The 144,179-nt window shown below is 40.6% G+C and overlaps 5 protein-coding genes and 1 long non-coding RNA gene across 13 annotated transcripts in view; 4 read left to right on the forward strand and 2 right to left on the reverse strand.

Annotated features, from left to right (window-relative positions):
- Positions 1-1,510: 1,510 nt before the first annotated feature.
- Positions 1,511-47,037, reverse strand: GPAM (glycerol-3-phosphate acyltransferase, mitochondrial). 3 transcript variants are annotated; one of them, XM_062607855.1, is made up of 21 exons: positions 46,918-47,037; positions 32,072-32,201; positions 29,977-30,099; positions 27,052-27,125; positions 24,018-24,131; positions 22,625-22,774; positions 21,437-21,533; positions 20,340-20,476; positions 18,868-18,967; positions 17,949-18,161; positions 17,434-17,547; positions 15,339-15,424; positions 14,549-14,664; positions 13,736-13,806; positions 12,386-12,650; positions 11,819-11,961; positions 10,142-10,219; positions 7,905-8,045; positions 6,982-7,171; positions 6,817-6,875; positions 1,511-4,853 (listed from the first exon to the last, which is right to left on the reverse strand). In XM_062607855.1, exons 2-21 carry the CDS (start codon positions 32,171-32,173, stop codon positions 4,737-4,739), a joined length of 2,490 nt encoding a protein of 829 aa, XP_062463839.1. In that variant the 5' UTR covers positions 32,174-32,201; positions 46,918-47,037; the 3' UTR covers positions 1,511-4,736. The 3 variants fall into 3 exon arrangements, with proteins under 3 accessions (XP_062463839.1, XP_062463838.1, XP_062463837.1); XM_062607854.1 differs by lacking the exon at positions 46,918-47,037 and adding an exon at positions 34,128-34,265; XM_062607853.1 differs by lacking the exon at positions 46,918-47,037 and having other exon boundaries at positions 7,905-8,042.
- An 11,589-nt stretch (positions 47,038-58,626) lies between these two features.
- TECTB (tectorin beta) lies at positions 58,627-79,327 on the forward strand. 2 transcript variants are annotated; one of them, XM_062607856.1, is made up of 11 exons: positions 58,627-58,871; positions 69,871-69,959; positions 71,751-71,941; positions 72,348-72,490; positions 72,574-72,646; positions 75,126-75,229; positions 75,309-75,392; positions 75,554-75,716; positions 77,628-77,697; positions 78,610-78,642; positions 79,117-79,327. In XM_062607856.1, exons 2-11 carry the CDS (start codon positions 69,884-69,886, stop codon positions 79,167-79,169), a joined length of 990 nt encoding a protein of 329 aa, XP_062463840.1. In that variant the 5' UTR covers positions 58,627-58,871; positions 69,871-69,883; the 3' UTR covers positions 79,170-79,327. The 2 variants fall into 2 exon arrangements, with proteins under 2 accessions (XP_062463840.1, XP_062463841.1); XM_062607857.1 differs by lacking the exon at positions 58,627-58,871 and adding an exon at positions 68,775-68,987.
- A 25,322-nt stretch (positions 79,328-104,649) lies between these two features.
- ACSL5 (acyl-CoA synthetase long chain family member 5) lies at positions 104,650-125,879 on the forward strand. 2 transcript variants are annotated; one of them, XM_062607858.1, is made up of 21 exons: positions 104,650-104,737; positions 113,863-114,048; positions 114,594-114,702; positions 115,373-115,437; positions 115,516-115,617; positions 115,944-116,043; positions 117,240-117,418; positions 118,125-118,157; positions 118,395-118,446; positions 119,008-119,081; positions 119,527-119,604; positions 119,798-119,932; positions 120,407-120,541; positions 120,618-120,713; positions 121,056-121,128; positions 122,057-122,145; positions 122,227-122,343; positions 122,777-122,920; positions 123,897-123,998; positions 124,379-124,450; positions 124,905-125,879. In XM_062607858.1, the coding sequence occupies exons 2-21, from the start codon at positions 113,893-113,895 to the stop codon at positions 125,043-125,045; spliced, it is 2,052 nt and encodes a 683-aa protein (XP_062463842.1). In that variant the 5' UTR covers positions 104,650-104,737; positions 113,863-113,892; the 3' UTR covers positions 125,046-125,879. The 2 variants fall into 2 exon arrangements, with proteins under 2 accessions (XP_062463842.1, XP_062463843.1); XM_062607859.1 differs by lacking the exon at positions 104,650-104,737 and adding an exon at positions 107,911-108,013.
- A 4,192-nt stretch (positions 125,880-130,071) lies between these two features.
- On the reverse strand, positions 130,072-141,517 carry ZDHHC6 (zinc finger DHHC-type palmitoyltransferase 6). Its single transcript, XM_062607897.1, has 10 exons — positions 140,963-141,517; positions 138,893-138,984; positions 136,717-136,876; positions 135,607-135,768; positions 134,963-135,016; positions 133,315-133,482; positions 132,954-132,995; positions 132,417-132,562; positions 132,285-132,328; positions 130,072-130,650 (listed from the first exon to the last, which is right to left on the reverse strand). Exons 1-10 carry the CDS (start codon positions 141,293-141,295, stop codon positions 130,547-130,549), a joined length of 1,305 nt encoding a protein of 434 aa, XP_062463881.1. The 5' UTR covers positions 141,296-141,517; the 3' UTR covers positions 130,072-130,546.
- A 234-nt stretch (positions 141,518-141,751) lies between these two features.
- VTI1A (vesicle transport through interaction with t-SNAREs 1A) overlaps positions 141,752-144,179 on the forward strand; it is a 274,468-nt gene continuing 272,040 nt past the window's right edge. For all 4 annotated transcript variants that reach the window (XM_062607900.1, XM_062607898.1, XM_062607901.1 and 1 more), the window contains exon 1: positions 141,752-141,982. In XM_062607900.1, the coding sequence (XP_062463884.1) occupies positions 141,889-141,982 (94 nt within the window). In that variant the 5' untranslated portion in view covers positions 141,752-141,888. The remainder of the gene's footprint in view (positions 141,983-144,179) is intronic.
- LOC134158188 (uncharacterized) overlaps positions 142,120-144,179 on the forward strand; it is a 3,458-nt gene continuing 1,398 nt past the window's right edge. Inside the window, exon 1 of the long non-coding RNA XR_009962636.1 lies at positions 142,120-143,137. This is a non-coding gene — a long non-coding RNA (uncharacterized LOC134158188). The remainder of the gene's footprint in view (positions 143,138-144,179) is intronic.

Here is a 144,179-nt window from a genome sequence, read left to right on the forward strand (position 1 = left end):
ATGCTTCAGCCTCCTCACTTGCCAGAGACTGTCTAAAACATCTGAGACCAAGAGATTGCAAATACTATCAGTTTAAGAACCAAGTGTTACTATGCTATAAAACACCCTTTTAATGCAGATTACTCATAGCAATTATGCCATGCATCCTTTACTGAAATTTTGCACTGCATAACTACATACACGTGTATTTGTATAACTAATAGCTATACAATAATTAAACAGCTTTTGTTTCTGTAACTGTCAATGTTTTATGACAGATGAAATCTAGAAGTTTCTTTGGGATTTATGGTCTCCCAGGTCTGAACTCCAGTATAACACAGAGCAATGAACACTTCCTTCATGTTTCTTCCCCAAAGCCAGGAAGTTTCTTATACTAGTGACAGAATCAACTATGATACTTGGACAATTACATTAACAGGTGCACCAACTTAGAGAAGAATTAATAAGGATGATACATCTCACCCAGCAAATGCAAAGTGCAATGAACATCTATAAGAGACTAAAAAGAACATGTTTTCAAGCAGCAGTTCAGATCGATGTGGAACTTACCTTGAAAATACAGGGCTGCTGAAAACTTGGTGTACCATAAGTGAGAACAAAGCAGAGAGCTCAAATCAAGTGACCGCTCTAAACAAGCCTGACAAGCTTTTATTACAAGATAACTGAATTAAGCAAAAACTGGGATAAGTGCTTTATCCGACATTTGGGATTTGAAAAGGCTGAGAAACAGGAAGACATTTCCAGAAAGAATAACATGTAAGGTCATCACCAATAAGAATTGGGTTTTATTCAAGCTATTGACAATAATTGAATTTCAGCTTCCTGCCTCAGCCTAGAGTTGTCAATTAATCGAGCCTTGCTTGCATGTGAACATTGCTAGAGGCCTCTTAAAGAATCAGTTGATTACAACATCTTGGGTTTTTTTTTTCCTGAAGAGTGAAATAGCATCCCTCCTTCTCACTTTAAGTAATGATCATCTATGCAGGTTTTATCATATTAAAGCCCCACTCCAATTGATTCACATTTGCCAGATGCTGTCAGAATTGCTGACAGGTGCTTATTGCCCTCCAGGTCAGCTTGTAATCGCCATGAGAAGGGACAGTCTGTAGCATCAGAGTCATCCCAGACTCCTGAATCACACCCCCCATAAGGTGAGAGGAAGTTTTAAAGAGGAAGGCACATACAAGAGCCTTGCAGGGATGGGGAAATAGAGAAGCAAAATGACACCACTGCTTCACAACAAAACAGTGACCAGGGAGTCAGGATGTCACCTCAATCTGCTCGTCAAATGGTTCTGCTCCAGTACATACACTGCTAGAGACATGTTTACAGTGAAAGCTTTTAATTGTTTAATTTCAGAAATGACCTGGAATGGGCCAAAGTTACTGAATGAATTATCTTAGCAGGTTATTTAAAAAACAACCCCCCCAAAAAACCCCCAAACCAACCACACACACAGAAACAAAAACCAAAACCAACCCCCAAAAACACTAGAAAAACTTGTTAAATGTCATATTAGCAAACAGTTTAATGTATTAAAATGACTCCAGTACACCTCTGTGCTTCTACAACAGACACGGCATTACACATAACAGGCAAAACATGGTAACGTTCTCAAGGAAGCAGTATCAGGCTCATTACCACAGAAACACAAGAGCAACAGTATCTTACATCACCTCCCAGCCCAACTTTCTTCTGCCTGGTGGTTCTGATATTTCTCTGTGGAGCAAGCAGTCAGCTGAATGCAAGCGTGTGGATATGCTTCCGAATCAAAGCTAGGTGAATAAAGCCCTATATAGCCCGAAAGAAGGCAGGTATGCCTCCAACGTCAGTGTTAGTAGGAAGTAAATGTATTAACAAGCTTATGATCCCTGGCGGCCTGGGTAGCTGTGGCAGCACGGGAAGGGGAATTCTACATTTTCATCACTCTAAAAATGTGATACCTACAGGATGCACGTGGAAAGATTAAGTTTCTCATATCTTGAAAGATCCTGGCCCCAAAGGACTTGCACACCTGAGTAATATGCTCAAGAATGACAAGACTTGTGTAAGTCTTTGTAGGAAGAGAGTCTTAAAACACATCAGTGGTAATTCAGGGCCAGACCTTTCTTCTTTACTGCTTAACTTCACCTTCACTGAAATTAACTCAACATGGAATTCTATCAACAAAAGAAACATGAGATATTAGTAAGAATCAGAAGACACTGAAGGTGTAAATACAGTGCAAAAGTGTTGGTTTCAGTTTTTAACTGTTACAGCCTGATAATTTTATATTCTGTGCTTTACTTTCAGGGAAAAGCATAGTTCTTGTGTGTCATAATATACACACTTGCATATATACGTGTACATACACGCTGCAGAATGCAAAGGCTACCAGTGGCATATGATTTCTAGTACTGACTTCTCACATGCAGGGTTATTTTCATACAAAACCAAACTAGTTTTAGAGGTGCCCCCTCCCTCTGCATACTCAATGTATGCATTAATGTGTATTCACATGCATTACTGCCCTACCCACTCACTGATTTGTATTAACCGGATTTATTTACTTATTTTTAAATGTAAGCTATCATTTATCTTTAACCCCTAGCCAGAACACTCCGGTGACCACAGCACTCCTGGGTTTTACGGTAACTAATACATCAGTTGGTGGAACATTCTCCATAAAATGACTCAAGTTTTGTTTATTTCATATTGCTTTACTTTTAAAAATCTGTTTGATGTACAATCTTTGCTGTTAGTACACTTGAGATTTACTGAAATGCAGTAAACTATGAAAGCTCATTATTCAGAAGCACCTAGTCTTTTTTTCTTTTGACATTAAACGGAAGCCATCAGCAACAACTGTTGTATGGAGCACTCGTCAGGTTAACATCAGCTAGTATGAGATGAAACTGTTTTCTAAATAGCTAGGAAGACTTCACAAAACAAATTATGTGCGATGTAGTCACTATCCTGCTGAGACAGCAGAAGGATGTAACAAGAAAAGCGACTCTAGGGTCAGTTTCCATCCGTATTGTATGTAGCTTTGGTTCAGAAATTCTTTAAGTGTTGTAGAGCACCTGGTTTAGTGACAGAACACATGCGTCTCACAGTGTTAACAGTAGAATGCTAATAAACTATAAACTGCCCATTTAAAATATTAATAGCATTTAATAAAAAAATTTACAGAAACATTCCTTTTGACATATGTGCAGTAGAAATGCAAGATCCTTGGCCACAAACTCAAATTGTCCGCATCAGTTTTGTGCTGGCATTAACAGTGCAAGTGCTGGGATTCAAGTATGTTTTTCCGTATTTATGTTAAGCAACAGAGACTACGTGATGAAATTTGGGGGATTTTCTGTTCACAAGGCCAGGATGTGAGAATGAAGTGAAACACTGCAGTAATCAAAGTGTTCGATTTCCCCCAAATAGAAGGCAGTCTAGATGAGGAAAACCACATTTCACAAGCAAAACAAACCAGCTTCACATACCATCAAGTTATTGCTTCAGCTAGATCAGCTGTACTAAAATACAGGACTACAGGTTGCAATCTGATCTCCACTCACATGAAGAGAAGACGAAATCTACAGTGCAAGTCCTCCATGTGAAAGGATCAAATCGCAAGACCAGAGTCCTGTTTCAAAGGACAGAATTTATTCATCACAAATTGGTCTACGATTTTACTTGTAAGTCAGTTTGGACTCTGTAGATCAGAGTCAAAAGTACATTGTTTCTGATACTTCTGTATTTCTAGAGGTTACTACTTCATGCCAATTTAGACCTGCTCAACAACAGAATCCGATATGAACACTTGTTTCCAAAGAACTGTGGAAGTTATTGCTGAAATTTCTAGGGCCACAATTATTTCACCAAATCAAGTCTTTACTTCACTTTAAAAAAAAAACAAAACAAATCTGACATCCTATTAATTAAAAACAACACAAAAACAAACTTAATAGCTTTTTTCAATTAAATAATCTAAGATTTTACAAGATATTCACATACAGGCAACTGTCTCCTGACTTTTATCTGGCTGAATGACAGACGCCATAATAAAAACAAGAATGCTGCTCTCACATCCTTCATGGCAGCAGTGATTAGTGCAGTTCACTACTGCTCTAAGAGTGCAAGGTGTGCCTGCTGCCAGTGTTTCTCACAATCATCTGCTACATGATCATTATTCTCAGATGTCTGTAACTGTTATTCTCATTAGAATTTTGGCATTTATGTTAATATTTATGAAAAACTATGGCTTTATCCATGAAATATTTATCCTGCCTAAGCAATTTTTTAACCATTTATTTAAAACAGTAAAACTGAATAGGAATTAATTTGTTTATGCCATAATCTGTGTTGCCACTAAACTCAAGAACTCAGGATTAGCTACAGATCACCAATATGTGCATTTGTGCATCTGTTACAGTCTTTAAAAGTATAGTTAAAACATAACACTGATAAAACTTTATTCTTAATTTTAAGTCTAATTCTAATAATTTATTTTTTGCAACGTGTTTAATTACTTGTATCCAAAGTGTCATGTGAGTATCACTGTAATTACAATCGGATTGGGGACTGTAAGAAACCCATAAATGTATACGTAAGAAGGCACTTGTCTTCCAGTAGTTCAAGTCAGAGAAGGCCTTACCCAGAGAGTGGCACCTCACACTTTGAAGGATTAGCAAATGTCCCCAGGCTTTGACACAGTCTCAAAACCTGTCTTCGTGTCCCTGGACTAAGGTGCTATAGGTGGTCTATAATACCATGAAGCTCATGATGAATTCCAGTAGTTTTTGCCTGTTGCGCTGAGGTAGGAACGTAGTGCTTAGCTCCAAAATGGTGTCTCTTCTTTGTGTTGTCTGACTGAAAACCTAAAGCACAGCATGAATATATGTAAGTATCACAATGTTAAAGGGATCTCCTTTCTTTTGTGATGAGAATTTTATGGTCCTTAATAAATTTGCCCTCATTTACAGGACTCCTTTTTCCCTTTCTTGAAGGCTTACATGGTAATGCTGTTAGATATTCATAAACTCATATAATGGTTTGGGTTGGAAAGGACCTTAAGATCATCCAGTTCCAACCTCTGAGTCATGGGGGGTTATTATATTATTAGAATTCACTAAGTGTTGAAGTACTTCAAGTGGTATGGAAGAATAGAATTTGAGAAAAAGCATGATAAACAGCCAGCTCGTAACAGCAAGGGATAAACAAGCATTTAAAAGGCATCTGAATTCAAAGCGTAAGCACGTTGATAACGAGTTCAGATGCTATGCGGTGAACAGATGCTTAGCAGAAGCTATCTAGTTCCCCTTTTCCAACGGCAGAATGAATTAAAAATGATCGATTTGATGTGTGCTTTACAGCTCTTACAGGAAGATACCTTTACTATAGGCTTTACTATAGTCTAACTATCGTTAGATTACTTACTACATTAGAATTAAAGATGAAGATTTCAAAACGCTTATCTAGCAATACCCTATCTAAATGCTGATGCTTCCAAAATTGAAATGCCAAATTCCATCTGGCATTCAGGAAGCTGTATTATTTAGTTGAAAGAAAACCGCTTCATTTGCAAAGTCATAGAATCATAGAATACTTAGGGCTGCAAAAGACCTTAAGATCATCTAGTTACAACCCCCCTGCAATGGGCAGGGACACCTCACACTAAACCATGTCACTCGAGGCTGTTCAACCTGGCCTTGAACAGCGCCAGGGATGGAGCATTCACAACTTCCTTGGGCAACCCATTCCAGAGCCTCACCACCCTCACATTAAAGAACTTCTTTCTTACATCCAATCTAAACTTCCCCTGTTTAAGTTTGAACCCGTTACCCCTTGTCCTATCACTACAGTCCCTAATGAAGAGTCCCTCCTCAGAATCCTTACAGGCCCCCTTCAGATACTGGAAGGCTGCTATGAGGTCTCCATGCAGCCTTCTCTTCTCCAGGCTGAACAGCCCCAACTTTCTCAGCCTGTCTTCATACAGGAGGTGCTCCAGTCCCCTGATCATCCTCGTGGCCCTTTTCTGGACTTGTTCCAACAGTTCCATGTCCTTTTTATGTTGAGGACACCAGAACTGCACACAGTACTCCAGGTGAGGTCTCAGGAGAGCAGAGTAGAGGGGCAGGATCACCTCCTTCAACCTGCTGGTCACGCTCCTTTTGATGCAGCCCAGGATATGGTTGGCTTTCTGAACTGTGAGCGCACACTGTAGCTGACTCATGTTAAGTTTCTCATTGACCAACACCCCCAAGTCCTTCTCCACAGGGCTGAAGGGGAGTCCAGTTAGGGGATTTAAAATTCAAAATGCTAGTAGTAAAGTGCAAAACTGATCCTTTATTTTAAGGAACACCTGTATCCTCATGGTGGACACTGTGGGTCTACTGGGATGGTTCCCCTGGAGTACTGATCACTGCTAAGTCAAAATTCAGCTAATACTTTTTGTAGGTTTAAGTAGTCGTCCAAAATGAAATGTAGGTGTTAATAAGCACAGAGCATGCTCTCAGCCTTCCAACTTAGTCACTGATGTCCAGAAAGGACATGGAGTAGAGCACAAGAACTTCATTTGCTGTGAATAAAAATATCTAGCTACCCAGCCCTCATCTAGACTGGTTTTCTCAGGGGCAAGAAGTGTCCTGTTTCACAGTATGTGTTCTTCTCCTACAGCCCTAAGCTTTAAGGAAAGCAAAGTGCTCAAAACCCACAATACATGTGCACAGATACATTCACAGGTTTTGAACTGACATTGAACAGGTTCCGTGAATTGTCAAAATCGCTCTCACTATTAAAATGAAACTTAACAGGCTCCAGCTCTGACCACTGAACACTTACCCCGATTTCCTTAAAGACTTTCAATGCGTTTTTCACATGACTGTAGGTAGCACTCTCAGCTGCAAGAAAAACCCAGATGTAAGCAAACTGCAGTTGGATTTGGGCTACCTTGTGACAGGAGGAACAGAATGAATCAAATTCAGTTCCAAAACCAGTTTAACATACCATATACAGCAACATTCTTCTCCGTCCTGCTTATTAAGTGCCTGTGTAACTTTTGAAGGTATTCAGACTCTAAAACAGGACCACTAAAATTGTGCACGAAGATGACAACAGAGCTATATGCCTCCAGTAAAGGTCCCAACAACCTCTGCAGGAAAGTGATGTACTGCTGGTGCTCCTGAGACTGGCTCACCTAAGAAGGGGCAACAAGAGCTTAAGTGACAGAGAGCAGTGGAAACAAGAAATGCCATGCAACACAGTACATGGCACAGCAGTAGCCAAAATGATTCTTAATACAAAAAAGAGGCACAACACAGAATATTAAGAAAGCCCAGCAGAAAACCAGTTTACCATGAGGGACAAAACAGGCACTACATGTCACAGATCAATGCCACTTTTTTTCTCCATCAGGGTATTAATAACTATTTTCCCAAGACAAAATTAAAGACATTGCACTGCTCTGCAGCCAGGATAAAGGTTGCCATACATTCAGAGATGGACATGGATTTCTAAGTGTTAACAAGATATCCTCACAGTGTTTGTGTCAGCCCTGTAAGAAAACTTGTATTATGGCTAACATCAACACGATCAAGCTACGAAGTGAAATTTAGGCTGAAAATAAATACCAGCCAGATGTGCCCCTTTTAGAGTGTATGCAGTCAATAAAGAATAAAACATTCAGGTCCTAAGATACTTAAGCCTTTTTCAGTTTTCATGACAGTAACCATTGTCCTTCCACCTCCTATGAGATTATTCTTTGGATGCTTCCTCATGGGGAGGAGTGAAGGCATTTTACTGACTGTAGTAAAATGCAACAAACACTGTGAGCCAATAATAAAAAATTATCATTACCCCTCCTGAGCTAGTGAAGTAGTTTGCATTTCCCATAACAGGCTTCAATGTTAGTAGCCCTAGGATTACATTACCTTCAGGTAGCAATCTCTCTGCTCTTCTCCAAAATCACTGTCTTCATCTTCCTCATCACTTCTCCAAGATAATGGCTCAGGGAGTTTTTTATTCCATTGGTGTTCTGTAAGACTGGGGCTAACATCCTCCTGATCATCCTGCTTAAATTTGAAAGGCAAAGTGATAAATAAGAACCCAAACCCAGGCAAACAATAGATTTATTTTATCATCTTATACGAATTAGTCCATTTGCTAACCAGAATTTAATGAAAGCAGGTGAGACCCAACTATAGACAGGGTTGAGACAAGCAGAAAGAAATGAGATATTTGGTGAAAAAGGCTGTTTTTCTTCATAGTTTGCCCATCACAGAAAAATGCAAAAGTGTTGCTGAATCTTCCTACCAGAGGCCATATAGTAGCACTTGTCAAAAAAGTGCTTTCAGTTGCATTAGAAAGCGTAAGGGAAGCCTTAGTATCAATCATTCACCATTACTTGTTCTGCTCAAAGTAGTAGAACACAAAGATTTTTTTCAGAGGTCACCAGTACTACATCACTGAAGAAAGACCCCTCACAGTTATTCCATTTAGAAACGTGAATCAGGCAAGACTAAAACCAAATGAATAACAGACACCTCACAGATGTGATTACTGTCATATTAATGTCAATGAAAAAGGCCTCTCAGCTAATAAAGAATAACATCCTTCCAATCTTACCTTTTGAATAAAGCAGAAGTGGTAAAATAAGTTTAGAAAAAGACCAGAAATCAATAGGTGTTAGGAATATTTCTTGGTTTTTGAAGCAGACACCAGAATCACAGGAAAAAGTGCTAAAAAAAATAGCAGGGCTCAGTGAAGCTCAATATAATGGAAATTTATCAATGTGTTAATGTCAGCAGCAAACTGAAATCACTGGAAGGGGCAGAAGCTAGCGACCTTTCTTAGAGAACAGGTTGTAAAACGCCCATAAACATTTCCAGCCTGTCTGAACTCATGAAACAACCACTGCTTATAGTGTTTGCACTGATTATGCAAATTCTTAACATTTTAAAAAGAGTAAGCAGATTCAGAGGTTTTCTAAGTATAAGAAACACATTGATGGAATATATGTCCTTCTTATGTGTTCAAATGTTGCACTGGTGACATGTATCAGACAGCATATACAAATACTTATATACTGCCTGACATCTATCTATATTCCAGTTGTAAAGTACCAGACTTGCAACCAAAACTTACAGAAGAACCCTCAAGACAGGTTTCATGCTTGAGTAGGCAGAGGTGCATATCTACTACAGTCCACACCTATTTTCCTCATCTGGCCCCAGGTATGGAACATACAGGTTTCTTTCTAATCCTCTGATCAGCATTTATTTTTGGATTTATCTCATAACGATTCCAACCTAGTGCCTCACAACATGTCATTAGTTCAGATAAAAAGCAAGCACTAGTAACTCCAGAGGAGAATGTTTAATATCCAATTGTATTAAGTAAATAGTACCACCTATGGTTACATATATTAAAAATGGAAGCATGCATCAAGAGGTGTGCAGTAAGATTAGAGTGAAGCAGTGGCCACTGACAAATATACCAGAAGCATCTCTAGCCTCTGAAACTGGAGAGCTGCAAGAAGAAAGCAGCCAAATGCATGACTTCTTTTCCACACGCTCTTGCTACTGCCTCCTGGGCATCGAGGTTTGTTTACTGTGCACAAAAAAAGCTGGGGAAGCAAAGGTATGGCAAGTCAGCTGCTCCCTCTTCCCCAGGTTTTCTTTACACTGTACACCTATGGCAGATTGTACCATACAGTAACTCCAGTACGCCCCTGAAACTGCAAATTGTGCTAGTAGAAGAGGTGTACACTAACTTTGAGATCAATGCAAAAGAATTGAATAAGGACAAAAAATCTGGACTACTGACTCCTGTAGAGTAGAAAGTAAATGCCCACATAACTATGCTACAGCCTGAAAGGGCTCCAATAATAAAAGAAGTCCCCATTTTACAAGACAGTATAAAACATGTGTCTTCCTTGCTAGGTTTAATGGCACAAAGAAATTAGAGTCATTAATAGCACCTCATGATGACTATACCCAAATGTCTGATGCTTATAGTGTAGGAATGAATAGTATCGGTCCTGAACCCGTTAATACAAGCTTTCAGTAGCAGCATGTATTTAGAACAAGGCTCATAATTAAGAAACAAATTACTATGACTAAAGTCAAGTACATAAAACAAAGCTCATTTAATATCTCTATCACTTTACCTCGGCCACCAGAAGAATGCCGTATTGAATCAGCCTTTCCACGGATTCATGGCAAACTTGATAGATCAACTGGCAAGGCTGCACAACATAAAAGAAATGCACTGAAAAAATCATACCCATTATGACCATTACAGCAAGACCAGCTCCCTGGTCTGTATGAATGTTTTAGATACAGCACTTATTCCTTTCAAACCGGTTATTGAAGATTCACCATAATCCCAATGCACCACTATTATGTTTATCCTGGCAGACATTAAAAAAATTACAGTGAAACAGGATATTTGAATCTTGTCCAATTTTTTCTTAAGAAATGCATTATTATGCTGGTAAAAAAACACATCAAATATTCTCCCATTTTAATCACCTCTAACCAAATTTTAAACAATTCTGGAATAAAATCACTGTAAAACTAAAACCATTGACGCTTACACCAGTGATTTACTTAGAAGAGGAAAAAATTCCCTACGTATTTTGAAACTCTGAATAAAAATAAAATAAAAAAGTAACAAACAAAAAAAAAACAAAACACCCCCCCCAAAACACAATCTCTTTTATGTTGTTCATAATGATGTACAAAATATTTCTAGGTTAAAATTACCATCTCTGAAAGCAGAAGGATAAGATCACTGAAGAGCCCTACCATACAAGCTACATTATTGCAGAGGCAAAAATACTAAATTTGGCTTATGCTTCATTTATAAAGGCAAAAGTCAGAAATACGTGTGCATGTTTAAGCACAAATGCAAGAATCCCCAGAATTCTAAGTAATTCTACACATCAAAAAAAAACACAAAAATCTAGCACTTAATATTGCAAGCCTCCAAAGCATAAGGATACACAGCGTCTGAGAACTGAGATAGAATCAGCTTGCTTCAATGTTTTGTAACAAACAAAAAACCAAAGTCAGGCCATGTTTAAAGTTGCCACTAAGTGCTAGGCGTGGCACACTGTGACTTGCACTCCTATGCAAACTAAGACTATCTTCACAATCTGGAGCCTTAGTTCCCAGCGTTATTTCAATCATCTATGCAAACCCATATAAGCTGGGTACTCTCAGAAACCTGTATTTGTTTAAGTAAAAAAATTTAAACAGTTTAAGCAGAATGCAGATATAGTTGTCAGGGTCTAATGACATAAACAACACAAAACCTGGTAGAAGGCATTAAGAAGCCCAACCTCTAATTGTGGGAAGCTGACAGAGATAGAGTGAGCAGCTTTCCTCTCTCAGGAAAAGCTCAAAGCCAGCACAGCAGAAATGCCACAGGCTCACCCCAGCATCACCCACTTCAGGACTTGCATGAGCAGCAGGCATGCACTCAGTACGTATCCCTGCAACAGGATCAAACGATGTTGTCACACCTTGACAAGGAAACTAGGTAGTGACAGGAGTTTGGCAAGTTAATTCACATGTTATCTCAGGCCAGACATCTTTTGGACGAACTCTCCTGATGAACCACATTCATTCAAATGTCCAGAGATTTCCTTGAAGAAAATGGAACAATGCTATCTTTGTCAAATTACATTCAGCCTTTTGCTACCCATTACCATCAGATTGTCCTTAAAGCAAACATATCAGAACTGTGACACTTAAAAAACCATAAATTCATTTTAAAATAACATCGGCAGTTACAAGCAGAACAAAAATTTAAAACGTGGGCAACTAATGCAATTACTTACCAAAGATACAGTAAATTCATTAGAAAGTAAGTAACACAAGCTCGCAGCTTTTCGGACCAGGTGTTCTTGACTAATCAAACTGGGAGAAGCACCACTGGTACCATTTCTGTACCTCCTGCTCTGAACCGCATGAAGACTGCAGGCTACAGCAGAAACAAACATATGCAAAGTTTATTTTTCCAAAGAGCTTTATAGCAAAGGAAACAAAACTTTTGGTTTGTCTATTTCTGGCCTAAAAGCAGTCAAACATTACACATGCAACTGAAGAATGAAGACAGAAGTCACCACTATTTTGTCTGTGTAAAAGCACAGGTTTTGCTATGTTCACTCAAACTCTGATAGTGCCTTGCCTATGGCTGTGACCAATACACAAATACTTTCAAGGAAGATCAAGGATGATGGTAAAAATGAGTGGAAACATTCCACAAACAAAACACAAGCATTGAAGGGGAGAGGAAAGAAATATATAAAAGTAAATTACATGAAAAACTGATGAGGTTTTTTGTGCAGACACTTTGACTTCATGGGTTACAAGAAAGCCTTTCCTTGGTAAAGCCCAAAACATACCAATAATGGCCTCTTTAATGAATACATGAAGTACTCCATTGCTGTAGAAATTGAGTTCAAAGACAGCAGGTATCGTCGTGCTGGGAGTGATGAAGAACTCATTGTTTCGGCTTGTGTTTGTGATATTTACACAGTTCCCCAGCAAGTGGATGGCATGCATGACAACATCGTCTGAGTTCCCTGAAAATCCCAAGTCAAAGTCACGGGCTAAGACCTCCTCCTTCATAGAGAAGAAATCTTCTACCAACCTGGAAAGATCAGTTCCCTAGGAAGAAAAACAGTCACATGGTTAAACAATATTTCTGCACAGATGTTTATCTGTAAACCACAGAACCACATACATAGCAAACACAGACAATACACTGTCAATAAGCCAAATCACAAGAGTCAAAATCACAACGAGCAAAAATTTGCAAGGAGATTTTGCACATAGCCCACAGGTTTTGAATTACATGCAATTTTATTTTGAAGCCATGCAGCTATTTGGGAATGCAATGGTTTTTTGTTTGCATCTTGGCTTATTTCACAACCTCCAGAGACCAGAGCTGGTCTTCAAGAACTTGTTAGAGATACCTTATTTCCATTACCTACACTAAAAAATTAACAATCAGTTATCTGGAAATGTTGTAAATAAAGGAGTTGTTCAACTGGCTGGGGACACACAGAAAAGCTTTTAGTCAAGCTGGCTTCAGATCACACCATAAAATGCTTCCTTGGTCCCATTATTTCAGGAAATTGGAAAGACTAGACTGACAGGAATGTCGACATCGTCTTCGACAAGCAAAACTACATATCTGAGCAGTATTTCTCAATTCATTCTCAATTTATGTGCAATGAAAGCTTCAGATTAGAAAGAGAAGGAATTTCAGAAAAAAAATGCAAAACACACTTGTAGGAGAAAAAACTATTTTATCCAAGCCCCTTGCACAAGGCTTCAGTTAAACATTAGTATCCTTCTGCCATTGTGATATAATATTCTAGTATTGAAGAACAGCCAAACTAATTTGAAAATTAACAGAAGAGGTTCTAACATATTCAGTGGTGAACGTGTTTGAGATGTAAAATACAATCTTAATATAACGAAACAAACCCATGCTCTCTTCAAAAGAAAAGCAGAACTACATTTCAGACTACAAAATCTTTCCACATGAGCGTTACCACCCCGTCAATAATGGCTTATCTTCAAGCATCCACTAACAACTAAAATATTAGCACTCAGACTACCTGAAATCCACTTTAATTTAAACACATCTTTCTTCTTAATATCATGCAATAGTAAAATACATGCTGGTTTTTTTATTAACAAGGCCAAAGTAATGTCTGGCTATTTAAGCAGCATGAAGGCCTTACCTGCCTGTGTCTGTACAGCAGCAAACAGGCAACAATGTGGGTAGACATCACAGCACAGGACTTGTTAGCAGCTAGAGGCAAACAAGATAAACTTGTTAAGCACCTGTGAAGTTTAGAATATTGTAGCAAGTGAAAGAGCACTCATTTTTAAAAATCAATAAAAATAACAGCAATATTGGCACAGAACTGTACATTCCAAATTAAATACAAGGTGTATTTTGTCTACATGTTAACAGTATTAAACAAATTAATTTGAACTAAGAAGGCTGAGTAAAGCTTAAAAGTTTACTAACTACTGTTTTGTATGCATCTCTTTTACCACAGATCACAGATCTGACTGAAAAACACACCACATACCTATACATAACCTATAAAACTGCATTGGTCCATGCAGCTAGATGAGTTCATGTGAGTATGATCTTAAATAATGGCATTAAGACACTACAATAACTTCTTAGAAGAAGTGATAAGACATCAGTGTATCAATATAACAATGAAGTTATATTGATATATTGATATATAATATTGATAAATAATATTGATAGAGTACAGCAAGTTCAGTATACTAGTCCAAAGAATACAAAAGTTAACAAAACAGAATAAAAAGCTTGTACTTAATCAGAAAGAGATTTAATTAAACTGTGAAGAGGGAGGGAGGCAGACAAAGGATACAGAATTATCAATAGAGCATTTGAAGTCACGAAATGATCAACTGAATGGAGGGAATTGGGAAGTACAACATTACCAAATAGCCAGTTAGTTCATGCAATCAGCAAAACAACAGGTAGCTGATAGTGATACTGTAACACTTACTGAACAAAATATGCTCAGCCAAGTTGGATATTAGTTCTCTTCTGAAGGGTTCACTGGTGATATCCCTGGAGTTGGGCAGTGAGGCCTCTGCACCTTCATCCACAGTATCATTAGGTCTGAATACATAATAAAAATTCACATTATGACATTTAGACAACGGTACATGAAGTAAACCTGCCCAAAAGGCAATTCCCAGCCTAGCCTCCCTGAAAACCAGAAATGGCCTTTTTTATGGACCTACAACTTCGTAAAGACAAATGACTGATTTTATCTCTACCAGGACCACACCAGTTTCTACAAGTCCAGCAAACACCTGAACCAAAATGTTTATCCATGTAACAAATGCAGATCTAGCCCCTGTGCACAGTTTTGCAGTTCTGGAGGTGACAGTCACCTCCCTGAGCAAGGGGTACTCAGGCCCAAGTTCTGTTTGCTTTGAAATTACATCAAAACCCACCTGAAATGTTTTTGAGGTTTCAAACCAAATCCTTAGGTTTTTATGTAGGGTGCCATTTTTCCCTAAGTTATTAAAAAAAAATTTAAAATTAAACCTACAGACCTCACTAAAATTAAAAAAAAAGAAAAAAGCCTCCTTGAGCTTATTTAAACAGAGCTATCCAGCAAGAATGCAACTGCAAATGCAAACTGCAGTTACAATTATCCAAGTCTTCAGTTTTTCTATACACAATGGGGGGAGTTCAAGCATCACTTGGAATGTAATGTAGAAAACTAAAATAACAAGCACAGTCCAACCTGCCTTCTCTCTTCCCAGTCCCCAGAAAATCTGTACCTTGATGGAAGTATAGCTGGTAACAAAGCTTGTTCCAAAGAAAGAGGAGCAGGCACAGGTTTTTGACTTTGGCTGTTTACATATTCCTGTAAAGAGATGACTTGTTTTGTTGGGTTTTTTGGTACTTTTCCCACCCTATTCTTGCATTGAACTGATAATATTATTATATGAAAAAGGCATTTACTAAAAAAAAAAAAAACAAACAAAACAAAACCCCAAAACCAAAAAAAACCCTGCAATTCAAAAGAGCTTACATAAAAAAGCAGTAATTAGGTCATAGAAATAAACAGTTTTCAAGTTTATTCACTTTTGATTTTATTCTATGAAAAGGCAGACTTTCCACAGCAAGAAATCTGTACTTCATCAAAAACACTGCAACAAAAAGAATACGTAAACCCTGTCAGTACCGTGCTGGGAACAACTCCTTTGAGATTAGCTTCTCCATGATTAAATTAATGAGAACTGCCTTCATTAACATGAGAGAGAGCAAAGTAATATCCATTCAGAAGCGACACGGAGACTGTAATTATTGCTTGCTGCTGCCTTCCTCAAATACCAGGGTAGGGAACTTCTCCATAGGTAAACACTAGCATAGATACTGCAGTTGTAAGACCCCTCAACAGTGCCACAAACTAAAGCACCCAGGAAGCAAGGAGGGTACCACATGCTTAGAATTCTTGAATCCCTGATTTGTCAAAAGCCAAACACCTCTCCTTACAGGTTCGCATTGACATTACTCTGTTTTCAGGACACCGTGTTCTTGCAGTTTCTATAAAGACTGGAAAACTAAAGAGCCACTTAACCTGCTGGTCAGGAAAACAGTCCCTTCCCAGGAAAGCCGCTTAAAAGACTTTCACAGGCAGCTCACACTCTCCTGCTTCTAAGCCTGTGCCCGCAGAATTGAAGATGCCCGAAATTAACCCCCAAAGCTCATCTCCTTTACAAAAACCTGCAGTAAGGTAACTTCAATTTAAAAATAGTTACACTTCTGCAAATCTTGGTTAAGGAATACTTTACAAAATGCATGTAATTTATTACCTTTTTGGAGTACAAAAATGAACACAGAGACAAATGAGACCTGAAGTAGGTTGCTAGGAAGGTAAAGAGTGATTAGCATTTCACTAGATTAAGAGGGCAGATAACCTTCTTTTCCTTATACTGATCCTACAACAATTGTTAACTCCCCACCAAGAATAGCCCAAGCCTTCTCCTTTGGAAGTGAACTATGCCAACTCTAATGCAGTGCAGACGGTCACAGTAATTTCATGCTGTGGTAATTGAACCCTCCAAAGCTCTCCAACCTACTGCATTGCTGAGAGAAGTAGGGCAGAAAGAACACCTAATTAATTTGAATAATGTTCTAGTAGGCTGTTGTTACAGTAGCTAATCTTATTAAAGTCACACTAAAAATAAGGTATACTGTAGCCGAACACAAGGTTAGTGAAATGCAGGTAAGTATAGTACTAGCAGATTCTGCAAAGAGATCAGAGAATATTTAAGAAGTGAAGGCAGATACTTCTGCATCACCCCATTCCGTGAGAAACTACGCAACAGTATCTGGTGAGCTAGTGTAGGTGATAGATGTAAACTAATAACAAACTATGACTTGTAAAGAACATGCAGATTTTTATGACATATTATCCATGATACTTTAAGAGCTACTGATTCACTTAGCAATTTTCAAAGTTCAGTGAGGTAAATGCCCTTCCTCAACAATAGTATAAACCAAATAACTGCTTAAACTGGAGAGCAGTATTCAGTCTCCTTCAACTCCAAATGTCCCTATAAAGTAAAGGATTACTACATGATGCAAGGATCATTTTAAAGATTCTCACCTCAGTGAGAATACTTACACTACGTCAAAACTAAACAACACTTTGCATCAGCTCTGACACTATTTCAGCTTAACACAAATGTGTCCAAAGACTCACACAATCAGCAAACCAGGGATACCTTTGTCCCACCAGAACAAACTTCAGCAGATAATGCTTGTGATGACAACCCACAAAGAGAAAATGTAAAGTTAGTGTGCCCCACTACTGAAACACTGAAAATGCCAAGCCTTAGAGAAGGATCTTCAAAATATGAAACTTACTTTTAAGGAAAACGGTTGTGCAAAATCTACTCTGACACACCCATAGTTCTTCCGCAGCATTCTGAAGACTCCTCTAGCAATACTCCAAATACTTTCATTCTTCTTAGGCTTGCCCTGGAAAAACAGAGGTGGTTGTTTTGCTGTTGGCTTTTTTTTCAATTTGCAATTAAAAGGCTATGACTAAAATTAAAATGCATGTGACAGCAGACAAAATAAGGTCGAGCCTTTTGACACACCTTATAACTTCAATTAAATCAAGAGAACTATTCTTTTCCATAGATAACAAGTAACATGTTCAAGTGGATATGTCAAGAATTTGCATTTAGAACTATGTCACATACACCTCAGCACTCGCTGTTAGAGAGGTTTTGTGATTCATGGCTGTACACTCTACAACACTAACACCAAGGACATGAGACAGAGGACTACTAGCACATCATTTATACATGTAACACGTTTTCCTGCACATAAACAGAAAATCCCCTAGGCAAAACAAGTTGTTCAATTGCTCTTACCAGCTGTTCACTGTTATAGTGACCTTCAATTATGCGATCATAAGAGATTCCCACAGGTATAATTAGGACATCAGGAGTAGCATTTGAGAAGAGAGCATCCACCACTACAGATAAAAGACCTGCTCTAGCACCAGATGTCTTTCCACTTCGAGACCGTGTGCCTTCCAAGAATATTTCTAAAAACTGCTGCTGTCTCAGCAATTCTTCTATGTGCTGAATACAAAAAGATTGGAAAAGAAGAAAAAATTACATTGGCAAATTCACATTTTAAATATATTGTCAGCAACCATTTGCTTTTGCAAACACTGGAAGATCATGAGTTGGCATGAATACTTGTGAAAAAACTAAAACTAATGATTAATCCTTGACATAAACCCAGACCAAACTGCAATTGAATTTGCATGAATATACAAGCAGTGTAATGCCATTTGCTCAGGAACAGCATCTCTAGCAACAGCTGATCTAGTCAATTTGCATACATCAATCCTTCTGGTTCCTCAGTATATCCTATTATCTAGGATGCAAATACAGCTGTCATACTGAATGGCACAAAGGATTACAGCAACCCATCATAAACAGAAACTCCCATTAAGTTATAGAATCTGTGCAGATCTGCCCCAGTACAAAAGGAATCAGAGAAAAAAGGCTTAAGTTTAACATTAATTCAGAGGGCATTAATTTCACTTTCTTTAATAAGGATTATGCATGGTGAAAATCTGTTCATCTTTGAAGCTGCTGGGCATTCAATTTTATTCTACACAGCCAAGACTTCATACAAAAATATATCCTTTTTTTTTCAGCATGAAACCTAAGACAAATTCAAAGCAGTAAAAAACATCCCCAGACTGACAGAACTTACTTTCCCACCTGCCACCTGACTGAAACGCTACCTAGAGAAACAAAGACAAGAAATACATACCACATAGAGCAAAGCTCTGTAGAGGAAGTCCTTACGACCATCAGGACTCTGATCTAACTTTCGACGAATGAAAAATCCTCCTAGCTTGCGGATCAATGTGCTATATGATAAAGGAGAATTATACTCTTTGAATCTAGTTTGTAGGAAATTACTACATGTCCAGTACAAAATTCCTAGCACACAACAGGAACTGAAATTACTGAAATTCTCAGAGACTAAAACATATTATATTATTTGCAAATGATGGGACCATACAAATATTACTCTATTTAACTTAAGAAACAGGCTTCTCTATGCTGTCTTGCCTCACTTACCAGATTCCTTGCCCTCTGCATTGACCCTGACTGGGAGATCATTTCACACTGAGATGTTGGTGACTCACATAAGAGTTAAGCTGAGTTGGCCAAGTCTGTGATGTGCTGCACATAAACCATGGCCCTTGTGTTTATGTTGTACTGCATATGGCCCTTGCTGCAGGATCAGCTCAGCCAACTAATTTTATCAGAGGAGCCTGCAGGCAGCATCCAGTTGGCACCAGTAGTTACACCACCCGTGTGTCCTTGCTTTTGTCCAACATTGCAGCAAGTTCTCATGAGAACATCCTTTCCAACTGACAGAAGAAATTATGAATAGTTGTTTTCTTGTAAGAAAATCCTGTACTAACTCAACCAACCAAAATGGGCAACCCCTTCTGCAGACAGGGTCCACACGATGTGCTGAACGTGGATCAGAGGCCCACTGGTTGCTGCACAACTTGGGGTTCCAGTGTCTGAAGGCCTCTTAGATTACCTATGTTAGTCTCTCTTTTTTTATACTGCTAGCCCTAACAGATATAATTTTAATTGATATTTCATAGACTCTGAATGCCTTTCTTACTGGGATCCTCATAGACCAGCACTTATTGGTGCAAAACACCCTCTAAGCCAAGGTACCCCCCTTCTTTCCTCACCATTTACTGCAAAATCCAGTGGCTTTTTCAGAAATTAGTTATCACCAAATTCTGACTCTCTGGCAAATACTACCTAAAAGACTGTATGTTCTTCAGCCACCAGAAATATAATTTAAAGAGAGACCAAACTGGAGTACTCTCCACAAAGTATTGCACATTCAGTACTGTTGTTGCCCATTAGACAGGTCATTGAACTTCATGAAGAGCTGTCCATTCACACCACTTTTTCACATACTCATCTTTCCCAGTCCCTTACCCATTTTGAGACTCCTAGAAGAAAGGAACAGTCTTCCTTATCCTACTTAGGTTATCACAGTTTCTCAGAAGGATTTTGTTATGCTCTCTCTCTAAGCATGTAATAGGAACCAAAGTTCTAAATGATAGCCTAATAATATTCAAATTGTCTTACACTTGGACATAAGATATATGGAGTAACAGGTCTCCTGAAGTTCCCCCACTCAGTCTTTTCATAGAATCCCAGAATCATTAGGGCTGAAAGGAACAAACAAGGAGAGGTTATTACCTGAAGATGGGGATGTTGAGATTGTTCCCTGCAGCAATGTAGGGTGCTTTGATGTTATGGCAGAAAAGAATGAATGTAAGGAGCAGGTAGTCAATGTGGGATTTGTGAACAGGCAAGAAGATAAGAGGCAAATTCATCTATGGTGGGGAGAGAAGGAAAAAAAAGAGAAGACAGTTGGTAACAAATGTAGAATACTACTCCTTTTCTGATCAATCACTGAGATTGCTAGCATCATGTTATCAGAACTGATGGCTTTTTCTGGTTAGCATCAGTTTGTTTCCTTCTGGTTTTCAGTCAGCTGTGACACAAAGACATTTTAGTCAACTGTACTTGCTATTTTCATGGCCTGCAGTTTTTAGTTGTATGCATTACATTTACAATGATTAATATTCCGAGTTTCTTCAGACTCACAGCATTCAGATGACAATCAAACAATTAAACAGATGTGGCTAAATCAGTGTCACCAAAGTACTTCTATTTCTTTCTATTAGATATCAGCAAGGTTTTATGAATAGTGGGGTTCCAAAACACTGTAATCAGAAGATAAGAGAAAATATTAGGAAACCTTTTTTTTTTTTGTTTCATTTATCCAATCCATCTTTCTAAGGAAAACCCTGCAAAAAGAATCAATTAATTTGGGTGTAAAGAAAATAGCAGAATTTAGGAGTCATTTTGATCAATTTAAATAAATATTGAATGACTGGAAACAAATTTTTAGTTTATTTCTTAAAGATTTTTTATTCCAAATTAAGGCAAGAGTGAAAAATCCTAAATAGACTACTAATAATTTATTACTGGCTGCTTCAGCACAAAAACCAAAATATTGCTGGATGAAGGTTATGTGCAATAATCATTCAGCCTGATGGTTCAAATTTGATCCTGAATCAAAGGTAAAACCAGAGTTCACAGTATTTTAGCTTACACAACTCCAAGAGTATTACATTTAATTAAAAACTCTATTTCACACATATGAGACAGTTCTACAAATCCGGTATCATAGACTTAGCAGAACTCTTCTAAAATGAGAAAGTGCTGTAAGCATTATTAAAAACTACATCAGAAATCTATGTTACTAGATTTTTCTCATCCGCCCTTACCTCTGTTGCTGCTTTGACCATTTCTATTTGACCTCTGTGGATCTGAATATTCCAGAAAAAGCTGTTAAACAACTTCAATAACACCCAGCCTGTCAACCTGAAGGAAGAACAAACACAATTCAAAAAGTTCCATTCATAGAATCACAGAATCATAGAATAGTTAGGGTTGGAAAGGACCTTAAGATCATTCAGTTCCAACCCCCCTGCCATGGGCAGGGACACCTCACACTAAACCATCTCACCCAAGGCTTTGTCCAACCTGGCCTTCAACACTGCCAGGGATAGAGCATTCACACCCTCCCTGGGCAACCCATTCCAGTGCCTCACCACCTCTCATTTCTGCCTCCCTCTCATATTGCATCTATATGCCAAAAGGCAAAGACAAAAGATCTCACTACTTTATATTCAAACAAAATTACTACAAAATCCAATTGCTTAACAAGATTTTGCCTATCAGCTAAGCCATGGTTAGTAACCACATTTCAGCCTCCTGCAGTTATGACACAAATCTTGTTAGTGTCAACCTCAGTGAAGGCTGTTCAAAGGACAAAGACCACTTAGCATACAAGGCAAATTAATGGCGGTTGTATAATCAATTATAATAACTAAGCTAGTTATGTTAGGTGACAGTATCTATCTGGTCCTGTGGGAGAACTTAATATAGTTAAAAAAATATAGGATTTGCATCATAAAACTTAGTAAAGGGCTAGGAACATTACAGAGACACATTCATCCCTGGTAGTAATGGGCAGACACTACAGTAGAAGATTTCGTCTAAGGTGCTTTCTGGGTTATCATATTCAGTGGGCTAGTGAAAAAAAGGATCTTTCACAGTTTAAGATGCTGCGGCTATCTGCTTTCACCCATATGAGCCTGAAACAAAGGACACTAATACTGGTCTAAGCATCAGCACCAAATCCAGCTTTCAGAAGAAAAAAAACATGCTTTTATTTAACCTTATCACAAGACTTATCCCTTGAAAAGCCAGATCATTTCTGCTGCATCGGAAAATGATGACTAACTACTGTTTCATTAGTTAACCATTAGAACAGGGATTTTAATAAATAATGTATTATTTTTTAGAACAGTTATTATTTATGAATGTGTTATAAGCTCTGCTGGTATAACACAGAGCAAGCTTGGCCATCTTTCTACCCACTGACAATACTGACGAGCCATTTTTCTTACCTGATTAAAGCAGGAGACACATTTGCTACCATTTCTTGGAGAATTTTCCTGGCTTTTTTCTTCACTTTGTTGATAGCTTTAAGATCTGTTTGAACAAAACTACCTGGAGTACTTGGTTCAGAAGCTTCATCTACAATGGCCTTCTGGACTCTAACATTAAAAAGTAAAACATATGAGACAATCACGCAACAGAAGCGTTCGAGACACACAACAGCTGGGTTGCTATGGGACAGTGATATGTTATGAGCTACATATCACTACAAGAGCACCTTGCAGGCATAGAAGAATCTGCAAACTGAAATATCATGCACTCCAAATGCATCAAATTTAATTCAGTATTTTTCTAAGCTCTGATTAAATAGGTGGACAATTGGTGAATGCACTCAAAGTCGACCATGTATGGTACGTACACTGTTCACAGGTACTGATACTAAATGATCACTAATTTTCAGAAACTGTTAACTAAGTTAAAATGAAGAAAGAATAGCTGAAATATCTGTTAATATCTTTTTTCTGTCACAGCAGTGTCACCTTATTAGACAGATTTATGCAGTTGCTATTTTGCACTGCATAATTCCTTGAATTCTCACTTTTGCAAAGTATAACAGAATTTTATAAGGACTCTTTTCCCCACTTAAAATATATCTAACAGAGATTAAGTGGCTTAACACACCATAACTATAGCACAGTGCAGTCTGCTTTGCTTTACAAAAGCAACACTATGATCTTCAGATGGGACTTGTACATTAAAAATTCAGGAGAGTTAGGAATGTTAATGTAGGCAGTGTGTGCCCTCTGACAAGAGCAGACTCGAGGAGTGGACAGCTGAATTTCTTTGCATCCAAGGAAAACTGATACCTTAATAGCTTATCAGGGGCTCAACATGCCATTTAAAATGCAGTATATGAAACAGAAAACAAGCTCGACAAAGTAGAGGGTGGGTATTTCATTCTACAGCTTTGTTCCAGTTTTGCCTCATGCTCTTGGTGTACACTCAGGGTACTCTAAAATGCTGTTTTCCTATTACTTCTGAAACACTGACAGCTTCTTATGACTGCAGTATGACTTTAGTGGTAATCATTTACATGAATTACATAAACATAAATTACATAAACATTTCAAGAGTTCGCATGTAGCAATGTATTTTTCCATGTACTGTCTGCTGTCCACCCACTGTGCATCATTCATTTGGAGCATTATAGCTCTTAATCTCCACTTTTACTATTCAAATGGAAATTGCAAGCTAGAAACCTGAAAAGCTGTGCTGAAGATACTGTACCCTCTCATATTTTCACAGTCTGATTTTCAAATCTGCCATTTCCAAATTCTTAAATCATATTATGAAGTACCAGTCATTCAAAAAAAGAGAAATGTCTATTTTGCATTATCTTACCTGCTGTTATTTAGCACATTTTCTGTCAGATTCTTGGCAAACATACCCTTATGAACATCCCTTTCTTGCACAAAAAGGACGTAACAAAAGCGTCTCGCAAGCCACCCTCTGTACCTACAAAAATATGAAGGATATTTGAATCTGACCCTCAAACCATTTCACCACAAAAAAAAAAAATAAAATATACAAACACCTAAAACACAATTAAGAAGCAAAAGTAAGTAAAGATTTACGAAGGGCTGCCTAAAAGCTTTTGTATCTTCTGGTAAATAATATGTTAATGTTACGGATAATACAACTGATGCATAGCACAAGATATCTGACACAGCTGGGGTCTGCATTACTTCAGCTGAGGGTGATACTGGCCCTAAAACATCCATAGTATCACAGGAAATTAGCTACAAACCAGCGTATACATTTTGTCTATCCACTGGAACTGACTCCCTAGCGCAGCAAAGACAAAAGAAGAGGTAGCACCGATTCCCCTTTCGGTGACTTTCCTACAGGGAATGAAAATGCCCAGCTAAGAGGTTTGTCAACTTCTTCACAAAATACTGAGTTCTCTTGGGAAAGCTGCTCACGTACGCACAGCGTAAACTCTCACAGACGCTTCTGAAAGTATGTTTGTGTTAGCCACCAACACTAAAACCACTATTTTTGTAACCTTTTCATCTTTTCCAGTGTTGTTAAACTCCCGGTCATATGTGCCTCCTACGTAGTTTCTCCTTGCAAAGTTATAAAAGTAGTAGAACCACTAAATCAATAAATCTCTCTACACATTCAAGTGTTTAACTAAGGCTATTTAGTTTATGCTGCCAGTCTTTCTTTTAACCCTGTTCTCTCCTCTCTGGATCATATCAACAGTAATTACCTGAGAAAATGTTATTTTGAACAGTTTTACTAACATCACAGACAATGCATATGATACAGAAAGGGCTAAAATCCAGTCCCCAGCAGTGAGTATTCATTACTAATTTCTCTCCTTACTACCCTTACTCACCAGGCCATGACCAGACAAGCCCGAACTCATGTTGGTCATTCCCCACACTAAACAGAGCTAGGACCTCCAAACAGCAGAGCTGATGTGGTAGGGAATAACTAACAGTTGGAAGAAGAAATTCAATTCTGGCCATTCCTAAGACCAGAGCATTCTCTATTATGCAAAACCCTGTCCTGACGGCTGCTGTTGCAATGCTGATGCTCCAGCGAGTGCCTCAAACCAAACCATGGATGGCAATGCTCATGCTGGTTTCCATGCTGGAGTGCTGCCAAGATCTCGCTCCTTGTTGTCACCCAAGTTACTGATCTTGGCTGTTAAACCTCCCTAAGACATTTCAGTAAATTTATACATGGGTTAAAACCAGCTAGGAAAGATGAGAAGGAATGTTTACACTGCAAAAGGGCAAACCACCTGAGTGAACAGGCCACTAGCACTATAATTAACATGAGTGCACATACATAGTGCACATACACATCAGCAGTCTCACATGTAACTGTTACACAAATACTCAGACCATCTCAAAGGACAAAGAACTTTGCTATTCATGTTGCCAGGGAAGTAGACTGGTGACTCTGCTTTAATTGCTTTTCCATTTTCCCCTTCTCATCAGAGTTTGAGAGCCTTATTGATTTTTCTAAAAAGCAAAGTTGAGGATGTTTTTTTCTGGTAAGAATTTTGGTAACTACAAACATATCACAATAGCATACAGCTACTGCAGGGATGTGTCAAGGTATAAAGGCTTCTACATTCATTTTACAGCTTAGCAACTGCGTAGTACAATTAGAAAAATCTGTTTTCTAATAATTTAGCAATGATAGAAGACAAAAACCACACAGAATAGACCCAGTCAAGATGTATTATAAAACTGACATATTCACACCTAAGAAGAGGGCTATGTTAATGTCTCAATGCAGATACAGTATGCTAGGAGTTAAGGAGAATCCCTCTTGCTTTCCAAGGACAAGAAACTGTGACTAAGTAACCCCATCAGACCTCAGAACTTCATTAAAACTGCCATTTTTCATACTATAATGACATCCTGAGCTAAAGGCATTTTATTTCAGAGTAATTCATTAACCCATATTTTGTTGCCTTTATAGTCCTAATTTAAATAACTCTTGACCATTCAAAACCATTCAAGCGTTAGACCTTTGAAACTAATTAAAAAAGGTTAATATTACACACTATTTCTCTTAATTTTCTGTATTCTAAACCACAAGGTCCACTCTTAAAAAGACATCATTAATTCAAATTGAAGAAAGAACAGCCTCTAACATTAGCTTCCTCCCTCTCAAGCACAGCACAATGCTGCCTTTCTTCCACTCAGAGACTTTGGCTCATTTCTTTTGAGCTGCTGGCCTCTCTTTGTTTGCTCCGACTCTACAACAAACACTGCAGGATCTGCTTATGCTAATGATTACTGTAAAAACCTTAGCAAGCATTATTAACTTTCCATAGAACAGAATAGATTTTTGTGTACTTTCAGTATCTTCGTCCAAGAACACAAGACATATTTCCAATAGCGCAAAGATACATCATCATTTTTAGGTCATCTACACCATCCTTCAGCAGCTGCACTCTGCCACGGAGGCAGAGGAGAGACAGTCTCGCAAGACATGTTCAGATTTAATTGTCATTAGCAGTAACAGTCAATGCCTAAATTGTGAGCCAGATCTGCTCAGTAAATGAAAATGCACCCTGAAGTAATTTTGAAGCATGGGAATAAAACAGCTTGTCTCAGCATTATGCTATGGATGCTGCGTTTGCACTAAGGAGAAAGGATTTAAACGCGCTCTGGTTTTTGTGAAACAGGTTTGACCCTTACATTCCTTTCCTACAACCCCAAAGGACTTTGCCCAGCTCCCAAATACAGCCAGATTCAACAAGTACATTACTTTCCTAAAGTCAGCACCAATTCCTGCATTTTAGGACAGCAACATACACTCACTGAGTCCATGCTATCCTAGAGATTTCCCTGTCGTAAGATCAGAACACACTGAATTTTGAAAGCAAAAGACAGATTCGCCACATTACCTTGTATGTGTTTCATTGATATATATGACATTACGCAGACCCAAAGAAGGAATACTAGCATTGAAGAAGTTATCCTGTAAAAACAGGGAGAAAAAAAAAGGTTAGTGGACTATTTTATTACATAAGAATAGCTGTGTCTTTATATTCATCATAATATTTCAGATAATACTAAGTTTTTCAACTCTAATATAAACAAAAGCCAAAGCAGAGAAGTGCTGAGCTTGCATATTAAGTACACACAAGCTGTTCTGAAATGAAAATTAAATTCAGAAAGTCACTATTCCCACTCCAATATTTTCAAAGCATTCTCTAGGCTTTACTGAATACAGAAATGGTTGCTTTGATTGCATCCTTCAAGCCAGAATATTTTATCATGTTCTGATGTAATATAAACCAGGACTCGTCATAATACAGAACCCATCTTTGAGACAGAACTTCATTAAGCCACATTCAGCATTAGTATAATCACAACCCTTTTGATGCTATGTCTGTGACATCCAGTTTGACAACAGATCAGGCATCACACAACGGCAACCAAGGGTCAGGATATCCATCCATGGTTAAGTGGCAAATCTCCACGCTCCTGCTCTGCCTGAAGAACAAACTCAACCCAGCCTTCTACACCCCTGGTACAGACACTACACGCCAGGCTATTAACTGTTCTGGGATGAGTTGAGGAGCAGTTCCACTTTGGATAAACAAATATTTCCTGGCTGGAAGACCTAAACTTTAATCTTCCATATTCCAAGTACCTTGACCGAGAGGCTAGCTTCTTTCTGCTCAAATAATATTTAATTATAAAACTGGTACCACGCCAACAGTGAATTACAGCTAAAATCACTCGGACTGTGTATGTCAAGGAAGATGAAAACAGGGCAGTGAAGGACGTAGCCACCAGCTACAGCAGAGCTGCAGAACAGCCTCATGACCAATTCTGCAATGGGAGTCAGGGAAGAGTCTCATTTATTTGGATTTTTTTTTTAGGACACACCATTTGCCACAACTTCAAGGTAATGCTAATTTCCTTGACTATTCAATGGTAATATTTTGTGGATTTTGAAGCTTATGAGATGTCCTGGCAAAAAGAAGTGAAATGACTTTTTCTTGGTCTCACAGAAAGTCAGCAACAAAGTTAATTACCACTCAATGGCCAAGTCCAGACCAGTGCTCTATTAGGCTACAATCCTGCTCTGTGCAAGTCATCCTCTAGCTGTAACGTCACACTTTAGCTTTTCCTTATTTAACTCCTTCCTGACCTGTGTCAAGCAGAGAATGTGGTTCTGGGAGACCAAGTGAGCTGATAAAGCATCTCCATGCTGCTGTGAGGAAGAAGCCCAGCTCCCAACACCACATCCTACCCTTTCCCACTGAACATTTTCCCTCACCTCTTAAATTATACCACCTCTAGCCTTCAACACACCCCTTAACGAGCCAGCTTCATTCAGGCAAGGCAGAAAACTAAGACAGCCAGACTAAATGAATAAATAAAGCAGGCAGTTTTCTGCTTGGATAGTGAACTTGATAGGCCCCCAGGACAGCAGGAAAGAAAACAAGGAGGAGAAGCTAGACTTCCCACTCCCAGCATCAGCAAGCTGTTAGTTTGGCCAACACACTTAGGTAAATTTGTCTCACTCATCCATCCCTTTTCCTTAAGGGAATTAACGAAACAGGCAGCTCAAAAGAAAAAGAAGTGAAATATCTGGAGGCTAATGAAAGGATCTGGTTTGTTACTGTCTGCTGCATTGTGCAATAAAGGGCTTAATCAGGTCATGCCCCTTTCTTAAGTGGGATCTCAGGGTAGTTAATTAGTTTCTTACTAAATGTACAAAATACAGAACAAGATTTTTATTTTTAAAGCACGATTCCCAAATTGAAACAGCCTAATTACTGATAGACTGATTACTAAATGTATAAAGCCTTAAGTTGAGAATTCTTACACATCTTTTTACAAGTCAAAACACTCAAGTGTCTGTTAGAAGTAGTCTCAGTTTATCTAACTGCTTGTCTCGTTGCCTTTATCATACCTAGCCTTCACAGCACATTTGGATTTCCAGCCCACATTTATATCTCATTGCTGCAATCTTCTGTTCTGGCATAGGAATAGAGTGAAGTAACAACTTTTCCTTGATCAATGAAACAAAGAAAATTTTCACTCTATTCCAGCCCAAACAATCATGGAACTCGGCACAGGTACAACTGAGTGCAATTTAAAGCCCAGGGAGTACATGCAAGTCAAGTTACATGATGAACTGATTGCAAACTGCATTATGCCATTTATCAGCATTCTGCATCTTCAGCTTATGGAAAGCTGACCACTGCAGTTCAATAAAGTTCACATTTTAAATCAGGTTGCACAACCTCTCTGGAGCCACCATCTTGACACTGTTCCCAGCAGACAAATATCCTCACTATTGTAACTGGTGCTCCTTGTTTACAGGCTGGGCAGAGAAGCCGGGAATGAGCTAGGTGTAAAAAACCAACCCGTCTTCTCAAGTACAGAATTAATGCCTTCAAATTTGAAGGGAAGCACATTGCTTACTTTCAAAACTATATTTATTCTGATAATAGGGAATTAAGTGTCCTAAAAGTAAGGCTTAATACTTTCATATACACCAAATTTCCATTATTAATCTAGCAGAGCAGATAATTTTTTCCTACACAGTTTCCTAGTGCTGTATCTGGAGAGCTGGAGAGTTAAGTGCAAGGAGTACATCTGCACTAAAAAGTAGGAGACAAAGCATCACAATGGGTCTGCATCACCCATTAATTCTGTGGCAAAGAAATATAACCACAAAGGTGAAAAACTATATTCCTTTATGAAGCAAAAACATTGTGACCTTAATTCTGAAATTAAGAAAACTACAGAAACTTCATCATGCTGCAGTTACACGCTGTCAAACATAATCCATTCCATAATCTTCTTACCCGGCTCTGGGGAGTGCAAACATAGCAACATCGTCCCACAAAAGGCCTTTTTCTGCCCAGTAGAGTCTCTTTCCATTTTAAAGTAGCAGATCGGAAGAGAGTGGGTCTAGAGTTACACTCTCCCTGCAGAACAAAAGAGTGCTGTGTAAATAGCCAGAAATACATGTTTTACTGAGTATGTGAAAACTTGGAGTAAGAAACAAAAAGGTAATTACCCCCAATTACATAAAACTAAGACAAACTCTTCCAAGACTTTTCTAAAACAAATTATACTATCTCCAGATGATGTAATTTTACAAAAGAAAAGCAAAATCAGTATTGTACTTTTGTAACTTAAGCACTGCAGTATTTGCTGACACACAAAAATTTAAAATAAATAACAACCCTAATAAGAAACTGCAAGGAAATTGGCAGCTGAGAAAAGTGGAAGAAGTTAGCAGTACATTACAATTTCAATAATGTAACGCTGCTTATAATACCAGCAATATATGTTAAACTTTACTGGACATCGCCCTGTGGAATTGCAGGAAAGTTGGATGTATGCAAAACATTAACTCCATTGACTCTGCAGGCTATTTTTCAAGCAGTTCCATGCTAAGTGATATGAAAGAGGAACTACTGTGCCTTTTCCAACATTACACTGTCTTTCTAAAGATTACAGAACAAAAAAAAGCAAAGTAACTGCATTCACAGAACACATTCTCTATGAGAGGACATAAAGAAAATACACTTGACTACACTTTTTACAAAGACATCAACTGTTCCCATAGAAGTCTACTGAATTATTGCTTGCCTGAGAACGAGCACTGGATTGCCATTTTCTGAACCATCTACTCTTAAGCTTTTAATAAAAGGAAAATTACAGAAACAAATCAAATCAAAATGTTGTTTAAAACAGCACACTTAAAAGGAAGAAAAGCAGGGTAGAACCAATACCTTAAGCCAGCATAAGGGCTGGAAAGCACAAATACAGATCATCACATACTCAGTTAGAAAGCCAGCCCAGTGAGAAACAACCAAAAAGTCATAAGCAACACTGAAGACGCCTAAAAACCAAAATGTGCATGTATCATATTTGGCCAGTATGAACTGGCCAATATTACAAGCCTAAGTTTTCCATCTGAAATAAAGAAGCATAAAGATGCTAAGCCTGACCCAATTCCTTCTTTATTACCTTCAGTAATGCTAACTCCAAAGTTAATCAACTTTCCAACAATATTGTCTTCCTTCTACTTGCCCCCAAGCCCTGACTGAAACCATCACAAGTGTCTTACAAAACCTCCTTTCTATCTCTTGCGTCTCGCCTGCCTTTATCCCACTCTCTCGTGGATCCCTTGGTTAGCGCAACTTGCTGTCCAATGTAACTTGCATCTTGCTAGACAGAAAACCCAGCTGCCAGGACATCTGTCCTTTCCCTCAACTGACCGTGAGTCCAACTCTTCTGTATCAAGTTCAAACTCCCCCTCTCCAGAACATGTCTAATGCTTCCAGACCTCTGCTTCTAAACCAACCAGGACCAGCACAGTCCCCATGGGCTCTTTCTGCTCCACCCAGCCATCTCTGCTGACCCCTTTGCCTCCTTCAAATCCCAAGACTCATTCCACAGAGGACACAGACTTTTAATTGGCTCCTTATTTATAGCCACCAGATTTTCTTTGCCTCTCGTACTGCACAAAAAGCTCCAGCTACAATGGCTACACAACCACGCATCTTTAGTTTCACACTCCTCTTTGCTTGTGCATTTCAAACTACATGCTTCAGAACAGCAACAAGCTTTCCGTTTGATCTCAGTCTACTCCACAATGGGATTCTGCACATTTACTGCTATATAAAATGATTAGTAATATCACACCATAAGACTGTAAGACTATCAAAAGAGTTTGATGAGGTTTTCCTTTTCTAGCAACATTGTTCTGCAGCACTGCACTCAACTTGGGCTCCTCCTTACATTTCAAGTTAAATTAAAACCAAACTGCCTCATGCATGAGAGAGGTGATGCCTCAACCTCATTCTTCATAACAATAAAAAACTCCATCTCTGACTCTAAGAAAAAATAAGATAAACACTGCCAGTAATATTCATAATTTTCACTTACCCATTCTTCACTGGAATGCTTACATCTACTGATACTGCATTCTGCTGAGGCCGATAAATAGGAAACATCTATTGTTCCAAGGGACAAAGCAGTTTCATCCATGACACAGGAGCTGAACTGAAGATCAGAGCTGCAAAATAATAACATACATACATATGTATACACACACATACACATGTATAATTTCAGTGATGGGTATCTAGCAACAGATTAGCAACCTGAAATTTTTGCACCCTTCAGTAGAAGTTAGGTTTGAATAAGTTTCACTGCAGGCAGAAATCAGCATGATTTTAACATGATAAAAAACCCCCAGCACCTTCAATTTCCATAAACACAGCACACCAAACAACTATTACATGTTCTTCTCTCCCTGCTCTTCTTCCATTCATTACAGCTTAGTGCTGTCCCTTTGCACTTTTCCACTGTTCCTCACTGCCTGTTTTAAACCATTCTACCACAACGACACACATTTCAGCCACTGTCCAAAGTTTACTATTCTCTTGCACCATGACCTCACTCTTTCATCATCTGTTTCTCAAGGACACCCATTATCTACAAAAGAAATTTCATTAAGGCTCTCTCCCAATCCTATCGCACAGTATATTTTATGTGTCTGATCCAGCTGTAGTCAAACCAGTTTGCAAACCGCTGGGAAAATAAGAGTGCTGTGTACAAAAGCACAGCCCGAAATCCAAACATGCTGCTGACACAGGTGTCATGACAGGCTTGTGGGATTAAAAAGCAGTAGCGAAGTCCAAACTTGCACTATTAAAGTGGAAGTTTTATAGTTCACATAATAAGCACAACAAAATAATTCTCCCTTGTACAAAATAAAAAGTAGGCCAAACACACCAAAACAACTTATTGTTGTACGGTTGATCTGCAAAAGCCTGCACATCAAACTGCTTCAAGCAGGAATCCCAGCATTTCCATCTAGAGAAACTATGAAGTGGCAATACAGCCTTCTTCTATCCGCCACCGCAAAGAAACTTAGAGCACGGCCAAGCTATGAGCCACCAGGAGCGAGACTGCTCCCAGCCTGCACAGGAACATTCTCAAGAGCAAGGCCTAAAACTTCAGTGCAAGGCTTTGTCTTTCTCAACATCCTCCCCGAGCAGGCACGAACCCCTCCTGCGAGACACCCCCTCCCCGTTCAGAGCTCCCCATACGGACTGGATCTATCGCATCCACACACAGAGTTATCTTTGCACAGCCCAAGTACGTAAGTCATCTTTTTTTCTTTGCTGGCTCTTAGACTCCATTTGCCCAATACTCAATACTTTATTAGTGCTCGAGCAAATCGATATCTAAACCACCCAATAAATACATAAAAGAAAGCTCACAATGAAAACGAAATGTGTGCTTCTTGTGCTCAAGGTGACCTTGGCTGCACCGGCAATACACAAAAGATGAACTTCAAAACCCACGCCATTAAAAGCCTGTTTGAGCACGAGCAGCCCCGTACCCACCTCAAGCAAAATCCCCCCTCCCAAGCCCCCGCTCACACAGCCGCCGCACCGCGGCACGCCGTCCTGCGGGCCGGCAACCGCGCTCCGCGACCCCGCACGCTCACGAGAACCGATATAAAGCAGACTACGGCGGGGTGCGGAGCTGCCAAAGGACCGGCGCCGTAAGCTCCCCACCGAGGTTCCCCGCACACTCACCAGCCACCCGGCCTCCCCCCTACCTCGGCTCCACTCTCCGCCGGCGGCTGCTGGCCGCGGCCCGCCCCGTCCCGCCCCGCGGCTGACCCTCGCCCCGCCCCGCTGCCGGGGGCGGCACCTCGGCACCCGGTTCCGGCTCCCGCTCTAGCGGCGGCTTCCAGCGGCACCGCGGCCGGTTCCAGCCGGCGTGTCCGCCGAGCCGCGCGGCGGCGCCGGGCCTGACGCGACTTCCTGAGCGCCCATCGCCATCGTGCGGGGCCCGCCGCTGCTCTTCGGCTGCGGCCCCCGCTGCCAGCCGCCGTACCCCTCGTTGACGGGAGTAAGCGGCCGCGGTCCGCATAGGTGCATGGACAGCGTTCGGCCGCCGTCTCGCCGCCAGACCGCCTCCTCACCCGCTCCTCCTGGCGACAGACACTGTTGTGCCCTCAAATCAGAGCTGCCAACGGGGAAAAACGCTGGGAAAAGGATGTAAAATCGTGTTTCTACGGGCTCGTAGCGGCTCTGGGCTGCAACTGCTGTTGAAATGAGAGCAGTTGCAGAAGGTTCGGGACAGGCATCGATCTGCCCACCTGGCCTTGCAGCGGTGCCAGTTTGTCTTTTACTGAGTGCAAGAGTAAATGTTGATTGAGATTGCTGCAGATAAACAAACGTGGGCCGAGAGGGGGTTTTGGCTTTGGCAGACTTGGGCTATTTAAAGATAGCTTTTCTGTGGCTTGACTTACAGACCTATGGAGGGCGAGCACCTACATTTCTTTGAAGTCTGAGTCTTCATGGTTGTTCTAAACAGCGCAACACAGGAATAAAGTGACAAAATGCAAGACATCATTTTATGGTAATGCAAATATTCTAGTCATAAATTTAAGCAACCCAAGGAGGTATTCTCTTAGAGGCTTCACTTCTAGGTGTTATTTTTAATTTATCACAAACAAGAATAGTTCTGTAAGAATTACGAACGCTTTTCACCCAGAAAGTGTGTAAGATGTGATGGACAAACCCCAGACTGTTGCGTGCACGTGTGGGTTGCCCTGTTTCCCACAACGGAGTGCCTCCCAGGGAATATTACACAGATACTAGACCTGATACTTCACAAGCAGCATTCTGCAGTTCATGGGTCTGAAGAGATTTTGAATCTGAATTTTCCTCCTTTAGCAAGACAAGATACTCTGCTGTGTTGCAGGGTGGACTATGGAATATAAGACTTTTGAGATAAAATACAGTAGTGAGATGTACAACTCAAAACATTTGTATTTCTGCGTAATACACAGTACAGCATTTGTGCATAGCAAAGCACCATTTTTTATGGCATCACATTCTGTATAAAGGCCAATCTCTAATTGTATTTCTTACTACAGCACATACTATAGGTTTTCCTCCAGTTTTCATATAATCTGGTCCAAGAATTTCAAATTTGATGAGCAGTTCTGTGTGTCAGTTCCAGGGAAGGAGAGTTGGTTTAAATAGTGCCAAACACCCGCTTTCAAGTTGTGGTCTTGAAAAGCAACATAGCCAGAATCTCTGTCCTCTTCTGAAGTACAGGCCCATAACTGTCTGGCTTTATAAGAAGGCTTTTGACTTTATATCAATTTTTTGTGGAACTGAATTCCTGAAGGTCAGCTGGGAAAGAGGCAGCAGATTCTGCTTTCATCTGGGTCTGCTGCAGCTAAGTGGATTTGTAACTTCTTCACTAACCAGAGCCCAGCCCAGGAGGCCATCCATATGGAAAGAAAATACTGTCAGAGAGGCACAGTGCTACTGTCAGATTTGTGTGATCTAAGTTGTTGCATCCTTATCTCTGCTCCACTAGCATAATGAGCATCTCGTTGGATTGGTGGGGTTGTTGAGGTCAGAGATGTCTGATCTCCAGTCCTGTGGTCCAGCCAGTCAGCAGGGCCACGTCCCACACTCAGGATTACATGGATTTTGTCCTAGGTGCATTGGAAGCATCAGAAGGTGAAACCCTGAGCTCCATTCAGAAAAGTGAACTCCAGTGTTACAGCATGTATTTTCATAAGCCTTTGCATAAAGAGCAGATCACAGTAGTCAAAGTCCCAGTATAATGCTGCAGCCCCCATTCTGGTCATTGCTCTGAACGCCCCATATGAAGGATGTAGACCTGTTAGAGCATGTCCAGAGGAGGGCTACAAAAATGATCAAAGGGCTGGAGCACCTCTCCTGTGGAGACAGGCTGAGAGAGTTGGACTTGTTCAGCCTGGAGAAGGTTCCAGGGAGACCTTGGAGCAGCTTCTAGTGCCTAAAGGGGCCTACAGAAAACCCAAAGACCCAAAGAGGGACTTTTTATAAGGACATACGGGGATAAGTCAAGGGGTAATGGCTTTAAAGCTGAAAGAGGGTGGATTTAAACAAGATACTAGGAATAATTTTTTCCCTGTGAGGGTGCTGAGGCACTGGCACAGGTTGCCCAGAGAAGCTGTGGCTGCCCCATCCCTGGCAGTGCTCAAGGCCAGGCTGGACAGGGCTTGGAGCAACCTGGTCTAGTGGAAGGTGTCCCTGCCCATGGCAGGGGGTAGGAACTAGATGAGCCTTAAGGTCTCTTCCAACCCAAACCATTCTATGATTACTTCCAGGGTGGGTCTGTCTGTGTAAGACTGTGTGCAATAGGGAAGCCAGAGCTGTTGACTAAAGTGGCAGAATTCTCTCAGAAATCACATTGAAGGAGAAGATTCAACAATTGGATTACATGAAAACTGAATATAACAGAGATGGTAATGAGTGGTTACATCTGTTGTCTAAGAAAATGCATGAAACACAAGGCAGTTAAAATCCTTGTTAGTGTTGTCTAATAATTTTATTTGCTCCACTGTATTTATATTGTTAAGTGGGAACTTCTTAGTAGCTACTTTACATTATAAAGGACAATTGATATTGCTTACACGCAACTTTGCCTTCTCTAGGTATGGAATCACTTTTTTCCCTTTCACACATAAAAGTAGGGAACCAAGTAGCAGTGCACTCATTTTCAGAATGCTATAACTCAGAGCAAACTCTCAGCCACCAAGTGTAAAGCAAGCTTGTCTGCTTTGCTTCCCTCTATGAGAGATGAACTGTAGCACATTCAGAATCCAATATGTATCTTTGCGCATGTTTTTTGCCTCACATGCTTTTATACTGTTCTGTTTTTCAGGTTGCAAACCAGTTATTTCTGTGATATAAGTAATACAGAAAACAGAAGAAAAGCCTCAGTGGTTTTATCATAATTTTATACAGTCTCCAGAGTCTGATTTTAGTAGATTTTATGAGAAAACTGCTTAGTCTATTCTCTAGGCTGTTTTGAAAATAATAGTAAATAGATACAGTGTTTTACACATGGTGATTCTGAGTAATAAAAAGTTGTTTCTGGTATGATTGTAGAGCAGGTTTTTCTAACCTTAGGAAATTCTTGGCTTATTGTAAAGTAAATCCACAGATCATTTTGGCACTCACTCGAAAAGGACGCACAGTTACTCCAATGGCAGTTGCAGCTCAAATCTTTTTACAGGACACACTGGTGCAAATCCTCAGGCTTAGGAGTAAAATCTCATTTCAGTACTGAGAGCTTGGTGGTGATGTTGTGTTGCCATGGAATCAAGCAAATGGGAAAAAGTTTGGAATGCCATAGGGGAACAGCCTTTCAGAGCTGCATGTGCTCCAAAAAGTTCTAATACGGCTGGGTCTCGCTTCTAGTAAAGAGAGACTCTGTCCTGCTGCCATTGAAGTGCATGGGAGGCTTGCCACTGACCCCAGTAGGAGTGGGAGCATGCCTGAGTTTTGCAATCCATCTCTTTAAACTTCTTAAACTGAGGTGTTTACCATGCCAATGAGTCCAGGGAGGTAATTTGCATATGATGGCAAATCAGCAGAACCCTGGCTTTGTGTGAATAAGCTGCTGACCACATTGTGTATAGCAGCCTACAGATGAGAAGGAGCTGGCAGGACTCTTCTTTTAAATAATGATTAGTCCTTCCTATGTTTAAATTCCTCATGAAGCTTCCAGCGGAGTTCAACAAAGTACCTGTTTGCTAGACAATGCTGTGGGGAGGAGGAGGGAGAAAGGACCAGGGGGCCTTCTTTTTATATTGCTTCTACCCTGGGTCTGTGCTCCCAGCTCATTCCCAGAGATTCCCATGATGTCACTTTCAGTAACGGAGACATGTTTACAAAGGAGTACACAGCATCCTCTTGAAAAAGAAACTTTCAGCCGTGGGAGTGCTACAAAAGTTAGAAACCGAAAACGGAGTGAGGAGGGAGTAAAGATCCAGACAGAGGTTCTTTGTGTACCATGACCGAACTTGACCTCACATGACTATGAATAATAATGAATATGCAATTTGGCCATTGCAGAACTCGGTGTCAGCAGCATTGCCTTTGGTATACAATATATTAAGAGCATCTCAGAATGGCAAGTGGCCATGAAATGGGCTGATAAGATTGTACATAGAAATGGTTTGGGTATAGTTTATATCTCCTTTCAAGACAAATGATTTCTTCTATTTCATCTGCTTTATCTTGAGAACAAATGCAGAACTCATTAAGAGTGCATTGACTCCCTCCTATGTAATGTAGCACATCGTGTTTCTGTAATTTCTTCTCATTCAAATATCATATTTATTACTGTAACTTTGGAGAGATAAGGGCATTTCAGCCCAAGCTGCTCCTAGCTTTTCTCTTGAACTTGCTCCATTAGTACAAAAAAGGCTTTTTTTCTAACAGAACAAAACTGGGACAAAACAAGTAAAATTAACTTTTACACTTGCACTCTTAGCCCCATTTGTCTATCAAGCAATTACACACACACCTGTATTATATATAAATCATGAAATCTTCACTATCCAAAGGAATTTACCAACATTTTTAATTTAGGGGTAATGAATGGCAGAATTTGGAATAAGATTCTCCCATACTCAGACCTTGAGCAATTATCTGCTGTAACAATGCAAACTTCCCCATGCCTGCTGTGAATAGGGGGTACATTTTGTAAGGGTGGTTATTTCTGTTCTCTCCTTTTGTTTGCTGAGGGTATTTGTGAAGCTGACATTTTAGCTGAGAGTTGATGTTCTCTAAAAAATAGCACAAACGAAACAACTAATTTACTGTATAGAGGCCCTAAATACTCTTGAATACTCCAAAGATATTAGCCACTTGTAAATTGTTAAAAATGAGTATGTGTGTGGGACTCTGGTTATACAAAGGATAAATCTAGGTTTCTGTTTGTGGGTATTTCAAGTTTCACTAATGATTTCATTTTATGTCAAGCCCAATGGACCACTACTTATTGCCAACTTCCCTGCAGAAGACAGATAGAAGTGTTTCTTCTCATCTGGTCCCCTCTCCAAACAAGCAGCCAAGGAATAAAGAACTAAAGGAACAAAGAAACCCAAAAGCTGGGGGCAATATAAAATCATAGAATAGTTAGGGTTGGAAAGGACCTTAAGATCATCTAGTTCCAACCCCCGTGCCATGGGCAGGGACACTTCACACTAGACCATGCAGCCCAAGGCTCTGTCCAGCCTTGCCTTGAGCACTGCCAGGGATGGAGTATTCACAACCTCCCTGGGCAAGCCATTCCAGTGCCTCACCACCCTTACAGTAAAGAATTTCCTCCTTACATCCAATCTAAACTTCCCCTGTTTCAGTTTGAACCCGTTACCCCTTGTCCTGTCACTACAGTCCCTAATGAAGAGTCCCTCCCCAGCATCCCTATAGCCCCCCTTTAGATACTGGAAGGCTGCTATGAGGTTTCCCACGCAGCCTTCTCTTCTCCAGGCTGAACAGCCCCAACTTTCTCAGCCTGTCTTCATACAGGAGGTGCTCCAGTCCCCTGATCATCCTCACGGCCTCCTCTGGACTTGTTCCAACAGTTCCATGTCCTTTTTATGTATAGACCATTTTGAAAAAAATCAGCATCTCATTAAAAAATCTGTGAGTCATCCTTGAGAGACTGCAAATTGTTCTAGAATAACACACCTCTAATTATTATAAGATGCTAGGCAAGTCTTTCATCAGGATCTCAAAAGGAGGTGGTTTTCACTGCTTGGATTTGTTCTATTGTGTAGTTGGCTTTAGAAGGACTTGTCATATCTTATAATTTAAAACACTGTAGATAATAGAAGTTGGGATCACAGGCAGCTCTTTCAACCACCAGTGCACAAGAGTCTTTGCAACAGATTATATAACCCAAGTGTTGGATCAGATGATATCCCACTTCTCTCATTTTCTGGTATTTGGGACCTTAATCAAGGTGCTGCTGTGTGAGCCACAGGAAGAGTCTTAATGCCTCTGACATGGAACACAGAATCAACCAGGTTGGAAAAGACCTTTAAGATCATCCAGTCCAGCCCCTACTCCAGGACTGCCAAGGCCACCACTAACCCATGTCACTGAGGGCCTTGTCTGATGGTGTGTGAACACTTCAGGGATGGTGACTCCAGCACTGCCCTGGGCAGCCTGTTACAGTGCCTGAGCACCCTTTGGTGAAGGAATTGTTCTTCGTCTCCATCTAAACCTCTCCTGGTGCAGTTTGAGGCTGTTTCCTCTTGTCCCATCCCTTGTTCCTTGAGAGCAGAGATCAGCCTCCTCCTGGCTCCATCCTTCTGTCAGGCAACTGTAGGGAGCAATAAGGTCCCCCTTGAGCCTTCTCTTCTCCAGACTAATTTAGGACTTGCTGGTTGGGAAATTTTCTCAGACCTTTGGAGACATATTTGCAAACACCTTGGGTGGGTTAGGAGAGTGTCTTAACTGTTCTGACCTGACACAATGATCCTGATGCAGGCTTCCATATAATGCAATGAAGGCTTTACAACCCCAATATTTTCCAGTCTCCTGTTTGATGCTCTCTTCTGCAGATGAACAGAGGGCCATGTGCAAAGGGCAACACACCCTGCCCCCCAGTTTACCCAAGCAAACAAAATGGATTCACTGAGTTGGGCTTTGCAAAGAGCAAGCAGGAGCTAAAATTTCCTGTAGATGCCTAAATACCTTTTTCTGTTTTGATAAGTCAGTCTCCCCAACACATACAAAATCTCCAGGCTTTAGTTTATCATAGATATATATAATTAAGTAACTGAAATTTTATCTCTGAGCACAGTCAACAGAAAGAAAACTATAAATTTTATTTCAGTACTACCAAATTAACTGAGAACCCTGACAAAAGCAGTTTTTTTGCCTTTGGCCTTCTCTTCGCACTGATCTGGCTACACCAGTTGTTGCATTTCAGTTCTGACATTCAAGTCATGTTGAGTAATTTTCCCACAATGTTTCCCAAACAAAACCTTTTTTTTCCCACTCATGTATCTCCTGGATCTGGAAACTGCAGAAAAATATCTCCTTGTTTAGGATCGAAGACCCAGCCAACTATTGTATTGCAGTGCTAGATTTCACCATCTATCAATGATCATTTGACCAAAATGATACTAATTGACCCGGCAAAAGCATACTTTTTCAGTTACTAAATAACAGATACTCATCTCACAACATGATAAAACCCTCCTTAGGGCTGGGGTTTTTTACTGGTTGAAGCATAACCTAATACTTTCCCAAGCAGCTTATATCTTTGTGAGAGCAGAAATCTTTTTATGTGTATATCCAAAACTATTAAATTGCTTAGTTATTCCAAGATAGTCACCTGGAATGGCAGGGATCTTGAAAAGGATATAATCTGTTGCTAAGAGATGATGTTTTTGCAACCCTGGCCTTTGCCATCTATAAAAGAACAGTGCATATTACTAGCTTGGTATTTCACACATGACAAACCATTGCTTCAGGAAAATGACATGGGTCATAGCATGACAGGCTGGTTTCATAAAGCTGTTTGTGGGTTAGGACTGAACCACTCCACAGTTTTTTCAGATTTAGGATAACACAGGACCATGTATGCCTTGTTTATTCTTGCTGCACTTTCACCTTTCCTTCTCTCTGTAGGAGGGGTAAAGCAGCAGTGGTTTCTGTAGGGTTCTTGTTTGAACTGAAGCAAGAGATTAGACTACACATTCCCATGCAGCAAAACACCCTCGGCTGTAGGACAGAGGTGTTTTGAGCGAGGTCCTTTGGGAGAGAGAAATGATTGATGCCTTTCATTAGGACCTAATCAGCTTAACCTGAGGTATAAGAGAAGCTTCTATCAGCTTTTGCCTCTAAGACACCAGTGTCAGAGAGACACAAAGTTACCAAAAAAGCCTATTTCATCCAGCATAAAAAATTGGGCATATTTGAGCACCTATCAATCAGCGTGATTTACTGAAAGTGCCACAGGAGTTCAGCTAAAATAAAATTCGCACTATGTGTCATAGGATTCAGATTGAAAGGCAAGACGAGGAGCCTCTTGAAACTACAGTGGTTTATTTCTTCTGAGGAACCGGGAAAAAAAAAGCCTGTAAACTGTAGATACCAGTTCTGTATTTTATGATTGACTTTTTAATGTTACGGATTTAGTACACCGGTCTGATTTTATGAAATATAAAATGTACTGATTAGGCCAATGCACTTTGAATGTGCATTCAGAAATCTCCTTTAGTGATCAGAATGTACTGGGCATGCATTTGCCTTGGGGTCTTCCTTGCAAAAGGTTTTCTTCTCGGTTTCCATCTGTGCCACTGCAGTGCCTCCAAGGTCGAACTGAGCTGCACCACTCAAACTAAGAGGTGTTTCCCCACCAGCTTTTTCCATAAAAGAACTTTCTGTGTATTTTCACCTGTGACCTTTCTCAGGTATGTTTTTGTGGATATTCAGTATTTCTTACAGAGCAAGTTTACGATGTGCTAATTAAGTTAATGAATAAAAAGAAAACAGCACTTGAGGAGCACTCGCCAGACTGGAAATCGGAGAAGGCTCCTATGCAGTTAAGATGTAATTTCTGGAACAGCCTTTTAAGAGTATTATGGGGTAAATATCAGCCTGAAATCCAACTACATCACAGGATCATCCTTACTTTTTTCGCCATTCATTATTCAGTTTCAGCATCTCTGATAAACCATTAGTACATATAAGCCAAGAGGTACCATCAGTAATCCTAGTATGATGAAACATGGGGCAAAATTTCAGTTTGTTTACACTAGGAGCACTTGTTGCTAAAAATGTCTTAGTTACTATATTTTAACTAATATTCCAGCACTGGAATAGATATGTTATCTTTTTCTGACCAGCCCTCAAGGTGACAATGAATACATTTTGAAACATAATTTATTTTCATATTAAGTGGTGTTAAGTCTCCTAAAACCTGGGTCAGGCAGATCTGGAGAAAAAGTCGTCTGTATCTCTGTACTTGCAAAACTTGGAAGCAGAGCAGTGCATGATCAAAGAGTCCAAATGCCATTTTGCAGCTTCGTGATCAGTAGCATGATCCACTCTCTCTGCTCCCTGTTCTATCTATTCCCCTGCAAAATCTGTGTACGATGTTTCCTGGCCACAACCACAGATGTGCCATCTCTCATGTTCTTGTAGTCAGGTGATACTCAGAATTGAAAAGGCTCCATATGAAGCAAGGTATGCATTTTCAGAGGACCATACCAGAAAATATATGCTGATGGAGCACTCCAGTAAAGATATGTCTTAAATCTACCTTTTGGGGTTTGTTATGGGAATTGAAATTTATAATTTAGAAAGGTGTTGTATTAATGTTAGAGAAGAAAAAAAGTGTTTTTATAGCTAACAACATTTCAAATTGCAACTCTGTCCACAATCCTTCTGATTTAGATTTAAATTTAGATTTAAATACATTTTTGCTGAACTAAAATTCCTTTCCCCCTGCCCATTCTTTTGAATTTCTTCTATTCCAGCCTCAACTCTGCATTTAGTATACCATCTGAGACAAACTTAGATTCTCTTTCCTCAGTATGCATCTGTACTTAGCCTAACTCAAATTATGTTAAATAGAAGAAAAAAGGCAAAACCAATAGAAGTAGTATAAAATTAAAAAAGAACCTCAAGAAACAACAACAAAACACAACAAAACCAAGCCTAGTGACCTAGTAAATGTTGACTATGTCTTCTTCTGATGCCTCCTCTATCTACATGTTATTGTGTTTTAGCTGATACAGCCTGACATCTTTGGGGTAAAATCATAGCGTGGCAAAAGCCAATGGCAAAACTCCCACTCTGACCATTGCACTGATATGTTCAATGCATATCACAAAACTTATATACTGTATAACAATAGGACAACCACAGCTACCTACTTTCTGAGCCCCATCTACACTTCTGTATTAAGCATTTGACTTATGTAGGAAGGATTTTAATTAATATAAGATTTAACCAATAGTAATCTTTGAAACCATGCTTACATTATCACTTTATCTTGGGTGCAGGATGCCTCATGGGGCTGCAATCCATGTATCCTTACATAGCAGGCATTAAGAAGCAGTTACACAACTTAATGCAAACACCACCAACAGGTGGAAATCCATGGCACAGGCAGGATCTTGAGTAATCATCAAAGCAGTGCCAGAAAGTAAATTCTACCTACAGAAAACATTTGGGTTTTTTTTTCATGTTAAATGCATTTCAGGGGATGCTCTGCTGGTAGCCATAATACAGAGTCTGCTACAAAGCAGCTTTTTGTTGTAAACTGTTTATCCTTCAAAACCTGTTAATACAAACTTTGACCAAGACTGCCACAAACTGTGTGTGCACTTCGACTCATATCTTTACTGACTGCAATAATAAACTTTTGGTCTAAAACAAACAGGTCATTAGCAAACAGATACTTTTGTGCACTGTGGTTACTTGGGCCTCTCTCCTTCTGTGATCCCGTTTTTCACTCACTTTTCACATGCTTAGTGTGTGATGTCTGAGCATAACTGCCAGGGCCTCGCAGCTTTTTCAGATCTATTAGAATTTGAAGAATATGCTCCATTTCTCTGTGCACAAAGTTTATTAGTGTCCCTTACTTGTAACTGTTAATTCAGGCGTTCTCAGGTATTAACTTAGCTCACAGGGTATGTCTAAATTCAAGCAGCCATGCCCATATATTCTAAATTCAAGAAGCGATATCCAATTATCATTGTACTACCTTCAGGATATTTTTTAAAGTTGATGCAATTTCTCAATAAATAAATTCTGTTTTGTGAGAAAGGAACATTCCAAGACCCTTTTTAGATACTTTATAGTGCAGCAGCTGAAGTTCTATACAAAATGTTTTATGTGACAGCTTACGGTCACTTTTACATCAATGGAAAATGGGATGACTACAAATTTCTGCTGGTGTAACAAACTAGACTTTTTTCCTCTGTCGTTATAAAAGACTGACATGCATGGCAAGATAACTGTGTGGTCAGAAATACTTTGTGAAAGATGCATAGTTTATCACAATTTAACTACATTAAATCTTTAGAAACCACTCAGGTATTTTAAACACTATCAGGGCTGGAAGAAGACACAGAGCTTATGTTTCAATATGGGGCATTGCCTGCTTCCTTGACTGAGGCATTCACAATGGTTTAAGAGGTAAAGGGTTTTGAATCAAATACATTCAAACAGTAGTTCTGTATGACTGGGACACACAGAATTGGGCTGTATTCAGGGGAACAGGAATGCTGAAAAAGAAAATTTAGGTTTTTACCTTTTTCACAGCCTGATAAAAATCCACACATCCAACTTTGCTTCTAACCCACCAGTCTAAGGAGGCATTTTATTTCCCCTGTCGAGACTCCTGTTTTTCGGTTTCCAACTCTCCAAACATAATCACCTGGAAATACTTAAATACACACATTCAGTCACTGAAAAGCCTACCCAACAAAGGCCAAGGACCAGGTTTAAGAATCACCTGAAAACCTGACCCATCCTAATTTACCCTTCCTAATGTTTTTCCCTCCTCTCTTAACAGAAAGAGAATACACCATTCCTTTGGGCTTTTTCTGGTTAAAACTCGCTAATGACAAAATATACCCCTCAGCTGGGAGGTGTGCAGGGAGCTAGATGGGGAAACAATCAATCTGAAAAATAAGTCATCATCAAAACCATCATGCTGGTCCAGCCATAGAGGCAGTGGAAGGGTGGGAGGAATGACTGAGGGAGTGGCACAGTGGCAGAGCCATTAGAAGACATGTATGTGGAGCTGTGCTCAGAGTCATATCCTTTTGCTTGTGAGGAATAGTTTTGTTTCCTCTTGTTGAATGAGAATACAAACATGGGGGAGGGAAAGCCCCAGTAGGAAAACAGACTTCATACAGAATGGGGTCAAATCACAGCTTTAAAAAGTACATTCTTTACATGATTATCCAGGTTAAGGCTTAGTTCTGTTTTCTGGGGGTGAAAAAAGGGAAAATAACTTATAACAGGCCTTTTCCCACATTTGAATTCCAAGTTAAAAATAAAAAGTAATCTGTTTTGTTTGTATGCCTACACTTCCGTTTACCAGAATATAATTGTATTCATTCCCTAATTAAGCTAAATTCCATTTGTTGAAGCCCTTTAGAGCTTTGGTGTCAATGGGAATAATCACCAAAGTAAGATTTCTTGAACAAGGTGTTTTCCTCAGTGTTTTCTTAACTTTTGCTACAAGTTAAATCCAATTCAGGCATGTTTGGAAACACTATAATTATGCTGGTAAGGAACATAATATTTTTCTTAACAAAATAGGTTTCAAAAGTGGTTTCTACCACCTAAGGTTTGGAAACCAGTTTACTGTCATAGAGGCTACTTCCTTTCATTGCCTGCTATTGGCAAACTGCCATTTTATCTATATACATGGTTAAAAACTCTGCATATTAACTAAGGATCTATGAATACAGAAGAATCTGGAAAATGTGATGAGGCATTTATTTACTATATTCTGAATTACTTCTACCTTCATCTTAATTTTTTTAATCCTTCTCTGTACTGGTTATTCCAACACTGTCTGTCATCTATGACATCCTAATTATATTGCTTTAACACAGGTAAGTACAAAATATCATTCCACAGACTTATTTTTAATCATAGATTTCTCTGCCTTCATTAAAAAATAACAATAAAGCAACATATAAAAAGATAATTGCAAAACAGGCAGTGATTCTGAAAGAAATTATGGTGCTCTCTCCCAAATAATCCAGTTCGCTTTGCCCAGTGCAAGACAATGGCTGTGAGAACATGAGAACCATCTATTTCCCACCCTTCCCTCTGCCTGCAAGCATCCTGAGCACTGTATGGGCACCTTTAACTGTATTTTCTTTTCTTTTATGCAAAAAAATAATGACAAAATAGCCAGTGTCTTACCACGTCCAGCCGATGTGTGGTCAGGAGCAAGGACATAAAATCTGCCTGGGTGAAGCCCGATTGATGTTTAGAGGGGAGGTACCCAGGAGACTTGCCAGGGATGATCTCTGTCCCCTGCTATTTTATCTGTCTTGCTAAGGCATTTACACTTCTCCCATTACTGCAATGCCAGAATATATATGATCATACGGCTATTCTTACCACACTCAGATAGGGCAGACAGATTACATGGGTTATTTTAGGTCAGAAGTTTGAAGCAGAACAGATCATCGCACAAACTTAACAAGCTCTTTTTCAGTAGAAGGTGTTTAGAAAGTGTTTATACATTTCTGTATAAACCAACAACTAACCCCATTCCCAAAGTATCCAAGTGTTTCTCAAGCATTTCTGCTAAAATGTCATCTTGAAGGTTTTATTGGACATGAACGAATGGTTGAGATGAAGTGTTGTTTGACTTCTAGTATTTTATTTTGGTGCTATCTTGACAGCTATGGCTTCAAGATAAATATATTTCATAGTAAGACTTCAATATTTCTATTTTAGTCAGTTGTTTTAATCAGAGTGCCCAATAAGAACATATTTCCCCCGTTGCCCATATCATCATAAAATTAAATTCTGTTAGATGAAGATGTCATTAACCTACTCATGCCTTCAGTCTAACTTCAAAGTTAGACTATCCAAAGGTGCTTTAAAGCAGCATTATACCTGAAATTGATTTGGAAGAAAAACATACCTGTTTACATGCCTCAATAAGTTATACTCAAAATATAAATATATGAATATAATCTTGTTAATTTACTAAAGCCAGCAGTGAGATTTCTGGGTGGGACAGAGTCATGTTAACATCTGCTATGAGTGATGTAAGTTCAGGCTGATGGTTAGATGTCACCTGGTAGCTTCTCCTGTAGAGGTACCCATTGCTGGCCAGCCGAGTAACCCATTGTTGGCCAGCTGAATAACCCATTACTCCATACTCTATGCCCCTTACTCCATGAACTCTATACACCTGCTTTGCCACAATTGGAGGAATAATGCTTTTTGCACAATCTTTTATGATTCTCATACCATATAATCAGAAAGTATTAATATGTTTATGATTGTCTATAAAATGGCAAAATACTTACCACCCTGCTAGGATGTTGGCAAATATACTGAACTATTATTTGGAGAAGCTCTTAAGACTGCTGAATGCTAAGTCCTGCAAGAGAAAGAAATACATGATCCACCAACACTTGGTTAATACACACTCATGTCATCCTTTACAACCTGCGCAACCTTTACAGTCTCATGGGCCTTGGTAGCCAAAGGAAATCCAGCAAAGCCTGGATTGCTCAAAATTAATAATAGGCTTAGACAGCACTTGGCAATGAAAAACTGTGTGTTCACTATGTTGGCATCTTTTCCCTTAAAGCACCTGGCATTTCAGTTTAATCTAAATATTTTTCATGTAGTACCATCCTTCTAACACAATGAATTATTGTGTCTATCTCCCATCATTGGGAAGTTGGACTACATGATGTTTGAAGGTCCCTTCAACCCAAACTGTTCTGTGATTTTACTGATGTCAGTATATGTTCATCCTCAATAAGTTTAGTCAGCAGTAATTACTTCAGGTTTCATTATGAAAATGGTGGGGTTTTTTAGCCATTTTATTTTGTAAACCAACTCCTATTTAAATCCTTAGAAAACCTGTGACCAATAAATGTACCAAAAGAAAAGCATACAAGTAGAATATGTCATGAAATTCCATATGCCATAGACAATTTCTGCAGCAATGTCATTGCAGCAATGTAATCAAAGATGTTTTCAGCATCTATTTAATAAATTTCAACTTCTAGTGGTGGCAATTTGAGCTTAATAAAAATGAGGACTGGAACTGATGGCAACAATGCTAGACAGTTTCACAGGAAGCACCACCTAGTAGGTGACTTTGGGAAGTTACAGACTCCACCTTTCATATCTTGGCTATTTCAGCTGTAATCAGTGTAAGCTTTAAGATTAATGTAATACATTAACCTTAATGTGGTGCAATCAGATGTAAGAGCCAACCAATTCTCAAATGTTCTGAACAGGTTTTAATAATGTCTTGCACTAGAGCTGGTAGGATACCTTTTGCATGAAATAATCAATGGCAAGTATATAAAGTTAGCCTTTATGTAGTTTTTGTTGTTGTTTAGTTCTCATTTCATCCAGAGGAATGAGTAATTTGGGCCCAATAACTTCTTGAAAAATGAAGATGTTAGCTCAGTAATGCTGCAGTACTGCTTTATGGAGATGAAGGATGAGCTCACAGTTTAATAGTGTCTTATCAATAAAGTCATTACGTTTCAGGACGGATGTAGTTCATATGCTTCCTGCCTTCATTCTCCTCTCTGTGCCAGGATCTTTGGATAGGTTATATGTGGTACAACATCTGCCCTGGCATAGTGCATCTTGTGAGATCTTGTCTGAGATAGCAGTTCATGCACTGAAAGCCATCTCTCCATGTCTCTGCAGCGATATTTCTGAATAGACAAGCATTTCAGTTTTCCATCTCAGAAATCTTCGCACAGATAGGTGAACACAGACTAACTTCCCTCTTTTCTCTTTACAGACAGCATTGCACATACATGTGACAATATTTCCAATAAGTTTAGCCATCCAGGGCAGTTTGCAGCAGAAAAACATTAATAAATATTACAGATATAAATTCAAGTCCTGACGCTTGAACATTTATTCAGCTGAACAGTGTCCTCTCAGGACAAGAATCTCAGTGATGCTGAAGAGGCCTGGGATATATGTATTACTCCATGGTGCAAGACTGGAAAATCACTTCCAACTCATTATGCATGTATGGTTTCAGTTCTTGTAATGGCAGGCTTACACAAATAAATGCGCTTTAACTATACAGTAGTGGGAGTAAGAAAATCTACAAGCATTCAACAGAAGCGTCACAGCAGTATATGCAGTATATACCTCTCCACAGCAACTGTGATTAGCTGAGAGCTGCTGCTGTGCCACACTTTAAACCAGAGTTTTCCATGGAGAGGAAATAGGGCAAAATGAAGGCTACGAGGAGTTCTCACATTTTTACATCAGCACGTCTAAATGTTCATAACAGGCCTTCAGAATTTCCATTTCAACCTCTTGGTACGCATAGAATCATAGAATCATAGGATCATTAGGGTTGGAAAGGACCTTAAGATCATCTAGTTCCAACCCCCCTGCCGTGGGCAGGGACACCTCACACTAAACCATTTCACCCAAGGCCTCATCCAACCTGGTCTTGGACACTGCCAGGGATGGAGCATTCACAACCTCCCTGGGCAACCCATTCCAGTGCCTCACCACCCTCACAGGGAAGAATTTCCTTCTTATATCCAGTCTAAACTTCCCCTGTTTCAGTTTTAACCCGTTACTCCTTGTCCTGTCACTACAGTCCCTAATGAAGAGTCCCTCTCCAGCATCCCTATAGGCCCCCTTCAGATACTGGAAGGCTGCTATGAGGTCTCCACGCAGCCTTCTCTTCTCCAGGCTGAACAGCCCCAACTTTCTCAGCCTGCCTTCATACAGGAGGTGCTCCAGTCCCCTGATCATCCTCGTGGCCCTCCTCTGGACTTGTTCCAACAGTTCCATGTCCTTTTTATGTTGAGGACACCAGAACTGCACACAATACTCCAGGTGAGGTCTCACAAGAGCAGAGTAGAGGGGCAGGATCACCTCCTTCGACCTGCTGGTCACGCTCCTTTTGATGCAGCTCAGGATACGGTTGGCTTTCTGGGCTGCAAGCACACACTGCCTGCTCATGTTCATTTTCTCATCAACCAAGCAGTCCTTCTCCGCAGGGCTGCTTTGTATCTCTTCTCTGCCCAACCTGTAGCTGTGCCTGGGATTGCTACTGGAAAGAACAGGAGTCAAGATGCAAGGACCATAAAAGGCAATAGGAAAAAAATCTGTGTATGAATAAGAGCAAGGAAAAAGTAGGTTTACTATTCAGTGGCGATGGAAATCTACTGATGAATGATGCTGAGAAAGCTGAAATACATTGTGTCTTTTCATTTTCCACTACCGCAGACAGCTAACAATTCAATGACTACTTTATCTAATTCCTCAAGTATCCTAGAGAAAGGTTTTTTTTATATTCTGATTCTTTCTATATGCATGCTTTAAAATATTCCCTAGCATGTTCTATTTTCTGACTTAAGCTCCTACCACATAATTAGAATTAATTTTGCTAAATTTCAGGACACAACTAACTTTCAGATTGAAAGCCTTAAATAATTTCACTTTTTTATCATCTTCTATTTCATCTCATTTCATATTAAGTAGTAAACTTCTAACTTTCCTTTATCTTTCCTTTATATTTTCATTATAGAATCTTTTCTTCTTGCCTTTTTTATACTCTCTAAAATATGTATCAGTTCAGCCTTCCTGATCTTATTTCTATATTCTTGACTTTTATTCTCATCCTCAAATATGTCTCCTTGTTTCTATTTTTTATAAACATTTCATTTAGATTTGCAAGTCTCAAAATTGATCCTGATGCAGCTTTGTCGGCTGGGAGAAGGAGGGACCCAGACACAGCTCATTCCACACCAGAAGATTCAGGTTTTAGTCTTCTTAAATATATCCTTACAAGAAATTAGATTATTACATACAAACATCTAGGCAAATCCAGTTGCTGATAAAATAAGATATAAGATGACTAGTAAATACTCAGATGAGAGAAAACAGATTTGGTGCTCATCAGGTGGGAAAGTCTGAAATGGCAAAACAGGAAACCATTGTGGCTTCTAAATCTAGAAGACTTAGACATCTGGAACAATATTGCATGTATCATGACCACAGTATTGTAACCCCAGCTCTGGCCCAAGAAGAGCTGTGATTCTGTTTCTTCAGCCATGTGCTAAACCCACAAGGTCTGTGTGGTACCAGATGTTGCTCTAGTACACTCAGAAGGGATGATAATTTGGAGGTTTATTGGAAAAGCATTAATATCAAAAGCGGAGTGTACTTCCACATCCATACAAGTCATACAAATGATTTGCCATACTCTGCTTCTCTGCCTGGTTTCTCTGTGCCTTCTACAATCTAGAAAAAGCATCTTATATCCTACTTAGTCCTGCTAATATGGAGAGATTACTGAGAGGAAAAGCTGAACTGGACTGAAGGGCAAAGGTATGGGGTGAGTTTCATCCAGCTAAGCTTAGATATCTGTATCTCTATCTCACTCTGGAAAGAGAAATTCTTTTCTAGGACACAGTTCATCTGATCCCAAAGTAGATGCCTCAAACACTCAGATGCATTGGTCGTAACAGGCTCTCAAGGACCCTGTTCCTGCACTGAATACAACATTAGTTTAAGGTCACTATTCCAGATACAAACCGCTGACTTCTAGTGATAAGCAGGGTAAACTCCAGCCCAGCTGACAAGCCTTGACAGTATGGCACAAAGCAAATAAATGCAGAGTTTATTTAGATGCATAGGACTGACATGGAGCCCAGAGATCCCCACTGGAACAGCTCATGGAAACCATAGTCAGGGCTTTGAAATATGAAACTATGAACAACTTCAGACTCATCATTAAAGGCTCGAATCTACTCCAGCAGTACTTTGCAGCTCGGCTCCCATCTTCCCTGCAGGGTTCCTTCAGTCCTTGGAGTAGACTTTATCCTTCCACTGAAGATCTCCAAGGATCTGGCTGCGATAGAGCTAATTATAGGTAATCTGCTGATGTATGATTAAATACGCTCGCCAGCACAGTTTGTGGGTTGCTTGGTATGCTCTACTATGCCGACACTGAACTGGAGTAAATACCAACTTGGACTGCAGGAGATTAGTGATCTGAAGCACCTGTTGTGTGACAAAGACAACCCAAGCTGGGATGTCACTTAAAACAAATTCCCTTAAATAAGGATGCCTTGACATGTATGTATTGGGAAATACAAGTCTTTAATCACAGTTAAGGGATCAGTATTTAATATTTACTTGTTACTACAGACCAGAGGAGGCATGCGCAGAACTACTAACCACTCACTGAGCTGCAAATATAGTCAGAAGAGACAATTTTTCCACTAAGGAGACTGGAAGCTAAAAATACAAGGCAAAGGCTGAAGGGCAGCCAAATGCATGGGCTGATACCCTTTATCAGTGATCAAATGGCTGGTCTGTGTCCAAAGACTGTTCTCTGTCCCTCAACACTGGTTAAATACAGCCCAGAGACTGACAGTGGAGATGAGAAAAGCCTCTAGAGAGTGTAGAAAAAACTGTTGCATGGAATGATGCCTTTCACACTGTCCTTAAGTTAACATGAAGCCAAAGATCTCAATCAGTGCAAGACTGCATGAGTTACTGGCTACTTTTCTGTAAAACAGACAGCACAATCTGCTTCCAAATGACTGACTCTACCAGCACTGTCTGAGGTCTGATGAAACCAGTAGTGGGATTTGATTATGAGTAGTTTCAAATTGGATCAGAAAGCTGTTTTACAGAAACTGCTGTGCAAATCACAATGTGAGCCTTAGGAGACGTCCAAGGCACTGAAGAAATCCCAACTGGACTGCACACACAGGCCTGGAAAGGAGCTCTCTCCTATGCCAAAGTTCCCAAAGTGCCTCCAGTCTTAATACAAGGAGCTGCAAGAAACAGGAATATGTTCTACACAATAATACAGAGTGATTCTGTCTTCTTCACCTAACAAAAGATAACCAATACAGAAATAAACATACCTTAACAACTGCGGAATCCTGGTTGGAAAGTCGAGGCGAAATTATGTCCTCCCAAAACCTTATGCAACCGTCACAGACACCGAGAGTTCAAAAATAGGAGACACCCAGTGAGCATGATGGGTTTCAGAGCAAAGTCCAAAATGTTCTGTTCAAGCCATTTCTTTGAAGCTACCATCAAAAATGAAACAGCCAAAGAACAAAACAAAACAAAACCCAAACAACGAAACATGTATCAAAGTACTAGTAACAGAGTATGAAAAATCCAAAGAAACTACATGAGACTTCTGATTCCCTGTGCCGGGGCTAGCATGTAGCATGTACGTACTTGAACATAACAGGATTTGTTCCTAGCCATGGTCTACTAAATGTATTTATATTTGGAATTGATCTATTGCACAATGTAATGAATAATACAGTAATAACAGAGAATAAATTAGTTTCCTTGGCACCAAGTTCTGGATAGTAATAATCTGCAAATAACACATGACTCATTGGCAATTCCCTTTCATATGCTAGTTTAAAGGGAACAGTATTGAAGTTCATTAAATGATGCCCCTACAGTAAGCCATATCCTGTTCAAGTAACCAGTTTATATAGGTGTGGCCGTGAGGTATATTGTCCACTAATCAGGGTCCTGAGTCAAAGATTATTAACCAAAAGCAGTTATAAGAGAATGATGAACATGACATGAGTAAAGCAGTATCTTTAGGCCATTACATCCAAGAAAAAAACAACTGCTATCACATAAAAGCAGAGCATAATCTACAAGTGAATTAACAGCTACCTATTTTACACGTGGGAGAGAATTAGGTGGGTTTTGTTCCCAAAAGAAAGTGCAGGTAATTTGGTTTGGAAACAATGCCTTCAATGTTAAGATCATAAAACTTTAGCTATCACCATGGGTTATGCCAACAAGAACAGCAGAAGACATGCCACCACATCACAGGAGAATTCCTGGCCTCCTTGACATTCAGTCAAGAAATGTCTCCTTTCTGAGCATTGCTTTTCACTCTTGATTGAGCTTGTAAGAACAAACAGGGAGTAGAAATTCAGCACAGGGAAGGCAGGCTGTGGACACAACACGCTACCAAACACTGCGTAGTTAATTACAGCTGTGGGATCACGCTCAATTGATAGTGTGGGCCAAATATTCTGGGGTTTCTTAATAGCTTGTTGCTATATTAGCATTACTTTTATAGTGATTAGAAAAGACATGACTCACAAATGAGCCACCACAGGCATGACAAGTATTTCGAAGTGGAAAGAAATGCACTGGTCTTTCCTGATGCAGATCCACCAGCTGGTAAGGCAGTGAAAATGAAAGGGAACCTTATAGCAGATAAAATATTTTACTTAGGCCACACATGTTATTAAATACCTATTAGACATGAGTAGCATAGAGTCTTGTGGGGAACAAAACTGATGAAGTCAGGTCCACCATGCAAGCAGTTCAGAAAGACCAGACCCTTCTGGAGCTTAGAACCTGAGAGAGCAAATCCTCACTGTCACTGCATGATTGATTCACATATCCACAGGTGGGTGCTTAGCTAATGGGTGTACTTACACCCACAGTGGAACACGCACGCCAGCAGGCATGCACTTCTGTCCTGATTCAGGATAACATGTCCACACACTGAAGAAGAACCCACGCTTCTCCAGGGTAATTTTCTGGTCTGTGCTAAGAGCATATTCTGCCACTGGTTTGTGCTCCCATCCCAGTTTGGCCTCCCATCTTATATCTTTTTTTTTCATTCATTTACCTGCTTGCATTTCTTTTGCCTTTCAATGTTTCTCAAACGCAAAGAAATGCTATACAAAAGCCATGATAGTGCAATGTTTACCCAGCAAGGCCAGAAAGATGGCAAAAGCTATCTGACATGCAAAGATGGGGGAGAAGTACAAACAAGGGCAGTCATGCCAGACACTTTCAGAAGTATAGCCAAAGGCAGGGTCAGAGAGAGCAGAACGGTCAGATTCCTATCCTGAGCACTGCAGTAAGATTCAAGAGGTATCCATGTAAAGTCATCACCACCCTCAAGACACTAAAAACATGTTCTCTTGCGCTGTGTAAGAAAAAGTTTTTACATCAGAAGCAGCTATTTCCTAGTGGAAGATTTTTGACCACTAAACATTGTCTAGATCTCTGTAAGGTATCTCTCACTTTAGGGCAGAACTAAAAGCAGGATGCAGAGGCTGACTATTGTTCCACCCCCTATCAGCTGCTAGTTGGCTATTTAGAAACTCATTAACTTCCTTAAGAGACCTTGACCCTAATTAGTGCCTGGACTGGTCAGCCTGCCCCTTTCTCCTTCACCCCTGCCTCTCAGGTTCTTCCACAGTCATTAAAGGAAACCATACCCCTTTTTCCCAGTTTTAAAAACAGAATTTATTGAGCTATCAGGATCTGCAAACAGCTGTTGAATTCTGCCTCGGAGCATACCAGATCACTCCAGAATTCTCCAGTTTGCTTTGACACCCTAATTCTTCATGCATATCACTCTTAAATCCTTCTTAAGCCAGGCTCTGCATTTCCTTTCCTTTGCCATTTGTACAACAGAATCTGTTTCAATTGTGTTTGAAGTGTCACCAGGACCGTTCAGCCAACTATACTGTTGATGCCAATCCTGCAGACTTTTTAACACTATCCTTGAGAGGGAAATGAACAAAAAATTAGCTCATTCCATCTTCCAAAATTATGATGTATTATGTATGTAGGTATGTACCCATATGCTCCACAATAGTGACAAAAAGAACTTATGGGTATAGTAGAAAGGACTTCTCACTTGAATGTCTGCCTGGATGCAGTTAATCATACTAAGTTCAGTAACTATGTGAGCTGAAAGAGAAACTGTAGAAAGCAAAATGAGAAAAGCTATGCATGCAAAGCATAAGCACAGTCTTACTCAGACACTTACATGGCTTAATGCAAATGGACAGCTTATGCAAAATGTTTTTTATTTCCTGAATTTCTCAGAAATAAACTTTCAACATGTCTGTACAGGAAACTAAAGGTTGCCATGCCCTGAAACTGGTGAGTTTAGATGGCTGGACCTGTTTCCACTGCTGCACAGCCACAGGTGCACTCATAGTCCAGCTAAAGCCAACCTCTTCCCAGGTAGCTGTGATAGTCCTTATTCACCAAAATAAGGGGAAGTATTGTCCTTGCACATGGGCTAGCTGAATAGTCAGTCCAAGGGCTGCACAGTAGTAATACTACTGTAACACCTCTCTAACTAATCTAATTACTGTAAATGCCACCTAAAGACTCTTATCTTATTGTGGGTATGGGTGCAGATCTCCCATTGGCATTACAGGAAGGCATACTGCAGCCATCATAATTCATTATCATAATTATATATTAATCATGACCCTAGATTTTTTTTTCCAAAACAGTATTTGGAAAACATCATCACTACAACAACAGCAATCACAGCAGGAGTGAGGACAGCAATCTCCTGAAGGGCATCCTACCTGTAGCAATTAAATGACCTTTTAATCAACAGATCTCTCAGCTCAAAGACAGCCTGAAGAAAATAATGAAGTATTTTAACAAAATATGATGCATTGACACCCAAGGAGTTTCTTAACATTATATCTAAGAAAGGCATGAGGCTAAAAGACCCATTTAAACTAACAGGCAGTAGCCTGTTAAAAATACTCCTGGCACCCTTACCTTGAGTAGTCACTTATTTACCAGCCTTGAGCTGCGTTTATGGTCAAACTACTGATTAAGTATTTCCTGAATTCTGTTGCTGTTTCCCTGAGGATTTTTCCCTGAGGAATATTCCCTGGAATATTCCATATACACATGTACCCAAATCACACATGCCTACTTCCTACTTTCTCACATTCTCATACACAAATTTCCAATTCTGTATTAACTATCATTTGTATTCAAACACGATTTCACTTACACACTCAGGCCTTTTCAATTTCTTAAAGAATGGTCTTTAAAAGGAAACATACTGAACAAGCAGACGTTTTTGTCCACTCTTCCTAAGTAAAAATGCCAGTCTATATAATTCCTGGGAGAAAAGACTTCTTCTTCAGTTAATTGTGGGGGACAGAAAACTTTCCCAAACGAGAAGTACTTCCAGCTTTGTGAGCACAGCTGATCAAGTTTCAGCATTTTCATCCTGGAGAACACTACAATATTTTCACATTCATTCTCTGCAGAAGTTAGATGAAAAGTTGAAATGATGAACTCTAGAGAAATATTGATATATCCTATAAATATATTCTCCTGACAGAATTGAGCATTATCTCCTTACCAGTTCTCATTTTTAAATAACGCAAGGGCAACACATCATCTTCAGGGTCTACATTGCTTTTCTGAATGATCCTTTCTGCAGTAGTCTCAGGGCAATGAATCCAAGTTGCCCTCAGAAATGATGGAGGCTCTCTGTATTTGCAGGACGAAGACCAATTTGAAGAACATGTGGTGGGCTCAACAGCCTCATTGTAAAATAGTCTTACTGCAGGCAAAGCAGCTTCATAAGAAAAAGTATTTTGTGATAGATAGGATTTATTTTTAAAAAAGCTGTTCTATGTGAAATTTGAAGAGCAATAGATTTATTTGGCAAACATAGATGCAGAAGCTTCCAATGCTCAACAACAGTGGAAAGAGGACCATTAGTTTAGCAATCCTGAAAAATTACTAGGTTTAGACTCCTAAAGAACTCAGTTTGAAAATATAAATTAGCCATCTCAATCACTTGGATCCATTTTTAGAGGTATTTAGATGCCAAGTGCCCCTAGAGTTAAGATATTTGACAATAAACAGGAAGTTTTGGTTGGAATAACTATGTAATTTAAAAAAAAATCTTCAAATTTAGAGCCTACTGGCCAAGCAGAAACAGCTATTACCGTCACAATAGTCAACCACATAAATAAATCACCGGCATGATTGATTTCAGTGGCCTTTACTCCTGATGGCTCTTTTCCCAGGCCATCTAGGACACTTTGTCCAGTATGTTAAATCTGAAAGATAATAACCATTGTAGATAACAAAGCCATTTAGATACAAGTATCAAGGCATATCCCTGCACAAGAACTATATTAGGATGCCCCCAGCTTTAGCATGGACAGACAAGAAATAAGAGGACAAGAGGAGCTGCCCCTTTTTGTGTGATCTGTGCAAAGTCAGAGGCAAGCACAGTCCGTGCATTGGGGAAGGCTGGGGCAGGTTCCCTTGCACACAAAGCTGTGGAAACCTCCCTGAAGAAGGCAGAGCAATGAAATATCAAGGTACTGTTTTCCCTGTTTCTCCTTTTTGTTTCTGGGGCCTCTGAGCAGCAAACTCAGGCTGTACCTGGCCTCCTCACTTCAAGAGAGCATAGGCTGAGACTAAAGGGTCCACGCTAGCTATGACTGCACAGTAACACACGAAGTACAAGAGCCTTTGTTTCCTTCTCTTTGGTAATGATTAAAGTAGCTGATAAGGTGCAAAACAGTGCATGAATAACCTGGGGTCATAGCAACAGCCTAGTGCCAAGGAGCTGTGTTAGCTAACCACCATCGACTGCCCAATACCAACTACTGTTTCCTTGCTCCCAGAGCCTTTCCTGGCTGATGGCATACTCCCAGTGAGAGGAGCAGAGGTGGAAAAGCAATCAGCAAAGCAATACTGCAACCCTGCACAAAGTGAGGGAGTGTTGGAAAGAAAGATTTACGATGATAATCTCACAAGCTTATTTAAGAAGTAGCATAGACAAAGTAATGAAGTGAAGGAGACCCTGTGAGCATCAGTGTTTACTCAACTTGAGGTTTTTTTCCATTTCAATTGCGTTTACTCAATTGAGCTCATCAGTGAGCTCAATGAAAGTGATAACTGAACAGAAGGCTGGTGAGAGAGGAAACAATAAAGGAGGTGTGAGGGTGAGAAGCCAGCCCACCACACCGGAAGGTGGCATTACATAGTAACTGCAGACGTGGTTTTAGTGGCGTATTGGACAGACGGTAATGATTGCAACTACAGCAGGAAAATGAAGACTAGAAAGTGAAGAAATGAGGGATCAACAATGGTGATAGAAAAGGAGGCTGAAAGGTTTGAGGTCACTCTGCAACTGGGGATCTCAGCTGAGTTGGCTTCTGACAGGAATTGAAGGAGGAAGGGAACATTGAATCATAGAATATTTTGGGTTGGAAGGGACCTTCAAAGGTCATCTAGTCCAACCCCCTTGCAATGAAAAGGGACATCTTCAACTAGATCAGGTTGCCCAGAACAACATGTGGCATTTGTTGTCCTGGAGAGGAGCATCTTTCCAAACTACCTATTACTAGCCACAGATTAAAGCTTAGAAGAGAAGTCAAAAATGTCTGGATGACTGAATTTATTTCACTCACATCTGCTATTCCTGAGGGATGTAAGCTTTGGTTTATTCTATTTTGAATTACCTGATAATAAATTATTAGGTAATGAAGTAGGTAATTAATGTATCCCTAATGATTCAAGGGAATTATGTTTGCCTTCGTATCATTGCTTGCTTGTGATATTGAAACAGCAACGCTAAACAATAATTATTATTAATAATGGAAATAATCAGAACAGTCCAATGAAAGGCCCAAGAGATGGAGCAGCTCTTAGAGGAGGGTGAGATGTCTTCACCAGAGTTCACATGAGTGTGTGAGTCACTTTGCTTTTCTTTGTCATGCGTTGTCTCTTTATAAGTACACCACTGACACCATCTCCTGGCCAGTTGGTGTCTGGAGAAAAATCTTTTAAAGATACCTGAAAGACTGGAATTAAAGGTATTGTAAACATAGAAAATATCATCTTTGCTGTATCTTATGTACCTTCATATTCACTTATTTACCTGAAATAATACCATGCCACCCCGCCCCAGAATTAGATGTAGGGTGCGTGCATGTCAACTACATTTGGTTGGAAACCGTAAGGTTTCCAGCAAGGCGTATCTGAATATTCTAATATCAGTTTATATTTTCAGAACTGGATATTAATTTTGGTATACCTTACTTTGAAGCCCACTGAGAAAACCCAAAACTAATATTAAGGAAAAGCCTGTGAAAACAGACCATTTCCCAGTGTTTCAAGTTCAGCACTTTAAACCTTACATACTTTCTGAAATATCACTAATGTATCTTGACCAGCTATTGCTGTCAAAGATTCAGCACTCCCTGTTCTTTTTACTAATTTTTTTAGATATCAAGACCATTCAGAGATGCAAAGAATAGCTCTTCAACTTTATATGCTTTTAGTACAGCCAAGCAGCCAATAGACCAAGGTCTGTCCAGTTAACGCTCATTGAATTTATCCAGCTGTTTTCAAGCATTTAAAACAAGCTTTCAGAATCTTATCCATAGATGTCCAACACAGCATGATAAGGAGTTACCTTGGAAATTGCTCAGGGGTTATTGTTCATATGCATCAATTAGCCCAGTCGCTTTTCATTTCAAAATGACAGAAGAACTGACACAGTTCAAGGAAGATACCTTTTTAAGCTTTGTCTGTAGAGTCTGTAATTCCATAAAAATCATCAGAATTGGTAACTTGTGTTTTTGCCTGTAAATTAATTCAGGAACATAGGGTCAACTTCTAATTTTAGCTAAACAAACAGCAGCAGAGCCTGCTGCATCATTAATAACATCATCAGTCTAGAGTCTTCAGCACAATCCGTCTTTGAGAATTGAGTATTTGGAGCTGTAGTGGGTTTCTGAGGAGTGCAACTCTATAAATCCTTGGAAGGTAATCAGGTAATCCTGAGGGATTTTCATAGGAGAGAACTGCAGTGTCATACTTCTGGAATAGCTTACAGGACATATTATATGAATGCCACTCTATATTATAATTGCAAGCATTTTGCAGATGACCACAATGTTCTGTTCAGCTAACTTGAAATGATCGCTTTCTGCAGAGTGCATACTTGATCCCATTAGTGAGCCACAGTAGGAGACAGAAACTGTCATTTTTAAATAACAAATGGTACTTATGATCACCATACCAGATGGTCAGATTGATTTTGAGCAAATGAATGCAACATCAGCTACAGCCCAGCAGAAGAAAAAGCAAAGGCATCAACTTTCTCAAACTTGGTTATCAGAGGAAGCCTGTGAAAAATCTCTGAAGAGCTGTCTATGGGCAGTAACACAGCCATCTCTTACATTTGGTGTTTCACTGATTCTATTATAATCTATCTTCAAACAGCCTATTAAAATAGAAAGATCTGGCTTTTATTTGTCGTTGGTTGAGTCATAAAGAAACAAAGGAATACCTGAGTGCCTGAGGCCTCTAGACTTGATTGCTCTGCTTCATCCCACTACATGCAGCCTGTAACCTCTCTCTACTGCTATAAAACATGTTGAATGGAAAGAATCATATCATTGTATATCATCGTGAGCATGTTGGTGCAGTTTGAAGAGAACTATATCCTTTAACTTATCTTTAACTGAAATTTCACCCGTTATCTATGGGAAGTCTTAGTGAACTTTTTGGAGGTTGGATGAATTAAAGGCTATGTCTTAACAAAGTGGGAAGAAAAACTTTGTTTATGGCATAAGAAAAGGAAAATCCACTGAGAAACAAAAGTGGTGATGGATTGTGAGTCATCAAATCATTAATAAGCCATAAGGCCAGTGTGAGTGGTAAGCTGACAGGCTGACAAGCAGGGCAGTTTACTACTTTGGGTGGTAAAATGGAAGGCCCCTGATCTGGAAGGCACGGTCTGACAGTCCAGGCAATAGTCCTGCAGCATCCCAGAAAGCTTTTCTTACTCAGAGGACAAACCCATCCAGAGTTTGCTTGGACAGCTTTTCCTCCAAGCTGCTTACAGTGACACAGGGGAAAAAAGAGCAGCATGGCCAGCTCAAGAACCCTACACTGGGCTTTGCCTTTCTGTAGCTCAGTTCCACTATCTGAACGACAGAGATAGCAGTACTAAAACTGTGATAAGCATTATTATGACCACTTTACACACACAGCACAAGGTAATTAATACAGTTAAGTTTGATACCTGTAGCTCTCAAAACCATGTAATTCTGTGTAACAAACAGATCCTTTTCATGGCAAGAGAGACTGTCTCCAAGCAGAATGCTATCAGACTGCTGAAAAATCACAAACTTTTAAAACTGGGGACAACACTGGTATAATGGATACAGTGTGCTAGGAAAAGTAGGTCTAAGAATGAACTAGCAGGATTATGTAGCTTGGGAAACCAGAACTGTGATTTTAATCAGCAGCTGATTAAAGCAGAAGTGCAGAGGTTTGTGTGTGATTTGAGAGGGCAGCACTACAGGTACTGAGGGATTATTTCATAGGGAAAATGAATGGATCGTAACTCTTCAAAGGATGGGAATTACGGTGAAGACTTCTAGAATCTGATTTTTACCAGTCCTCCCTTTATGCAGCCCTATCCAGATCCACCAAGCAGGTTTATAATTCAGCTGTCTCAGACCACCAGGGAGTTGGAGACAGGTTCTGCAGCTCAGTTAAGGGTAGAGGTGTTAGAGAGGGAGCAGGAATACTCCAGACTCCCAGTGCAACACAGATTGTAAATCTGAGGAAAGGTTTCTAGGCTTGGGAATGTGAATAGGTGGAGGCGCTTCCAAGATAGGCAGAAATCAGGTTCTTTGTTGTAATTCTGACATTCCTCCTGCTTCTGAAATTTCCTCTGCATTTTTCCTTATTTTTTGTTTTGTTTTTTTTTTTACTTAATCGTATTTTTAAAATAAGCAACATACATTCAGGCTCAGTTCCTCAGTGCTCAATGGAACTGCTACTGAGGGACACCAGAGGTGAAATTTGCCTTTAATATATTTTTAAAGCCTCACTGCACTGCAGTCCTTTTCCTTGTCAGCTTTTTTGTAGCAAAGCATGTAGGTCGGGTGAGCAGCATTATTTATGGCCAGCGCATCATGGCCAGGAATCAGGCAGCTGCTACACGCTCTTTCAAAGTTGTTGTGACATACTGCAACCTAAGCTGGGAAACATCAGTTTACTGCAACCTTCCCAGCACTAGTGGGATAGCATCCAGAAAAGAGAGCATTGCTGAAGCAAGAAGAGCAATGGTTATTGGGTCAGAGCCAGCTGCAAACCTGAGAAGATTAAACTAAAGAATGACGCAAAGAGTCCATTCTACCTTCTTTCTCACCTTCCTCTTAAAATCCTCCACTGCATCCTCCCACCCCACACTGCCAAGAGATCAAGACCTGTTGTTGAGATAATAAGAACTAAAAAGCTTACAAGGTGTTATACAGGGCAGCATGGTTGAGATCCAAAAAAGCACTTAAGCAAACCTGGAAGCCGTTTAGGCCACATTCAGGCGATTCCAGCAGCATAATTCCACTACAAAACCCTTAATCCACATATTCTCAACAGAAAATACTTGCAGTTCTGCTATGGCACATACCCCATGGGACAGCAGTGCTGATTACAGCTGAGCCCAGCAGCCATGCTCTCTTCAAAGGACATCTGGAAGAGACAGGCCTGGAGGTCAGAGCCCTTGCCCAGGGCTTTGGGAGACCCGGATTTTATTCTCCTTGCCTGTTGAGTTGAAAGCTGTCTTTCCCCAGAAGTGCTCTAACATCTAGAAGCTAGCCTTGGGTACTCAGTGAATAATTTGAGGGTGCTGTGCCAACTGGAGCAGGCTCAGGCATGTGTGCCGCAGAGCATTCAGGGGTGCTTAGACTTCCAAAGCAAACAGAAAATGAATGTCAAGCCAACCAGAGCAGTGTGCCTGGCTGGTCTCCATTCAGATGTCCACAGACATCTAGTGCCATTTAAGATGTTCTTGAGTATCCTATCTGGCCACCAGATCCCACTCCAAGCCTCCTAGTCTCCTAGAGGTCCTGTGTCTCAGATGCAAATATCTTGGCCACCTTACAGCACCTGTCAATGTAATACATACCTTGCCTAGGCAGATGAATCAAGTGCCTGGCAAGTTTAAGCATCTCCAAATGGCAGCAGACTGTGGTCTCACCTGACCTGTGTAGAGTCACCAGTTCCAGTCTTGCATGACCTGTTTTACATGTCTCATGCCTTTGTTAAATCAAGCCCCAAATCCTTATCCTGCATAACTAGCTAGCTCCAATACAGCCCATAAAACTAAATGCCAAATAAAACACTTACCCACACAAAAGCTTCAAGGAAACTCAGCTGGAAGTTGAGGTTTTCTTCCAATAGTAGTGAACTCCAGATAAAACTTTGCTGGAAAAGCTTCCAAAGAATGTTACTCGGAGTACACTGGTAAAGCTAAACAACAACAGGATCAGGCTTTCAAATGAACATGAAATATGATTGTTTATTTCAGCTACATTTCTGTGCTCAGCAAGATTTGCTGTTGTAAATGTCTGTGTGAATGTGTTGGACAGCAGAAATATCAGAAGCAGAATGCTTCTTCAGTTGAAAGTGTGCTTCTTCACCAGGTAGAGCATGTACCAACAGCAGCACTGTCTCACCAAGCATGTGGGTGCAGGTGATTGCTGGAAATGATTCAGTGCCATGTAGTTACACAGACAGGCAAGTGATGCATGAGCAAGTTTAGAGCAAAAGATTATCTCTTCCGGTGGCCTGAACCCTCACCTCTAATTTTTATGTGACTCCCTCTCCCACAAACACAATTTCCTCTGTTTTTTCCTGCTCCTGGTTTGTTTTGTGCACTTACTAAGAATGCCAGCCGCCTGTGGACTTACGGTGCAGGGTATCTGTGGACCCCCGATGCTCTTGTATGCATATGGACAGTTCTATCACCTGCTCACAAGGCTGAAACATCACAGAATAGAATCACTAAGTCATTTAGGTTGGAAAAGACCTTTAAGATTGAGTCCAACCATAAAACTAACACTGACAAGTTCACCACTAAACTATGTCCTTCAGTGCCGCATCCAGGCGCCTTTTAAATACTTCCAGGGCTGGTGACTCAATCATGTGCTGAAGTGAGTGACCAACCATGTGCCATGAACAACTAACTATTGGAATGGTATTTATTCTATAAGAGGCAAAATGATGCTGAAATCTGTACGGTATTTATGACTTGAGGCAACGAATCTACACAGCACAGCTCACTGGAGACTTCAGATCCAGGACAAGTTTGACTGTACCAGCATAATGCTGCATTTCCAATAAGACCCATTAACTCAGATAAGGCTCAATACAAATGCAGCCACCACACTTCCAGACCTGGCGTGGATGTCTCCATGCCTGTGGGATAAAGACACTCCTTATGTCAGACAAAACCAAGTATGCCAGGTTTCGGTGCATGGTTAGAAACGCAATCATCAGTACATTACAGCCTCTAGGTGAGTGTCACCAGATCTCACTCCTGGAATCAACTAGCTGCTCCATTGATCCTCATTATCCCATAAAGTCCTTCCATATAGCTAAAGGGCTCTTCAGGTTTATTGTTTTACCCAAAACAATGAAAATTGGATGCCACAATATCCCTTGCAGATTCAAACAGCAGAACCTCGTTTTCGTCATGTAAGAATCAGACAGCAGATACTCACACAGCTTTCCATCACAATGTGAGGAACAAAGCGGGGGAGACAAGCTGCCCTTGTAGGTGAAATTCACAATAAGGCCTTCATTTGCTCTTTGTCAAAATCTTTACAGGTACTTAGATTGCTGAGATTATTCAGTGAGCTTGGAAAGAGTGGGGAAAATACAACAATCCTCAATGGTCTGCTTTGCAATTTAATGGCTTTCCTTTTTCTATGTGTGCAATTACTGAAAGAAACCTAACCCTTCCCCAAGCCTTCACCTTTGATCAGAGCAGGTATCAAATAATGGTTGGCTTAGGTACATTTTGTGCTTGTTTCTTATGCAAATGGAAACTACTATACACCAGCTGGTACTTCTGCCAAATTTGTTTCATGGATTTCATTTGGTTTTCTACCTTTCACCCCTTTTAGAAGGGATATCATGTACATGGAGATTGCTTTCCTGTGAGAAGATAGTGAGAGATTTATTTTCTTTCACAAATTATGGGACTAGCTCCATCTTGTAATTCCACTGAAACCTGTAGCATTACACCAATGATAACTTAATTACAGTATTCGCTAAATATCATCAGAACAAAGCCAATTTGTCTTTCAAGTGCTGTGTTAATGCTATGGCGAGCTTGAGCACTTATGTAATTTTTAGCAAGGCATCTACACTATGCCAAATCAAGACTAGCCATATATCTTATGCTCCAAATCAGCCCTGTGTGGGCAGACCTGCGAGACCAAGTCCAACCCCAGGGCTGAATGTGATCCCTTGAGCTTGAAAAATCATTTTATACAGGGTCATAAGGCCTTTCTCATGGCCAAAGTCACAAACTTTCTCCTGCAAGCCTCTCCTTGTTTCTGACCTATATATATGCTTGATAATAGGGTGGGTCATAATGTCTCACAAGACCCTGTGTTCTGGTTCCAGACCAAACACACACACACACACAAAGACAAAAATAAGTGAATATACGTACACCATATATTCAGTGTATACACACAGTATATATTCAGAGTTGGTTTTAGGAAATCAAATCTGGGCTTCCATGCCTGCAGGATTTAGGGTTGAGGCTAAAAACAGAGATACCTAGAGTTAAACCTTCCTTATTTTAGGATTTCTATTGAGGTTAATCCCTAATTCAGTCACACCAAACCAGTCATGAGCTTTGGTTCTTGTTTAGTGGATTATTCTTTAATTTAATTAAAATAACAAACCCTGGCCGAAGGATTTTGTCTGTGTGTACACCTTTAACTAATCTCATTTAAATCAGAATGTGATGGCTTGCAGGACTTGGCTCACAGGAATAGTGAGAGTAACCTATTATGTGCTCTGTATTGCAAATTATGAAGCTTCGGGTCTAGGATCAGGCTTATTACTTTAAACACAGAAATTTATAGGCTTTTCAACCTTTACCTTAGGGCTTTTGATCAGTTTGCAAGAAGCAGAAGTCACCCTAATTACTTATAAACATTTTCATTGTAGATTCACCTGCATACCATCATCTCTGGAGATAGCTAGCATCCGTTACTACTAGTTCATGTTGTAGTCATAGCCATGCTTTGCTAATGCCATCTGGCTTGAGATACTCCTTGTAGTGAATGCTCTCTTGAAAGTACATCCATAAATCTCTCACCCACAGGAGAGCTGAAAACACACTGTCTAGCATTTCAGGTTAAGGTCAAGGCCACTGTGTTCTTCCACTGCATGCCCTCCTCCTTCAAAAACTCCAGAGAACTACTTTACCACTGCATAACCCCTACATACTTGAGAGAAGGCAGACCCACACCAAACCGCTGCCATGGATGAGGCAGAATTAGTCTCTCCACAGAAGGAGACACCAAACCATCTCTGAGGAGCCCCACAGGACTGGGTCCCATAGGCAAGGTCAGTGAGATCCTCTGTGTTTTGTGACTCCAAACTGGTATCAAAGCATAAGTAGCTCAACACCACCTGAATTTGGGCACACATGCCCAAAGTTGAGCCTGTGCCAGTTTATGGGTCAAGTATTTACAACTCATGTTTTTTATGCAGGCATGTAAAATAGCAGCAGCACAACCAAGTCCTTAACCTATCACTAAAAGCTAACACGAGCATCATGTAGTAGGTCGCCAAAATATCTTACTAGCTGACCAAGACTGTCATACAGCAACCACATGACTGATGGTCATGTGAAGAGCAAATTTGTTTTAGTTTTATGTGCAGTGGTGAATTGTACACATTCTGTATTGCAATATTTAATGTATGTTACATAGTCTTGTATGCAGTTAGTATTGGGTACTATAGTTATACAGTATAATACTCAGTTTATGAAATATCCTACATAAACTCAGATTACATGCCTATTCACTTTTAGAAAAAAATAAGTAAAAAGCCCCAAAACAACCCCAAATGTGATCTGTTGAAATTCCTTTTGTCCATTTGCATGGCACAAGAGGTTGACATCGTTAATAAGCCATTCAAGACAAGCATCTAATTCCTATGAATACCTTTTCACTGAATTCTAGAGAGCAGCTGTGGCTTCACCTCTGCAGAAATTCTACATTTTCCTAATTAACTTGTAAACCAAAGATGTTGTGTAAGTCATAAATCTTCGTCAGGTTTCTGTTCAACTACATTCAAGACCTAAAAAAAGCCACCATAGAAAGACTTCTAAAAATCAAGTAGCAGCAGGACAGTCCTATCTAGGGGAAAAGAACTGCTTTTCTATAACTCTTCTTTTTTTTCCTGCCACACTGGACAATACTGGCGGGTTGAGATTTAACCCAGAGATGGGCTCCTTTTACAAGATTGCTTATATAAAGAGAAGATAACACCAGCTGGGTTCATTTGAAAGGGGACATATTGGGAAGAGCTGAGAGCGCAGCTATTGGAATAAGACCGGGATGAAAATCTGAAATACTTAGCCCCTTCTTGCCTCGTATGTATAATATTTAATTTCTTATATAGTGCATAGGATTATCATTAGAAGGAATTATCACTGAAATGTATTGTATGAGCTTTTTCTTAAATGCGTTTCTTTAAATAGAGGCTGAGTGAAAATGTTGAAACTGATTTTTGTTTTGTTGGAAATACTTAAATCAGGAAGACTTTTTTGTCTTTGCCTAAATAACATTTGTTACTTCTGACAGTCTGCTTAGTGATGTGTGTGTAAGGACAGACACTGAAGAGTGTCTACAAAAGGAAGACGTGAGAGCTCACGTCCCAGTCCCACAGGCTGTACGTGCTTCTTTCTTCCTGTGGGAACAGCTTGTGGGTTTAAGGCCTGAAGTGGAAATGTAAATTACTGGTGTGTATGTTTTCCTAAACCCTCAGCATTTAGCAGTCAAGGAGAAAATGTATAATTTACCAAAACTGAGCTCATGGTCTTAAGGTTGTATACATCAGGATAGCCGTCACCAAAGAGAGCAGTGTCAGCATTTAATTTATAAGCACAAGATGTGTGTTATTGCATCATATTTCTTCTAGTAATTTCTATTCTCTCTTGGTCAGCTCCCATAGTTTCAGTTTCATTTGGTTATATTAACGCTTTGGGTTTCATCTCTTTACAAGAACAAATAAAAGCTAGAATAATCGAAAGCCACCACTAAACTGAAATAGTAAAACTGTCACAGCACTAATAATGGTCTTGGAAGCATTTATCCTGTAAGATGCAATTACGTTGGGCGACAGACTATCACTAATGTTATTTGTTTCTCTCTGCAAGAACATGTTTAAGAGTAGCTGCAGCTTCAGGTCTGCAGTCAATGCATTATTTTTATTTCCAGTTTTGGAAACAATTTCAGCTTTTATTCCCTGTGTCCTCAGATCATTGCAAGAAATGTTGACTCTTACTATTTATCTGCTGGTCATCTTGGCTCAAGCTCTTGCGGGGCCTTGCAGTCCAAATAAAGCAGGTAAAATAACTTAAGTCTCCTATGATCTTCTCTTATAATTAAGATGCCAAAGGGTTGGGTTTTGTTGTCTTTTTTTCTATGTAAAAGTGGAAATGTTTTTCTTCAGAAAGTTAAGCTGTTGGTTCTGGAGAGCTAATCCTTACATTTCTTTTATTGATCTGCTTTTAGCTAGCATAGTAAAGCATGTACCGTTAAAGTCCTAGCCCACAGAGAATTGCTTAACAGGATGCTTAACTCTGTGCAATAATTATAGTGCAATGAAGTTAATCAGAAGAAAAATTCAGGTATAAACTGGCAAAGAAACCAGCAATTAGAAATTATCTCCAATAGCACAGGCTAGATGCAGCAGATCTTTTATGCACAAGCTGGGCTTTAGTTCCACTGACTGCAATCAGATGGCTAGTGGTGAATGAATGTGTTTTTTTGAGAAAAAAACACATTCAAGTTAAGGCTTTAATTGCACACTGATTTCTGCCTAGAACACAATTGATCTTGTGCAAGACCTGTAATATAGAATTTACTACAATTAACAAATGTGCTTTAGAAATGTGCTGGAATATGGCTCAATATAGAGTTTTTGCTTTGTATGTGCATGACTGATGTCAGACTACTGTCAGTAATTTCATGGTGTATCTGAAATATTTGGCCCTCTGGCCACTTATTTAGGTACCTTCATTTACACAAGCAGTTTCTCTGAACTGCAGGAATTTTCATAGCTGTGAAGTCACCAGTGTTGCAGATGCGCCCATCAACTCAAGCAGAGCCAGCCTGCGTGTGCTGAAGTTTGTTGACCTAAAGGAGCAAGTTGATGAGATCCCTAGTTGTCCTTCCCCAAGCATTCCCTAACAGACATGGAAAGGCTGCAAAATGAGGCTTTTATGATAAAAGTGAGACTTTGAAGGGCTTTAAAAGAAATAATTGGTTAATTCCAGGCAGGGTGTCTTTTTTGTAACTGTAGTAATTGGAAGTCTTTCTCAGTTTTCAGGTCACTAATGGTTAGCCAGTATTTGCCCTTTTAATTCCCATCAGACATTCAAATTCACACTGCATGATTCTCTTTGAAAAACGTCCAATTCTGCTATAAGTTGCAATGTTCAATATTCATGGTTCTATTAGTAGTCACCATGTTTGGAAATACATTGCACTGCTATCAGCCATCACTGTTAACAGTGCTAGGATTTCAGTTCATTTAATATTGTTAGTAACAGGGCTAGGCTTTTCAATGCATTTATTATTGCCATTAACAGGGCTAGGCTTTTTGGTCCCTTTTTAGATGTCAGCTTTTAACTTGAGGATTGTAAAACTCCATTTTGTGCTGGTGCTGCAATGCTAGTGCAAGGAGAGAAAGGGCAGAATATCTATCATGGCCTAGATCTAACACCACTACAGAAAGGTGCAGATCTACCTAGCAAACAACTTCACCAGTATTATTTTTACAGAGTTGGTATCATTGCAGAAGCCAGCTCTTCAGCATAAACTAATCTGTGCAACCATTTTTCACATCAGACTCCTTAGCAAAGTCTCTGTTCCTCAATCAGCTATTCCAGAAAGGTACAAAATTTACAGAAGTTGTGCATTGATTAGAAGGCAAAGCCCAAACTCATCCAAAAAGGACAGAATTTAACAATCCAAAGGTCAATTTTGTGTAACAAAAGTTACTCACATTAGGGGACCTTTCAGCACACACCCCTGCTCATGGATGCTTAATCCCAATGGAAAGCAGGTATGCAGACTCATCTATTTGAAAGAAAACCACTGCTGAATATCACTCTAGGCATATTTTCCTTTCAGATGTAATTCTGGTATACTGCTATCCTAAAACCATCATTACCAAAATTCCGGAGTGTCCTTACGGATGGGAGGTTAATCAGCTCGCACTTGGAGGCATTTGCTACAATGGAATCCACGATTCAGGGTATTACCAATTCACAATCCCAGACTTGTCACCTAAAAACAAATCATACTGTGGGACACAGTCAGAGGTAAGATTATCAAGATGCACATTTCTAAGCCGGACTCAGAAATCAGCTGGACTCACTTGAGAGTCCTGTTTGCTTCAGCTTCAAGTAGTATTGATGGAAGGAGGATGCAAACTGCAGTATCAGGGAGAAGGAAGAATCAAACACTTTTGCTTTGAATCTACAGGCAAAATACCTGTAGGCTTTGTAGTAGTAGTTAGTGTGTTAGCAACCCAGTTAGACCTGTATTACACAGAACATACATACGTACATATATTAAGGCATATGTGTAGGCAGCATAGCATATAAAGAGCTACAAAACCATGTTTCCTTGGGGATGCCACCAGATAGAGTCTTCGTGTTTCAAAGTATGAAGCTGATGCCTTAAAGACTTAGTCCTGTCTACATTTCTCTGTCGCACCATCCACAGTTCAAGAATCCTGTTTATCACTTCTACAACTCCATCATCTCCAATGACACCTCAATAATTGTGAAGAGCCAGCCTGTGAATTACTCATTCACCTGCACATACAACGCCAACTACCTGGTCAACCAGGCTGCCTTTGACCAAAGGTATGTCCTCTTGTGTAAGTGCGCCTCACCCTGTCTTCAGGGTGACACCACACCTCACTCATACAGAAACTTTATGTCCCCAGGGTGGCCACCATCCATGTGAAGAATGGGAGCTCCGGCTCGTTTGAAAGTCAGTTGTCCCTCAACTTCTACTCTGTAAGTGCTCTTTGCCACACAGCTTTTCGCCTTCATCTTCCGCAGGCTTCAGTCTATGTGCTGGAAAAAGAGGCTGCTGCTACTGACTTTTATGTGTCATGGAGCACATTACTAGCCTGGAACAGATAATTACAGGGGTCCTTGTTTCTGCTGATTTACAGGGATATAGTTAAACTGAACAGAGCAGACACATGCCAGCTGTTCTTTTAATCCCTCCGCATCAGGCAGGTTTTTCTGCTGAGAGATACATTTCTAACATGCCAACAAGTTTTATAAGGAAGAGCAAGGCTTGTTTGTAGTCCCACTCGAAGAGCAGCATGCATCTGCAGGCACCGCTGCTATCACGTAGTCTCTATCAGCACAGCAAAACCCCATGCATTTCTCTTGCAGTTCGTTTCCTTGTCCTCTCTCGCCTGACAGATATTTTGTGTTCCCCAGAGATCTTAAAGTCATGCTGGAATTTTGTTTCCAATAAAATCTTGTTCCTGCATATCAGGCCAATGTTTGGAAACATCCTTCTCCTCCCCATGATTCTGCTGTGCTGCTGGAGCAACCAGCTCCTGATCCTGGAATCATTTTTCCAACCAAAGCACAGCCAAAAGCACCAGAACAGCCTCTATTTTAGCACAGCTAGAAGTAGCACAACTGGTAACACACTGTGATAAATTTATAGTCCAGAAAGAGGGGCTGTTTACCACAGATAGATGGAAATCTCTCCCCTTTCGCCTACATTTTGGGCACCAATTGATCACTGAACATTTTGTCAGGGTTGCGTGCCACATAAAATCCCATGTGGTCTTTAATTCTGATATATGGCACACTGGTAGTACAATACCAGCAGGGAACCAGGAGGTACCACGCTGCTCCTGTCAACGCCTGACAGAATGCCTGCAAAACCAAATGACAAACAGTGAGCAATGGATCTCTGGTACTTTAATATTTTGACAGATGACTGTTTTGTTCTGATGGCCATGGGGCTCCCAGGAGTCAAGGAAGGCGTGACTGAACTCTACTGGTCCATTTTCCCACTGAGCACAAATACAGAACAAGCTCAGAAAGCTGATATACTATTCCTTTGTTATTTTGTTCACATTTTCACTGGGGAGAAAAGGTTCATTTCAGTGTTTTTTTTTTTGGTTTTTTTTTTCCTTTCTGGCAAAATGGAAATAAAAGATTCATTTTGCGTTGCTATTCACCTCTGCTGCTGCCCTACACTGCCCTCTGCCTCCAATGGGCTATACTTCAGGTTCTTCAGGTGCCCATTTCCACATCCAGAAGCAGCACCCAAGCTGCAGCGTAACCCAGTGGAAACACTTCCACCTCACCTCCCCTTTAATCTGTGACACACCATTAATAGCAAAGAGCTGTGATGCAGCATGAGGGGCTGGAGCCTGAGCAGAAATCAGACCTTCAAGACTGAAACCTCTTGTGAAGAGCAAGATAGTACCTTAAAACTGTGTAGTGGAATAGCTTGATAAAAGAAGCACTATACCAGGTTCAACTCATTTTAGAGCGAGGACTGCATGAGTTTTGTGACAGTATTTCTGCAAGTTCCCTCCTTTGAGAGAAATCTTTGGTTAAATGAGGATTTCTTCAGTGCATCCAATCTATCAGATGTTGCAGTGGGAATAATGTAGTGCCTCAGAGCACCTTGCTGTGTAGGCAGGAAAGGTATGTAAGAAAAATCAGTGCCAAGTAACTGAGCAAGCACAGCAGGGAACAATAGTCCAACAGCCCCAGAACTACATATTCCTGAGCCCTGCTGTATAGATTTAACTAAGTAAACCAGTGCTATGAGTAAACGCATTACTCTTTATGTAGTTTTGGTACTAGCTTCATTGTGATCTTATGCAATAAAAAGCAGCAGGGTTAAGGTAAATACTTCAGTGTATCTATAACCAAACTTTTTCACCCAAGTAAAGCACACTGCACTTCTTTGAGCAGTCTGGCTTTTCAGTGAATGACTATAGCGGGCAAAGCTCTTTCTGGACACTTGTGTCCCCTCAGCTCCCACCATGCTGGCCACCACAAGTATATATCACAGAGTGGTGAACTTTTACATATGGTCAGCTATTTTCTGTTTACCTTCATTCCTTTTCCCTGATACATGCCCATCTCCCAACCCTATTCCTATTTCATACACTTATCTCCAGTCTTTCTCCCACCACTTGCCCCACCACCTCTGGCATACCAGAAGCAGCAACAACCTCGCTTCCTACCCTTGGTTTGATATAACACATACCACAACCCAAATAGCATCAAATTCTGTCACTTATTATAAGCCAAACATTAACAAAAGGATTTTAAACACCATCTTAGGCTTGCATTGGTCCTACAACTAGATGTAGAGTTTGGAGCCTGCAGGTAGGGAGAACCCAGACTTCTGGGGACCATCTCTCCAGAGCTGTCTGAAGTTTCCTTATGCCTTTGCTTTGCGTGTTACTAGTAACGTATGATGCCTTTTCTTTGTCTTTCAAAGAATGCCAAGTTTTCAAGTATAAAAGAAGCCCCTTTCATCGTTGAAACATCAGAAATTGGTTCTGACATATTTTCTGGAGTGGAAGCTAAGGGATTAAGTGACAGGTGAGCAAGGGAAGGAGGAGTAATTTATAAACTGACAATCAGGACATTCCTTGCTAATCTGGGGTTTTTATCTCCCCAGGTTCAAAGTGGTTCTCAACAACTGCTGGGCAACTCCCTCCTCAGAGTATTTCTACCAGATCCATTGGCCTCTGATCACCAAGGGGTAGGTGCAAGTGGGTCCCATCCCTAAGGATAATGTGAAGCTGGGGGATGAGTGGCAAAAGAGAAGCTTGCTCACATCAGGAGAAATACATTAATTAGGAACCTCAGATGTCTCTCTGAAACCCCAGAGGCTCTGACACTGCTTCTCCATATACAACACAGGTGTGCCACAGACAGCTCCATACTGGTGCATGAGAATGGGAAAACGAGCCGAGCAACATTCCAGTTCAATGCTTTCCGCTTCCGTAACATCCCCAAGCTGTCCAAGGTCTGGCTGCACTGCGAGACACACATCTGTGACAGTGAGAAGTTCTCCTGCCCGGTGGTAAGAAACACAACAGGGCTAAATTTAGACAGAGGATGTCAAGACCTTCCTGAGGGTACATCAGGTGCAAGGCCAGCACCAAGGCTTCAGCAGATGGAGCCACCACAATGCGTGAAACTGAGTGGCCAGCTGTGCACCCCGACCCCTGTCATGCCATACGGGTCAACACCGGGCAACTTGTTTAAACACATTGAGAAATGCGATAGCCACTGAAAACCTCAGTTCTTGTCAACATCCCAGGCTACAGTCCTGTCTGACAAACAGCTGCAGTTGAACACAAGCCTGAAAAAGGGGAGAAAGTAGAACTTTTTCCGTTTTACCAAATATCTTGGTGCTGAAGGTACCCTGGGGGCAGCGGCTGAACCTGGCCCAAAGCCCTCTGCTACTCAAACAAAACCTTGTAATCCCCAGGGAAAGTCCTCTTTGCTGTCCTGCAGTAAGTTACTGCTTTGCAGCTGTGCTATTCTGCATGAAATATGTAAGCTGTCACTGGAGCAGGGACTGAGGTTGAAAAGCAGGTTCTTATGTGCTTAGGTGGGAATGAGGTGGGGATGCTATACAGGCGTGTTATTTAGCGTGGGCAGGTGAGAACTGGTGCAAGGGTTACTGAAGTGTATTTCTTTAAAGACTTCTCTCTTCCTCCTTCACTAAGTCAGAGCTTCGCTGTTCTTTCTCTCAAGCAATGAATGTGTCATTGCTATAAAGTGAAGCTGAATTTTGCTTAACCTGAAATGAAAACCTACAATACTCCTTAGCCGACATATTGTCGTTTCAGCAAAAAGTATTTCTTGCTGGAGAAGAGAAAGCATCATTCCCCATGAAACCAACTTTTCTTTCAAAACATTTTCTCAGTCCAGGAGCCAAATTAAGATAGCAGTTTATTACCCACCATCAGTGCCAAGCAGGGAAACAGATTTGTGCAAAACTTGCAGGACTGACCAATATGCATCGTTGGAAATTCTAAGTTTCAAGGGCAAAACCCCAGAACCTCTGGGCTTAGATTTTTGTTTGTCTTTAAAGATTTCTTTCATTTTTCATCCAGCCACAGACCAGAGTTAAAAGAAAACACAAAACCAGTTCTCCATATCTGCTTTTCTGACAGTGCTGACAAGCGTCTACCTCATCCTTTCAGACACAGAGTGGAATTCTCTTCTCATCCTCCAGCACAGGATAACTGCTTAATCAGGCTAACATCCCTTGAGTCCATTTCCAGCCCAAAAATGCAGCTGGTGGCCTGCTGCAATTAAGGCTGAACCAAGCTGGGGGTCTGTGCTTACAAGCAACTCAGAACAAGAATTACCACACGCTGAGTTTGTAAAAAGAAAATGCCCACAGCTGGAGATCTGCAAAGGTCAGGGGACAGACAAGGACCTTTAATCTGTAGAGTACTGCCTCCAATACAGACCTTGTCAGCTGTGACAAGCATCATTAGTGCTGGACATGAGATGATTTGTATAGAAGGCTTTAGTGGTTCTTATTTCTACCCAATGGGCAACACTTATCAATAAACAACAACAGAAGCCTTCACAGAGGTCACTGGTTAAACAGATGGAGTTCAGCTCCCCACTTCCTTCTTAACAAGAGTTTTGTTGAAGTCAGGGTAGAAAGGGTAGTCCAGGAGGACCTGTGATTAGCAAGTGGGCACCCATCTGGGCTTCTTCCTACCGTCTCACAATTGACAGTCACTGTAATGGCTGTGGTACACCAAAATCCTCAGAAAAGACTCTCCTCACATCTCTCCATCAGAAAAACACAATAATTACAGGGGAGGAAAAAAGAAATCTCTAGAAATATGCAGCAATATTGATACAGATTTCATTTCTTTGGTTGGGAACATGAGAATTGGGTTGGGAGTTTTTAATTATTTGCAGTAATTTTTGGTATACGTGGCTTTCTCTCTGATCTCTTGAGACATGCGACAAACGAAAGCAGCGCATGGAACAGACCGGAGGTGTTTTAATGGCAGAGATCACTGTACGCAGTAAGTGATTGGGTTTCTGGGGTGTTTCTCCCTTTGGGAAGCAATGTAGTTGGAAGCCACCTGTGGCTGCAGCATAGAGGCAAGCAGAGGAAGCAGAAGCCCTCTGACAGGGCATTTGCCCCTATGGGAGCAGGAGTCTTGAACAGAAGTTGGTCCCCTCCGGGTTCAGCAGAGCTCAAAGTGAGTAAAGGCACCCATTTGGCATTAATGATCAATGGCCAAACCACTTAAACACTAAGTTAGCAATGTAAACTCTACTCACCTGGATTTGACCTCAGCAACAGCCCAGACAAGCTCTGGTAGGTTGTGCATGAGTGGGAGAGAGGTCAGGCTTAGGAGCAGCAGGAAAGGGATTTTTTACATGGTGAGCTGGTACTACAGCATGCCCATAGCTCTGGTAGGTTAACCTTCATGTCTATCCCTCCTGATACACAAATTGAACTGCCACTAGGTTTCCCATTATAAAACAAGGCCGGTTTCCTTTAACTGTTGCCTCCTGGAGGCACCAGGAATTTCTCCCTGAGCTGGTTTAATTCTGCAGAACCAGCACGTCCTTTGAAACAGGTCCTTGGAACAAGGAATGCCTACATCACGTTCTCACTAGAGCCCTTTGTACTAGTTTATCAACTACATCCACACCGACCTGAAAACCAATCTAAAAATCACAAATACACATACAGCAGCATTATTACAGTTTATTATGTTGCACCAATAAAACCTCTTCAATTTTAGAAGATAAAAGAACTGAGGATCCTTTTATAACTTCAGACAGTAAATCCAAGAGGATGAAATATCCAGCATTTCAAAATCTGGGCAATGTTATCTGTTCTGCTTTTACAAAGCACACTGATGCACTTTGCCCTTTTTTAAACATGCCATCCCAAAGTTATCTTTTCCCATTATTTTATACAGGCAAAGCCTTATCCAGATTTTACACGCTCTCGGGTAAGTAGCAAAGTATGATGACAAAATTATCAGTCCCAAATATGGATTTTGAGTGAATCTGTCAACATTAACCTCATAGCTCAATGAAAGAGCCGAACAATCTAGTAAATTTGACCAAAAGGGAAATATTTCAATAGCAAATTTAATTTATCAACATTACACACTTTGTTTTCCTCCTTTTGCCACATCTCTCTCTCTGGACAATAAAATACCAATAGCTTCCACTACCGAACATTACTTTCTCTTATTTTCACACCCTCTTCCCCAAAAGGAACAAACATGTTTTGCTGGGTTCACAGAGATGTCTGAAAGCATTTCTATTTGCAGAGGGTTTGAAAAGGCTTTTCAAAGCCTATTTTTTAAAACTCAGTATGGTGACAGAGCCACATTAGGGGCATTGATGGGAGCGGGAGGAGAATAGTGAAGGACAGCTGATAAGGAACTACTCACATTTAGTCTGTGTTTCTCTTGCAGATATCATCTTCCACCTACTCTTTGTGGTTGGATTTTGTGCTGTTTTATTATAAAAGGCGGCCCAGCTGTGTTTAACTTTTCCCCACTCCAGTTTAGACCTGGACTTTTTTCCTAAAGATGTTTATTTTACAGAGGAAACATGAAAGTCACAAAAATTCCTTGTGCACCATTTTACCAGATAAATAAAACATTCCATGAGCTTTGTGTCTTACATACTGAAGAATCCCAGAGCAGATTTGCCTCTCCCCAGTTTCTGCAGGCATTTTAAACTAGTGAAAACCCAGGGGTTCTGTATTCTACCTTTGCCCCCTTTCAAAAAGTTGTGATGCCGACAACATAGTTGTTTCTATAAGGAACATAGAAATATGCAAAATCAGCATTTCTAACACCAAATTTACCTTCAGGTTTCCCCTTCCCCACCAGTCTCAGTGTGGTACCAAACTCTGCTCCAGGCCTGGTCTTGCAAGGTCCTAGCTTGATCTGTGAAGCCTTTGAACAAGATGAAAACTAACCCAACATGTCAGTCAGAAAAGGATGCTTTTTATGCAGCAGTAGTTAGAAGGTCCTCAGAATTACTCTACCTGATATTTCTTTCCTGCTTCTCAGCATTGTCAGTATTGATTGGTTGGATTAAGCAGCATACAACACTGTTAGGAGTAGGATGTCTTGCTGACTGGACAGACTCGGTACATGCAGGATAGCTGCATGCTCTGGATGCAAATTAAGTACATCTGAACATCTGATGTTGGAAAACAAGCTAATAATCTTTACACTTGTTTGAAGACATAGCTGGTGTCAGATACAACAAGGGTCCAGATGTTAGCTCTGTATCTGAGTAACAACAGCTCTTAAACAGCAAGAAGAAATCACTAGACATGGAAACCATGATTTCTAAAGAGCAGGAAATATCAGGACATGACACAATTTCCCAACAAAGGTGATGATAGGTTCCTTACTTCCAGTAATTACTAAATCAATATTGAATAAAACTCTTGTAAGTGTAAGAAACATTCCCAAGTCTTTTCCATGAAACCTCCAGGACTCTAAATGTGAAAGGGAAGAATGACTACAGCTGTTACTTCCTAATAATGAACACAGTGGGTATATGTATCTCTGTACATACTGCAGCATAAACACATTATAGAATTTTTGCTATTGCTTGTAGAGAGGAACCTTCCTGAATAATCCTATTAAGGATTTTAAGCTCTCTGCTCCTTCTGAAACCACATTGTTATAAATGTAAGGCACACCTAGAACATGGATAGATTACAGCCACAGTTTTCGGACACACACAGACGCCCCTTTCCAAGGTCTCTGCTCCTCTAGGTGTAAACTCAGTCCATACCTATTTATAAGTAACTGAGGAAAGTAAAGCTGTCTAGAAGCTGAGATTACAGCAGCCACCCCCCACCCTGACAGCCTGCAGGAAAGCGCTGTCGCGGCGACATGCGTTTGGCCATTACGTACAACAGAGGGCACTCTCTTAACAGGATTGTGTGATCTATGCGGACCACGGATCTGTCACTTCAAAGCGCTTCTTAGTGGCGCGTTTCTAAAGCAGAGCTGACCTGTCGAACGCTTTGTGCACCCCGGGATATTTGATCAGAGATAATGACCCTGCAGGTTTTTCTCCCCCATTTGCTGCTTTGCCTCCCTTTCCCCTTCCCTCCTCCCACTAACACCCCAGGTTTCAACATCTGCCAGGTGGCTTTACCTCTTCGAATTCTTGTGCTTGCCAACTGAGATTAACACACCAGCTTCTCCTCCAGCCTGTTATTTTGCCTTTCTTTTGCTAAATCACCACTCTCCTATCCCAGCTATGTTGTGCAGAAAGCCTTGAACTGGGTAGGTTGATCAATTTTCTTCCTGATGATGCAATAAGTGTTGCTTTGGAACAAACCCTACAGGATTGCAGCAGCTGTGAAAAGTGCCTGGGAATTCCCAGGCTGCCTCCCTGCTCGCCGTGGGATGGAGCCTCTGGGCATGTATATCTCCTGGATGTGTTAGTACGGTGCTGAGTGGGGCTCAGACAGCCAGTGAGCAGTGACTGCAGGATGGGCAAAGCCCTATCACCAACCCAAGTCTGGATAACTATCTCTCTACAGTCCAGAAATGGTTTATTGCTGAAAAACAAACAAAACACAACTGAAAAACAGCTCCCAGAGGTGGCTGTGGAAAGGTCTATCTGCCAAACAAGGCAGCAACACATGAACAGGTTTCAGCTCCACAAGTACTGTTACTTAAGAAAGCACAAGTTGTCCATCCTAAATAGTTTGCATAAAAATATTCACCTTTATTTTTCCTAACTTGCTTATGGCTCATCACTATTCATTCTACTAGACACTATTTACATTGCCAGTGTCGGAAAATACAGTGATTGCAAAAGATTTTAGCATAAGCTGAAGCTTGATAGACTTCATTTCAGATGCACTATACTGACAGATCTTTTCCAGCTGGCAGGGCATGAAGGTGCTTGCCTTGATCTCTTTATCTGCAAGTCTAACTCAATGCTGGTCATGGAAGCATAGGGAAAGGAAGGTTAGTTATAGGGGACATGCATAATCTCTTTAGAACCCAACATTTGATTTCCCATAGATTACAGTTTGGTTTTGTCCCAGTTCTTCCTCTCATTTGGATGAACCCTAATGAGGCATGAGTTTTTTACATGCTTTCATTCTTGCAGTGTGGCATTGCAATGCTGAGGCACAAGGCCACTGAGTTCTTGGCAAAAAGTAGGACAGAAATGAACCCACAGAGGTGCCAAGATGATAACAGCACAGGTTGCGGCACAATACTGCTAGTACAGTGACACACATTTGCACAATATTTTGTTCATTAGATATAGGTCACTTCTCACTCGCAAAGGGTAAACACCATTAACCTGGGTGGCCTTTGTTTGATAGTCACTGGAGATAAAAATAAGGATTAAGAAGGTCCAACAAAAATCGCCAATGAAAGAGTGAGTCAGATCCAAAACAAAATCTCAGAAGCACCAACCAGAGAGCAAGCCGGTACTTTCCATCCTTGACATTCTCTATGTCGTGTCCCCAAACAAGTAGTGCTATGGCATTGTGATTCCTTCCACTGCTGCCACTCCAGGTCAATAGTGTAAAAGAAGGACCAGGCTCTGGGACTGTCAAGTCAGAATTAATTATAGTCAAGCATTATGCCATATACCCTGTGCTGGGATTCCACAATTTCATATCAAAACTTGAGAATGAATCCTCAGTAGTTGTTATCAGAGGACACACAACTGATTCTGCTGCAGAGATGCAAGACTAAGTCTGACTTGATATGCCCACCTTGTGCATCTCCTGGTAGCTCAGCCCTGAAAGGAGTGAAGCCACACCAGGGGTGCAAGCCTTTCTACAGGGGGATCTCAACTCAGTAGCACAAGGAGGTAAACATTGCACATGCTGCCAGAATTGGCAATATATTACACAATGTAAACGCAGGCAACATCTCAGATACAGACAGCATGTATAGAAACTCCCCATCTTAATTCTAATTTAAATACCAACTTCATCTTTTTATTCTGTAAATCCATGACATTTAGTTTAAATGTCCCAGTCAGGGACAAAGAAAAACCCTACTTATCTCAAAATAGTATCATAATAGCAGCTACTCGATGCATACAAAACACATCCTAGAAGTACATAGCCTGTGTTAGGAGTGAATCTCCTCACCCAGTTCTGAATAGCAAATCTTTCCAAGTTACCTCCATCCAAAGGGCAGCTGTTGCTCACACGTGCAGAGGAAAAAACAGCTATTGATTGATTGGACCCCCCAGCCCTTTCATGTAGCGTATCACTGTAGGCCTGCAAATGTCAAGTCCAGTGGCTTCAGAGAAATAAATAGCAGTTCTTGCAGCCAGGCACTCAAGGAGGAGACTAGTGTCCTGAGCTCTGTCAGAAGCTGCATTGCACACTAAAACAGAGATCACCCTGTTTTCCAATACACTCTTCTTCATTTTGTTGTTACAAAGAAAACCTAGTACCCCCCTAACATATCAGCCTGCTCTTTAAAAGTAATTACATTGGACATGTTCCCATTCCAAATTCTAAAGAGAGATGCTTAAATTCCGCTATTCTGCAAACAGCTGCTCTGTAGTGCAACCCATCTCCAGCCTTCCCAGACTGCTTCCCACATTGAACAGGCTGTACCTCCTCTACTGCTAAATTTTCTTCGCATGTGGTTTCATCCACATTAACACCCTCTTCCCACAGACTGGATCTCTCTGGACATTCAGGCACTGTGACAGAAAGCATCACTAGAAGGGATCCCTCCCTGTTTCAGGACAGTCTGTTTGTCTGCTTACACTCAGCTGCTCTAACTGGAAAATAGCACCAGCTTCTTTCTTCTGAAAGCACCACAGCAACATCCATCAAAATGTCCAAGACACAGACATTCCTGATGTGTTATCATACTGACCTTATTTAAAAAAGGCAATTAAGCCACAATAGATAACAGACTTGTCAGTAACACGGTCCTGAAATACGTTTTGAGAAGGTCTTGCATGTTTAAACTGTATTCTGTCTTTCCATAAGCACATTCAGCAGAGTCCTAATGATGCAGTACTGCATGATGGGAAGTGAGGCATATAGTTCCTGTTCCTCAACGAGCACTAAATCAGAGCTCCCTCAGTAAAGCAGAGGTCTTATCACCACGAAATGTTTGCACAGCACTATAAATTTACATGGTGATTAATAAGCCCTGATAAGAGCATGCTGAGCACTTCTCATTGTCTTCATATGCAGTGCTTCTGTGCTAGCACCTTTTAGTGAATACCTCGAAGTACTCTAAAAACAATAACTAGTTAATCTGGAAGATTTAGTCTTCCCTTTACAAAACTAACGTACAAACTAAGAAAAACTGAGGCAGAAAGGATGATATGAGCAGGTCATGGCAGGGGGGCACATCAGACTGGTACTCATTTCAGTGGAGAGGAATGTTCCTGTAACAACAGAAATAGTCAAAGAAAAATATGTAGCCTCATCTGATACTTCTGAGAATGAATTGTAAATTGAGAAAACTTGCATTTATTTTACCTGTATTGGAAAGAGAAATTCCATATGCACAGAAAATCAAGACAGCAAATTTAAGGATTCTAATACACAATTTATTATGTACCCACTGACCCACAATAACAAACCACAAGCACCCACAGCAAATGTCAGGTTAACCACCTGGAAAGAAGTTTACACCAAGAGGTTTTGTATCGCACCTGTGATATGTGTGCCACCATGCCTCAGTGGATGGCAATCCTTACCATCTGGTGTACCCAGACTTCCACACCCAGCTCACAACCAGCCAGACTTGGGCTGTTTACCTGGGTGAAGGCCAATAAAGCAGTTTCAGGTTCTCTCTGGGTATATCACCTATCTTGAAAGTAATCACAGCACTCAGGAATTTCACAGATATAATAGCTATTTCTTCAGTGTGATTGATCCCACTGCAGATGGGTGGGCTGCTAGCCACCACAGAAGCATCACCAGTGGTTTCTATCTTTAGCAAACAAAAAGAATACAACTATTTTATTGCATATCTAGATGTGGATGCAGAGTGCAGATAAACCTGAACTTCATTCCTGCAGTGACTGGTACCAAAATGTAGAGAAAAGTGGGGGGAATAACCCCCAAAATGTTTTGAATTTACTGTATCTATAATCCTTCAATGGACTAAACTGAAACTTTATTCAGGCTTTTATCCTAAGAGAGATCTTCAGCCACTTCACAACTTTCTTTGGTAGCTGAGGAAACAAGTTTCCTCCTCACACCCATTAATAGATTAAGAAAATGCCTTAGCTTCTAATCTAGTTATTCTAGCAGAGGTCCCTCTCCAAGGCCAGCAGATGAGTCCCATCAAAAAAGCTTGCAATTCCATGACTGTTTGCTCAATAGGCTTCTCATTGACTTTTATTTCTTAATTTCAAGCATGTTAGAGCAGCAGTTTGGTTAGCAGCACGTTTGTACAGTGTCAGCCAAAAAACCCAGCCAACATTGATGACAAGAGCTCACTTATCTTCCTTTTCTCTGCCACCAACTGCACCAGTCCCTCCAAACAATCTGCATATTTTCCCTGTTTGCTCACCATGTTGTCCAAGATCCAAATATGCCTCCTGGGGCATATACAACCAGGTCACATTTGTTTATCATCTGGTGCCAAGCAGCACAGCATATAGTGAATAGTTTCAGATTCCATTAGTTTCCTCCAGGATGCTGGATTTCACGGCAAGGGAGGGAACAATTTGTTCCCTATTCCAGGCCTTTTCATGAAGTGCCATAGTCTGATCATGCTTGGGTCCTCCTGCCACACGTCTCTGCAGAATCTACATACACGGCTAATTTCTTAGCCATTTCTCATACTAGTTCAAAGGGAATTACTTCGCTGAGGCAAGTAATAATTTTGAAATAATAATAATTTTGAAATAATTTCCTATCTGGCACAACTTAACACTAGCTTCACTGGAGAAGAATAAAGGTTCATCTCATTCAAAAGCCTCCCTCTGACAGTAACCACCACAAGCAGCTGCTTATAGTGCAAAAGCAACAGAACATTGACGCTGTGAATCTCAGAGTCCTCTATAGCAACTATTGTAACTTACAGCTGTCTCGCAAGACGCAAAGCTGGAGGCTTGCATCCTGGCCAAATCCTATCATAGATTATTAAATAATACTGAGATGTTGAAAGGAGTAAAATGCAATAACCTGAGAGAAGGAGTTGCAGGGATGGGAGAGCAGGGCTATCTACTGTTTACTATTGTTTAGTTAGCACAATTGCAAAAAATAAGGTATTTGTATATATTTTATCTCTTTAGGTTATTTTGAGGCTTTTTAGATGAAGCAAGATTAATGTGTCCTATTTTACTTCAAACTAAGTAGACTAGACAAGCATTTGAAATGAGTAGGGAGAATACTGACCACAGACACAGAAAATAAGCTGGAGGGACTCTGTCACCCATAGGACCTGAAGCAGCCACAGTCTGCAATGAAAATAAAGAGCACTAGCTTACTCATTTTCTAATTTTTTACTATTTTCGTAATCACCATGATATCTGACAATTTCAACTGGATATTAATCATCTTCACTGCCTGCTCTAAACCACCAAACATTGTCATTGTGGGCTGTTTAGCAGCTACTATTTCCCTTCTCTACAGCAGCTGCATTCGAGCGATGAGCAAACAACAACTGCACATTTCACGTGGTCTGCAAAACCCTTTTGATACCTGTCAGAGGAAAAGTGCAACCTATTTGTGGTAATAAACCTTCCACAAGTGAGCAAAACTCACCCTTTATGGCTTTCTTCCCTTGACCATGTTTTCACAGAGAAGAAAGTTAATCTCTGCTCTGTATTTTCATCCCAACAAGCTCTTAACATGGCAATGGTCCTTGTATTGCACTTGTCCACACACACACACACACGGATGGCTGTAGGGATGAGTCCTTGAGTCTGTTGATAATCTCTGAACACAGCAAACATGATTCATAATGAGCCCAGGTCCCCATATGACTATTCTTATTTGGCTGAAAATGCATATAACAACAAAAGGGTTGTGTCCTCCCTATGAAGTGATTCTAATTTATCAATGTACATCAACCCAGGAATCCCTAGGAAGAGAAGGCATTTAACACATGAAAGTTGTGGATGAAAGGAATGTGGTCAGTCTCAGCTTCTCTCCAGTTTTGCTGCATGTTGAGCCGGATGTTCCCTCATTAGTTTCTCTCATTTTCCTTCTAGAAATTAATCAAATCTCCAGAGCAAGAGGATTCCAAAATGCACATTTCACCCTCCTCAGATTGTTCAGGTGCAGTAAGAGCAACCTGTTAATTACAGACACCCAAAGGACTGACATTTTACTGGAAGGGGGTTTTTATATATAAATATACGATGGCAACAATAGGATCCAAGGCTGCCCAAGGAAGAACTGCTGCTGACTGAGTTCAGGCTCCAGTTACACCAGCTCTCTTCCGCAACCTGTTTCATAGGCAATAGAGCTACTTTCCTGACTTTGTATCTCAAACATGGTACTTTGCAGTCTGGTGAAGAAGGGCCAAACTCCTTTCTCCATCAACTGCCACCCTCTTTGAGAAAGATTTTGTGGTATCTACTGGGGGTGATGCAGCTGAGGCATCTGTGCCCCCTGAAGTCTTCAGCACCCAGCGAAGCCCAGAGAAGGCGTTAAAGAAGCTTTCAGGACAAGACTTGCTTTCCTGACCCTCAAACTGGCTTTTATTTTTTGGTCCTTAGGAACCAAAAAGGCATTTAGTGGGACTTGGGACAGATGGTGGAGTAACTACATCGCTTTTCAAAGGTTCATTGTGCTTGCGCATGTCCAAAAGAGACAGAAAAAGCATATTCCAAGAGAGGCAAGCACCAAAAGCAGCTGAGCGAGGGTGTACAGCTCCTATTCTAGTGCCACATCTCTCCCCTCTGCTCAGCAGCCTAAATGCCTAAATGTGGGGGTTTTTCTTTCTTCAGAGCAACTGGGATTATGAGCTTGGTAAAGACATGACATGCACAGTCCTACTTCCAATGTGAGACTAAATCAGGGCGCTCTTCACCAACTACTGTAGACCTGCTGAGAGTCTTCAGGCAAGGTTTGTAATTCAACAGAAAAGAGCCAGGACAGACAGATCCCTGTTGAAATTCCTCTGCTTCTTAATGGAAGGGAGGACAACAGACATAGAAAACTTGCTTGCCTATAATGCCAGGAAGGGGTCAGCCTGCACTTCTGCACTTTGGCTGATGAACTGTCTGAACCACACAGGTCTGGCACCAAGCCAGTAATCAGTGATGCTGCTGCAGCTGGTCAGGCTGTAAAATCATTGTGCCTTACTCAGCTTCCGCTGCCTGCCTACCCTTAAGCAAACCCTCTCCCTAACCCAGCAACCTCACAATGACCTGGAGTTAAAAGGCAAAACAAAAGGTTATTCTGAGAAATGTTTAAGGTAACCAGGTAATTTCGTCAGAGCTGCGTGGATCTGATTTGGAGGTACTGATCTCACCCTCTTTTAGGGACAGTTGAAACAGGACATTTTGATATCACCTCAAAACACAGCTACATCTGGTATACACTCACAAGTCCTGCAACCATGCCTCCACCTGCAGCCTATGAAGGGAAGCAGCACCTTGGTTTGCTCCAAATGTATACAACCAGGAAAATCACCTCTCTGAATGCAAAAAGCCAAAGAGATTTTATTGAAGTTTCAGATTTTCAGTAAGTGCTTTTTGACCTCAGATGTCCTTCTCATCATTTAACTTCTTTTCTTTATTACAGATATAGCCCCATGATTTAGCATTTCCTTTACAGATATAACAGCAGGACTGCGTCATGCAGGTAGGCCAAGTAAGAACACACCTTAACTAACAAACCTAAACCAAAGTGCAACAAAAATGCAGCAGTCTTGAGATGCTGCCTGGGTTTCGTATTCGCCAAAGCATTTTCAGTTAAAGGTACATTTCATCTTCAATAAGTACATTCCAACTTTGTCCCAAATGCAGCTGTGATTCCAGACCATTATAAGTAATAGACAATTCACATCTAGAACTAGCTAGTATCATTCTTCAAGTAGAAAGGAACAAAAACATGCCTAAAAATGTCACTCTTACATGAAGTTTGGGATTCTTTAGTCCCTGAGGACTGAAAACCACACACAGGTGCCTCAGATGCACTTTGGTTGGAGACAAACTTATTCAGATATACAAGTCTGGGGAAATCACAAACTGGGAAAAGGAAAAGATTTAAAGAATACCCTATAAGGTGTGTGCTATAAACGTGTAATACAATGTCAAACCTCCTCCTCTGAGGAATCATAGAATAGTTAGGGTTGGAAAGGACCTTAAGATCACATAGTTCCAACCCCCCTGCCATGGGCAGGGACACCTCACACTAAACCATGTCACCCAAGGCTCTGTCCAACCTTCTGGCCTTGAACACCGCCAGGGATGGAGCATTCACAACCTCCCTGGGCAACCCATTCCAGTGCCTCACCACCCTAACAGAAAAGAACTTCTGCCTTACATAAAATCTAAACTTCCCCTGTTTAAGTTTTAACCCGTTACCCCTTGTCCTATCACTACAGCCCCTAATGAAGAGTCCCTCCCCAACATCCCTATAGGCCCCCTTCAGATACTGGAAGGCTGCTATGAGGTCTCCATGCAGCCTTCTCCAGGCTGAACAGCCCCAACTGAAAAGGGCTGAAGAAAGGCAGCTGTGAAAAGGCAGCGCCTTCAAGTCTTTCCTAACCTTCTTCCAAAGGATCTAAATACGTAGTAGATTCCCCAGGAGAGCTGAGGATGACCAGAAACATGTGCTTGTTGTCTTGGAGAACACTGCTGCTCTCAGTGCATCTTCTAGGAACGTGTCCTGAAATGGAGAAACAATACTCTTCCTCTGGCATGCAATTAGTAACTCCAGCACTTATCCAATCAATCCCCTGGAAAAGGCTAGAAAGTAAGGTCAGCTCACTGCGGGGTTGAGAGAACTTTAATCCATTAGTTTATTTGTTGATTCTGTCTTACTGACCAACAAGTATGTAAACCAGAAAGTTACATTAGGCTTACTGCATTGCTGCTGACAAGTTTCCCATTAGCAGATCTGTTTAACTTCTAGCATAACTGACTGACATCTGAAGAGCTGTAGATTAAAACAACAATTGCAAGGGTGAGAGGGAAGGAGCACATCCAGTCATTCCCCTTTGTCACAGAACAAACAGAGCTACTGATCAGTAGCAATATTCCGTGAACTCAATTTGTCACCACACAGCCAACACCTATGTACAGAATTGAACTGGAGACATGTTCCTGGAAAGCCCACTGGGCTGTAATTGAGTAGTTAAAAACGTACTGCTTGCTGAGTACCAGTTGGCTAGTGGCTGTTTAAAGATCTTGTGGTGTTGGAAAATTAAGTGCTTTGAGGCAGCTGGAAGCCGCCACCAATATTTTACCCATTAATAATCCTAAAATTAAACTGCCTGGAGGTAACACAAGGACGGACTGTTTTTTAGGCAAGAGGATTGCCAGCCGTAGGCTTCTCTTTGCTGTACAGAAACAATAACATTCATTGAGAATATCAAACTAAATCTACCAAGTGATAGAAAAATCCCTGTGAAAAGCATTTCTTTGAGTGATGGTGGGCAACAATGTAAACCATTGCAGAAACATCTGCAAACAAGACATGACAACTAAAGGCAAGAAAGAGCTTCATTTATTCTCTCATCTTCCAAAAATAAATATTTTACCAAAAAGCTGTAAAATCTTTATTAAAATATTATTTTTCCTTGGCAATGTTGAGTTAAAAGCCCAAAACTCCATCAATATCTTAGAATATGGCAGCTTCCAGTTACACAGAGGAGCATTTTCCGGTTTTCTAAAACTGAAGATGGTAATTCTCCCTCTTTCAAAACTGTGGGACTTTCCAAGAAAATGAAAAGTTATTTACCCATTTGTTCCAAATATCTGAAAAAGTTTAAAATTTCCAATGAGGAAAAGCAACATGAAGAAGTACAAAGTTCCCCTCCCTGCCACTGCTTGCAGTTTCTATGCCCAGACTTAGTGACAATACCTAGCAAAGTCCATCTCCTGAGGGTCCAGGAGGAGATGCCGCCTCCAGAGCTTTCCCAAGAGACACATTTTTCTATTACTTTGGTGTCTGGAGAATGCAGGGAGACTACCTCACTGCAGTGGGCATTAACTAATGCTGGTAAGCAGGGATGGTTTGAGCCCTACACAAAGAGCCGAGTCACAGTTGGCAGCAGAACAGCATGTCCTGGAAAAGCCCAGGATCAGTGCAGACTCTGTTCCATGAGTGAACACTTTTCTCCTCCCTTCGCCCCAGGGAAGAGCAAAATGCTTAATCTACAGTGAGTAGAGCAAAGTCCTCCTTCTGCACAACTAGGATGCACCAAGCAAAGGGGAAAGCAGCACATGTTATCAGCATGGTCCTAGGGCCAAGTACAACGCCAGCAAGAGCTCTGTCAAAAGATCACTTATTTGTATATAATTTATCTAGCTAGACTCAGTGGCCTGTGCTCGGGCTGTCTATTGCTGCAATATGCCTTTCTAAGGTAACATGACAGAAGATAATATCTATGTATTTTTAAAATGGCATTTGAATTTGGAAGCTATATAAGAAGCAGACCTTCAGTGGTCACAGCTTCCGTAAATCATGTGCTTACAAGGTGCAGATCCCTAGAGAGCTCAGACACAGACACTGCTATGAAATGGTCCGAGTACAGACATCCCAATTAGAGATATTCCAACAGCTGGATCAGATAGCCATTTAGATCCAGAGTTTTGCTCTGTGGGGATGAATCATATTTTTAAGCTACTGTTTATTCTTTAATTCACTGTGCTAGGCCTACAGTAATCCTTGCTGAGTGATCTGACTTGTGCTATGCTACTGAAATGTGTAACATAAAAAAGCCCATAAAATAAATCGCAAAGAGGATGGTTGCAGTATTAGTCACAATGGCAGTTTTCAATATTTTTCAATATTCAAATTCAATATTCAATTTCAACACTAGCAGCACAGTAGCTGCATTCTAGCATGGAGAGTAACATTCCCTATTCATAAAGCCTCACACACTTTCTGCAAGAGCTACAAAGAAATATAAATCACCCTTTAAACAGCTAACAGTAAGGATGGAGTCCATGCGCAGTTACATGCCCATAGTAGTTATGCCCATGATATAGTTATTGGGAACCACATATATCCTCAAAAATTGACAACCTCTGACCAAATGTTCATTACACACTTGAATACTAACCGTAACAAACTAGGAAACGTTCATTTACTGTTAAAACACAAATTTGCACTAAGTATTCACCACTTGCAACACTATCCCATTTCTACATCTCATAGTGCAAGAGACAAGTGCTGTGAAGTACATTCCTTCCTTAGCTCAGCACAACACTTCCTTACCATCATAGGTAAGAAAAGCTAAGAGCAAAATACTGACAAAGCCAAGCTGATATGTACTTAATTTTGCTCCCTTAATGCATTTCTGCTGACGCTTTCACTGATACAACCACTTTCTCATTTTGAAATCAAGATCAAAGAGATGCTTTCCTTACCATGATGGTTTCAGGTGGATTTTCACACAGTTGACAATGATTAAAAACAGAGGACAAACAGAGGTAACTATACAGGATCATGGGTTACCTAAGTAATGCTTACACAATCAACATCACTTACTTTTCTAGGGTACAAGCTCTAGAAAAAGCTACAGTTATGCTGTTTTCCCAGATCTTTAATCGACATACACTTGTCTAACTTCCTCTATCAACACATTGCTGTTCTTTATATCACTGGAATACCTAGATCAAAGACCAAATTTCAACATTTTTGGCCTGACATTCACACTGGAAGAGAGCATATTGAAACCAAGGAGTTTACAGGATAGTCAGAGGATGCAGCAGTTGACAATGATTAAAAACAGACGACAAACAGAGGTAACTATATGAGATCATTGGTTAACTAAGTAACTCTTACACAATCACCATCACTTTTTTCCCCTATGATGTGTCTCTGGATCAAGAGTTATACTCAATAATTCAAAGGGAATGAACAAGTTTTGCACCTAAGCAGTCTTTCATTAAAAAATAAATAAGTAAATAAAAAGTTATTTAGCTTGAGAAAAGAATGTCAGTAAGAAATTAAAAAGTAATCAAGGAAACATAACTTTTGCAAGATGAAAGCTAACCACTCTTCCACAGAAGCGTGCCATGCTGTTTGCACAAACCCCGTGACAACACAAAGAACTGCATTTTATTCCCTAAACCTCAGCAGGAGCCCAGCATGGCAGACCCAAGCAGGAGTAACTGCATTAGCTGCTCTTGGACATTCTCTACTTAGGCTTATTAGACAGGCTGTTTAAAAGACTGCAGCAAGAGCCCTCAGAGCATAGAGCCACAGCCCACGATTTGTTAAAGAATTACAGTCTCTGCAGCATCAGGCAACTGCTCAAGCTTCAGGCCATGCAAACTGGGGAAGAATTGAGAGGGACTTCCCCCAGCCTCCAGTAGAAACCCACATAACTGACAGCCACTTAAATGCGTTGTCTTAAGACGACTGGAACCAAGGATCACAGGGGCTTTCTGGATTAAAAGCTTATTTACTTCTTCCATATTAAACTCTATTTTAACTCTGGGCACCGAATGTCCATTAGCAAAGTTTCAATGTCTGAAAAGCATATGGAAACACTCTAATGTAAAAGTGGCTTCACTGAGAAAATACTTTTCCAAATCATTGCAATTTAATGGGAAAAATCCATTTCAGACTGAAATTCTTCTTCACCATATACATCTATAGCAAATCTATACCATTTGCTATAGATCTTGGAAGCCACTAAGACTAGAAAAGCAGTTGGTAGGCAGTGTCCCATTAAAACTGTTTTCAGGTTTGTAAGCTTGTGAGTAGGCTGGCTAAATCACCGAGGTGAATGCACTTGCATAAAACAGGTTATTATGTGAGGGTGTAGCTGTCACTGTATAAAAGATGGTTGAGTAAGTAGATGGAGTGGCAAAGAGCGAGAAGTTGACAACAGTGCTAAGGAGATCACAGAAACAACAACCATATTCTACTGAAAGAGGTGAGTCACTTAAGAAAAAACCCTAAATTATATAAATGTTGCTTGCTTTGTCCACTTCTTGGGCTAAGAAGGTGCTTAGCTGGTGTTAACAACTCCCTATTGCCAGACAGTTAAGACTTTAGTGATACTGCTGATCTCTTCCTCCCTCTCTTGTGACAGGATGCATGTTTTGGTTTTTCACAGTAAGGTCATTAAAAAATGCTAGCTGAGCTTTATGTATGGGAAGCATCTTCTCTGGAATATTTAGTCCAATGTACCAGTCTTAAACAGCTACTATATATTCACTTGTTTTGTGCATTTGCACTTTGGGGCTGGAGATAGGAAAAAGAAAGGGGATGGAGAAGGGAAAAAGAAGAAATCTAAGTTCTTAACTCTTATGACAATTATTTTATACATGGAAACCTGTGAGATAATGAATCAATGTATACTGGTATGTATTTTTGAAGAGCATGCGGACTTCCTGCAAGACTGGAACCAAATAACACTGAAACCCACAAGGAAAAAAGGAGAACTTCAACAGCAGCATGGATGCTAATGTTTTCTGAATAATGAAGTAGTACTAAGGAATAGAAACTACACCAGTGACTCCATAGAACTAAGTGAAACCTTGATACACCTCCTCAGACAAACATCACAGGGTTGGAATTTGTTTTTACTTCTTTCCCTTTTTTTTTGTTGTTGTTGGTTTTGTTTTTAAAAAGATCAAACCTGGATTGCAAAATCTGGAGATAAAGAGAACACAAATGATATGAAGTCTGGCTGGGTGTCACAAAACATTTCCTAATGTATCTTCTTGCAAAAACTTAATCCAAAAAATGTGATTTAAAAGCACCACTTTAGAATGAAACAGAAGGGAAGGAATGTAAAGGAAGACTCATTGTTTCCAGCACTTGGAATCTTCAGAGCCCCTGGGTTCTCCTCCAGCTTTGTTGGGAGGCTGAAGTCAAACACCTTCTACATTAGCTCCTGCTCTACCTTTGAATATGGGACCTTCTCCTTACATTTGGTCAACAAGCTGGATCTGGATCTATTACTCTAATACCAAACAATTAATGATATTACTTACACCAAAGGTATTACAACAGTACGTGGGTGTGTAAAATGAAGAATGGTATGTGACTGCGTATCAGGAAGAAGTCTTGCTATGACCTGCACTCCACACCATGGGTTGAAATATGAGTAAGCTTGGGTTCTTAGCACCCAGAAGAGAACAACAAAGGGTATTGCCATAGAACAAGTCTTTTTTTTTGGAGTATACGCAGCATATGGAGTAGATACGGTTTACTGTGTTCAAGCAGCCTTTAGCCTTTACAAAGTGACTGAACAGATTAACATGTTCCTCTGTTACTCAATTATCTGCCAAATACTCATACAATTAATGACCCATTTCTCACTGATTATGCTGATTTGACATTTATAGAATTTATAGCATTCACTGCACGCTCCTGCAATCAGAGGAACAGATTACATTATATGATACAAACATGAGCCCTGCTTGGATGCCATAATTGCCTCAAGGAAAGTTTTGAGTTGGCTATTACCAGTTGCAAACAGAGATATGATTTGGCAATATTTTCTAGCATTTGCCTTCCTATTGCATACTTCTGCCAGGAAGCATCTTCTGTGGATTACTACAGAGCGAGTCAAAATGCTGTGATTGCGGCCATAGAGAATTCATTTAAAGCTACAGATGGCCTGCCAGAGAAGCTCAAAGCAGAGTCTTGGGGCAAACCATACTATGGCAGGTGTTCCATTTGAAAGGTTAAGAAAGGAGCAGGCTGTGTGCCAAAGAAGTAACACTCAAACTCCAAATGGCCTCAAAGACAATATCGTCCCATGGTACAGAGATTAATCTTGGCAGTGCACACATAGCAGCCTCAGACTTAAAAGGCAGCATAAGCTAGTGCCTGAAGTGCCATCGCAGGACGTACAAGACTAAGGCTGAAGACACAATTTGCTTCTCACTAGTTAAAGTATTTCTCAATTTTGTATAATCTCTGGCAAATCATATCATGAAACACCCAAGTTCAGCTGGAAAGTGCCAAGACATTGTGCTTCAGCATTTCAGAAAACATAATAAAATTGGCTTCTTGCTTTTTAAGGCTTGAAAGACCCTCAGAGCAAAACAGAGCTCAGTCAGCTTTCTGAAACGGCTAGAGAAAAAACCCAAAGAACTCTTCCGAGCCAGCTCTGACACTGGTAACTTCTAGAGAGTAACTTGTAGGAAATACCCTGAACCAAAATCAGCTCCTCATAAGAGAAAACACAGCTGACAGCAAAAAGCCTTTGGCAGCAACCACGGCGGGCTCAAAAGCTCACTATAGCTGAAGAGCACTACTTGCCTGCATTTGCCATTAAGTGCTTTCCGTTCCACCATTTGTTATAATTAACAGACAAACGAGCCCCCTTCCCTTCTGCTTCCTAACAGAAAATACCAACTTTATAGCGCAAGCAGTATGCTTCAAGATGTGGCACAGGCACAAAGCAACCCACATCAAAGGCAGGTATCACCACAAGCCGGTAAGTCCCAGGAGCACTGTGTTACCACTATGTTAACTAACAGATAGCTTACACAGAAGCAGCCTTCTTCAGCTTCCTCCCTACCCCAAATTTCCCATCTTCCTGTCACAAAGTTTCATGAAATCATAGAACAGAATCATAGAATAATTAGGGTTGGAAAGGACCTTAAGATCATCTAGTTCCAACCCCCTGCCATGGGCAAGGACACCTCACACTAAAAAATGTCAGTAACTATCAACAGGAGCATGGGGACATCATCAGAATTTCAGTGGTTTTTACTGAAGAGGAAAGTATTTGACTATCACAATCCAAGACACATGAACTGCCATAACCTGTGAGCCCCAAGGCAGAAGAAACGTGTCAGAGGGGATAGAGCTCCCTGAGAAAATCATCCTGGCTTCTCACAGTAATAGTCTTCCCCTAATGTTTTCTTCCAGAAAAGCCTGGAAAAAGAACACAGTATTTTTGCATCTACTGGAAAGCTGCAACCAAACTGGGTCTTGCCCAGCTGCATTTGAACAATCCAGAAGGGCAGAAGAATTCACCTGCTGAACCTGACAACTGAAGGCACTAAGAGACTTCTTGGCACCACAAACACAATCAGCATAAAGAAAAGCCAGGAAAAAGCTACCTAAGGACGAGTGGTCTGAAATGACTGCTGACTCAATCTGGATAGTGGAACCCAGCTGCTGGCTGCCATCTGGGTAGGAAGCATTCCAACGTGCTTGAAATGCCACAACAAGCCCAAAGGTGTCTAGTACATTAACCAAGGCATTGGCAAGGGTCGCCAGAGCAAGAGCTTGTAACAGAGAGGAGTTTTCCTAGGTACTGAAGGGCACACTCAGACCATGCTGTCACCAAGTGGCAGTACGTATGAACCTCATACACTACAGTTCCCCTTTATTTCTTTTTTTTATTCTGCTGGCTCCAACTTCTTTGCCTGTCACTAGATTTTAATTAAATAATCTTAATTAATGAGATCATCTTTAATTGTTCCAGTGGCACCATGAGCTGGATTCAATATGTATTGCAACTCAGGGCAGGTCAGATTTTACAGCTTGTCATGTATTGTTTATCACATTTCAATTGGAAAGAAACAAGTATATGGGATGCAGTATAACAGTAATTAAGAAATGAAGCCAGCTTGCCTCAGTGTTACTGTTGTTCCTCTCTCTCCACCTAAGCCAGAAGCTGGATCATGTGTAATATAGGCAGGGTAGAAAGCCTCTTCCTGGACAGAAAAGCCTGGCAGGTGACAGAGGAGAAGGCAGGCAGTACTAGGTTTGGTTTATTTGCTTAGGGTGTTCCTGTTTGTTTGCTTTTCATATATTTCCCTTGGTTCTTCAATGAGAACTGAATGAAACTTGCAGCCTTGTGAAGCAGTGGACATGCTCCTCTGCTCAGTGTGCCAGCAGACACAGGATGCATTTAATGCAGGATGGGTGGTTTAATGTGCTTTGAAACTGAGTGGAACCACAACAGCTGAAGAAGCTCCAGATCCTCCAGCAACTTAGGTAAACAACTTCAGATACCAGCAAAAGATCCAGGAGAAGCAGCATGTGGCACTTGGTACCCTCCATGTTGCTCAGGATACCAGCAGTGTCTGGGGCTATCAACGGCTTCTCCAAACATCTACTGGCATTTTTTTCTGCCCAAATAATTTCCTTTGACCTTCAAACTTTTACACAATCAAGACCTTGCAGGTAGTCCAATACCACTGGTGACAAAGGTCATGAAACAACCAAGGCAGAATAGGCAGCTTCTCTGTTTACAGCCAGCATGAATATGTTTTCTGTTCCCTTGCATTCTGATTATTCTCTATTTTTTTTCCTCTTTCTGTAATTTTTCTTCTTTTTAAAAAAGTTTTCAGTACTGCATGTTGTTCATTGGCTACTGGGGACAGATCCAGCATGGTTCACTCCTACAGTGCCTGAGTATCATTGTATCTTGTTCACATGAAATACCCCATATCCTCTGAAACAGAAGGTATAACTCAAATAATCTATGTCCGAGCTCGTCCTGAATAGGCAGCTGGCAGAACTCAGTCATCTACCCCAGCTATGGTCTGAAATCTTCTAAGGAAAGTTTGCAACATGAACAGTAGGTCCTTTTCACATCATCTGGGGCTAGGACACAGGTCTTGAGGTAACTCAGCAATGTATCTTCGTGGATTGCTGCATAAGATCTAGTAGTGATATCATTCAAAGGTACTTAGGTGACAGCAATTCAAAGCACAGGGTCATAAAAGATGTAGAACTTGACATGATACATTCTGTCTTGAATTCATTCTCCATTAGAATCACTGCAAGATGAGCTGCAAACTCAGGTCTTCTAATCCACCCCCTAACTAAAACAGTATCAACTATACCTTACATCAGCATGTTCTTTTGCTGCTAACCTAACCCAAGGAAAATCCCTGATCTTTTAATATATTTATTGCAGAGTCCTCTCTTTCCATAGCAAATTAAATCTGGGAAATGCGCTCACTTAAAACACAGGAGAAATCCCACTGAACACACTGGAAAATGTCTGTGTTTAAGTACTCACCATGGCAAGCCTGTTCAGTGATTTCTCAGGACTTTCCACAGGCTAAAGTACCTTTTGGGAATTATATTTAATGTAGCTAAACCCTAAAGCATCAAATTAATCCCTTTTGCAAGTCCATTGCAGTGACTGCAGTGTAAATGGCATAGATGTGCCTGTTACACACCTGTACATCATACACTGATTAATTTGGTACACAGTTATTTACTCACCTCATTCGAAACCCTTACTAAACATGATGCAGGGGTTATAACTTAACTATAGAAAATACTGATTACCTGAATTTGAATATCATTACCTTTTTTCTTGATGTATTCCCCTGAAGGGCAATATACACCTACATATTAGTCAAGCAAATGCCTTTTTTTCAATGTCAGTAGCTTCAGCTGGTACAAAATCAAATTTGACAATCCTTTATCTGCACAACCCTGAAAAGCCATATGTGCTATTGAAACAACCTCAATCACAGCCCCTACATTTCTGAACCTACTTTTAGGCACCAAACCATAAGTGCCTTCATCAGTAATAAGCAACTTCAACAAGAGAAGCTTAATTACAATCTAAATCCACAGTTTAAAACAATGTCTCTTTTTGTGAGCTCTGACTAAGATGATCTCTAGAGCCTCCTAAAATTTAGCTCCAGTGGTCTTTTTCAACTGATTTCTAAAGCAATATGTCCAATTACTTTGGAAATGAAAGACTGGGCCAGTACTCACCAGATAGCATAATTCCTTGGTCTTTTAAATGTATGCATCTAATGAAGTTCGTGGAATTGAATCACAAAAACATCAAACACCATACCTCATAACAGGCCACATTCTGATCTTCTTATACTCAGCCTCATCTTTAATTGAGAAAAAACTGACCCATTCAAGGCTTAAGCTGAAGCACAGGTAGAACAAAAAGACTTCAGAACACAACAGGCATTCTGCATTGTTCCTGTAACAATGTATAAGCAGAAGATCTGCTGTATTTTAAAGGCTTGTTGTTAAAGGCAAGCTCTGTGCAGCAGTATCTCTAGTCTGAAAGGAAAAAAAGACCCCCTATATTATAACATTTCTACATTAGAGATGGACCCCAAATCAGACCACAGCTCTTCAGAGTATAAGAGCTGAACTCCAAAGCCGATCCTTTATGTTAAGCACAGGTGAACAGATAAGGTCCATGACACAACACAAAGGACTGCAAGACACAGCTTATCAAACCAACATATTTATTACACCACTATCAAAAGCATAGTGTCTTAAAACAAACAAACAAACAAAAAATCATTGCTGGCTCTCTTGTTGAGCAAAATTACTCAGGATTGACACTGACAAATCAAAACTTCATGGTTAGCTGCACTACAAATACAATCTGGTTGTTTCAACGAAGTGTAACCGCCTAAACAAATCACAGCACTGTGATAACACCCAGAAGCAATCCCAGTGGTCTTTAAACTTTCCTCATCCAAATATTACACGTCAGATGCTGCTTACTTTGAACATTAGCTTTTTCTCTTTTATTAGTCCGTAGATCCAAAGTCTAAAGTCACCAACACAGATTTGCTCCATTCTTACTTTCAGTATGAATGGTCAATAGTCAAAGTCTGTTCATAAATTGCCATGTCTGCTTCTCTTGGCCACATTTTATCCTGGCAGTAGAGGAGGTTAAGTACAACAAAATGTTCAGGTAAATGTGTAAGCAGAAAGACAGAGCCCAACTGTGAAAACTACTGAGCAAATGAGTTGGAAGATTTAGTTCTTAATCATGATTCAGGATTGGGTTTGAAAGTCTGGATTTGACGCAGAAACCAAGAACTGCATGGAAAGAAAACAACAAAGTTATGTTGAGCTTCAAACTGTCAGCAGACCCTCAACTTTGATAGGCAGTTCTCATTTTCATCAGGAGTTAAATACCATGAAATCTTCATGAACTGCTGCAAGCTGAACCTGGGATCATGTGTATCCATTGTGTCTGCCCACTTCATGTTTGAGCAGCCTCCATTGTCATTAACCTTTAGAGAAGGAAAAGACCTGATAATTTAATCTGTCCACAGACTTTTCACAGAGCCTTGCTGTCAAATCCGTGCAGCCAGGCAGCATATGTGCTGGATGGTCTCCAGAGCTGACATGCAATATATGGCATTCAGTGCTTTTGAGATACGAATTCTACTTCTCAAAGGAGACTTTGAGATTACGCAGAGACAGCTTCATGAACTTCTCATCAATGGTTTTTATCAGATGAAACAGAAGTTATCAATGCCAAATATTTTTTTGTGTAAGAGTAAGAACAAATCTTTTGGGGACAAATTCTGATCCCAAATCAGAATTTACCACTGTAAATCCACAGTTTTACATATTTTTTAGTCAAAAGCAGTAGAACTGTCAGTTGTTATTCTCAGTCAGCAAGTCAAAATATAAATCAGACACTTTCAGTTCCTGCAAAGTGATTGGTGACAATTCATACCTGTGTCTATGTAACCTTTGCAGTTGTCTTAAAAGTCTGTTTCATCTGGTTTTAAAATCACAGACACTGGGACACACCACTTGAGCTCTGCATGAAGAGAGGACAATGCAAGATTGTCAATGGTAACACAGAAGCAGCAAATTCAGTAAGATCCTTCAATTTTATGCAACAGCTGTACCAGTCCACAAAGTAAGTGTACAGCTGCTCTTGGGCACCACAAACCAACTGCAAACATTCAGGCATGTGCAGTCTCATTATTTGATCAACAGTTTTACACACATCCATTCCCTTTACACAAACGCTTTAACGTAGGAAGAACGACTTATTGTGGCACCAAACTACTGTAAGGGCAATTACTTAGACTGAAAGTTCTTTTCATGTTTATCACACAACAGCCTACTGCAATTCAGTAGATTTCACAAGACCAAGAAAAAAAGGCTTCTTATATGTTACCAAGAAGTGATTAAACACCGGCTTTATGTGGTAATGACCTTTAGCTCCACTCTTTACAGCTCACACTGGTTGCACGACCTCAGCAAGAATCACTTTTAATCAGCATTCAGGGGTACCCCACAGTTGTATGTTCACTGGCAGGTATCTAAAATGTTCCTGTGAATCCTGCTGTCAGTAATGGAGCTAGAAGAAAGCTGGAAAAAACATTCCATTCAAATTTTTTGCTCCCTTCTGATGCATATTCTTCATCATTTGAGTGTCAAATGAATTGAACACAAGGCAAATGATTAAACTGCTAGTGTGATATTTGAAAGTGTTAATGTGACTAGTGATGCTTTAGGTAAGAACAGAAAATTGATCTAAAATAGAAGGCAAACTACTGAGCTTTCTATCACCTCTGAAAACTAGCAAGAGAAAATCTGGATTATCATCACATGCTTGAAAACCGCATGCATGCAGACACTTTTGTCAAAACTTAATACTTTGACAATGTTTTGAGCCATAACCTGTTCAGAGATTTCAAAAATTACTAGCTTGATACAATCCATACAGACAGCTCTGTGCCATTTGTCATCTATTTTCTTCATATTTTAGTCTTGAGGGGGAAAATTGCCATCATTTTCGTAAACTGAAAGCATTTTTTCCTAATCTTATGATTGACTCACAACCTATGTGAGTAGTTCTGCCTCAAGTTCCTTTTTTTCAGAACTGGGACATAGGTGATGCCCACAGCTGATCTAGTCTATCATGTCATTGTTCATGTGGTTTCATCACTGAGGTCACAGACTACAGTGTCAATCATTCAGAAACACTAGGGAACACAGGTAATATACACAGATGAGCCTGCATGAGAGAACATAAGCCCATGTGTCTTCCAGGGCTTATGAACATGTTTTCTCACATCTTCTTCAAAACAAACTGAAAAAGGTCACCCACCATTAGCAAATCAGCAAAACTTTTGATTAAGAGCCCAACCTACCAGACTCAGAGATGACACACTCACTGCTCAGAGTTGCTTAGGATTCCCAGAATGGTTTTTAAATGGTAAACTAATCAGTAGCCTTCATGCATCAGGAAGCAATTATATAGTTGAAAGGTGACAACTACCACAACTTGGATAAATTTGCTGTTCAAAGGAGGTTAAAAGCCATGTACTTTATGTACCAGGGTGAAAGGCTGGAGAAGGAAAAGCAGTTATAGCTTTACATGTACAGTTAGCTCAAGTAATTGGCTTTGTTTCCACTTCCAGTGACTCTGCTGTCCTTTCCCACCCACAAAGAACCATAGAATTATAGAATAGTTAGGGTTGGAAAGGACCTTAAGATCATCAGGTTCTAACCCCTCTGCCATAGGCAGGGACACCTCACACTAAACCATGTCACCTAAGGCTCTGTCCAACCTGGACTTGAACACCGCCAGGGATGGAGCATTCACAACTTCCCTGGGCAACCCATTCCAGTGCCTCACCACCCTTACAGTAAAGAATTTCTTCCTTACATCCAAACTAAACTTCACCTCTTTAAGTTTTAACCCATTACTCCTTGTCCTATCACTACAGTTCCTAATGAAGAGTCCCTCCCCAGCATCCTTATACAAGATGCATCTAGGAGCTTAAACCATAGATGGTGTTAGTCTAGCTCTTTTGAGGTGGTGATGTCCACTTACATGGAACAGGAACCTGATGAACTACTAATTATTAGTATGTATTGCATACCTTGTGACAGCATTGACTGCTTTGTTTCCCATATGCAAGATGCACCACAGACTTGAACCAAGAGACTTGCATACCAGTATCATCTCTTTACTCCAAGTTTGGATCTGTTCCACTCTTTTTATCCTCCTCAAACTCATATTTGCTAAAAACTTTGAGAAGATTGCAATCAGAAGGTCTAGGATGAGGGTTCCCCAGGTGCTTCCATGTCCACTGGTACAGGCAGGTTCCCCCACTCCTATCAAGGATACTTAAGATCATAAGTGAAAACTGTTAACATTGATTTATGCTTCAAATATCATACAGGAGTCAAATTCCAGCATCCGTCAAACCAGGCCTGGATTAACAAAAGCTTCATGAACTTGACCAGTCCTGACAGTATTAAGTGAGTGCTGAAAGGACTTTGGTATTGAGCCTTATCTCTTGGATCATGAGGAGCAAACTTCTTCCAAAGATCACATCCACAGCCTTTGGAAGTGGAGCCCTTGGCTCCACCTGCCAGCCGAGCCGGCCCACCTCACCACACAGCTGGGTCTTTCTCAAGCAGCATTAGGCATAGCACCCCTGTTACTCTCATTTCATACATGGAAGACAAAAAAAACAACCAACTCTCACTTAAATCAACACAAGTAATCCCTGGTGAAGCAGACTTAGCCTACTTGCCAGACCAGCAAGCGCAACAACACCCTTTGCACACCTTCAGAAGGGAAGGTGCATCACGGTAAGATAACCATCTCCCCATACATCCCAACTGCACTGACAGCCCCTACCATAAAGGAGCAGACTATTTCATGGGCCACTTGAGCTGCAAAGGAAACCCATGCCACAGTGGTTGAACATGATTAAGGAGAGTCCCCTACACAAACCAGCAGGGAAAAGTGTCAGAACAAGTTTTCTTGCTCAAAGTATGATCCAAGAGGCACCTTTTCTCAGTGGAACAAGACTTTTTCAGTGCCCTGCGCATAGTCTGAGTGAATGAGAGTCCTATTAAAAGCTCAAGTGTGCAGCTTTTGCAGGGCTAGGGTTAGCTTTCAAAACGCACTGCTCTCTTCTAAAGCTATTGTGCAAGAGCTGTGTGTTTAAACACACATTTCTAACCTGCCGAAATCGCTCTTTATATTTGATCAGGAATAATTTAATTTTTTTTTTTAACCTTTGAACCTGTTGCAATGCAGGTTCAAAGGTTACCTGGGTGCAGTGTTGCCTGTTTATTAAAGCCACACACTGATGATTCGGGGCTTAGTCCTGCCACAGGAGCTGGCGAAGCACCAACCCTTGAACACCCACTTGGAGTTGTAAAGCAGTGAAGGAAGCAAGCTGTACCAGCCCTCCACCCTCAGGCACTGAAGGAAGGTAAGCAAATCTTTTCTGATCAGAGCCTGCGTTTCCCAAGTCCTAGACTTCCTGCTCCTGCAGAGAAGTACTGCAATTGGGATAATAGCCTTAATCTGCTGCAATGCCTGGAACCAATGCGCTCTTCTAGTCAGACTGTGTGCTGCTAAAGGCAACAACTGTGTAATTGGCTGCATGTTACTAAAGAAGGAAGTCTGGGCTCAGGGGTGGCCTAGGAGAAATCACAGCCTGAATCAGAGCAGCCACCTGAGCACTCCCTGCTGCTACAGAATGGCTGGAACTGGAAACCTATGTCCAGGCCGAAGCCATTTTCTTATCAGTTTGTTAGTTATGTCTATTTAAAGATACAGTGCATGCAGTGCCAGTGCCAGGCTCCCATTCAGACTCACATCTAAGAGTTCCAGAAATAGTAGAATCATTTGGTTCCACGGTAACGCTGGTAGGCTTTGAAATCTTGTCAGTAAAAAGTTGCCAAATGCTAGATCACTTACAGAAGCTTATTGGGAACATTTACTACGTCCAATAGGACCTTAATCCCCTATAAACAAAGAAGCTGGCTATAATGCCTTTTTTAATATTTTAAAAGCAAGATCTTAGAATATGGCACACCAGGCTGCTGCCTTCGCCTTTGTACAACTGGTTGGTGTAGCTATAGAGATGGAGCCTCCTCCAAGCTCTTTCTTGTGTACAGAGCTGCAGATGTAACAAAGGAGCAGAGACAAATATTAACCAGAAGCCAAACTGCAAGAAAGAAAACTGGCACAAAGCACACTGCTTCTCCAAGCCCCGAGTCCACTGTCCTGTCCATACTACCTTCTCCGAGATTATTTACTTCCCTGTGTAGTTGCTCTGCTTAACAGTAGCCAGAAGGCTGCCCTTGAAAAGTGTAGCAGATCAATAATTATTTTTACAGCATTAACAAACTGGAATTCAAAAATCCTTCAAATAAAGTGAGCCAACACTTCCCACACTCACAAAGGTTAGATTCAAGTCTTGAAGTGACAACAGAAAAATCTCTTCACTGAGCTAATGCTTCCCTTTCATTTATTTACATCCTTTGCTATTTTATATAGGCGGATGAAATGTTTTGGCATCTTTGGATAGCAAAATCTCGTGCTGTGCCATGACCTTAGGATTTATTATGAAAGCTCATCTATTCTCTATGCAAACCTTTTGTAACGGTGACAACAGGAAGGAAACAAGTTGAGCTCTATATACATACTTTACCTACTGCTCATCCTAATTTGCTAATGGGTAGGAAGATGCAGGTATACTTTGTATATACACGTACAAAAAGATGCAAAGGTTGAGTTATTCACAACTCTGCTTTATTTTTTTGGCAGAGAATTACTAACAATAAGTGGATTCATGCCTCTCAAGAATCTAGAGTTTATTCAGATCAGTTAAGGCAGTATCAAAAATGAAAAGCCTAAAAATTCGCATGTCACTTCTTATGCATACCAGGCAAAGAGCATCAGCTGTATTGTAATTTAGGAGCATTAAACAGAACCCATCATTAAGGAGAAGCTATCCTCCCCAAGGGTTTTTTGTGTGCATCCTTTACTCTCATTAATGTTGGAGCTGTGAGACCCGCTGAGCCCAGGCAATGCAGCATAACTTTATCAGCGCAAGGACCTTCATATGCAGGGCTTCTGGCAGGTCAGGTAGGACAGTGCTATGGGCATGTTCTCTCACACCTGCAGACAACTCATGAGGTACAGGCATCACTACTTAACAGCTAATCAGAGACAGGGCAAATTCACTGCTATTTTTCTTTCTCCTGGAAAAATAACAGCCTGAGGCCAGATATCTGAAGGGGGAAAGTCCTCAGATTGGTACTCAAAGAAGGTGATAATGGAGCTGGCTGGGAGCCTGGCCTTCTTACCCTTCTCTGTAAGGGGTATTGCCTTTCTCTAAGCAGAAGTTGCTCTGATGTGCACTATTAAAACTGAAGCTCACAACTTCACTTAAATGCCACAGGAACAGGTCTAGGTAGGCAAAGCCAAAGGCAGAAAAGTTTCACGCAGAACAAGCTGTTTCTTTTTCATCTTCACATAAAGCAGTGAATTTAGCCTCAGCTTTCCTAAAAGTGTATCTGCATTGCTAAATAACATCACAATTGCAATGTAAGTTAACTTTACCTAAATAGCATAAAGTTTACAGCAGCAATAAAAACATAGTTGTGATTAGTAGAGGCTATGCGTTTTGACAAGCCAAGGTCCAGGACAGGTTGTATTCTCGATGCAAGTACGTACCATGTTATTCCATCACAGATACTCTTAGTCTAGCTAAGCAGATTAAACTGAAATCATGCAGCATAAAAAAAACTTCCATACAGGCAAATTGTTAAGTGGGAAAACAATTCCAAGACCTGAGGTCAAGGTACTAAAGAAGAGAGATAGGAGAAACTGCTGCTTTCTCACCCTGCAAACTTGCTGCAAAGTTACAGTTATAGCAGACAAGCATCAGAGAGAAAAAGGAAACTGCAGCAGCTATAAACTGTTCAACTTTTAAGTGAAGAAATGCAACTGCAAAAACACAAAGAAAAAGCCTTGTCATTAGCAGGAAACAAAACTGAATTCTGAAACGTAATTCACTGTTGTGCAAATAATTACACACATGCAAGTCTATATTACACAGCAGAAAGAACTAGGTAGCTTTGGGACAAAAAAAAATCCCCAAACAACCAAACCCCAAAACAAAACAAGAAAAGCACTAAAACCCAATAAGCCAAAACCAGCAGCAGAAATGGGGATCCAGCCCACCAGCAAATACATTGCAGCAGTATATGAGAAAGACTCTACTCAAAGCACTTTTTCAGTATCACAGGTTACAAAGCTCTGCTCAATTTAATGTACCTGCAGCTATAGGAAGAAAAGTGCTGGTATTGAAAGTACAGTTTTAGAGAGACAGAAAAAAAGATTAGAAGCAATAGATGATAAATAGTTCTTCAAAATGGCTTGTTCTACTTTTCACTTGACTCTTCAAAAACACGCAAACCTCAAGCTCTTTTCATCAACAGACAAAAGACTCAACAACTTCCTCTGTAGTGTTTTTTTCTCTTACCACTCCAGTTCCCGTGTGCAAGTTCCTCCCATTTGTCTGTTCCCTTCCCAGCATGCTTTTCTCCTTGCTGATTTGTTTAAACCAGGGAAGGGAAAACTAGCTGTAGGTTTTAATGAGTGTTACCTGATTGGTGTCAGTTTGTTATTGTGTTGGTAAGACTCCCTTTTACTTAAGGAAAAGAGATTGGTTTCCCTCCCTGTCTTCACAATGGTAGGTGTTCTTGATTACTGGTTCTCCACATTTGCTCTGAAGTGTTTTCTGTATAAGTAGTGAAGTGCTTCTTATATTTGTTTTATTGCTGATGGGATTGCTTGTTGTTACCTACATGGGCTTTGCTGTAACCTGTGTGCAGGTGTGCTGATTGGTGTAGGGTCCAAGATAATGAGCTTTTTCAGGAGATTCCTAGGGAATCTCTGGTAGTGTGCTATTGGGAGTAAATATGAACCTTAGGCTAAGTTAAGTTCAGGTACACCACGAAGAGTAAAGAGCAAGCATGTAAGTACGGTGATAATATGTAGTGATAAAATACAATAGCATCTGAAAACTTTTGGTGCTACTTTTTCTCTGTATGGCTATATATAAGCTATGTAAGGTGCTTAATGCTGATGTTCTAGCCTTCTTAAGAGTTCTATGTGAGTTTTCAAGTTTTATCTCTTTAAGCTGTGCTTGCTAAACATCTAGAGATAATTTCCTATTAATATAATATTGATGCATGCATGTTTTGCAGGAATGTGATCCTGTATTATCTAATAGATAAGCAGTAACAAAATCTCTTATTGACTATTTTTCTTAATTTTTCAAAGTCTCAAAGGGCTAGTTGCATGTGTTCTGTTTCTGAGTAGGTCACTTTCAAGGAGAAAACCTGATATAGAAAAATACATGAAAGCTTGACTTTTCAGTTTAGCTGGCAAAACTAGTACTAAGCAGTGTCATGGTGTTGCTACTCTCCTGATAGAAGGGTAATAATACCAGACACAGGAAAATTATCTCTAAAAAAAGCCTTTCTATTTAAATATAATGAAGCTCTGATGTCAGTGTATTTCATGAGCAAGGGCTAGAAACAGCCTGTAATGTACAGTCTGAAACACAGCGCACTCTTATTTCCTGAAAGTAAGTTACTGAGGCCTCATTCTCTCCCACCCTCTTGCAGAGAGTCCTTCTCAGTCAAGATCAAAGGGTACTTGAACTGTTTGGCTCTGACTTTCAAAAGAGGTACTCTCAAAACAAAGCCTAACTAAAGCATATCTTAGGCTTATTGCAAGTTGCTGTGGATTTGTGCTGTGGTTTTTATGTGGCTCTGTTCAGCAGTCACTGCTGAGCTTTTGCACTTTAGCTTCTTTCTGGATGCCAAAACTTAGGTGTTCCTAAACCCTGCAGGACACAAGGCTTGTCCTTGCTGCTAGAGGAAAGTGGGATAGAATGCTTCCAAGGAGCAAGAACTGGCACAGTGGCTCACATCTGCAGGACACTAAGCAAAGGCTGCACTGTGTAAGCAAATGTAAAAAGTAGGCTCTGGTGGCTAAGTAATTAGTGACCCCAGTGTAGTCAGCTGTACTCTTCTATTCCTGCTTGGAAAGAGTCAATACTCTTACAGCTCCTTTCCAACCCTAACTATTCTATGATTATATGTTACCTTACTAATGCAACTCAAAAAATTATAGTGATCACCTCAAAAGCATATGGAACTGTTTCTTAGGCAAAACTCTAGAAAGCATTTTCCTAGGCAGTGTATGACCATTGCTTCTGAAATTGTGTGAGTTTTGGCCCTTGCTTTGCTGTCTGTAAAGAACTACTGTGATTGAGTTTTGTTTCTTCACACTTACATGTTTGGAGGCACAAAGCTCAGTCACTTTGCAGTAGAGAGAATCTCCTGACTGGGAGAGAATAGGGAGTAACTGTTTCCTTCCTTTTAGTTAGTGAAGGAATTGCTGTAGAGACTAAGGAGCTGGGGGGTACAGTAGAAATGAGAACATGTACTCCTGAACCCAAGGGTGTAAATGGTATCACTGTAATCTCTTTTGATAAAAACTAAGCCTTTGCACTCTGGAGCCTAGTGTGTCTTATCGTTGACCATTGATCAGGGCAGACAATTCATGTATACTTTAACTGTCTAGTGTCATATTGCACAAGAGGCCTACATGTGGTTTGAGACACCCTGTGCATTTTATATTTTCCTGGTCACTGGGAGCTGAGCCCTTTGGAACTTGGGGGTTTCAAGCTCTTCATCCCTGCATGCTTGAGAAAGCAGCTGGTCCTCAGACCTGCCCTGCAGTGCAAGCTGGTGTCTCTCAAAAATGCCCTGGCTTTGGCTCATGCTGCACTGAGTTGAGTTTTCACCTAGGTGATATAGATTGGGTATTACAAATGCATAGGGCATTTGGATTTGTGGGTTAAGCTCTGGTTGTAGTTGCTCCTTAGGACAGATGTAGGGTAGAGCTGTTCCCTTCCCATGGGCAGGAACTCTTATCTTCTCTGCTGGTTCTTGTGCTTTGAGAGCAACAGGATTAAGCAGCTTTTGGAGGACACCAGAGATGATTAACTAGCAATGACTTGGATTAGACAAGTTGCAGTAGAAGCTCTTGGCGTAGGAAACAACTGTCCTAATACTGGGAATTGAGACAATTTGCTGACAAGTCTCTTTTCACATCTTGAATAACACAGTGTACTTTGATAGGAGTGACTAAAGCACATCTGAGGGTTGGGAAGTAAAAGCAAAACACTATTAATAAAGTAGAGGAATTGAAAATAGCCTGTCAGATATGAAAAGCATTTTTATTTTTGTGTATTGCAAACAATATCTAGGTATCTGTGCTTTTCTTTTGACGCAACACTGACTTCTGTAGCTTTAAAGGATATTGGGTTTTGACTCTCCCATATAGTCTGTAAGCAGGCTAACGAAGACAGCTATTAAAATAACCCCAAACAAAACAAAACCCTAGAAACAAGTGAACATATGATACTTCTGAGGCTTTAGAGAGAAAACCATCAACAGGTCTTTCTTTAAATGAAAAAAAACATTTGGCTTATAACTGAAACCCATCCTTGACTAGCTATCGGGATGCTGGTTAGATTACAGTAGGATTAGGCTACTGTCTTACATGGAGAGAAAGAGAAACCAGAGACTTGGGGAACCAGTTTAGAATCTGAAGGCAAAAGTTTTGCTGCATTTAACTGTCTTCAGGATTTTCACAACTTGATCAGGTGTTCTATCTGGACTTAGAGCTCTCTGCTCCAAGCATCATTTCCTTTCAGGGCCTGATGCTCTCTCTTCCTAGTTGTCTTTGTACAAACTGCCTTGCATGTGAGTCAGTGAGGAGATGAGAATATCCTGATGGAAAGATTTTCAGTGACTTACCTACTGCTGCATGGAGCATTTGGGGTTAGTGAGTTCTCTGATCCTTACCCCAAAAAGGTCAGACAAGTGACCTCTGTTAATTTTCTGTCAAATAAGGCCATGTAACGGGCAGTAGATATTTGAGACAACTGTGCCGATCAGTCTGATTAGGCAGTGTTAATAAGTTATAGGAGAGGACTTGGTGCTATAGGCCTGATCCCCAGTTCTGCTTACTCCTCTAGCATGATACTCTAAAGCCAACCAATCCTTCCTGGCTTCTAGGAAATTATCTTAAAATCACTATTAAAATGAGCACACTTCAGCCATTAAAAAAAGGTGAAGCTGTACAGGCATGTGGTCTCCTCTGTTGCCTTCATATAGCTCTATCCTCTTACTACTGATTGAAAAACTTCATGTCTGGGGAGGGTCATGTGTGCGAACTCCTTTTGGTCTACGTAGGGATGGAAAAAGATTGGAAAACAGCCCAAGCTTTAAGCAAGCTGTTGTAATGAAAGGTGTCCCTGCTCATGGCAGGGGGGTTGGAACTGGATGAGCTTTAAGGTCCCTTCCAACCCAACCCATTCTATGAAAATTCAGGTGAGTTGAACATGTATCTGTCTGAAAAGATGTGAGAATAGATGTGCCAAGGTCTAGTTTTGCCAACAAGCTAAGCTTCCAACATACTGATGGTAGAAATGTGATTTGCTCTGCCACTTGGATCTAGTACTGGCCTTTGAGTTGAAGTTTATATCCAGCTCCTGTTCATGTTGGAAAGTGGAGATACCTCTACCAGGCTGACCCGGTGCTCATGCTATAAAAAAAAGTGACTTGTTCCTGTTAACAAAAGAGGAAGTGGCTGAGTCATACCATAAACCAGATACTGTTTAAGCCCCTGCAGAAAGCTGTTTGCTGTCTGCTCCAGTAATGGGTTACAAGGCCAAATGTCTAAGTCATGAAGAGCAGCTGATTGCTTTGTTTGGAAGACTGAAGATTATTAATAAAGCAGCGCTAGAACCTATACTGTTAAGTGCCTTTGCCCTGAATGTAAACTTAACCAGCAGACCTGGTTTTAGGGGATTGTTTTAATCTAGGCTCGGTTGATCAAGGCCCAGAGGAAGAGTGTGGAGATGGGTGACTTCTGTGCTGTAGAAAGAGCAGGTTTATGCTTCCTAGGTTTGATATACTCAGTGACTGGAACTGTCAGGCAGTGCAGAAAGCCAAGGGCAGTTCCTGCCGTTCTTGCTGTAGCACAATTTTTTGGGACTCTAAATACATAAAACTAAGTTCAGGAGTTTGAAGTGCACATTGTAACTAAGGCTTGGAGTAGAAAAGCTCCAGCGCTAGGGAGGTGGTACTGTTCAGGTATGTAGGTGGCATGGTTTTGGCAGCTTGGACTTGATGACAGTCCTCTGAGGTACCCTTCCTTACACAGATGCTGAGCTGGCAAAGCGTGCCTTCTCTCACCAGAGAACACGTGAGGACTGCTGAGTAATGCAGCCACTGGAAACTGAAAATACAAACCCATAAATCAGATATGGGTGATCTAATTCTGGTCAGTCTGGGCTCAGAGACCCGAATTCTGACTTAGGGGCCTGGCTGAATTTATTAACTTTAGAAAATTCCTTCAACTTTCTTGAAGTTATAGTTAAAGGATAACTGGAGCCCATTGCTCCAGAATGCCTGATAGTCTTGGGCAGGGATTTAGTTAGTTGCTAGCTGACATATTGCCTACTGACTGGGTTCCCTTGACTCTGTATGAAGGAATTTGACAGGGTGTGGTTATTCATTTTGCAAAGAGTGATGTGTCACGTCCTGCACAGCTATTTAGACACTAGCAAAGGTAAGTTGGTGAAATCTGAGTTGATTCAGACAAAAAGCTGTCACCTATGCTACATTTTCTTAGCAGTTCAACCTTAAACATACCGGAACACTTTAGAGATTAAAGTACTTGTTTCAAAGGGAGGAGGCTGAGGTAGACCTCTGTCACTTCCAAGAAATCCTGCATTCTTGGGTTTTGCTTTCCTGTCCTTGAAGGATGAGACTCTGAAGGATGCAGGCGGCAGAAGTGCTGCTGTTTCCCAGCCAGATTTTCATCGCACACATTGGCTTCTAGGTCACAACTTCCTAGTAACTTGAACAGTTTTGCCTTGTGCTGTATCTCGTGCTGAACACTTTTTTCACTGTCTGAAATACTTATCCAGCATGAACCCTGCTTTCCAGCAAGAGCAGCTGATCACAGAGATACTTCTTGTACATATATAAGTCTGCAGGACATGTAACAAACACTTAACTTGGCAGTACCACTGCTGTTTTAGCAATATCCCCTTCTATTGCAGAATGTTTTCTTACTTCCGCTGCTCACATCACTGAACTGTAGGCATTTTTGGGTCATACTTCATTTGGGAAATTATATACTGTTTTTCCACCGAAGTTTTATACTCTTCAATACAATGAATAACACCTGTTCCTTGTCTGACTTCATCAGGCTTCAGTGATTTGTGGAGGTGGATGCAGCATGGATTAAGATTAATGGGGACAGGTGACTTGCGATCTCTTAAGAGGCTTAAAGCATTGCATAAGCATGCTTTATTATTGTACCAGGACTCTTTAGGAGCAAACTGCTGAAATAATTTGTAGTATTGTTTAACAAACTGCTGAAGGAACCATAGCTCATGGGTAGTGAGCGTTTCTAGCTCACGTCTACTGAATTTCCTGTTTGTTTCAGGTTCAACTCTGGCTCCTCTGATCCAGCACAATGATCTGGATACTTCAAGTCTTGTTCTCACCACTCCCAACACCAGCATTGATTAGTCTTATTGTATTTGGAGCTGGCGTCTTCCTGTGGGTGGCAAGCAGGCCAAAGCCTGTTTTGCCTCCTGTTGACTTGAACAAGCAGTCAATAGGAATTGAGGTAATACTCTATTTGTGGGAATACATTATTTTTGAGTTTAATCTAAATACTGATCCATTCTGACTCTGGGTATTGGTGGAAACTGATACACACAGCCTTCTCTCCCAGGTGTACAACTCAAGAGTATGATGGGGAGAAGGGAAACCTTAAGACACTAAGAGTAGGAAGCAGCTGCTCTTGCCAACAGGATTAGGTGGGCTCTTTACCAGATGGCCTTGGCTGTCACTGACTTCTTCTGTATTTTAAATCCTTTGCATCAGCTTTGAGGCTGGTGCTAGGCTTCATGCAACTAAGCAAGTGGTAGCACTCAATCTTAGTCAAGGTCTCTCTAATAACTTGTAATGGAAGATTAATCCATTTAGAGGCCATTTAGAAAATTCCTTTGCATATGACTGAGCAGATCAAAATCAGGAAGGAAAATGAGACTTCCTCAAACAAAGCAAAGCTATTGAAATGCTTCAAAGGCAATTGCTGGGAGAATGGCTAAGGAACTAAATGATACTGCATCTGTTCTGCACTGTTTCATAACTATGCTCTTTTCCTAGGGAGGAGCCAGAAGAGGTGCACTCTTGACAGACAATAACCTACTTTCTTATTACTATGAAGATAGTAAAACCTTGTATGAAGTTTTCCAGAGAGGACTGCATGCTTCTGGTAAGCTTTGCATCTGCCAGTTAATATTTGCCTATCACAGGTAAATAAAATTATCCCAAGCTCCTTTGCATTGGCTCTTGTCTGTAGTAATAATTAAGGATAGCAAAAGCTTGGCTAGCCTTTTGTGGGGTAGAGTGACAAGTGACCATATTCCCCCCACATGCACACTGATTTAGAAGCACTCTTAGTTGGCAGACGGGGCAGGAACAAACATCAGAAGCTTAAGATGGTAGAGTTCAGTGAAGAGCCAGAAGACACTAAACATCAGAGGGAGTTGCAGGGCAACACCTCTGTTCTGCCTCATTATGTGGTTTTCAGTGTAAAATTACCGAATGAATTTTTACAAACAGGTATGAATTTGTGCACATGTGACTTTGGGGGTCCTGTGCATGGCAATAAGTGATAGCTTGCAAGCTATTTCAATCTCATGTATGTTATGAAATGGGAAAATATCCACAGATCTTGGAACTATTGCCTTTAAGGATAAGGCAAGCAGTCCTACAGTGTTGGCTTGGGCAGAATCGTTAACTGTGGACACAGCATTTCCATGCTCCGTGCCATTAGCTGGATGTCTGACTGAAAGTATTTCCCACTTAGTGTTGCATTGAAGTGCTGTGCAACTTCAGTACTGAGCTTTATTTACTATTGCTTTTCTGAACTCTTCCATTAGGAAATGGCAACTGTTTAGGCTACAGAAAACCCAAGCAACCTTATCAGTGGCTGACATATAAACAGGTGAGTACTGTACATGACAGATGATTTCATTTGGGGTCCTGTCTTGTAACACTGAAGTCTTGGAAAACGATCTTGCAGGTTTTGGACAAGGCTCAACACCTGGGATCAGGGCTTCTGCAAAAAGGTTGCAAACCACAACCAAACCAGTTCATTGGCATTTTTGCTCAGAATAGGCCAGAGGTAAGAAACAAACTGAATATTCTTTCCCAGAATATTCTGACACCATGGGGAGAGGGGAGGGTCTGTATTTAAAGAGTTTGAGGCCACTTGAGGAACAATCACAACTGGCTTTTCTTTCCCAGTTACTTTATTATTGACTAAGCACATACATGCCAGACACATAATACAATGATCTTGAACCCCCACTACTCTTAATCTTATGTACACATCCTCCTTATACAACCCCCACTACTATTGTGTGCATGGGCTAGTCAAGCTAGGAAATCTGCAGATAATCCTGTCTTGAGCTGCTAGTTTTCCTTAGCTGTACTGCTTTCTCTTTTCAGTGGATCATTTCAGAGTATGCTTGCTACACTTACTCAATGGTTGCTGTTCCACTCTACGACACTCTGGGGCCAGAGGCCATTGTATATATTGTTAAGAAAGGTAAATACTGACTTCCATTATTTCATAATGACTTCTCTAAGAAGCTTTGTTTTGAGAAGGCTGAAGTTCAAGGGAATTCAATGCAAAAATCAGAGTAGCTTTAACCTTATTGCTCATATACTTTTATAGACAATTTCTGTAAATGAAGCTGCTTTGCAGGGAGCATGGTCAATGCCTAGAAGAAGCCACTGGCTTTTCTATCTCTCCTAGTGTATTAACTGCAAGTTCACTGAAGACCTGCTAGATCCTGTGCATCATCCTGCAAGCAAAGTGCCCAACTATTTGCTATTTGAGGTTTTGCAATCCTGAACTCCCACATTGCCAAACAACCAGACAATGCAGACAGTCTTGCATGCAAATTAAGACTAGATGTGTGTCTCTGATTTAAAGTTGTAGGATGTAAAGAGTGGAGGAGGGAAGGGTAAAGATATGCCTAAATCTGTTTAACCTATCTGGTTAGGGCCTGCTGTTCTACAGAACCAACAGCTAGCATGCCATCACAGAAGAAACTGGTGAGGAAGCTTGAATAAATGTTCAGGCTTTCTCCTTCCAGTCGGGAGATATGGGAGGGGAGGAGGGGACATCCACTGCTGTCACAATGATCTGGGATTCAACCCATAAACAGGATTTCCATGCAAAATTGCTTCAACAGTTATGCTGGCGAGCCTTGCAAACAGGTCTTGCCTTGGGACTATGCAGCTGTTACCTACTAGGCTAATGGGGAACTGGTATGTTCAGGCAAACTCAGTTCCTCAGCTGACTTAATGGGAAATGTGTCTGCAATTGCACAAAACTCTCTTCTACAGGTAGGGAAGCTGAGGCATAAACTGAATAATGTTGATTACCTCTTTCAAGTAGGTCTAAATTTCTTTAGATTTGAAGAAGATTGCTAAACAGTCATTGAGGAAAACTTTGAGCTTTTATGATAACATCAAGAGTTTAAATGCCGCTCTTGACTGTGACTGAAGATTCATCTTCAGTTCCTTAGCATTTTGTACAGCCAAAATCTCAAGTTTGATCAATCAATTGGCCATGGTAGGAGGAATGTTCATATCACTGCAAGCCAGCCACTAAATCCATATGAACAAACAAATGGCTTTAGAAACAATGCTATGTTCTAAATGTATGTTCGGCTGAGCTGTCACTAGCCTCATGGTTTCTAAACAGACTTCTGAAATGTAATTTCTTTTCTGTAGCTGACATAGGCATAGTGATCTGTGACAAGCCAGAGAAGGCACAGGTCTTGCTTGAGAACTGTGAGCAAGGAAAGACACCATGTCTGAAGACTGTCATTCTTATGGATCTCTTTGATAAAGAGCTCAAGGACAGAGGAGCTAAAGTGGGAGTTGAAATTCTAGCACTGCAGGAGGTTGAGGTAGGTGACTAAAGGCTTCTGCTTCATCTTGCAGAGGAATACCTTGCCAGCTAGACATCTGGATCTCCTTTGGCAACAATGACACTTCGATGTAAGCATTATCCAGTTGTCACACCTGTACCTGAGATGTTGATGAGCAGTTATCTTGAAAATTGATATATTTAGCCAAATGAACTTGCAAAGTTCAGACCATTGACTGAAGTTATGTCCATGTGTTGTGGACAGTCAGTATGCATGAAACTGAAGACTTCCTTAGCTTAATTTATGGTGTAGTTGTAATGGGATTTGTCAGGTTTTTAAGCTGACAGTTGAGTATAATTGAACTGTAAATGCAAATTACTGGCTGCTTTGACATCCCAATACTGGGCTTAACCTTCCAGATGTGATGCATAAATGCAAAGTCTAAGAGATGTGGCCTACATTAAATAAAATGAAATCTCTCCACTCAGGACTTCCAAATTCCTTAAGTAGCTCTGACTGCTTCCTACACATTTTAATTCATGCTTTCCACAACCCCAGGAGACTGCTTTCCCAAGTTGTGGAAATTCAGGAATTAAGATCAGGAAGACCACCAGCTCTCCCTGAGACAGAATATCAAGAGGCAAAGTAAAAACAAGTGTTGCATGTGAATGCAATTACCTATTCATCTACTGTTGCATATATATTTCTGTTGCAATTGTTAAGCTGTGTTTTCTCTCTAACACAGGAGCTTGGAAGAAACAACGTCAGAGAACCAGTGGTAAGTATCTCTGTGGAACAGTTACAAACCTGTAAATGTAGTCTTTGGAAAGAACTCTTGCCATGCTGCTAGTAGAGGAAGCTGTCAGGATTTATTTTGTGTTGCATCTTGTCTTGCTGTTTCTAAAGAGAATTCCTAGTTCATCCCACGTTAGGGTATGTAAATGATAACTTAAATATGATACATAAATAATAAACATAATCCTTACCCTGATAACTTTGTGTTTTTTCCCTCTAGCCTCCTAAGCCTGAAGATCTTTGCATTGTGTGTTTTACCAGTGGAACCACGGGTAAGAGAATAAATATATATATATAGCAGTGCTTCCCCACTACAATGAACTCCCTGGGCTGAAAAACATAGCTTTGCAGCATGGAAGGAAATTATAACAACACAGAAGTAAAACAGTAAATGAGAACACTGTCAGCCAACTACTTCAGTTTTACTTAGGACACGGTTGCTACAAGTCAAGTGTACTAAGACAAAGCTCCTTAGAGCTGGGGAGAAGAATAGCCAAATCCATGTTGTCTTACACAGTTAAACAGTCAATCTTTAACATTAAGACTCTCTATTTTTCAGAGGGTGTGTATTCTGATCAACGGGGGCTAGAGAAATATCTTGTAGCATTCTCAACGTTATTCCTAATTACTCTGCTGGTTCAATAGACCTCTCCTCTATATAATACCCCTAGCTGAAAGTGCTCCAGATGAGGCATATTTGTGATCTCTTAAGACAAAGCATGCTATGACTAAACCTAATACAAACATAGCTCAGACTGAGTCAAACGAGACATGGGAAACTGACAGCATAAGCAGTCGGAGCCACAATTGACCTTTGCTTGATCTCTCCAAAGGTAACCCTAAAGGAGCCATGCTGACACATGAAAATGTTGTTTCAAATGCTGCTGCCTTCCTTAGATGCACAGAGGTAGGCTACTGCTAATGGTGACCTTTAGGCTGTGTCAGTCATGAAACTAGCTTTAATCTGGGCATTTCTGCAAACCACTCACTCACAGGAAACTCATCTTTTCCTACATGCCCATATATCAATGGGACAATGATATTGCAAGAAACTTGGTTTAACCTTGAACAAGAACTTCCATACAGAAGTTATTCTAGAATGAGTCAGTCCTAAGTACCAAGAGTATTAAACTACGTTATTACAAGTCTTGCCAAAACAAAACTATGTTGATCTAGTATGGCAGAGTTACATCTGCAAATGTTGAAGAGGTGATGGATGATCTGGGTTGCTTCAGTCATTGAAGTGTCTGTTTGAAAGTACTCAAATTGATCCAAACTATACTTGCTTTCTACTTAACTAACTCAAGCAGGCATAGGAACTGCTAACCTACGTCTGTTTGTTTTCCTTCTAGAACACAGTTGAGATTACAAGTTCAGATATTGTCATATCCTACCTGCCCTTGGCTCACATGTTTGAGAGAGTTGTACAGGTATGTACAGATGGACGCATCTGAGCTTCTATAAATCAAATAGTAAAAGGTACAATGGCCTGTATTTTCTCAAAAGCTATTTACAATAGAACTTTCATCCCACTGGTCACTGAAAATCATGCTGCTTTCCATAGACAATAATTATGGCTAATGAAGCTAGGAATTACCCTTGACTTGTTTGGTCAATTTTCAGGCTGTGGTCTACAGCTGTGGAGCAAAAGTGGGCTTCTTCCAAGGGGACATCAAGTTCCTAACAGATGATATGAAAACCTTGAAGCCAACACTATTTCCAGTTGTACCAAGACTGCTCAATAGAATATATGACAAGGTATGTGAGCAATTTTAGCCAAATCATCTTCATGTTCATATATCTAAGCAAGCATACAAGTTTAAATGAATATTGAATGCATCATCACCACTAGTAAATTACTCCTTAGCGGGAAGAATTCTTTAAAATCCTCTCTGAGGAGATGGAAAGAGCCCTATGACCTGGAGTATAAGAACAGCATATTCAGTTATGACTGGGCTAAGCCTGTTGCTGTTCAAAGATGAGATGTTCATTTGCTTTGAAATTCAAATGAAGGAAGTTCAAAGCTAGAAGGATCTCTGTCCATCAAAGGTATGAGCTGAATATGTCAGCAGTAACACAGATTAGTGTTGTCCCTTGGTTCATAACCCAGACCATGGCAGTAGTGAAGATGGACCCAAGAATATCAAAGATATGGTGATTCCTAATAAAACGAGAACAGGATGTACAGACATGGGTGTTAAACCCAAGAGTCGTCAATACTTTTCTTTGCAGATACAAAGCGGTGCAAAGAGCCCAGTGAAACGCTGCCTGTTAAACTTTGCTGTGATTATGAAGATGGCTGAAATAAAACAGGGCATAATTCGTAATGACAGCATTTGGGATAAGTTAATCTTCAAAAAAGTTCAGGTAAGGTATTCTATGTGTAAATACCAGGTGAGCCATGTAGAACTAGACGATCTGATGGCTTCTATTTCACTTGTAGGAAACCATGGGTGGAAGAGTACGTATAATGGTAACAGGCGCAGCTCCTATATCTCCCTCTGTCCTGACATTTCTTAGAGCAGCATTAGGCTGTCAGGTAAGACGAGTTTTTGATTATGCCCAAATAAGTGACCAATAATACAACTGTGGTCCAGCCCAGCTTGTTCAGGGAAGATTGCTGTCAGTCTTCAGTATTTACAGGCTGCTTGATAAGCCCAATATGCTCCCAGTGTACTACATGTGAGAACACAGTTGTCCTGTTCAGAGAATTAGGTGACCAAAGCAAGGTTTGGGTAGGTAAACTTGAACATTTGGTTGCACCAATAAGACCAAGAAGTCTTGGCTTCCTTCCGAAGAAGACTCGAACACAGGCATACTTGAAACTGAGCTCTTTCACACCAATGGTTTGTTCAAAGAATATTCCTCCTTTCTTACACAGATCTTTGAAGCTTATGGCCAGACTGAATGTTCAGCTGGATGCACTTTCTCAATGCCTGGAGACTGGACAACAGGTATGGTAGCTGAGACTTGGAAAATCTCCCATAGCTATCAGCAGGAAGTGGCAAACAAGCTTAGGTGCTCTACTGCTTGTTCAATAAAAGTTAAATCCTGGGTACTTATGTTTAGAGTGATTCTTGGTAGTAACAGTTACCTGTATGCTTAACAGATAAAGAAAGATCTTGACTCAAGTACATGAGGATCTCTCATGTCACACTATGTCTAAGTGACATAGGTTAGCTTAGACCCTATCCCAGTGTACAAGAAAAGATTGTCTGTACAGAGCTGGAAAAACTGGACAAGGACTTCCCAAATGGCTCTAAGAAACTAGCTTTAGCTCCCAAGTAACTTGTTTTACTCCAAGAATAATGACTAAAATATCAGACATGGTACTTGACTATTTTCCTGAAGGACTACCTGACCTTGAAGATTTGGCTTTCTTATTAGCAAGGATGTTTTTAATATTGGGTATTTGAAAGTCAAGCTCTGATTGTTATCTTTGGTAACATAATAACTGCATAAAGAGCATAATGAGGATGAAATGCAAGTGAATACCAGGGTCTATGAGGGAATCCAGTGGAGGCAAGAGTGCTACATGGTTGGTGTGGTTAATTACACCAATAAATGGTTGTAATAGTTGATACTTAGCTGCTATTTACCCTGCATTAAATGCCTGAAAATGGCATTACAATAACTTCCTTGAGTGTCTAGTGTCAGAATCCTTTAAACAGCACTGGTTCTTGCTAAAGCAGTGATAAAGTGCCATTAAGTATCTACCATCACTGAGGCCTTTCATATGTTGGGGACATCTGAGTTCTCCCATATTACTTAAATACCTAGTCTTTGTAGCTTTAGACCAAATAGGGCCAAGTGCTAGCAGAATCCCCCAAACATAACTGTCTTTTGTTTGTCTGGGTTTTTTTTTTTGGGTTTTTTTTTCAGGCCATGTTGGACCGCCTCTGGTTTGTAATATTATAAAACTAGATGACGTGGAAGAAATGAACTACTTCTCTTCTAACAATGAAGGCGAGGTAGGTGCTATCTCCTGTATGTGTCAGGAAATACTAGAATGTAAGACACTGTTGACTAACAATGTTCTTTGCTTGCTGTAGGTCTGCATTAAAGGACCAAATGTGTTCAAGGGTTATCTGCAGGACCCTGAGAAGACAGCAGAAGCAATTGATAAAGATGGATGGCTCCACACTGGAGACATAGGGAAGTGGTTGCCAGTGAGTAATTGCTTAATACAAACCATTCCTTGGATATGAATTCCTGGCTAGTTCACAGTAATCTGAAAAACTGGAGAAATGAATTCTAAGCCTTACACAGTATTTTATGATCATTCCCAAAGTAACTCCAGGCAAAGCTCCAAAGACCAATTAGGTTATAAGATCTCAAATAACACCTGCTAGGCCAGTAATTAACACTGTCACTTCCACAGTGAAGTGCAGCAAGGTATCCTGGTTTCTCCCAGAGGAGAATGAAGGAGCTGTCCAATCATGTCCTGAGCTAACTGGAGAGATTAGACCAAGTGCCTCCTTCGCTCTATAGAGAAACCAGTTTCAGACTAGCATGTGCCTTTCATGCAACAAACTGTAACCTATTATCTTCTTATAAAAGCAAGACAGAGACTTGAAACTAATGGCTTTCTTTAACTTCTAGAATGGAACACTGAAGATCATAGATAGGAAGAAGAATATATTTAAACTTGCACAAGGAGAATACATTGCTCCAGAGAAGATAGAAAATGTCTATGTCCGAAGTGCTGCTGTAGCCCAGGTCTTTGTACATGGGGAAAGCCTGAGGGTAAGTGATGTTAGGAGTGAGGATCTTGCAAGACTCTTCCCTCAATGAATTCTGGAAGATCAAGTACAAAGGCATGCACATGCAAGAGAGTCCTTGAACAAGATCTGCTTCCCAGAGTGCCATATTTAAAGGACTATTTGTTCAGACCTATAGCCTTCCCAACTGATACCAGAGAAAAGGAGAGCTTGATTTCAAGCTCTGGGTAAAGGCTAGTTACATACTTGTGTGTGATAAGTATGTCAGGTCAGGTCAGCTCTGAAGAATTTAGAATTATGGAATAGTTTGAGTTGGAAGGGACCTTTAAAAGTCATCTAGTCCAATCCCCCTGCAGTGAGCAGTGACATTCCAATTAGACCAGGCTGCTCAGAGCCCTCTACAGCCTGACCTGGAATGTTTCCAGGGATGGGGCACCCACTCTGGGCACCCTGTTTCAGTGTTTCACCACCCTCACAATGAAGAATTTCTTCCTTATATTTAGTCTAAATCTCCCCTCTTTTAGTTGCACAGGTGTATGTACAAAGCATTACCCCTTGTCCTGTTGCAACAGGCCCTACTACTAAGTTTGTTGCCATATTACTTATAAGACCCCTTTAAATACTGAAAGGCTGCAATAAGGTCACCCTGGAGCCTTTTCTTCTTCAGGCTGAACAACCCCAGCTATCTCAGCCTTTCTTCATAGGAGGAGTGTTTCTCCACTTCTTTTCCACACACGTCTCATACGGTAGCAGAGGCCATTCTTCAATCTGTAAACCATCCAAAAGCAATTGCTGGAGCATTCAGCACACAAAACCCCCTGCATTAGTACATTTACTGCTGTCTGATAAGTGACTTAAAGTCTGTGTAGCTACCTTCCAAACTCTTGGAACAGATGAGGCTATAGATGCGGGTTGTTATAGAGGCACTGTCTACAATTAAGCACACACAATTTAACATGCCTTTTCCTGGTCTCAACATGACTGCTTCCACTTGTTTTCAGTCTTTTCTAATAGGTATAGTGGTTCCTGATCCTGAGACACTTCCAGAATTTGCAGCAAAACTAGGAGTAAAAGGTTCTTATGAAGATCTCTGCAAAAATCCAGTGAGTAACTTAATGTTTTTAGTGGCTTGTAGGTAGAACTTAATCCTGAAGTCCAGTCTTGCATTGCTTTGACTTCATTCTACCTTTTTTGTAAATTAAATTGGCTCAATACTGGGTGAGTCATGCAGGCAGACTTACTTACACTAAAAACTGGAACCAACTATAGGTGTCTCTTGATGTTTCAAGGGCTATCACGGCTGCTTTTCTAATGAGAAGATGTGAAGTCACAGTGGCCTTAACATAATAAATCTTGAATGTTGAAATATATACATGTGTTCTTGCCAACTTCAGTTTTCACTGACTGGGCAATTGGTATGGTCTTGAATTGCAATTACAAAATGACAGCTTTGCCCACTCTCTTCATGCTCTATTTCTTCTAGACCGTGAAGAAAGCTATCTTAGAAGATATGGTCAGACTGGGGAAAGAGGCTGGCCTTAAATCCTTTGAACAAGTGAGTACTTCTACATCCTGCTTGTCACAAGCACTTGCATTGCTAATACAATGGCTGGGAAATCTTCATTCCTGATACTGGCTGTGTCAGGATGGGACCCAAGACAGCTACCTCAGACTACTCACCAAAGTAGGCAGTGAAACAGTAACTTCTGATCAGCAAACAGGTGGCTCTACAGGGCAACAGCAGTAATTGCCAAGAGATAGAGTGGAGATTCACCATAGGCTGCAGGAGCTGTACTGTAGTTCCAGCCTCTCCTCTTGCTGTGTCAGCCAAAAGGAGTTTGACTTCATCAAAAAATAAACCAATTTATTTAATGGCAACTCCTGAGACTGAGTCATTGCACTGAGTTCAAGGAAGGTGACAAGAACAGTTTATCCTCTGTAAACAGGATAACTGTTTAACTGTTTAAGCACTGTGTAAGTGCAGTTGCTAAAATAGTTTCTTTTCACAGGTTAAAGACCTGTACATCCACACAGAGATGTTCTCTGTAGAAAACGGACTCTTGACACCAACACTGAAGGCAAAGCGAGCAGAGCTTGTTAAACTCTTCCAGAAGCAGATTGAGGCCCTCTATACAAGTGCAGAGGAGTAAGTGGCTGGTTTAAATTAAACTGCATGGAGTATCCACGTGAATCTGTGACACTACATGACCTATGGAGGACACAGGCATGAGTGGAAGGGAGCAAGGAGAACTTCAATGTATTTTTTTTCTGGTATCCTGGGAAAAATGGCTTTCAGATGAAGATGGCTGTAGTATAACTGACAACTGGCAGTGTTCACATGGTGCAGGACTGAGCATCAGCTGTCTAGGCAAAGCCAGAACTTTGGTCTTCCTTGGACTGTGACTGAAATGCAAAAAAACTCAAGGCCCTCAGCCTTTAAAAAGCAGCTGTGTGCACATCTCACTGTCTAAAGCAAATCTTTGTTTTCTTGCTCCAGCTATAAACTCCATTGTGACCTTTTGTGGATTGATCTGCAATAAAACTGAAGTTTTTCATGAAGTTACATTTTGGGTGGGGGAAGATGGTTCTAAAACCAAGTGCAGGAAAATAACACTTCAGTTTTCACTTGGGATGCTAGTCAACTTGGGATACCTGTCTCAACTTGATGTGTCACAATCTGAATTGGAACTTAACATCTGTTCAGCAAATACAGATGTGAATTTCCTGCTTCTAACCCTGGACCACACAGTACAGGTTGTTTTTAATGGGCATCATCCGGTTTCCAAAGTACATATGTCTAAGGCAAACATAGTTTATACTCTAGTACGGGAGGCATTGGATCAGTTTTTGCACATGTTCTCAAATGCAATGGCAGTTAAAAAGCCTCCACACTTATAAATGTGAGTCTGGTAAGTGGAAAACTTTTAGCTGTCATTCCTAAGGATATAAGATGCAATAAATTGTAACTGCACAATTAAACCAAAGCCTGTGTGCGTGACTTGTTTCTCTGCTGCAGCCAGACAGTTGTAAGGTTTACTGCTGCCTGGTTATGTATGGCTGCATAGCTCCAACGCAACTGCTGCAGAAAGCTACCTTGTTTCCTCTGCTATCACTGCTCAAGCCATGAGGCAATATGACAGTGCCAGACCAGATGCTACTCCTCTACTCAACTTTCCTTTTCTTGTAGTGTAAGGTGTAATGTGCCAAAGTCCTCAACAAATTTGTTCTTCCAGCTTAGTCTATCACATGAACTAAAGCATAAGGTATCATTTTCTAGGGCTAAAGCTGCTTCTTTAGAAACCTCTTCAGGCAGGATGCATACTGTCTCTATCTTTAGGAAGACGTCTTTAATCATCAGTGTATGCTGTCTCTGCTGTCCCTGTAAGTAGTTTGCTGTATCAGTCAAATGCAATGCAGTGCTAACAAAGATGTTAAGTAGGGGAGGAGTATATGCAGCTTTCCTTTGCCAGTTCTCCTTGTCTGTGCCGGGCTCCCACAACTGGTGGCTGTTTTACGTTGTACTTAGTGCTTTTGGTCAGATATCCCAAAATGAAAGCAACCGATAGATGTGTTGGTCAGGAAAGCTCTGAGGCATCTGTAGCTTTGATTAGTAAAAGCAACTAGCCCAATTCTGTTTCTAGTCTAGGCTAAAGACTTTGGCTTTTTCAGGTAACTTTTGTGTCACTTATTGTGCTTGTCATAACCTGAGGCTGTAAAGGCTTCTAAGATGCTGAAAGTGCATGTAACAGTGTTGCTTATCTCTCCCATGGTTCCTTAAAGCAATGTGACTTAAAAGTTATTGCTGGCTTGATCTTTTTCCCCCATTGTGGGACTGGGGAGTGAAAAAGGAACCAGAAAGAAGAAAAAAATTACGCTGAGACTGGGTTTGGGTTCTGATAAGCAATTGGGTTGAGGACACTAAACATAAGGCAACTGAGCTCCGTATAAACTCGATGCTGAATCCTATGATGCCACCTGCTGCAGTGACAGAAAAGTACACTGTTTTGGTGTATCAACAAGTGAAACTTCTCTACAGCCATCTGCCAGCATGTTGAAACCCTGCACTCTGGTGGGCCCTTCAACTAGCAGTGTCCAGGTATCAAGCACATCGCTTCATTCAGCTTACATTTGTGAACTGAGTAGAGAATGCCTACTTCTCCATGTTATGCCTCAGAAAGTAGTGACTTTGTACAGGTCACTTCTTAATACCGCAGAGATGGTTTCCCTTTCAGAAAATGAAACCTCAATCTGGGAATTTGGTTTGCTCTTAATGACAATTAAGTCTCTTCTCACAGTGCTTTAGATTTTTCATGTCTGTGGCATCTGCTAGTAGCTGTTACAATGACGGAATTGAGTGAGTAATGGAACTGTCTGAACACTAACCCATACATAGCAACTCAAGTGTAAACTGGTCTGAAACTGGTCTCTTGGTTGCCACTTCTGTCACATGAACTGCTTACGCCATATTGATCGGAACAGAAAACAGGAGCACTTTAGCCACACTTGCATTGAAACAGTACAACAGTTACTTCAGGCTATTGTTGAAGCGCTACAGAATGCTACAGCAGGCTTGAAGCACTATTATACCCAGTGAACAAACATTTGAGGTAAGGATGACCATAGGTATAATGAAGCTTAATTCTCTGCAACTTTTTTACCCATTATACAGACTGGTGTTAAAAACTAACATCCAATCTTCTCTACTTGCTTTAAAAAGCTCTCCTCTAGCAGCTGTCCATTATAAACTGATCCATTTGGTCTACAGTATAGAAGTATACATAAGCTGAATAATTAGATACCATGACTAATACATGCTTCACATCAGGCATAATATGAATGTTGAAAATATAGCTTCCTTTTACTTAACAAATCAGAAACAACTTGTATGCACTGCATCATGAATTAGATATTGCCTGATTTCAGCTCTCAAAATAGTGTAAGCATTGTATACCGAAGACAACTTTTTAAGCATATTTTATTTCCATCTCTGTGAAAAAAAACCCCTGTGCTTGCAACTAAATAACTACGGGTTAGTCTCTTCTGTTCCTGATCTAGAAAAGTAGTCAGAGGAAAATACTGTCTCTTAATTCATAATTTGGTTTTGACAAGGTTCTTATTTCAATCAAAGCTATCAAGGCAGCTCTAAGAATCATTTTTAAATGGCATAGCTGGGCAACTTGATTGTAAAAACTAAATAACCTGAGTATCACTGGCTTCCTAGCATGGGAAGATCTCTTTTCTCCATCTGCTTACCACTTAGAATTTGAAAAACTAACTATATGGGAAATGCGTAAACTCCAGCACTAGCTTGTATGTGCTCTGCTCTTAAGAGATCTGGATTAATATCGGATGTCTCTCAGAAGGGGAGAGAACTTTTTCATCACTGATTTCTTGTACTGTTGGTAATCACCTCAAAGTTAGCAGCTCTGAGAATACCAAGGTTAGTCTTTTGCACAACCTGTTGTACAAGGTAACCAGGCTCTTCCTCATGAAGAACTGAGACACCTGGCATTCCACAATGGAGTCTCTTTGAATTGGAGGGCAACAGAAACTCCAGTTACCTGTGCTACAGAAGAGGTGGGACTCAAGTTATGGCTACAACAGGATGAAACCATGTTCTTCAACCACTAAAAGACATCCACTCCCCAGTAAACAGACCACAGCTTAAATAAATGCCCCTCCTAGTAGCTAACAACCAACTGTGGTCATTAGTGCTGTTACTCTGTTCCTATCACACTACTAATTGCCGCCTGCTAAAATAGACAACAGCTATTTGATAATTTCAAAGTCAAGAATAAGAGGTCCTTAGCTGTCAGCTTCTTCAGCTAGGAGACAAGCTTATTTTTGTAATCTTTGGCTCTCCACTCCAGACACTGAACAGAAACTACTGCAGTTAAGACTAAGAGTATTCCATGCTGTTTGGAAGACTTCATATTAATTTCTGCTCGTACTCCATATAGCTACATCCTGCTGAGTTACAGCCTTTCAGCTATTACTAGCTAGCAGGGAAACTAGGAGTCTGATACACTCCTATACATGTAATGGTATACTACTACTTCTAAAAAAGTGCTTTGATTTCAAGAGGGACAAAGCATCTGCTTGCAAGCTACTGAAACTGATCACTAACTCCCCATTGCCACAGCTGAGAAACAACCTAGGATTATGGCTCACCATTGGCATTAATGTGCTGGAGATGAAAAGCCTGAGAGTAGGAGCATACAGGAGAAATGCTGGCTTGTTTGTATGTAGTTATTTCTCTACACACTTAATACCGGTTAAGAAATGCTCATCTCAGGAAACTCATGCAGATGGATGTAAAGCAGGTATTAGTTTAGAACAGTAAATTGCAAGTACTCCCAATAGGTGACATGCAACTGCACTATGAGAGAACTGCTATGAGAGACCTCATAGCAGCCTTCCAGTATCTGAAGGGGCCCTATAGGGATGCTGGAGAGGGACTCATCATTAGAGACTGTAGTGATAGGACAGGGGGTAACAGGTTCAAACTTAAACAGGGGAAGTTTAGGTTGGATATAAGAAGGAAATTCTTTCCTGTGAGGGTGGTGAGGCACTGGAATGGGTTGCCCAAGGAGGTTGTGAATGCTCCATCCCTGGCAGTGTTCAAGGCCAGGTTGGACAAGGCCTTGGGTGATACGATTTAGCATAAGGTGTCCCTGCCCATGGCAGGGGGGTTGGAACTGGATGATCTTAAGGTCCTTTCCAACCCTAACTATTCTATGATTCTATGAAAACCACCTGTTGCATTTAGGATACATTCAGAAAGCCTTCAGCTGGTAGAGGTTACTTCATTTTAAGGTCTTCCTTCTAATGATTCATACCAGAGGCTACATAAATATGCTTCAGAAAAGGTGTTAATCGCTTAGTAGCAACTAGGCTTAGAAAAATTTTTATTCTTGGCTCTATTGCTTCCTTTCACTCCAAGATGGATCAAGAACTCTAGTCTCTTGGGTATGCACTCATATTTCAGAGGGAGCAGGTACAGCTGGCTATATGTTTTGGCCATTAAAAGCACAGAATATTATTACAGCAAGAGCTGCAGTCATTCTAACCTTGGAAAACGACTTATAACTCTCAACACTTTACCTCCCAGTCATTTCACGTTCCCATGCCGATAAACAAGTTCTCGGTAGCTCTAAAAACAATTAAATCCACAAGTGAATATGAACGTATCATTTATTTGAGGTGGACAATTCACATCATTAAAAGTCACAGGTAACAAATTTCATCTTGAATTTGAATCGGATGTTTATAGCTTTCAGGGGCAGCTTCAGAGAAATTAAAATACAAAAGAGGTGCAGCGTGCACCACAATCAGATGCAGTTGAGAAAAACACCTAAATCATGAACCCTCAGAATGCAATTGAAACAGCAAAAAGAAAAAAAACCCTGACTTGGGCTGAAGAAAATGCATCTTGAAGGCAATCCACTGAATGGCTTCTTCAATTATTTACTGTTAAAAAAAAGTCTGCAAACCATGGCACAGGCATATCCAACCCTTTCAGCTGCGAGGAAAAGAAAACCTTGTCCTAACACATTCATTGCATAAGTCTGAAGTCATACGCAGAAAATTTCAAGTAAAGGATTGTGGTCTGAAGTAAAAATTCCGTTTCTTATTAAAAAAAATGAGAAGGCTATCTGTTTTTCTTCTCTCCATCCACTGGTTGATCCGTTTCTGAGTCATACTGGCATTTTTCCACACATTTCCTAGGGAACCAGCCTCGTTCTCTTATTGCACCTTAAGACATGAAAAGTTGCATTAACTTGGAACAAAACATGGCCCACTATAGATGAAAAACACAGGATTGGAAGAGATAGCAAAAGGTTACACCCAGGTTATTTTATTCTCCAAGGATATCTAATGATTCCCAACATCACTGCCTGGGGATGCATCTGTTCTCTTCCACTGCCTAAAATGTTTTCAGAGTGCTCTACTTTCCTTAAGAAAAATCTTTCCTAATACCCTATCTGAATCTTTCTGACTACAGTTCAAGTTCACAACTCCTCTTTCTACACACCAGAGACGCAGCTAACAGCTAACAACCTTCTCCACAACATGTTTTCACACAGCTGATGACTATTTGTATATACCCTGGGCCTTCTCCTACCTCTTTGTTCTCTCCCAGCAAGCCATCCCAATTCTTTCAGCCTTCCCTTATAGGTCACATTTTCTACTATGATTATTCTGATTGTTTTCCTCTTGACCCTTTACAGCTGATCTTCCTCTTTCTTAAGATGCAGTATCTGCTTTTACTTGTGGAAGTGTTTCAACTGAGTCTCTGCCAATGTTGAGTAGGATGGAAGGATTACTTCATGCATCTCAGAAGCTATACGCTTTTTTCTTTCTTGGAAGTGTTGACTCATTTTAAGATTAACACTTTTGCTCAGAAGAACTACTACTTAATAATCAATTTTCCCATCTTGTTATAGTGCAGCTTGTTACTCTGGCATTATTATAGCATTTTGCTATGCAGTCTCAACAAATCTTACTCTATTTTTTGAAGCCTAGTTCTCCAAAATCCCAGTGTTATATTGATTTCAAATCTAGACGCTCAGTATACATTCAGTTCCCTACCATTTCACCCAATTAAAAACCAAAACTAGTCAATGTAGCACAGATATCTTCTGGTAATAACCAACACAAAACAACTACCATTCTCATTTCTCTGACTCATTTAAGGTTTGATGTTTGAGAGAGTTCACTGGAGTGAGCTGCTAAGCTCAGGAAATAGCAGGGTTTATAGACTAGGCTTTAAACTAGGTTTGAGGGGAAAGGGGATAACACCAGGCTTGCTAGAAATGAGCCACAGGGTAGCATGCCACTGCTGGAGTTCAGATCCACAGAGCAACTTGAATGCATTTATGCCAGTGCCCACAGCATGGGCAACAAATAGGAGATGGAAGCCATTGTGCAGCAGGGAAATCATGACATAATTGCCATTACAGAAACATGGTGAAATGATTTGCATGATTGGAGTGCTGCAATGGATGGCTACAGGCTCTTCAGAAGGCACAGGCAAGAGAAAGGTGTTTAGATAGGAAATCTCAATGTGTTTAAGAAAGTATGCTACTTAAGTATCAAAAAAAGAAATAATCATTAACCTCATTAAGAGTCTAAAAGTCTAACTTTTTCTTCAATATGAAGAAGTGTCCTGCTTCCCACTCAACCTTCAATAAACTTCAAGACTGGCAAGTCTACTAGATGCAAAAAAACATGGATGTGGTTTTAGAGGGGAGAGAAGCTAATGCCAGTAAGTTCAGTCATTATGTCTTTTGAGAACTGAACATGTAATATTGTTCACATTTCTAGACAACTATAAAAGTGATTTGTAATTTTCAACACAAAAAGTGAAAATAACTGCTTCATAATACCATCAGCAGCTGAGTCGAGAATCTTCTCACCATACATCCAGTGGCTGGGGAGGAAAGCGTAATAGGTAATTAGATGCCAGAACTCATCTCAATATTTCTTTTAACCAAAAATTAAGGTGTGGAGCCACTAACTTTAAGCCTCTTGTGGCTAAAATCAGATCCCCTTTACTCAGTGCAATTCTTGGTTCTTCAGAACACGGTGTTGTGAATAACGTTTTAACACCTTTAGTCACAGGGCAGCAGACACCACTGTAATCTTCTATTGCTCGATACCGCACCTACAAATTTGAACACAATGTAGCAATCTATTATTATAAGGAGCTACGGCCTTGCTGACAGTTTCATACCAAGAAAGTCAATTCAAGCATACTATTAGATTTGAGCACAATGATAATGGCTGTCAGAGCGTCTCTAAATTTTTAATTAGCTGCTTAATAATGAAGCAGTGTCATCTTTATTAGCATGTTTATTATCACCTAAGGAGCAAAGGCAAAGGAAGCTAAATGCTAAGTTTAGTTAAGCAGAGGTTGCAGCATATTGTTTGTGTGGAAACACAAAGCCTTTATTTAATTGCTAAGTTTAAAATAAAGAAATTGTTTCAGCAATTACTTACATTTATTTAAACTGATATTTCAAAGTCATTTCAGACCAAACTTCACAAATACTTACGCTTCTTACTCGCTTGTCTGCTTTCTGTTTCAGCTGCTCTATCTGTAAATGATTACAAATAGAAATTTGGGCAGTGTTTATTTTAAGAGGACTTGTGCATTCAAAACAAAATAAAGTCAGGTATTGAAACCATTCAACAAACACAGGAAATATCATTAGCCTTTAAAAGCACTCACAAAAGCATAACTTTTTTAGTCTATCAAAAATGGGAGAACATTTGACAGAAGTCTTGTTTCATAAATATATATACTACTAGTCTGTCTATTTTGGTTATTTAAAACACTGGTATATTACTGCAAAGGAAAGCAGGCAATTGGCTACTGGGGAGGATTAACTTGAGATATCACTGAAGATCAATTACCGTCAAACTGTACTGATGACAGCCATCTCTTACTGGCCAATCCAGGCCATCTCCCTCAGGAATCCCAGACCATGTAAACACTTGCTTGAAGTTCTTCCATTTACTTCCCATGTCATAGGGAAAAATAAAGGTCTCACCCGTTTGGTAGTACTGGATTCTGTCTTTGGCCTGGAAAATAATTAAGAAATACAGTACACAAAAATATACCCTACAAACTGCAATCAGCAGTAAACATTAAGAAGACTGGATCGTAAGTTCTGTATGTGTCATGAGACCTAAAGGCAAACATTTTGAAGCAAGAGCAGTATATTCCTGATATAGTAACCCAGGCTTTCAAACCTGCATACAACCAGCATTTTGAAGTATGCTTGGTTTGGGTTAACTTGTCAACAGAATTAACTGGCTATATTCATTAATCCACTCTAAGTTCTGATTTTATTTCATGGCTTTTTTTAAGGACTAATGCCTGACCATTTCTCAGTTGCATACAAAGGCATCCACTGCTCGGGATTCTTTGATTAATCAACGCGAGAATAATTCAACATCGGTAGTGCCTATTTCACCTCCAAGAATTTTGAACACAGGAATGCTCTGAATCTCCCACAATCTGCAGCCACGAACTTTCCATTCTCTCAGTAACAATGACATCTAGTGGAGCAGCCACAGAAGAGTTTGTCCTCTTTGTTGCGATAATGTAATTATTGCATTGTATTGCATTGTCATGTATTACATTCTGTGTTCAGTTTTCAGAAGGGACATATTAGCAGCCTGTATTTTACAATAAAAATATTAATATATGACTCCAAATTCTACTACATAGTTGTAACAGGGTTTTCTTTCACTTATATTCCATTGTCCTATTATTAAAAGGTCTAATAGGACTAGGATCCAGCTAAGCTAGATTCTGTGCAAAGGGAAAGCATTACAATGCTTAGGGACTTACACACAGTCAAAATCTTCATGCTAATTTTGACACAGAATTAAAGAAAGATGAGGTAATAATGAAATGTATGTGATTTTATACAAAATAACCTGGTAGCCCTGAACTAGTTTCTAAATGCTGAGTCAGTTTTGCTTCATCTGAAGTTAGCTTCTGCTTGGCTCTATTTCTTTTGAAAAATCTTGAGAAAAATCTCTATAAAGATACGGAAATCAAAGAGAAATTTAGAGAAGAAAAGATTAGGTATCACTATTTTCCAGTACTTCTTTGAAATGAAGGCAAATCATTTCAAGTTTAATCAGAGAAGTAGGAAATGAGAAAAATCCTGAGCCCAAACATGCCACCTAGAATGGGGAGGTGGACAATTAAAGAGATAGGCATAGTGAGAAGCAAAGACAACGCAAGTTTCAGCTGAACACACCCACTTATTCCAAGTACATAGGCAAAGTCTCTTAAAGCAAATACTTTGTTATGTTCACATCAATTCTCCAAAAAAAAAGAAAAGAAAATTCTATGCAGTTAATGATTTATCATCTATTTCAAGTAATTTCAGAGACAGTAAAGGAAAAGCTGGTTGCAGGTATTAAGTCAGTGGTGAACAAAATGACACCTTTGGTTTAAAGCCAGAGAGGTAAAACAATAAATCAGTAACTATGCAGAACAGACTTTGTAACAATATAGTACAAGAATACTGTAATAAAAGCTTACCTTTTCTTCAATCCAGGACTCGATTGAAGTTTTATTTGTCAAAATTACTTTCATCTAAAATAAAAGTGTTAGGCAAAGTTAGCGTTGATTTTCTGCAGGAATACATCAGCTAGTCAAAGAAAACTTCACTTAACAAATTGTGTTTGCTTTAAAGAACAAAGCAACTTTTACAGGCTTAAAACCACTCAAAATTAAGATTCAGCATAAACACATGCTAATGCTATGCTCTAGAACTATACAGTTAGACACTATCACACAGTATTTCCGTTTATGCTTAAAATGCACACTTATTTCCTTCCAAAGATTTCAAACTTTTGAAGTAATACTTTAGGCATGTTTGTATCTATCCTCAGGGACAGGGGCACGTACTCCTGAAATACCAAGTATTTTCCTTTTCCAGAAAGTTTATAAAGGCTATCTCATATTCTCTTAGTGTTAGATTCTCACCTCTAAGTTCTCCCACAAAAAATGGTTGTGGTACAACAGAGGAACTGAGATAAAGCAACATAAACCTCTGAAAAACTTACCCAGCAACATAAGCTATGAACAGCTACTCCCATCTCAATTCCAAATTCTGTTTCTGCTCCACAAGCAGGCACAACTTAGTGCTTTTAACTTCTTTGTAACAGAAGCCATAAACTTACCTGGATAATAAACAGCATACCAACAGCAATAGTTGTTCCTAATGCCAGTCCTAAGGCAAATAAAGATGCAGCAAATGCAGACAGTCCAAAGGGAATAATGGGTCGAGGGTCTCTTTTGGCTGCACTCATGTCAATCTTTACAGAACTCCACCCAAAAGATATCTGCAACAGAAATGTATCATTCAGCTTTAGAACATTTTGACTGCTGAAACAAAACAAGTTGACAATAAAAAAATCTGCCTCTTAAGTGTCCAACTTCAGACGTTTTATAATGCAAATGGAGTAATTAAAAAAAAATATTCAAAAGACCTTTCTTCTTTAGAAATACATTCTTTGCTAGATGTAGGGCTTCTCTAGAGGGAAAACAAACCAAAATCCCCATCTTGCAAGCTCCACAAGTTAGGCCCAAAATCAACAAAAAAAAATCTGGACTTTGGCATATTAACATATTCACCAGTTTCAGATATAATATATTAACATAACACAGAACTCATTTCCAATAGAAATGCTACAAGTTTTCCTCTAAAAGCTTTTGGAGATAACAGTTCCCCAGCATTATTGTTCTCACAGCCTTCACCTGTTACACTCAGTAGATATATTCCAGCTCTTCACTGCAACCACGAAGGCTGAAATCGAAGTTTATAATCTTAACCATGGATCTGAGGTAAGGGATGTATTCTAGAACAAGCTTTAGTTACTGTTGCTGCAGTTAAATTTTTTCCATTTAAAAACAAACACAATGTAATTTATTTTTAGACCCCCTTGAAAAACTGAATACAATTCTAATAAAAGTGGTAAGCAAAAATAAATATTATTTAATTTGTCTGCTGGAAATAAATAGCAGCTAGTTTCTATGCCGGCCAAAACACAGCCTGTCTCTCTTCATACAAAGTGCTACTCAGAAACTGTCTTCAGTTTCTAGAAAACTCCCAGTGACTAAGACAAGCAACTTCTCACAGGCGGAGAGCAGAACTTAAAGAGTATATACTGAGAGATTAACAAGGAATTCTATATGCTGCTTCTCAGGAAACCAAATTGTCTCATACTTCCAGAAATATATTATCCATCTGACTTAAATAATATTTTAAACATTTAATTATGTTTTCTTACTCTGTTGTAAAGCTGAGTGTACATAGTCATAACAAATATGAAAGAAGCATGAATGCATCCAAGCGGAGCTAAGAGGAGAAACAGAGTGAAAGATGCGTGATTCTGGTACCCACAACAGTTGTTGATCCAAGGACAGTGGTGATCCATCTTCATGACACATCTGTGAATAATAAATATCGATTAATATAAAGGACATTTATGATGTGTTTCAAAAAGCTCACAGAAAAAGACAGCTAACTTTCTACTACTCAACCTTCATTCATTCATTTAAACCCACCAATTTCTGACAGATTAACACAGTGACTTCTTTTTTTTGTTGCTATTCAGAATGGTATTTCATGTTGCAGAGTGAAAGAAAGCAAAACAAGAAGTGCCCCCCAGGTCATACCATCCTTTATGACCCCTCCTCCTCTTTACTCAAATTTGGTAGTTGCATCATATTCCAGAGCCAGGAGACAGAGGCCTAGAATGGGTCGTGTAAGAACTGTCAACACAGTAGTAGTAACTATTGCCATTTCTTTAAAATAAGCACACCAGGAAAAGAAATGAAATACCAAATCCCCTGTGAACTACTTGAAGAAAGAATATAAAGATTCACAAGCAGAACTGAATTTCTTTTCAGTAGACCCTCTGAAAGCTTTATTAAGTGTTACGTATTGACCTCACACCACCGTAAGACCTTTTCAAATACCTTTTAACAAGAGTAAATACCTTAGAGACACTCTTATATTCAACATAAAGCTGGTTGTTTTTATGTAGCTTACATGTGCAAAAAAAACCACCTGATAATCCACGTCCCAAATTGCACTGATTTTACTTAATGGGTATAAAAGTCACTAATTATAGTGCAATTTATCTGCACCAAATCTAACTGATAAACAAAGGACTGAATTGCACAAATATCCAGCTTCTATGAAAATAAAAGTTAATTGTTTTAGAACTACTATTATCTTTTAAGCTAGTCCATTCCCAACAGGCAGTTCAGTTTCTCCCTTTTAAGAATTAATTACTCTGTTAGCTCAATTGTCACTGTAGAATTTCTTGAACATGCAATCATAATTATGAGCATGACTGCTTCTGAAAAAATTCCTCGGTCTCACCCCATTCAGGTGGGCCACAAGAAGTTAACCTCCATTCATACACTGAAACTTGCCATCGTACAGAAGACTTTCAGCAATGGTTTAAGCTACCTACTTCATTGCAACAGGCTAGAAATACATGCGGAATAGGTTACTTTAGCCACAGTTGAGGGGGCAGAAAACTCTTAAAGCATGTCGTCAGAATGATCTGGAGAATGTGCTGCAGTGTCTTCAGTTTTATTTGACAAGAGAAATAATTTAAGAACCTGCTTTTGCAAAGACTCAGGATCTGCTGCCATTTTCTATGCAGTCCTCAGGGTAAATACTGTCACTCTAGGAAAAGGGTCTAATTTTAAATCTTGGGATGACACAGCCAATTACAGCACTGCTCTACAGTTTCAGTCTCTGCTTCCCAAAAGCACACTAACTGCACATCCTTGTGTTTACAGAAATAACAAATGAACACGCATGTTGTAATATCCTTTTACCACATTCTCCAGTAGTCCTTCAGAGGAGGATCTGCACAGTAAACCCAGGATAAACACAACTACAGCTTAGACTGTAGACAGCTGAAATGGCTTGCTTTTTTCAAGCTGCATTAAAATCTAGTGCAGCTATTTATAATAAAAGCATCCTTTACCAAAACAACACCTTAGCAAAGAGTAAAGAAGAGTCCAAAATTTCCACTCAAATCAATCTTTAACTCCCATTGGGAAAGATGATAGAATAGGCTTTTCTACTCCCTGAGCAGGTGAATGTTCAGATGAAGGCCTGAAAGATTTTTAGGTATTTACACAGGGTCACTTTCCTGAAACAGTACTGCAATGTTTTGTTAATACTGTTGAGAAGTTCTTAAGAGGAAATGATTTCAAGCTAAAAAGAAAATGTTAAAGACAGATTTATTCATTAAACTAAAACACAGTAAAACCATACAGAAATCATGTAACTACAAAGTGGAAATATTTGAAACAGGAGTAGTGTTCATACAGAAGTCTTTTTAAAGTGCACAAGACCTGGAAGAACAAATTATATTAACAGCTCATCATTAGATTTGAAGCTGCTTTCATATGGACTTAAAACAATTTTAAAGATAGTACCTGTTACACTTTCGACAGTGGTGTGAACGTGGTGCCTTATAAGACTGACACACTTTACAGTATTGGAGATACATGCAATCCTGAGATTTCTCCTTTAAACAGAAGAACAGTTGTGTTAGATGTATACATAATTCTGTTGGCAATACACATCTTGACACTTTCCTAACCTAAGCATCTTTGCTTTCTTCTGGCAGGGTGTGTTTCATAACCCAACCCTATTTAATGGTAGGTGATGAGGAAATATGAAATAATGAAATAATTCCTTGATATCAACACAGCCACCTCTCACTGTTGAAAGTGCTGGTTGCTAAAAGAAATAAACAGTTCTTTCATCAGGAACAGTGTAGTAGCAGGGCTCCCTAGTGAAGTTCTGGGAGTAAAAAAAAAAAAAGTATGAGGCCCTTATAATTTTTTGAAAATAGCTTCTGCACCTTGTCTCTTCATTTTATGCCATGAGCCAATCTGGACTTACTAATGAGATGCTGTACTGGCAAGCATTAATGTTCAGCTATGGTTGACAAGAAGCCTAGCATGACCTGGCAATGTGCACTGACAGCCCAGAAAGTCAACCGTACGCTGGGCTGTCTCACAAGGAGCATGATCAGAAGGTTGAGGGAAGTGATTTTCCTCCTCTACTCTAGTCTCATGAGACCCCAACTGGAGTACTGCGTTCAGCTCTGGGGCCCCCAAGATACAGAGGATGCGGACCTGTTGGAGTGAGTCCAAAGAAGGTCACAAAGACGAACAGAGGGCTGGAGAACCTCTCCTAGGAAGACAGCCTGGAGAAAAGAAGGCTCTGAGAATACCTTATAACAGTCCTCCCATAACTAAAAGGTGCCTACAAGAAACTTGGGAGAGGGATTTTTCACATGGGCACGTAGGACTAGGACAAGGAGAAATGGCTTTAAACTCAAAAAGAATACATTTAGATTAGACATTAGGAAGAAGTTCTTTACTGTGAGGGTGGTGTGACAGTGGCACAGGTTGCCCAGAGAAGCTGTGGCTGCCTCACCCCTGGCAGTGTTCAAGGCCAGGCTGGACGTGGCTTGGAGCAACCTGCTCTAGTGGAAGGTGTTCCTGCCCATGGCAGAGGGTTGGAACTGGATGATCTTTAAGGTCCCTTCCAACCCAAACCATTCTATGATTCTAATTAGTTATTTGCCACGTCTCTCACACAAACCCATGAGCCAAGTACAGCAAAATGACAGACTGGGAGACCTGTACATAGCAAGTAAATACTGGCCAAAATATTCTGTTTATAAAGTGGAATGCTCAATTATTCTGCTAGATTACATTAGGATCCTCTTGTCGCTAGACTCTGTCCTGAGAAATATTCCATGAATAGAAATGTGATTACCACTGATCTTCATTTCATGCCACTGGACCACAAACTCTGGCCAGCTCTCTTGAGATACTGAGCCTTTATCAGTAGGTCCTTCACTACTACTCGTCCAAAAGATTACTAAAGCAAAGGAAATGGAAATTTCTACCTTATGTTCAATACACTATTGTAAGTTAAGATAAAGATAAAATTTTCTGGCTCACATAAAAAAAAATAAAATAGATTTGCTCAATGAAGTTCTTCTAACCCTTATCACTAGCAGCAAAGTCTTCAGTGCTGGCAGGAGCATGCCGATAACCTTGAGGCTCTCATTGCTGGGTAGCAGCACTTGTTTCCTGTTGTTTTGATTTGAGAAGCAGCTATAAAACTTAACGTCTCCTGCCAGTAAAATGACGTTACCATCCTGCTCCAGATCACTGTAACTGACGGAACAGGGAAGGGATGGACGGAGCTGGAGCACACTGGACACGCTGCGAGCAGCAGCAGGGGGGCGAAACACTAAGATGTTGAAACAAGATAAGGAGCGAGGAGTGGCCCGAAGGGCTGGCTGTATCCTTCGAAGGGAGCTGGGAAACACCGGCATCAAAAGACAAGCGACTTGTACCGTCCCCCTGACCCCTGCACACAGTCCCCTGAGCAGGGCCGGCCCCGGCGCAAGAGCAGAACCCCCGGTCCCCCCACACCCGCCGCAGCCAGCCCGGGAGGAGCGATCGAAAATCAGCACTTACCGGCGTCCACCCCAGCGGGACGTACCCCGGGCCGACAAACATGGCGCTGAAGTAGTTGTAAAGGATCATGACGGTCCAGTTGAGTAGCATGATGAAGTTGACGCTTCCTCCGGCGGTATCCAGGGGCCAGTACCACAGCGCGGCGTCCGCCATGGCGGTGGCAGAGCACACGGCCACCACAGCCAGGGCCACCAGCGGTCCCCAGTGGCACAGCCGCCGCACGCGGCCCAGCCCTCCCGGCCCATCCATGGCTGCTACCGGCGCCCGGCCCTGCCCTCCCGGCCCGTTCGTGGCCGCCACCGGTGGCCGGCCCACCTCTCCCGGCCCGTCCATGGCCGCTACCGCCGCCCGCCCGCTGCTCCTGCCGCCTCGCCGCCACCTCCACGCATGGCTCCCGCCACGCTCAGCCCCGCCGGCAGCCGACACAGAGGAAGCGCCGTGAGGAAGGGGAAGGGGAAGAGGAGGTGTCGGGGCCAGCAGGGGCTCAGCCCCGCCCCGCAGCCCAGGGAGCGGAGCCCGCGCTCGCCTCCGCCCGCCGGCGCCTTCGGGTCGGCTACCGCCCCCCAACAGTCCAATGGCAATAGAATCCCGACGGGAAATAGCGTCCTGCCGGTCGCGCCGCAGCCTCGTCTTTCCCCTCCAAGGCCACGGGAGTTGCAGGGTGTGAGCGGGCTGCCGGAGCGCCCGGGGTTGCAGTTCGAGCCCGCAAACGAAGGTGTGGCGGGGCGACAGCAGGGAGCCGTGCTGGTTGAAACACCTGAGCGGGGACTGAGAGTTCCGGCGGAACGCGTGGCGTGGTGCCCGGCGGCGGGGGGACGCCTTTGCGGGTAGCAGAACGCGGAAGCGGGTCGGTGCGGAGTGGAGGAGCTGAGCGCGGTGTCTCCGCGGAGCGTAGTGGGGCTGCGGCCTCCCGTGCTGCCGCCGCCATGTCCTCCGATTTCGAGAGCTACGAGCAGGACTTCGCGGTGCTGACGGCCGAGATCACGGGCAGGATCGGGAAGGTGCCCAAGCTGGTAGGAGGTGAGCGGTGGGCGCCTGAGGCGGAGTTGGGGTGGGGGGCTGCTCGCCTGGCGGCGCGCAGAGGCCGTGGTTTCCCGGCGCTGTTCGCCGCCCTCAGGGCTCTAACTCCGCACTGCAGCCCCGTCCTTCTCGTCTGCGAGAGCCTCTGCGGCTCCCGGAGCCTCCGGCATCCCAGCGGCAAGCGCTCGGCGTGGTGGCAGGAAGGTGTTGGTGTGTTTTAGCGTGCCTGTCCCAGCGACCCGTCACCCGACTGTGTTTTCTTGCTCCTTACGCAGCAGAGTCAGGATTCGCCTCCCTGGCCCGGGTGCACGTCTGTTCGAGCAGCGAGTTGTCTCTTGAAATGTATTGCGATTAACGGGACGGAATATTGTTTGCTGTAAGGATTAGCCCGTCTTTTCTGACTTGCCGTGCGGCCGCACAAAGTTAGGCCAGCACAGCTGAAGGGCTGAGCAGAGCAGGGGACACAGCTGGGCGGGTGTTTACCAGCATTGCTGCTGAATGCCTTTCGTTGTGATGATGCCACAATATCAGTCATGGAAATGGAGTCTTCACATAGCATAGACAGAATTTGTGTGTGATTTAACCCGAATCTCTGTTTTTGCTGCCTGCTATCAGAACATTTGGTCTGGGTAGTTGACTGAGGTGACATATAGGTAGGAGAATATGTAAAGAAATCAGCGTTTGTTTACTTTAATGTATTCGTCAACAGCCTGCAGCATTCATGGTTGATTCATGATGTATCCCTGAAGTAGAGATGATAATGCCTGTAAAATTGTTAGGGTAGAAAGCTTAAAGTTATAATCTTTTTACCCAGCCCAGCTGAATCTTCTACTGCATACGAATGAGTGCCTTAATATGGGGTTCCTCGTACAAGGCAGAGGGAAGTGGTTTTCTCATCATACAGCTCAGCTTAATGCCACTTCTGTTCCCAGGTCATTAAATATTTCGGCCTCTACCGCCTATACAAGTTTCCCAAAGCTTTAAGATACTTGAGCTGTAGGAGTGGATATAACTTAAGGAAGTAAAAACACGCTCATGGTACACTTTTCCATATGACTAAAGGAAAAAATATCATTCATCTGGGACCAAAGAATAACATCCTACTTTTAGAGTAGGAAATGTGTCATGAATCAGAGACTCTAAACAGGATTTGAGGTAGGTGGTTAACTAAAACATACCTCAGTGCAGTGTTAATTCAAGTATTAATAATATATTTAAAATGAATAAACAGGGATTTGAGAAAAAAATCTGATTCTGGAAGGTTATGTCCAATTCTAATCTTGGCAAGTTAGAAAGTCTTCCAAAAAAGTGGTGTTCAGTGACCAATCACAGGCATCATTAAAGGACAGGAAACTGCTTTTTCTTTGGCTTAACAAAACTGTTTTGCTGCTGAGCTTAACAAAAAGGACATGGGCAGATAATTCAGTCACAATAACAGTACTTGGAGGTAGAAAGCTTTTTCTATTTTGCAATGGCGATGACAAAATTAGAAGGAGGAGATCCAGACAGTTCCTGTGATTGAAATTTGTAGTGTGCTCAGAAATTATATTTAACCTATAACTAGCCACTAGAACAATTTGCCAAGAGGATGCAGTGAATTCACTAATATAAAGTACCTAACCACAGCAGTATTTTCCACTCCCTCACAAAGGTTTGTTCACTTTTAAACAGCAAATTTAAGGGCCTGTTTGTAGGAACAGGGAGCCATCATAAATACACTACTGGCTTCTCTTCTGAATATCAATAGTGCTACACTGATTTATGGAAAGAGAATAGAGATTTGATTTCCTAATTCTGTAGATTTTGGAAGTCGTCAGTGTCTGTTTCATAGTGGAAGTATATCCTGCTTAGTAGTAGTGGATTTCCATAATCCTCTCCTTGAAGCAGACTCCCTTATTCACTTAGGGAGACTTTAGAGCTTAAGTACAAGATATTTAAAGAATATGTTCTTAAACAGTGGCATAGCCTAGAAGCAGCAGACTTTGAAATTGTGATTCGTTTATGTGGCCATTAGAAGGCTGTTTTGGAATTTGCCATCCTCTCAAGGAGAAAGAATGCATGTTCCCTGTGGGACCAGTAGTGTAGTAGTGGGCTTAATGGCTTTAAGAGAAGACAATGGTTGATATTTTATTTTTTTATTTTAGAGGTGACTTGTCATACATGGTTTGGACTGCCTTGCTTTATAGCTGCTTCTTGC

The sequence above is a fragment of the Pezoporus occidentalis genome, unplaced genomic scaffold (assembly GCF_034315485.1).
Source record: "Pezoporus occidentalis ecotype Australia unplaced genomic scaffold, CSIRO_AGI_Poc_V1 ctg127, whole genome shotgun sequence".
NCBI lineage: Eukaryota > Metazoa > Chordata > Aves > Psittaciformes > Psittacidae > Pezoporus > Pezoporus occidentalis.

What these genes read in the sequence shown, in the direction of transcription:
- TECTB (XM_062607856.1), top strand. Translation starts at nt 69,884, where the DNA reads ATGTTGACTCTTACTATTTATCTGCTGGTCATCTTGGCTCAAGCTCTT. An exon ending in TTGCAGTCCAAATAAAGCAG is followed by an intron (nt 69,960 to 71,750) that starts GTAAAATAACTT and finishes TTTTCCTTTCAG; the next exon opens with ATGTAATTCTGGTATACTGC. An exon ending in AGAAGTTCTCCTGCCCGGTG is followed by an intron (nt 75,717 to 77,627) that starts GTAAGAAACACA and finishes TGATCTCTTGAG; the next exon opens with ACATGCGACAAACGAAAGCA.
- ACSL5 (XM_062607858.1), top strand. Translation starts at nt 113,893, where the DNA reads ATGATCTGGATACTTCAAGTCTTGTTCTCACCACTCCCAACACCAGCA. An exon ending in GAGCAGCATTAGGCTGTCAG is followed by an intron (nt 120,714 to 121,055) that starts GTAAGACGAGTT and finishes TTTCTTACACAG; the next exon opens with ATCTTTGAAGCTTATGGCCA. An exon ending in TACATGGGGAAAGCCTGAGG is followed by an intron (nt 122,921 to 123,896) that starts GTAAGTGATGTT and finishes ACTTGTTTTCAG; the next exon opens with TCTTTTCTAATAGGTATAGT.
- GPAM (XM_062607855.1), bottom strand. Translation starts at nt 32,173, where the DNA reads ATGGATGAAACTGCTTTGTCCCTTGGAACAATAGATGTTTCCTATTTA. An exon ending in AATGTGCTAAATAACAGCAG is followed by an intron (nt 22,775 to 24,017) that starts GTAAGATAATGC and finishes TTTTAATGTTAG; the next exon opens with AGTCCAGAAGGCCATTGTAG. An exon ending in CATTAAAGAGGCCATTATTG is followed by an intron (nt 11,962 to 12,385) that starts GTATGTTTTGGG and finishes TTTCTGCTGTAG; the next exon opens with CCTGCAGTCTTCATGCGGTT.
- ZDHHC6 (XM_062607897.1), bottom strand. Translation starts at nt 141,295, where the DNA reads ATGGACGGGCCGGGAGAGGTGGGCCGGCCACCGGTGGCGGCCACGAAC. An exon ending in GTATGCTGTTTATTATCCAG is followed by an intron (nt 135,017 to 135,606) that starts GTAAGTTTATGG and finishes CTTTTATTTTAG; the next exon opens with ATGAAAGTAATTTTGACAAA. An exon ending in CAGACAAGCGAGTAAGAAGC is followed by an intron (nt 132,563 to 132,953) that starts GTAAGTATTTGT and finishes TCAAATTTGTAG; the next exon opens with GTGCGGTATCGAGCAATAGA.